At 42.8% G+C, this 119,157-nt stretch overlaps 3 protein-coding genes across 15 annotated transcripts; all 3 read right to left on the bottom strand.

Moving 5' to 3' along the window:
* Window positions 1-3,883: 3,883 nt before the first annotated feature.
* On the bottom strand, window positions 3,884-7,172 carry LOC137590428 (RNA-binding protein 4.1-like). 2 transcript variants are annotated; one of them, XM_068308041.1, is made up of 4 exons: window positions 7,061-7,172; window positions 5,983-6,412; window positions 4,900-5,666; window positions 3,884-4,707 (listed from the first exon to the last, which is right to left on the bottom strand). In XM_068308041.1, the coding sequence occupies exons 2-3, from the start codon at window positions 6,392-6,394 to the stop codon at window positions 4,915-4,917; spliced, it is 1,164 nt and encodes a 387-aa protein (XP_068164142.1). In that variant the 5' UTR covers window positions 6,395-6,412; window positions 7,061-7,172; the 3' UTR covers window positions 3,884-4,707; window positions 4,900-4,914. The 2 variants fall into 2 exon arrangements, with proteins under 2 accessions (XP_068164142.1, XP_068164143.1); XM_068308042.1 differs by having other exon boundaries at window positions 5,983-6,459; window positions 7,061-7,161.
* A 721-nt stretch (window positions 7,173-7,893) lies between these two features.
* map4k2 (mitogen-activated protein kinase kinase kinase kinase 2) lies at window positions 7,894-72,884 on the bottom strand. 12 transcript variants are annotated; one of them, XR_011034526.1, is made up of 34 exons: window positions 72,665-72,802; window positions 63,758-63,872; window positions 48,447-48,504; window positions 47,347-47,437; window positions 47,081-47,145; window positions 46,396-46,451; window positions 41,949-41,996; window positions 41,793-41,835; window positions 41,587-41,659; window positions 41,228-41,359; window positions 41,014-41,076; window positions 40,803-40,884; window positions 39,415-39,531; window positions 39,195-39,276; window positions 27,540-27,598; window positions 27,395-27,447; window positions 23,859-23,897; window positions 23,483-23,516; window positions 22,642-22,792; window positions 21,822-21,997; window positions 21,591-21,632; window positions 21,105-21,189; window positions 20,884-20,963; window positions 19,507-19,567; window positions 19,298-19,421; window positions 18,402-18,460; window positions 18,219-18,322; window positions 15,297-15,474; window positions 15,152-15,220; window positions 14,970-15,056; window positions 14,824-14,894; window positions 14,671-14,726; window positions 10,999-11,205; window positions 7,895-10,313 (listed from the first exon to the last, which is right to left on the bottom strand). XR_011034526.1 is itself a non-coding variant. In XM_068308659.1 (32 exons), the coding sequence occupies exons 1-32, from the start codon at window positions 72,755-72,757 to the stop codon at window positions 10,226-10,228; spliced, it is 2,616 nt and encodes an 871-aa protein (XP_068164760.1). In that variant the 5' UTR covers window positions 72,758-72,884; the 3' UTR covers window positions 7,899-10,225. The 12 variants fall into 12 exon arrangements, 3 of the variants coding, with proteins under 3 accessions (XP_068164760.1, XP_068164759.1, XP_068164761.1); XR_011034527.1 differs by lacking the exon at window positions 47,347-47,437 and having other exon boundaries at window positions 7,894-10,313; XR_011034521.1 differs by lacking the exon at window positions 63,758-63,872 and having other exon boundaries at window positions 39,195-39,273; window positions 72,665-72,884.
* An 8,482-nt stretch (window positions 72,885-81,366) lies between these two features.
* men1 (multiple endocrine neoplasia I) lies at window positions 81,367-91,937 on the bottom strand. Its single transcript, XM_068308631.1, has 10 exons — window positions 91,856-91,937; window positions 90,020-90,500; window positions 89,728-89,936; window positions 89,094-89,222; window positions 88,583-88,623; window positions 88,391-88,478; window positions 87,226-87,362; window positions 83,490-83,622; window positions 82,670-82,843; window positions 81,367-82,553 (listed from the first exon to the last, which is right to left on the bottom strand). Exons 2-10 carry the CDS (start codon window positions 90,453-90,455, stop codon window positions 82,047-82,049), a joined length of 1,854 nt encoding a protein of 617 aa, XP_068164732.1. The 5' UTR covers window positions 90,456-90,500; window positions 91,856-91,937; the 3' UTR covers window positions 81,367-82,046.
* Window positions 91,938-119,157: the final 27,220 nt, after the last annotated feature.

Genomic DNA, 119,157 nt, shown 5'->3' on the forward strand with positions numbered 1-119,157 from the left:
AGCGTATTGACAGGTGCCAGTAGTCTGATGGGAAGATGGAAAGAATACTTTGAAGAGATGATGAACGGGGAAAATTACAGGTGCCGTGATTGGTTGGTTGCTTGATTGACAGGTTGTGGGTGAAGTTAAAAAGTGTGACAGCGTGAGGTTTTCAAGTAAGCTTATTCAAATATATTGGTGGGGAGATATCCACTGCTACAGATGTATTCACCAACTCAGAGCTGTAGCCACAAAGCTGATTGGATGGAGGTAGAGACCCACCTGTGTTTTTATCAGTATTCATGACATAGCCACATATCCAGCTGGAACTGAGGCCATCCTATAGCTTCTCCTGCAATCACTACTGCAGCCATGATTGCAACTGAACGGACAGTCTTTACACCTGTAACTTTCCTGCAGACATAGCAGCCAGTATGACCTCTCAACTGGTGGAGCTCAAGGCCCACCGCTAAATTAATGTCCAAAAACATCAGTTACCGAATTTTTTTCAGCCACAAAAGTTGACAAACCTGTAAATTTATAACTACAAACAATTACTGTATTTTCCGCACTATAAGGCGCACCTAAAAGCCTAAAATTTTCTCATAAACCTGTAGTGCGCCTTATAATCCGGTGCGTCTTATATATGGATTAATATTCATATTAATATTGGTTGAAAACATGATCGCTGAAAAAAAGCCGACAGTCTGGCCGCAGCACTCCGCCACCAGAGGAGCCCCCTCACAAGGCACTCGGGCCTACGCCCCCTAACAACGGTAGTCAAGGGGCGTCACCGAAGTCCCGGCTCTGACTGAGCTGCTCTCAGACAGTAGAGCAGACTGTAGGAGCACCGGTGATTACGTAGCTAAACATAAGGAACTTTCAACAATTCTATTAATAAAGTTTGACTGACTGACTGATCTCAGTATTTCCTAACCATTTGGCGTCGGAAATAACCCACTTTAAACTTAATTGATCTTAAAAATGCCATTGTGCTGTCATCTGGAATCTAGTGACGGTCCATTCTATTAGTCTGTGGAAACACACGGAGAAACTGGCATAAAGGTGAATGAAAGACCCTCAAAGCTGAACTTCCAGCTTTTTCTGAAATTTCAAGAGCAGAGTCACTGCTAGACAAAGGTGCCAACAGGTGTGCTGCAATTGATTTACAAATGTAGTTGATAGCTCTGGGCGGGTGGCGGAGGGGCGTATTCAGGCTTGTGTATTCTGTCTGCAGTGACGTGCCGTGAAATTCACGGCGGTGAGACACCGACGTTAAAGTCAGTTCTAGGAGTAAAACAGCGTCACATTTGACAGTAAATTAGCAGCCTGACATTAAAAACTAGTTTAAAAATTGTTTAGGACACAGCAGCAAATAGCTGCACCTCACCTCTGACTGGACTACCGATCGATCGAAACAATATCTAATTAATAAACGAAGACAAACATCGGAGCCTAAATATCTGCTTCGAACTTCAGATCAGGAAATAATCCGCTCTGTTCACACTGACTGCACTCGTAATGAATTTAACCAGTTTTTAATGTTAGGTTTTTTAATATGCGTGTTGACTTCTTTCTAAGATGGCAAAGTGATCAAGTGATCAGGTTTCCTTGATGAGGCTCAGAATGGCTTAGCGACATAACAATAGGGGCCATTCAAACGTAGTCAGGAAGTTATGAATGCAATCATGACTGCCTGAGCAGCGCGGCTCCATCTAGTGGACGGATTGCGCAACTACATTCACTGCAGTTTATCAAATAAATTTTATTTTTTATTGTGTGTGCCTTATAATCCGGTGCGCCTTATATATCAAATAAATTATGAAACCGACAAATTATTGAGGGTGTGCCTTATAGTCCAGTGCGCCTTATAGTGCGGAAAATACTGTATTTTCAAATTGACCAACTGATTAATACTGTTATCAAGGAATAACAACTGAACAAAGATAATGTCTAGAGTTACCGATGAACACAATACCTGTTATTGCTTGAATTCGATGCATCTCAATTTACATACAAGAATCAGTTCTGCAAGTTAAAATGTCAGCAGAAAAATAAAGAGAATCCTAAAAAACTCGGGATTTCCCACCAAGAATGCAATTCAATGAAGACAGAAAAGAAACTTGTCCATGAAAAAAGTTGTCCATGTTAATAATCATGATAAAAAGTTAGACTTTCAAATAAAAAATAGAAAACTTGTTAAGAGTGAACAAAAAGAAAAACAAACCCACAAAGTGAGCAAACACACCAGATAATCTATTTTTTTCTTAAAAACTAAATATTTGATTTGAAGAAACCAGACACACCTGTCCCAAAGTGAAATGTCTTTTAACTCTGTCCAATGGCTTTTGTGGATCTACAATTTGTCATCATTTATGGTTTTATGAAAGAAGTACAAACTAGTGACCCTATGCCCCTTTAGGCAGAGCAAAGAATGGTTCAATTCCAGGGATGTCAAATACATAGACTTAGCCATCGTAAGTCTGACATCATAGTTGGAGGCAGGTTTCTGGACAAAATCTTTCCTAATGCCCTTTTAGTTGAGAAGCGAGCATCAATGATTATAAGTGATCTGATTCAAAGGGATGATTGTAGATTGGGTATACCTTATCATTGCTGGAAAAAAAAAAGATTTCAATGTTTTGAATCTGCGTACCACATGGGTTTCATTTCCTGTAATAAGTGACAGAAAATATTAAACTTTTTACTTCCCACTTCAAAGTTGGGATGCAAGTCCGTCCGTTTGTTAGTTTGTCCACCAAATATCTTCGCAACCATTGCAGACAGAAAGATGAAACAAAAAGCACATTACTTGGGCAGCAATGGGGATGAAAATGAGATGACCTTGAGAAAACTAGGTCAGGGTCAAATTTCAACTTTTGTACACTTAAAATAGAAAGACTAGGGAGGAGAAGTGTAAAACTGTCAGAGCACTAGTTTTAATGTTTGACCTCTGCAAGTAGGTCAGGGTAAAATTTTGAATTCAGGGATGTCACAGGATGTTGCAGTCTCTAGCTACCTTGGTTCTAGTTAATTTTATGTATATTATATACACAAACACACACACAATTTTCCGCACTATAAGGCGCACCTAAAAGCCTTTCTCTCAATTTCTTATAATCCAATGTGCCTTATATATGAAAAAAGTATTAAAATAGACCATTCATTGAAGATGAGTTCTCAGGATGCATTTTATAATCCAGTGCACCTTATGTACGAAATTTTTTTAGGCTATTCATTGAAGGTGCGCATTATAATCCAGTGCGCCTTATAGTGCGGAAAATACTGCACACACATTTATTTATACATGTTCATTTCTGTGCGTGGAACTTTGTATTTTCTCCCCATGTCTGTGTGGGTCTCTGGTTTCCTCCCACCTCCAAAAATACGCTCTTCATGTAAACTTAGGTTGGTTCACACTTGTCCGTAGGTGTGTGTGCATGAGTGGTTGACTTGTGTGGCCCAGTGATACACTGGCAGCATGTCCAGGGAGTCTGCGAAAACAGAAGTGGCTCAGAAAATGTAAATGTGTGTGCGTGTATATATAGACAAATATATACACACACACACGCTGTGTAAGAGTCTATTATTCAAGACACTGTTTATGCTGTGTGATGAATCATGTATTTTGAACTGACTGACAAAGGAATCCTTACAGAATGTGAAGCCAGAGTTCTGCCTGATATTTTCCATTTGTCAAACTATAAGCAAACTAATTTTCCTCCAAAAAAACAAAACCAAAAACCAAAACCACCAGATACAAATGACGGGTTTTCTGTCACCTATGTTGTCTTTTGGAAAAGATTATAAAAATCTTTTTTCTTTTCATTCAACACTCCTGTTTTGGCTTCAGGCAATAACTGAATTCACAACATTTTTTGATTTCAAATGAACAGACACCTCATTCATGTTACAAAACACACAATTTTATATTTTGAAGACACATCAGAATAAAAAAAAAGAGGGGAAAAACATTTGATCATTTGTTTTAACATAAAATAGTAATTCAGTACGATTCTATATTCAAAATAAAAGAGCCAGATTATTTGCATGAATTCAGATTAATTTGAAGCTGATCTTACTCTACAGAAGGGGAAACGGTACAGTTCATATCCATCCTAAAATAAACTGATATTTTAGGAAACTTTTTGTTTCCAGCTTTGAAACAAAAAGTTTGGTTTTCATGGTTGGGGCCCCTCACATAGATGGAGATCTTTTTCAAAAAATCATTCTTCATTCATAAACTGACTCAGGTTATGTAAAATGTTGTCTCGGAGTAAAAGTACAATTAATCTGTGAACAGACACACCATGATAAAACAAAAAAAAGATACAGGATGGTTTACCCTCAACATATTAGAACAACAAATATACGTAAATGGAACACAATCACTTTTTCTACACACTTCATTTCTGAATTTGACCAATTCTTTAATGTAGGGAAAAAATATTTTGGAAAAAAAGGCATACCTAAAAACTGAACTTAAACTGTGAGGAAAGGTGATCATATTACTTACTTGTGACAAACAACACTTTTTGCTAATCATCCTTACTAAAAATAGCTTATGAATTTGACTGCAAGGATGATTCATCTATAGGCATCTCTTGTACTTCAAAAGATGCCAATACAATTTCCAATTTTTTTTATTTTTCATGAGAAATGCTTTGCAGTACATCACGCAGTCTGATGAAATCACGTAGGCTGAAGATATGACACCGAAAGGAAGTCCTGCAAGTCACAAACAGACAGAGGAAAGCGTTCTCTTTTCAGAAACAGGGCTAAGTGAACCTTCAACCTTAGAGCACACTACCACAGATCGTCACTTTAAAAAGTTTTATATCCTAGCGCCCCTTGACCAGTAACCTTTTACAGCGAAACGCCCTGGATCAAATAACGGTCAAATTTAATTAAGTTGCTCACCTTGGCACAAGAGCTTCAGTACGGGGCATAGCGTGACGCGTAATGATCCTTGGGTCGTGGAGCAGCGTAGGGGCTCCTGGAGGCCGATGCCGGAGACAGCTGCGTTCGCTCGAAGGTGTAGTCGGCTGCGGTGGGGACTGGAGGAACTCGTCGGTTTGCGTTGGGGTCAGGTGCATAGTATGCAGCAGTTGAAGTGGGAGGCATCGGCTGACGGTTATACGGATCTACACTGGAGGAGACTTTTGAGAGGGTGGGAGGGGGAGGAGGAGGGGGAGGAGGAGGAGGGGGAGGATAGGACATGCGACGGTCCTCGAAATAGCTTGAACCGTACGGACGAGCTCTGTACTTCTGATAATAGTCGACACTGCTGTAGACACGGTCGTTATTGTATACTGCAGGGGTCTCAGGATAGCCGCCCACCCCTCTGCCGCCATAGCGATCCACCAGCTCGGAGCTGTAGCCGCCGAGCCGACGTGGGGGAGGTGGCATCCCAGGTATCTGACTAGCCTGATTATACGGAGCGCCACCCATGTAATCGGCAGGAGGCGAGGCCATCCCATAGCTCCCCCTGCCATAACCTGGGGGACCGTGTGGGTTGGCCCGACCACCATGACCCCTTGAGCCATCACCGTGGTTACCATTCCGACTGACTGGACAATCTTTTGACCAGTGACCGTGTTTTCCGCAGACGTAGCAGCCGGTATGATCTCCCATTCCTGGGGCGGTGCGGAGACGACTGGTGGACAGCTGTACGCTCATCAGCTTGCCTTGTGAGGAGAGAGAAGACACGCATGAGACCGTGGGGTTTGGAAAGGCGCCCCATAAAACACGTAAAAAAGCATTTCACCGACAATTTTTGAGCGAAGCGAAATGGCCCCTTGTGCCAAGTGTAGATGATTTTATGACCGTCTATTCGCCAGTTCCGCTAGCACTGGTTTTACATGAAAGCCAAAGTTAATTATTTAAAGCTCGACTACTGTTGAAAAAATATCAGTTATTGGATGTTACTCGTCACAACCGATGACAAATAAAATCCAAATTGATATCCAAAAACAACTAGCGCTATTCTGCCCAAGAGTTCACCTTTAAAGGCCGTGTTATCCATCTTATCAATGGCTTCCATGGCATCCTCCATTCGCTCCATATGAACGAAGGCATAGTCTTTTACTATGTCACATTCCACTACGGGTCCAAACTCTTCAAACTTGGCCCGTAGAACGTCACTGTCGACCCCTTCACCCAGATTGCTAACATGCAGCTTGGTGGTTGACTTGGGCCGTCCTTTGCTCATCTCCACGTTCATGCGCCAACCGTGAAGCTGGTGCTGGTGGAGGTTCTGGATGGCCTCCTCAGCTTCAGCCCGATTGTTCATGTGTACAAACCCATAGTTTTTGACAATGTCACATTCTGAGACTTTGCCATATTTTTCAAAAAGTTCCCGCAGCTCCTCTGGTGTGGCATTGCAAGCCAGGTTGCCAATGAAGATCTTGACCATGATGAAGTTCTGTTAATCCTGGAAGGTCAGAGAAATTAAAATACAGGAATGAAGTTCTGTGTATCCTGGAAGGTTGGACAAAGTAAAATAGAGAAGTTACTTGTGTAACTAATGTTTAAGTTTTTTTATAGAGTGCAAAAACGGCAGTTTTTTATGTTGACTTCAAGTACATAAAGTATTTAAAGATAAACAACATAAGATTAAAGGGGCTTTGAAGAAAACGGTAACAAATGATATTCTTCCGGTATTGATCAATTCTGAAACACTGCAAATATGATTTCCACTTTCTCTCGTCAATCGTATCGTAGGTAAACGTTAGCCAACAAGTCACAGGGACATGATCGATCGTTAACACGTTATTAGTTTGATCGGTGTTTACTGCACAACCTTCTTGCAACTTAATTGTACGCAGAAGTTTACGAGTCTCAGTGGTTATTTATTAAATGCGGCAAACAAGGTAAACAATAAAGTTAAAGGCGTTCTGCTTTGCTAATGAAGTCCTGTGAAGTTAATACATCTGATACAACTTACTAGCTAATGTTTGTGGCTAATCCCGCCCGCAGGCTTCGACAGCACAACCACCGCAACGCCGAACCGCAGCTGACGGTTCACCGACTTACTAACGCGCATCTGAGTCGACATGACAACCAACAGTGTGTGACCTACCGTCAAAAAGATGCCGGGCTCGCAACCGATGAATGAACGGTGAAATGGCGCTTCTTCTTCCTATTCCTCTTCTTCTTCTTCTATTTCTTCTTCTTCTACTTCTACCTCTTCTTCTCTGGTTTTGTTTTGACAAACAGATTTTACAAACATTTCCGCCACCTACTGGTCGGGAATTTTTCAGCAAATGGAACTCTCCGATTTAAATTCCTTAATTTCCTCTACTAAACCCACCACCTGTCTACTAGACAAAATTTCAAGTACGCTCCTCAAAAAGATTTTACCTTTAATAAATAAACCTGTATCATCGGACTGTGATGGACTTCAGAGATCCTTTCCCTGAGGTCCACATCAGTCCCGTTTGGAGAACTGGAGGGTCATCTCCTCGGAGGTGAACGATAAATCAGCCTGCACACGGCCAACAAAAAAACACTGTACAGACAATGTGTAAAAGTAATCAACAAGAAAAGCCTGTGTGACAGAGCACCCACTACCTGGGCCAACAGGATGACGGGAAATGGACCTGACCCAGAGTGGAGACTTCTATACAAACCTCCCCTCAAGGAAAAAACAGCCGACCTCCAGTGGTGAATTTTACGCGGTGCCATTGGTTTCCAATGCTTTTATCTCTGTTTCTAACCCTGCTGTGTCCAGCCAGTGTCCCTTCTGTTCCCCTTGTGAGACAGTCTTTCATGCTTTCAGTGAGTGTGGGAGACTTGTAGTGCTCTTCACTCTTCTAACGAATGTTTTTAATTTGTTCAGTGAAAATTTTAGTATCAGGAAATTCATCTACGGTGCTGGGTACAATAGATCGAATCAGAGAAAGTGGCAGCTTTTACATTTTATTCCTGGAGAGGCAAAACTCGCAATATACGTGACCAGGAAGAGGAGAATTGAAAACAATACTGTTCAAGAAGCAGCTACTGTTTTTTGCTGTAACATCAGATGTCGCTTAAAACTAGAATTTGGTTTCTATAAATTGACAAAAGACCTGAATAACTTTAGAAACATCTGGTGTCACGAAAATTTCCAATGCAATTTAGTTGATGACCACCTCACTTTTGCAAACTTCCTGTTATAATGTACTAATTTTTATATTGTATTTCCTTGTGTTTATTGGTGTTTAGTGTTTTTGATTGTTTAGTGTTTTTGATGTTTCATCTAATGAAAAATTGTAAAATGTTCCAAATGTTCTAAATGTAATTTGCAAAAAATCTTCTTCTGAAGCACTCTAGTGCTTCATCTAATGTAAAATTGTAAAATGTTTGAATGTGATTAAAGTGTTTTTGCAAAAATAAAAAAAAATCTCCACCAGATGCAACAACAAACCTCTGGAGCAGAGCCCCGAATGTTTGTTGGATGTGATCTTTACAGTATTTGGATTAAACTCTCCTTGAAGGATGAGCTCATCACCAGAATGTTCATTGACCACGATCTTGACGGTGTCTGCCATGGTGTTTAGACAGATAAATGATACTTTATTAATCCCGGAGGAAATTGCAGACACACACTTATCCAGTTATATTGTTTCAAAGGTTTGCCATAAGTTCTACTTGAGCCACCTGACCTAGTCTCTCGTGTATCAGTTATCTATGTGTTGTGCGTGCTATGTACTTTTATGTTTAGAAAACTGCGTGTAGACATGGAATAAAGTGTTGTGCTATCAATGTTTGTGTAAGCAGATGCGTTTTGTGGTTATTTCCGTCGTTAAATAGAAATTCCCAACATCTGTTTCTTATGTTTGCCAGATGAAATTTTGACTCTTAGCATTTAGCCACATACAGTCAAACCTTGGTTTTCGAACGCTTCTGTTCTTGACCAAATTGGTTGTCGACCAGAAAATCAGAGAATTTTACGTCTCTGAACTCGACCAAAATTCAGCTCTCGACCAAACCGAAAGAAGCCGAGCGTACCTGAACGCAACTCACTCGGGAGCCAAGCAAACTTGAATGCCCAGGATGCTTCCTCTGTATCGCATTAGTGTTCAAAGTTCGATAGGATGTCTTTTATTAAAATAAAACAGTGTCTATTTCTACCCTTTTTTATTTATGGTAAACAGTATACAGTGCAGTTTATGGTGTAAAATAGTTTTTAAAAAAACCTAGAAAAAGTTGTTTTTTAGACTTGGAACGAATTGAAATTATTTATATGAATTATAATGGGAAAAATAGTTTTGGATTTCGAACAACTCGCTTTTCGAACAGCCTTCTGGAACGGATTATGTTCAAAAACCAAGGGTTGACTGTATATACATATATATATCTGAAATATCTGCTGATGTGATTGAGTATTAAGTATATGTATATTATGAAGTGTATGTATTATAATCAGATGTTAGGTATATGCCTTTGAAATAAATGCATGTCCACAAAAAAATCACAGATTACACATAAAGTAACATGAAATTTGTCCAGTAAGTCAAGTGTAAATAAGTTGTGAATAAAGGTTCTGGTGATTTTGAATTTGCATGAAAATCATGTCTTTTACAGCTTTATTTGCACAAGCCTGTTACGTGTTCACTAGATTATTATATACAACAATGGTTCTATAAATGAGTTTGAACAGAAAGCGATAATTTCCTATCTTTTACACATTCTGACTGAAAATAGTACAGGCAATAATTTTATATTTCAATTCTATCAACTTCAAGTTTGTAAAAATATTCTCATTTAAAATGCAATTCAAACAAGTTTGATAAAATAAAAGATTGGAGAAGTCGGAAAAGTGAACAAAACATTCCATAGTTAATATTTTTGAATGAAAGAGAAACCCTTAAAATTTCCAGCATTTCACATGCAAGGACAGATCATGGTTTGGTTCATTTGCAAACGACTGCATTCTGTAATTATGTTTCACACAGTGTCCCAACATCTTTACTGGTGAGTCCTTTGACTGCAATCTGGAATGGCTGCAGAATCAAATACTGTCGTTTGTTATTTAGAGTACAGTTGGGGTTCCTCGGCACACTGGCATCGTGCCCGGAGTTTGCCCCGCCTCACGCCCTAAGACAGCTGGGATAGGCTCCAGCTTCTTGTGACTACCGCGGATAAAGCGGTTCGGAAGATGAATGAATGAATGAGTACAGTTGGTGGGATCAGGAGATGCTCATCATTTCCATAAGAAGTTACCAACCAAGTGTACAGTTCTACTGAATACTAGCCATTTTGTTCAGTAACTGCTTTCATGCCCAGTTAGGATATAAAGGTTGCTCATTGCTGAGGGTTCATCTGTTGGTGTGCTCTGAAGGACGATATCCCTGTAAACAGCAAGAGAAAAACTAGATCATGAATCAAATACAATTAAAGAACCACAGGGGTGACCTAAGGCCTGTTTAGTTTATCGTATATCTTATTCTAGGATCCTGAAAAATATTTTGGATTAGCAACAAACCAAGCTGTGTTAAAAACCTTAGCATAATTTTATTGGTCAAAGGGAGTGACTGAGTCACTGACCAACAAAGCATGGTCTCAAACCAATGTCCCAGTGTATTTTCATCACATTTCACTGCTATGCAGATGACTGACATCTGTATTTTCCCATCCAGTCCAATGACCTTACTGGGTTCAGTAACCTTGAAAAATGTGTAAACTATATTTTTGTCTATATTCCCCGCCTGGAGCCTGTAGACAGTAGAGATAGTCTCCAGGAGTCCTGTGACTCGCAAGGTGGAGAAGTGACTACAAGAAAATGGATAGATGGGTGGATGGAGGGCTAACAGCCTTTTTTCCCCCTTTCTTTCATCTTCTCCTGTGAGGAGCGCATGAGGTGAGTAGAGAAACTGCTGAGTGGCTTTCCATGTTTCTTTATATCTTCAAGTTCTGTCTTTGTGTTTGTGTTCTTTGTGTATTGTTAATTGTGTTTGTCTTGAGTGTTTAACGTCGTTTATTGTCAGTTTTAGTGTTTTTTGCTGACCAGGCGTGTGCCGGTTGGCGGCCACTCACCACGAACCCACGCCATGACGGCGTGGTGGTGGGTTCGATTTCACATCGCTGACAAGGAACCACGGGATTAGAGTGGTGTCTCATTTCAGCGTGGAGGAGGTAGCACTACCGGTGGGTAATATTATCGGGTATAGTGCACTGAAGTCTGCTGGCCGGATGAACAGGGCAATCGTCATGTTCGTGGAGAAGGTAGAACAGGTAAAGCTACTGGTGGAACAAGGGATAAACGTTGGCGGACTGTTTGTACCAGTTATGCCGTTGTTGCAGCAGGCGTCTAAGATCAGGCTGTCGAACGTCCCCTGTTTCGTCAGTGATGACTTCCTGGTTAGAGAACTCTCTCGACACGGAAAAGTTGTGTTGCCAGTTACCAGAATCACGACGGGGTGTTAATCCCCGCAACTGGGGCATCTCGTGTGTTACCGCTGACAGGTTTCCATGATCCTGAACAACAGGGCGGAAGAATTTAACTACTGTTTTGTTGTTAGAGTGGACAACTATGACTACCCTTGGTACGCCACCTCCTCTTGGATGAAATGTTTTGGCTGTGGAGAGGAGGGACACATTGTTAGCGCCTGTCCGAAGCGCATCAGGGGGACCCGCCCGGTGACACGGCGGCTCCCACCGCCGCTCCGAGGCGTCCCGTTCCGGCTCCGCGGCGCCGAAGCATTGGGGACGCGGAGCAGAGTGATGCTCCGAGGGGCGAGGCTGAGAGTCAGATGCAGGTAGGAGCAGTGATAACCAGTAATATCGTGAGGGGGCGAAGTGAAGGCGGCGCCCAGCGAGTTGGGTGACTTGACGGCTGTGGTGGGTGAGAATGGTGGGCTGACAGGTGAACAGGGGGAGATTGGGAATGAAATGAGTGAGATTATGGAGGTGGTAGGTGAACCGGGTGAGAAAAGTACACTGGGTGAGACTAAGGTGGTGACAAGTGCAGTAGGTGAAAATAGGAAGGGGACTGGTGATAAAACTGAGAACGTTGAGACAGGAAACCAGGCAGGTACTGAAGATATCACAGATGAGCGTGAGTCTGAATGGATTCCTGCTTCTACTAGGCGGCGCGGTAAGCAGAAGAATGTTTTAACTGTTTCTGCCAGACGTAAAGCTGGTCGACTTGAGAGCTCACCGAGAGTTCAATACAGTAGTGACAATGATGAATGTATGTCTGATTGCAGTGACCTATCTCATACTCCAGTCACTGCCAGTCAACAGCACGATTTGTACCCTAAAAAAATGTTTAAATTGTTTTTACAACAAACTAAAGGCATTCTAGAAAAAATACAAGCTAGACTGGATTGCTGTGGCTCGGAAGACTTTTTACTCTTGGGTGGGGATTTTAACTGTACTGAGGACAGGATTTTAGTCCGTAATCATGCAGAGCCTCACCCAGCATCCCAACACACTCTGAATTGGCTGGTCTCTTCTTATGGCCCAGTGGATGTGTGGAGGAGGTTGCATCCAGACTGCTGACAGTACACTTGGTCCCACCTGACAGAAGGTAGGGTGTCTAGCCTGGCTGGATCGTTTTTACTGTTTTAAACACCATTTCAAAATTTTTAAGACTGTAATATAATGCCAGCTGCTTTTACTGATCATTCGCTGGTTTTATGTCACGTTGTGATGAGAAATATTTTACCTAGGAGTGCATACTGGCATTTTAATCAACAAGTCCAAAAGAATGGCTTTAGCCGACCTGTTGGATACTAAAGTGCAGGGTGCATATTCAAACGTGTGAGTAACTTGGACCTGGACGCTGCACTGTTTATAATGGATTCTATGTTTCTAAAGTTAAACGGTTTGCCTCCGTTTTATCATGGTGTTTTTAAGTCATGGGCCCTATTTAAAAGCAGCCCAGGAAAAAGCTCTGACTCTCTGTTCTGGTTACTGAAGGAACCACTAGTGCACGGAGCCAGGCTGGATGTCTGCAGTGGAGCCACACCTGGGCTGTCTGCAGCGCTTTGCAGAACCAGGACCATGACCCTCCAGCAGCTGGTGGACAACGCCTGGCCAGCGTTGGTGGATGCCCAGGCTGTGAGCTCCCTACTGAACATCCAGTCCATGAGGGTGGCTCAGAGGGTGCTACAACTGTGGAGGCAAAGACTCTCCGGGAAGGTGAGAAACCTCCTACTGGACTATAGTACAGGGACTGTATCGGACAGCAAAGATCCTTTCCCTGAGGTCCACATCAGTCCCCTGTTTGGAGAACTGGAGGGTCCTCTCCTCGGAGATGAACGAGAAATCAACCTGAACATGGCCAACAAAAAAATATTGTACAGACAATGTGTAAAAGTAATCAACAAGAAAGGCCTGTGTGACAGAGCACCCACTACCATTGCCAACAGGATGACGGGAAATGGACGTGACCCACAGTGGAGACTTCTATACAAACCTCCCCTCAAGAAAAAAACAGCCGACCTCCAGTGGAGAATTTTACATGGTGCCATCGGTTCCAATGCTTTATGTCTGTTTTTAACCCTGCTGTGTCCAGCCAGTGCCCCTTCTGTCCCCTTCGTGAGACAGTCTTTCATGCTTTTAGTGATTGTGGGACACTTGCAGTGCTCTTCACTCTTCTAACGAATGTTTTTAATCTGTGCAGTGAAAATTTTAGTATCAGGAAATTCATCTACGGTGCTGGGTACAATAAATCGAATCAAAGAAAGTGGCAACTTTTAAATTTAGTTGATGATAACCTCACTTTTGCAAACTTCCTGATATAATGCACTAATTTTGAAATTGTATTTCCCTTTGTTTATTGGTGTTTTGTGTTTTTGAAGTTTCATCTATGAAAAATTGTTAAATGTTTTTTTTGCACAAAATCTTCTTCTTCTGAAGCACTTTAGTGCTGTCATCTGATGTAAAATTGTAAAATGTTTGAATGTGATTAAAGTGTTTTTGCAAAAAAACAAAAAAAAACAACTTTCTTTCTTTCCTTCTTTTCCCCTAGGATGCACTAGGGGAGACAAAACCAGAAGTAAATGGGGGAGAGAGAAAGATACTCTATGCAGCCATGCTACTTTACAGAGGTTCTATCCACATACAACACAGCTAGGCCGCTCTGATCCACTGATTGGGGACTGGTAGTGGTCCAACTTTTCCATCGTATACATTCCTGTGATACATCTTTCAGTGGCTGCACAAATGCCCTGGTAATATGAAAGCAGCTGAATCTATCATCTCCTTCAAAAAGTTCCTTGAGACCCACTTTTCAAATGATTCTTGAACATGTACTGTTTGTCTGTTTGTATGAATGAATAGTCTGCTAACAACACATTAGGAAGTCAGACTGGCTCTGACGCTATCTGAGTCTGCATATACATTTTCATACAGAATCGATAAGAAATTATGTTGAATAATTTAGAGAACCACAAACACCCTTACCAAAATCATTCAACTGATAAATTAACAATGTCTAAAAGTATAGCGCATTGGATTGCATGTAATCAGAAATTTGTGATCTACTGTTCCATGTGAACTATCAAGACCTCCTAGATGCTACTGGACATGATTACTGTACTGTCCCCAGAGGGAAGACAGTATTTTACCTGTTACGCAATGTAATACACTTCAATTATTCAATAGTTAATGAATTCTAGTTTATTTCTATTTTTTTTATATCATGCTCCTATCACTGTTGTGATAGGAGTTGCTGTTGTGATCTGAGTTGCTGTTTCATACCTGTTTGTTCCCAAAATTCTGAATATTCGACTCTTGTCTGTAATTTCTTGTGTAACCTGAAGAAAAAGTTTAACTTAATCCTTCATGTGTACAGTGCAAGTATGAATTAAAATGAATAACAAAAACATGAGCACAAACATTAGAGTTTATTACCTCATTTGAATAAAAACTCCTCCCCTTAAGCCCATGCTTCCAGAAAGCCAGCACACTATCCTGTAAGCAGACTATTAGAAAAAAAAATATTACTCAACTTATAACAGGAACATCAAGTCTCATTCACTAGGGTTTCATGTCTCTACCTAAAGTTTCAATGGGGAAGTCAAAGACCATTTCAGCAGCCAGCTCTTTTGACAGACATCCCTGTAGGTCCACAACCTTAATGGTTTCTGTCCAATGAGCAACAATTGAGATAAAGGTTATTAGAAAACATTAAAAGAAGTCTACCAGAGAGAATTGGAGGGAAGAGTTGGACATGACTTACTTTCTAATGCAATGAGGATAGTGCCTTTGTCCAACTGCGTTACCTGTGTGGTCGTGAGTGCTCCATTACCTGTTGAGGAAGAGACAAAATTTAGTTGAAACTCAAATCTCAACTCAAAATAGGTCCATAAATCCATCCATTCTACCTGGTGCAGATACAGGCTTGCTGCTCAGCTCTATTAGATCAAATCTTAGCTGTTGGCTGTTCGAGGCTACCCCGCCATTGCAGTCTCTCACTCCAACACACAGCTGAGGAAACTCGTCGGTCACCAACACCAGCAGCTCAAATATTGGCAGAGACTCTGGTAACTTGATGGTGATGTGCTGAAAGTCAGTAAACAAGACGGAGCAAATGTTTTACCACAAGGTTTGTTCAAATATATTACTACTAATTGCATTATTGCTGTGAGTTAGGACAACACAAATGTACTTTAAGTCCACCACAAATTCAACTTAAATACAAGTTGTCCAGTGTGATCACCTCTAAGTTAAAAATGTAAGCACATAGTCTGGCAGAGGAAGCTTAAATGTCTGCCCCTTGATCATTGTGTCATGTTAGTCTACAGGGGCAGCTCACTCAGGTATTACCATTACCTGTGCAACGACATTCCCTATAATGAAGATACCAGCAGTCATATTATGGAAACTGACAATGACTTTAAATACAGATGAAGCAGGATATTATATTCATATTTTTTGCTGTCGCAATTATATACAGAGGCTAATCAATGACATTGTTCTAGTGACAGGTATGTGAAGTTTACTCTTTCTCCCATGAATCCCTCTTCCCGAGCAGCTTCAGTCAAGCTACAACATTGATTTGCAGTTTTTCTCGATTGCTTACACACATTTTCTGAAAGCATGCTTCATACTCTCGGAACTCTACACACAAATCCAAAAACACACACATAATGGTCAAAACCTCTCACTTCTCCTGCAAAATGAAGCTTGACTTTCAAAACACTGAACACTGATGTGCTCAGTGTTCAAATGGTTCTTATAAATATCTACTCATTTGATGATTTGTGTTTGTCATTTGATAACAAAACACCATTTTGAGAAGAGATAACATTGTTTTGAAAGTAAAGCTTCATTTTGCAGGAGAAGTGAGAGGATTTGACCATTGTGCGTGTGTTTTTGGATTTGTGTGTAGAGTTCTGAGAGTATGAAGCATGCTTTCAGAAAATGTGTGTAAGAAATCAAGAATGACTGTAAATGGGCCTGGCATGAAAGCAATTAAACCTGTCCGATAATTTTCTGGTTGGTTTAACAGCTGAGGGCATCGTTAGTCACTTTCAGCTGTATTGGTGTTCATGGAATTAACAACAGGTCTACTACAGTGGTAACAATTAGAAAACCCTCAAAACAGGACTGGTTTCACATATGCAGTCATCTCAAGTTTCTCCCTCTTGAATTTTTTTGTCTGGTTTTCCACTCATGTTGGTTTTGGCTTGAGTAATTATCTCTATTGGCAGAATGAGGCGATTAACCCTACAGAAGTTGCACAGGTTGTCCAACTTCTCCAGGATGGCACATCCACACATGCTGCAGCAAGAAGGTTTAATGTGTCTCCCAGCACAATCTCCAGAGCATGGAGGAGATTTCAGGGGACTGGTAGTTATTCTCGGAGAGCTGGACAGGGCCGTAGAAGGTCTTCAACCCATCAGCAGGGCCTGCTCCTTTGTGCAAGGCGGAACAGATTGAGCACTGCTCGTGCCCCACAGAATGACCTCCAGAGGGCGACTGGTGTGAATGTCTCTACCCAAACAATCAGGAACATACTTCATGAAGTTGGCCTGAGGGCCCAACTTCCTGCAGTGGGCCCTGTGCTCACTTTCCAGCACCACGGAGCTGGACTGGCATTTGCTCAAGAACACCAGAATTGGCAAGTCTGCCACTGGCACCCTGTACTTTTCACAGACGAGAGCAGGTTCACCCTGAGCACCTGTGATAGACGTGAAAGAGTCTGGAGAAGACAAGGGGACTGTTATGCTGCCTGCAATGTTTTTCAACAGGACAGGTTTGGTGGTGGGTCAGTGATGGTCTGGGGAGGCATATCCATGGAGGGACACACAGACCTCTACGTCTAAGAAATGGTGCTCTGACTGCCATAAGGTATCGAGATGAAATCCTTGAACCCATTGTCAGACCCTTCGCCGGTGCAGAAGGTCCTGGTTTCCTCCTAATGCACGACAATGCCAGGCCTCATGTGGCAAGAGTATGTAGGCAGTACCTGGAGGATGAAGGAACTGAAACAATTGAATGGCATTCACAATCCCCTGACTTGAACCCAATAGAACATCTGTGGGACATTATGTTTAGGTCCATTAGGCGTTGCCAGGTTTCTCCTCAGACTGTACAACAGCTCAGGGATGCCCTCATACAGATCTGGGAGGAAATTCCACAAGACACCATCCGTCGTCTCATTAGGGGCATGCTGCGACATCGTCAAGCATGCATACAAGCTCGTGGGGGCCACACAAGATACTGAAAAGCATTTAGAGTTGCAGAAATTAAGTTTTTGGAAAAATAGACTAGCCGGCCACATCTTCATTTCACTCTGATTTTATGGTGTCTACACAAATAAGCCCTCTGTAGGCTGAAAACTTTTATTTCCATTAAAAGACTTGGCATCCTTTTGTTCCTAAGACATTGCCCTGTCGTTATTTGTAGAGATATCCAACTTCATATTGAGATCTGATGGATCTAATAATAATAATAATAATAATACAGTAATAATAATATTGATTTGCTGTGGCGAATCAATTGTTCATCGTAGCTGTGGTAAACAAACAGCTCCCACACCTTTAAACAAAACATTTTCATGACCAGTCTACTATGTGTTTGAGGGACATTTTCTGTAAAATAAATTTTACTCACCATTTTATTCACCATTGTAGTACAGTTTTTACACTAATTTAGACAACTACAATTCATCAGCCCCTCAAAAATTCCTGACCTGAATTAATAAATCAGAAATGTGGACATGGACAGAAAAATATAAAGAACAACATCTAACTAAAAAACATTTTAAGCTTAGTTAACGTCATGAATATGTTAGTACAAACCTTAAGACGCATGAACTTCTGCAGAGGCTCGTACCACAAGAGTAGAGCCAGGCCAGAGGGAACCGCTCCACATAGAAACGTACTGTCTGTATAAGGATTTGTGGCTGAGGAAAAGAAAGACATAGTTTGTTGTTCATAAATGAACAAACCAAACACGGAAAGAAAATTCCATTCATCTCTTACCAACACTACATCTTCTACAGCCTTTAGTGTCTACGATCTTCACAGATATGCCGAATTTTCTATGGATTGAGAGAGAAATGAAAGTTATGCTTCTGAGTGAAGATACTGTCTCTCCACACAGCTACATGTTCCATTTGTGTGGGGAATCATCCACAGCCGATAGTTGACATAGATAGTTCTGGAGGAACTCAGGTCAGATGCTCTGACTCATGCATTCATATTGGTGAGGATCTTCATTCTGTCTTGAGGTGGAGAGGTAATCGCTTCCATTTTCCCCCTGCTTGAGGGGACAAGCGAAAAAAATGTAAACAATTCTACCAACTCTATGTATTCTGTCTATTTTCGATTGTTATTAGTGTTCCAGTCTGTAAACTTTATAAGCTAGAGCCAAATCCTCCTCCTGAGCTTTTCTCACATTCAGTCTCCTCAGCTCAGCAAACTCCATGCTTCTCCATAGTAGTTACTATGATTACCCCATCCAATTATAATAGTAATTAATTATTATTTTCATTCTGTCTTTTTTTAAATCAATATGAACTGCAAAAATGTCTACCTTCATTCAGACTATGTCAGACATAGAATTCAGCACAAAGTTGTGTGTGAGAGAACCCATGAACCCATGACCCCTAACTTCAGACATGAGGCTTAAGAGGAGACAATTATGGCCATCTTGTCTTCAAAATTATGAATAAATGAATGTTGGAGTATTGCAGCTAAATATATGACAGTAATATAACATCTTGTAAAAAGTCACAGACTTAATGCTGGATTTCCCAAGTGGTGAACAGAAATTACATTTATTCATTTATTGAAGGTCATCAGGCTTGTTTTCCACAAAGCCTAGTTGCTGTAAAGCTGTAATGAGGTCCGACAGACGACATGATTTCCTGTCCTACCTGGGTTTGATCCTTTCCGTGAAGCGGTTGGTGCCGAGGGAAAGACTGCTGTGTTTTTTTTGCATATGTCCTCTCTGTTCAAACAGAGCTGTCAAATCATGGGAATAAAGCTGGGAGGACTTCCCTAGCAGAAAGGACAGTTTCTTACAGCGGGATAACAAACACAACACTGCTCCCTCCCAAAGTCCATATATGAAGAGATTTGTTACCTGATACTGACATCAGCACATTGTTCATGACATACAGCCACGTACATCGCTGAGGCAGCAGCTATGGAAAGCAGGAACCACATGATGAAAAGAGAAAAATGCCGGAACTCACTCAATGGATCATCTTAGAATACAATTTTAATGAAACCTGATGGGACGGCTGGGAATAAGAGTGAGAAGAACTCACTGATCAGAACATTTTCATTGACATTTCTTCTCACGTTTTTGGCCATTACAAGTTAAAGGCGTTATAGGGCATGCCCCAAAAAGGAAAAGCTGAATTTTGGACTAGATCCAGAATAAGAGGAGAACATGTGACTTTTTATACATCAATCTGAATATACTCAAGTCCTGTTGGAAATTAGATTCACTAAAAGAAATTCAAAGTGATTTCCATTAGCATGAGGATGCTTAGATAATGTCAGAATTTTCTGTTTTGGGAACTGTGTCATTAAAAATCTGAAACAGTGGCAAAGAACAACTTTAGCAGACCCTAGATATACATAATGCTCTATTCGTTTGTCAGTTTGTGAGCACAGCCAGTATTACAGCCAGTATTCCCCAACAAGAGGCTCTATAGGGAATTATTAGACTCTTCCAATTCTACAAAACAGTGCTGGACAGGATTCTCATTGGTCTGGACCAGAGTTGGTCCTCCTGCATCAGAGGCTTCTCTGTCAACTAGAGCTTCTTCTCTCATGAACTAAATTGGTGTTAAGTATATGAAGATTTTTTAGCTCCCACAAAGGGTCCAAAGATGAAGCACCACTTATAATAATAATCAATCAATAAGATCTATCATGGCTGTCCTCTCAATCATAGTCCTTTGGGTTTTGTCATTCTCCCAGTAGTGACTCTAGACCAGTGGTCTCCAACCTTTTCTGCTCCACAGACCGGCCTTTAAGGTGTGGTGGATAAATACAACAAAATAAAATGATATGACCAACATTAAAAAATAATGATAAACATGAATCTAATGTGTATCAACTTGTCCTCATAACATTGTGCTGTTTGTTCATTGTTTGTTGTGCTAGCTTGAGGCATTTCAGTTTAGCAGTAATGTGTTCTGTGTTAGCAACCGTGCGGCCCCTTTAAGAAGGTAGTCATGTGACTGAGGCAAGCATCCTGACAAGGGTCAAGAGTGACTTATAGGCAGATGTGGAGGAGAGAATCCACTTATTTAAAACAAAACATCATTCAGAATTAGATCATGAATAAAACAGAAATAATAGACGTTCTGGATTCTTTCAATGTGACCCGGTACCGATTGACCCACCGACTGGTACCGGTCGGTGTTCTACATCACTATTTTTATTAAAAAGTAAAATTTTCTATAATAGTGTTATGATAAAACGCTCCTAAATGACCTTTTGTTACCTTCTCTAGAACATCTTCATGGAGTTCGTTGAGGTTCAGTGTGTAGATACCCTCCTCTGCACCAAGAATAAGGTACTGGTCTAAGTAGGAAATGATTTAAAACAAAGTAATGAAAATGAGGAATTTGTCTGATTGTTGAGGTATCTCACAAGGCCGACTTCACTGTTTTAAAGCATAAATGGCAGCTGTCAGTGTTTAAGGACATGGAGTTACTGTCCTACCTCTTGTCTTAGGTAAAATCCAGGTAACGGCACAGTGGAGTTGAAGTGGACACCCGTTGAAGACTTTGGAGAAGCAGGCTCCCATCTATAGGATCAAGAAAGAAAATAAATCACCTGTGACTTGATGCTGGAGACTCATAATACCCACAAGGAAGCAGGAACAGTTTCATATGTAGAAATCAAACCCAGAGACAAAAATATATCCACTCAAGGAAACACATGGATCTTCACATCCAAAATGCAGTTCAAGTCACGCCGACCAAACGTAGATTATGTAATTAGTCATCAATCTTGTTAACAAATGTTATTAACATTCATTTTATGTGATCTGATCACATGTAAAGAGGCAAAAATGGACCTCGCCTCTTCTCCTACCTCTACACCTGACTGTCCAAATGTGACTTCACCACACAGAGAGTTGATACTACCGTTAAACAGGCTCATCAATGTTTTGGTACTGTTCTTCTTATACTGTAGGTCACTTACATGGACATGAGGCGTAGGTGGAAGTCCATGACGATCAGTCCTCTAAAAAGTTTCAAGGTTCACACATGATAAAAAAATTGGGAATAAATAAAAATGAATCATAAAATCATAAAATCAATCCACATCTTATTTGGTTACATGCCCTACGATCTTACAAAAAGACATTTGCTGTTTATTTAGTTAGTAAATCCCACAGGTTTAAAGAGAGCGCTCCATTTGGTGTGGACTCACAGAGTCCTCGGTTTTCTTCCTCATCTCGCTCCACTCTGGTGAAAGTGGAGACTCTCTTCTCGGGGGGGAAGCACTGGTCGTTTTGTCTTTCTCCATTAATTCACCATACCCAAGTGGCGGACATGGATCATTGCAGTGCTGTGTGATGTCTTGTGTCGCTGAGCATCTGGCCAACACTGATCACACAATGGGTTGACAGTGAGAGTGACGACAGGTTTGGACTCAACACCAAGACTTCAAACTTGACAGTGTGTGTTTATTAAATACATTTTTATAGTATTTTTATTGTAGATTCATTATAAGACAACATTTTTAGAACACTGTGTCTCCAAGTGGTTGGTCTTACAATACAAAGAACATCAGTTGTCACCTCCATCCATTTCAGTGTGATTCAACACTTAAGATTAAAACATCTTAACATCTGCTGCTGAACTGTAAACTTTGCTCTTGACCTTTTACTCATTCATTCGACTCATTCAATGCACGACTCACAACAAGCCTTTTGCTCTTACACATGAACTTCAAATACTAATGAAGCTGTAGCAAGTAACTCATCATTTTCATAATAATGTAAGGTGATGTCAGTTGTAATAAAAGCCTGAAGTTGATGGTTGTACAGAAGTGAGTTGTTACGATGAAAATAAGTGGATGAGACAGCAGTATAACAGTCTCATTTATATTGGTAAACCTGTTTATCTTTAAAGGGACAAATAGTCACCTATAGTAACACCTATAGATAGCATAGGGTAGTTGCTCTTTACACTACACAGTTTACTCCTTGGTCCAGCATAAGCCAGCTGAACGCTACCTGATGCTTTACCTGCTGTTAGACTGGAATCAGACGTAGCTGCTGTGTCGGGACCCATCGTGAAGCTTGGTCTCAGCATCAGGTCCTCTTTACCCACTATTGATGTCCTGACGGCTGGCAGCGAAGCTGTTGATGGAATGAACAACCCACTGCTTGTACTCCCCTAAAACAAACATATCACACCAACAGATTAGTATCAGAAGAGCAGGACTGTTGGTTCCGATGCTTCTCAACCTGGAATTTGTTATTGGCTGTCATGATTATTCAGTACAGTAGTCTGCTTTCTATCTTCTGTGTATAACCCTCATTATTTTTTGTCTTTCTGAAGGTGTTCTTAATGTGTGAGTCAGTGTTGGTAAATGTTAGCTTACATTTGGGACATAACATGTTTGTCATGGCCAACAACTCCTAGTGGACTAGATAAAGAAACAGATGACTGGTCATAGATCATAAAGGACATCTAGCATCAACCATGAGTTAACCCCGTCCCTACCTTCTGTTTATTTATGTATTGTACTATTTTGTAATGTTATGTCATCTAGACCTAGTTGACCGAGCTAGTCTTTATATATTCTATTGTTTTACCTATACAGTAATTCTAGTGAAGACATCTACCTGTTTTTTTCTGTGTTGTCCCAAATTTTAAAAAGACATGTTATAAATTTTGTCGTAGAAAATGTATTTTTATATTTTAATGCACAGGGTTTATCATAGCGTTTTTTGTCTTAATTGAAAAGAGTCATTGGGATATTAGATCGATTTCCGTCTCTCAAGTCCTCCTACAGACATTTTGAAGGCATACACACTCACAAACTGAAAAAATAATCAGCACAAGTCTGCAATTTTTACTCACATCAGCTGATGGTGTTCTCCTGAGACTTAACCTCCTGACAAAGACAAAGATGCAACAAAATTTTGATCAGAACCTAAAGTCAGTGCATTTGATAAGATCCATATGAAGAATCAACAGGACAATAAGCTGGACATGCTGGACGGCCACAGCAGCACAAAGGCACATCTAGAGGCAACACCACAAAAGAAGAGACACAAAGCACCACATTACTGAGACACATCCAGTTCACGAGGAAGTAGCAGGACATGGAGACTAGTTTAGGATTAACACAAACACAAACCCATCAATTATGCCAATTATGTTATTTTCAAAACAATCAGCACAGCCACTTTAAAATGGGCTACGATGAGAACTGAAGCTGGATGATGATGCCTACCTCAGCTGCAGAGCTTGCTCCACAGATTCCATCAGGCTTCTGCAACAAAAGACCTGGTATGTATTTGACCACAGGCATTAATGGCCCATAAGAAATAGGGGTAAGAAACCAGAACCCGACTCCTTACAGCGTCTGAAGTCTGACGTGAGGAAACTGAGACTGAAGCGCAGACTTCTAACATTCAAACAAAATTTTTACTCATCATTCTGATTTACAATATTTAATTCCTATGGAATTACAGTAGTATATCTTGAAGATGTCTTTAGAAAGAGTAACTAGTAAATGTGGACAAATTGGATTGAAGTTTAAGGAAGTGGCCTTATCTGTAACACCTGCAGCCACATGAGGGACCCAATCACAAGTCAGGCCTGGTACTTGTATATTCTAGACAAAAGGCAAACCTCGGTTTCCGACCACAATTCGTTCCGGAAGGCTGTTCGAATACCGATTTGTTCGAATTCCAAATATAGTATTTTCCGCTCTATAAGGCGCACTGGACTATAAGACGCACTCTTAATAATTTGTTTGTTTTATAATTTATTCCATATACAAGGCGCACACAATAAAAATAAATAAAATGTATTTTATAAACTGCATCGACTGTAGTTGCGCAATCCGTCCACTAGATAGAGCCGCGCTGCTCAGACAGTCATGATTGTATTCATGACTGCCTAGTACCTTTGAATAGCCCCAATTGTTATGTCAATAAGCCATTCTGAGCCTCATCAAGGAAATCTGATCACTTGGTCACTTTGCCATCTAAGGCCCCGTCCACACGATAACAGATATTTTAAAAACGCAACTTTTTGTTGCGTTTACGCCTTCCGTCCACACGACAACGCAGATATCCGGAACGAAAACGCAACTTTTTAAAAACACTGGCCGAGGTGGATTTTTAAAAAAACGCTGGGTCTGCGTTGTCGTGCGGACGGCGTATCCGCAACTTTTTAAAAACGGTGACATCTTGCCTGCGACGAAAACCGCGTTTACGTCATATTTATGGGCCCGTGTGTTGTCACAACAAAACACGGAGGATTCCTATTGGTTCAAATTTGACTCAATACTGCCACCACATGGTTTGGCATTCTTATAGCAGTCTTCGAAAACGCACTGCTGCGTTTACGTGTGGACCGAGATTTTTTTTAAAACGCTGTTGTGTGGACTAGGAATCATTTTCGATGTGTTTTTAAAAAGTTCCGTTTTTTAAAAAAATCCGTTATTGTGTGGACAGGGCCTTAGAAAGAAGTCAACACGCATATTAAAAAACCTGACATTAAAAACTGGTTAAATTCATTACGAGTGCAGTCAGTGCGAACAGAGCGGGTTATTTCCTGATCTGAAGTTCGAAGCAGATATTTAAGCTCCGTCGTTCGTCTTCTTTCATTAATTAAATATTGTTTCAGATCGGTAGTCCAGTCGGAGGTGAGGTGCAGCTATTTGCTGCTGTGTGTCCTAAACAATTTTTTAAACTAGTTTTTAATGTCAGGCTGCTAATTTACTGGCAAATGTGACGCTGTTTTACTCCTAGAACTGACTTTAAGGTCGGTGTCTGACCGCCGTGAATCTCACCGCACGTCGCTGCAGACAGAATACACAAGCCTGAATGCGCCCTTCCACCCCCCCAGAGCTATCAACTACATTTGTAAATCTATGCAGCACAACAGAAACGCTGTAACTCTGATCTTGAAATTTCAGAAAAGGCTGTAAGTTCAGCTTTGAGGGTCTTTCATTCATCTTTATGCCAGTTTCTCCGTGTGTTTCCACAAACTAATAGAATGGACCGTCACTAGATTCCAGATGACAGCACAATGGCATTTTTAAGACCAATTAAGTTTAAAGTGGGTTATTTCCGACGCCACATAGTTGGGAAGTACTGAGATCAGTCAGTCAGTCAAACTTCATTAAGAGAGTTGATAAAAGTTCCTTATGTTTTGCTACGTAATGACCGATGCACCCACAGGCTGGTCTGCCGTCTGAGAGCAGCTCAGTCAGAGCCGGGACTTCGGTGACGCCCCTTGACTACCGTTGTTAGGGGGCGTAGACCTTGTGAGGGAGCTCCTCTGGTGACGGAGTGCGGTATGACTGGCTGCCAGACTGCCGGCTTTTTTTCAGCGATTATGTTTTTAACCAATATTAATATTAATCCATATACAAGGCGCACTGGATTATAAGGCGCACTACGTGTTTATGAGAAAATGTTAGGCTTTTAGGTAAATACCGTGCAGTACATTTTTCCCATTACAAATAATATAAATGGTCTTAATCTGTTAAAGACGCTAGAAAACTACCTTTTTTCAACATAATATGTTATTTCATAATGTCATTCATACAGTATATCAAATTGTATAGTAATGAAACACATTAAAGAAGTGTAAAGAAAGAAGCAAACACGAGTAAGAAAGAAAAAAAAACATTGACGTAATCAAGTTAGCCTAAGGTACGAGTTACCGTCGTCTTTTGGACAGAAGTTTACGGGACTGTAACTTGTACCATAGGCAATGGAACGCAAATTAAGTAAAAAATTATTGAATACAGTAAACTAAAATAAAAAGCACATTATCGTCACATTTTCTCTCGCCTTCTCTTCCGCTTGGCGGCGAGAAATAATAATAATAATAATAATAATAATAATAATAATAATAATAAAAATGGATTAGATTTATATAGTGCTTTTCTGGACATTCAAAGACGCTTTACATTGGATCCATTATTCATTCATTCAGCTCCGACAATAATTGTATTTCTATGGTTTTCATGACTTGGCTCAATATCTTGGCCACAGACTGTCATTGTTCTTCGTTCTCGGAGGACCTCATGATTGGACAATATTTTTTTATTATCTTCCGTCAGCGATAATACTAAAACACAACAAATGTAAAAACGTAGCTGTTTATGTGACTTACATATAATTAATTATACACATTTAAAGTCTGCATGTCTATTGATTTGATAAAAATGTGTATTTTTCAAAATGAAGGGGTTTTGAGGCTTTTTTACAAGGCTGAAAAGGATTCAAAGGATTTTAGTTATTTTAAATGTGGAAATTTTGTTGTTGTTAATATTAGCATAGTTAATATTAGCTTTGATTTGGATTAAAAATGTTCAAACTCATAGAAGAATTCTCCCTGTAGCACTGAGCTAATCTCTCCACTCCTGTTCACTTTTAAACTTCCATTTTTCAGCATTATCAAATGCTGAACTTAAGTGACATCATTGGAAGACATTTATAAGGCTTCAAAGACTTCAATAAGAGCATAAAGCTTTTGGTGTCACCAGACACGTAATAGTACGCATGCAGTAGGACCACCAGACCCAGGAAACATAACAGATGTATTAAATTAGTTTGTCTTCTTTGTTTCGATGTAAAAACAATTTCACTACCCTGTTTGTATTTGCTGGCACTCGTGCATGCTCCAGAGATGGAAGAGCAGGAACTGGGATGTTTTTCCAATTATCATCGCAAAGAAAATTACTAATCGCTGTTGGGAGTTTCGAACATCAAAGGAGAGAAAATAGGAAAAACAAAGATGCCTTACGGTGTGCTGTCATCATCTCCAGACGGACTCCAGTCATCGTCATAAGGGTATTGCTAAGAGGGTCACCAAAACACAATCTTTGGTTATCATTAGTCATTCGTATAAAGTAATGTCACAGAAATATCTCTGATAGTCAGTGACTTACCAAATCAGGATATAACTCTGTGACATTTTGCAGTGGACGTCTAAATGTCACCTGGCCAACTGCAAAGAAATCATGACAGGAATTGAATGTTACATGTGCATTATATAATTAAATAAAATGAGAACTGGGGGGTATTAGTCTTCAAGAGGATGAATGTCAGTCAGTCAGTCATCTTCAGATTACCACTGCTATATCCGCCGCAGTGGGTCACGGGGAGCCGGAGCCTATCTCGGCGGCATAGGGCGTGAGGCGGGGGACACTCCGGGCACGACGCCAGTGCACCGCGGAGGAGGATGAATGTATGAATGGGTAATGAGAATGATTACTTAGTTTACAGAATAATAACTTTTATAATAGGTCATGACCCATTAATTAGGAAAAAGTGATTGGCATATTTCCTGCATGCACTTGTTCCGTGAACTACACACAACGAGCTGTAAAGTGTTCAAACATGTGAGTCCAAGTTTGAATCTTCCCACTGACCAGCATCACATTCTGTGCGTTATCTGATCCAAAACTGATGACACTTGTTTTATATTCTGACATGTTCGTATTTCTCAGCTTCCTGCTGATCGTCTTTTTTTAAATGAATGAATGAATGCTTTTTATTTCGAACATGTGCGTAGAATAACAATAATCAAGACAAAAATAATACGAAAAAAACACAAAACATGCCCGAAAAGGAGAAGGATGAAGCATAAGCTTATTTAATCCTACCCCTTCTTCACTTCTCCATTTACATGAATTCCCTACTTATAGTAATAGATTGCGTAGTACAAAAAATAAATAAACAAATGAAGTACTAAAAATATATACAAGAAAAGACAATAAACAGAAAAGTAAGTTGCAAATAGAATTAATAAAAAACACCCGATTGTTAGACCCCTTCTCCCTCCCTGTACCCAGTGAAAACCATGTACTTGTAACGTTTTTTAAACTGGATCATGCTTGAACACTGCTTGAGCTCCACACTCAACCTGTTCCACACCCTCACTCCACAAACAGAAACACAAAAACTTTTCAATGTTGTACGTGCCCTCTGACGTTTTAAATTGTGCTCCCCACTCAGATGATAATTCCCTTCTCTATTGAAAAACATTTTTTGAATATTACCAGGAAGTGTCTTATGTATTGCTTTGTACATGAGTTGTGCTGTTTGAAAATGAATAATGTCAGTGAGTTTTAATATTCTAGATTTTAATAATAGTGCGTTTGTGTGATCTCTATAACCGACATTATGAATTATTGTTATGGCTCTTTTCTGTAATATGGATAATTAATTTATTGTACATTTATATGTGTTGCCCCAGACCTTCGCACAGTAATGTAAATATGGTAAAATGAGAGAACAGTAGAGAATGTGGAGTGATCTGTGGTCCAGAATGTGTTTGGCTTTGCTCAGAACTGAAATGCTTCTTGATAATTTGCTTTAATTTTCATATACCCTTTCAATATCCACCGCATCTATCTGTACATGAGCATGAATGTTCTTATTGCAGTTGCTGAATAACATGAATTTGGTCTTACTTAGTCATGTCATCATCAGTCAGTCATCTTCCAACCCGCTTAATCCGCTAATGCAGGTCGCGGGGGAGCCTGTGCTTATCCTAGCAGTCTCAGGGCGTGAGGCGGGGGACACTCCGGGCACGACGCCAGTGTACCGCGGAGCCACATAGAAACGAACAATCATTCACACACACACTCACTCCTATGGTCAATTTGGGACCGGCCAATCAACCTGAAGCGCACGCTTTTGGAGGTGGGAGGAAGCCGGAGAACCCGGAGAGAACCCACACGGACACGGGGAGAGCATGCGAACTCCGCACAGAGCGGGACTCGGTCTGTCGTGTTGTGAGGCGGCAGCGCTAACAACTGCACATTTTTAATTTGCGTATTTCATCAGTGTGCAATTCCCCAGAACAAAAAATGCTAGTGTCATCTGCAAATAATACTAGTTTTAATACCTTTGAAACTTTGCATATACAGTATCATTTATATAAAGAATAAACAGTTTAAGACCCAACAACACTGACCCCTGAGGGACGCCACAAGCAATGTCCAAGCATGTCGATGAATATTCACCCACCTTCACAAATTGTTTCCTGTTGCTCAGATAACTTTTCACCCAGTGCAGCACTAACCCCCTGATCCCAAACCTCTCAACTCTATTGATTAAAATGTCATGATTGATTGCGTCAAATGCTTTTTTGAGGTCTATGAATATTCCGACAGAGTGCAGTTTATGATCTATGGCATTGGTGATCTCCTCAATTGATTCTATCAATGCTAGTGATGTTGAGCTGTTTGCTCTAAATCCATACGGACTATCAGAGAATAATTTATGTTTATTTATGAATTTATCTAGTCTGCTATTGAACAATTTTTCTATGATTTTGGAGAATTGTGGAAGCAAGGAAACAGGCCTGTAATTTGTGAAGTCATGTCTATCCCCAGTTTTATACAGTGGTACAACTTCAGCTATTTTCATGCTGTTAGAAATTTACCAGTCTGGAATGATAAGTTGCAGATGTATGTCAGTGGTTCTGAAATCCCCTCAATGACCTTTTTTACAACTTTCATATCAATTTCATTTAAATTCGTTGATGTTTTACCTTTACATTTATTTACAATATCTATTATTTCCTTTCCTTCCACTGCTGTGAGGAACATTGAACTGGGATTCCTTTCTATAAGGTTTTCACTCCACTTCTTATCTAAACATGGATCTGGGATTTCATCTGCCAGTTTTGTCCAACATTTACAAAAAAAACTGTTAAAACTGTTGACATCCATATTATCCATTTTCATGTTATTTTCAACAAAATATTGAGGATAGCTCTGTTGTTTAGTACCATTTTTAATAATACTGTGTAATATGTCCCACATTCCTTTAATGTTGTTTTTGTTATTACACAATAAGGTGGGGCAGTGGTTAGTGCTGCCGCCTCACAACACGGCGGACCCTGGTTCGAGTACCGATCTGTGCGGAGTTCATGTCATGGTTCTGTTCTGTTCTGTTGGTATGCCTGGCAGGCTGTTTTTGTGAAAACTCATTTTCTCCTGACAGGTCAGGCTGTGGCAGAGGGTGTGGCAGGATCGTAGCAGCTGATGAGCCACACCAGTTTCCACTCTAGTCATCAGCCTTATCTTTAAAGGGCCTGTCTTTTCCCTATGAGGGTGCCAGATTATTCCGTCTTGTTCTGTGATGCCAGTGTCGAGTGTTTCTCTCAGTTACCAGTTCTTTTCTATGTTTTTTGGAGTTTAATCTGCTTTTTGTTATTTAGCTAACTAGCGCTTTTGTTTAGCCTGAGCAATAAAGCGGTTGAATTTTACTTGTGTGTCAGTCTCTGCTCCTTGGGGTCCAGACTTGAACTACCCGTAACAGTTTGCATGCTCTCCCCGTGTCTGCGTGGGTTTTCTCCGGGTTCTCCGGCTTCCTCTCACCTCCAAAAGCATGCGCTTCAGGTTGATTGGCCGTTCCAAATTGCCCGTAGGAATGAGTGTGTGTGTGCGTGGTTGTATGTCTTTGTGTGTGGCTCCGCGGTGGTGCACTGGCGTCGTGCCCGGAGTGTCCCCCGTCTCACGCCCTATGCCGCCGAGATAGGCTCCGGCTCCCCGTGACCAGCTACGGCGGATATAGCTGTGGTAATCTGAAGATGACTGACTGACAATATTTTGCTGTAATATTCCTTTCTGCATACCTTTATAATATTGGATAACTCATTTTTATATTTTTTGTATTTATTTTCTGCCTCTTTTGTCTTTTGTTTTTTAATTAAATCTCTATATAGTGTATTTTTCTTTTTTCAGGTGTTTTGTAATCCCTTTGTGAACCATGGTCGGTCTTTGTACTTTTGATTTCTGTCACATTGTTTTACTGGACAATTTTTGTTGTATAATGTGAATATTTTTATAAAAGTTTCATATGCACTATCAATGTCTTTTTCATTATGTACATTCTCCCAATTTTGTGCCAATAAGTCATTCTTTAATGATTTCATAGTTTCCTCTGTCCTCAGTCGCCTGTATTTTAGTCTCTCCTCTGGGTTATTTCTCTGCTGGCTGTTATTATAAATTGTAAAAACTGGTAGGTAGTCACTGATATCATTTATTAGTAGATCGCTTATTGTATTATTTTGAATATCATTAGTGAATATGTTGTCAATTAGAGTAGCACAGTGGGTGGTGATTCTGCTAGGTCTGGTGATTGTTGGATATAAACTCTTGCTGTACATTGTATTGATGAAGTCATAAATTATTTGGTGCCTATTTGGATTTAACAAGTCCATGTTAAAGTCATCACAGATGAAAACATCCTTTTGGTTAGTTTTAGAAAAAAAATCTTCCATCTATTCCTTGAATGCTTCAACACTAGAGCCTGGTGCTCTGTACTGTATATGCAACTGATTATACATTATACATCTCAATTGTTATACATTCTAAAAAGTTATCAATCACAGTTGTCATATTTTCTACTACTTTATAATTCAAGTTTTTGTTCACATACACAGCGACCCCTCCTCTGCTCTTGTTCCTTTGGTTAGCACAGTGAAGTTCATATTGAAGTGAAGTTCAAAATCCTTTCCTTTAATTATGTTGATCCATGTTTCTGAGATTGCAATTATTTTGAATGGTTTTATAAACTGATTTAAATATTCCTTGATGTTATTAAAGTTTGCATATAAACTTCTACTATTGAAATGTATTATTGATAGTCTATTGTCCATTTTAATGGTGTCCTCGGTCTTCTCATCTTCTCATTCTCACGTTTCTCATCTGCATTCAGATTTTTCTAATTTGATTACTCCTGTCATCTATTTGCTACAACAATTTTACCATATTTTCACAAGTTCAAAACCTGTTTGCTAGTCTGAAGTTGAAACAGTTGAATGAAAACTTTTTGAGTCCAATTGAAAGACGTTTGTGGTCATTATATGATGCAGATAGAAGCACTGAATAGTGGGTTTACTCTAAAGTAAACAACACAGGCATAGTTCCACAAGTACAACCAGCACAAAGTACACTGACATACACCAATCTTTGTGCAACTTGAACAGAAAAGGTAGTATTTGTTATACTTGTTGGTGACTGCATAACTTGCCTTAGATGACAGATGCTCATGGACTCATCGTTAGCCTCAGGAGCGGCACTTTATTCACTATCATTCACATACGTTACATTCTCAGCCATGCCGGTGTCAAGTCTCATCAAGCTCTGTTTCATATCACTCTGCCCACTTGTCACTCACATCAGCACCACAGTATAAGTGCGCAGCACTATATATTACATCCTCTTTTCTCAAAATAAAAGTTAAACCTCACTCTTATAGCAACATTAACATTGACATGCCTTTACTCTATAGGCTAGTAAAAAGATAACATTTCTTATGTTAACATTTCTTAAACAATTCACTTTTTTTTTCTTCATTTTAATACATTTCACATTCAACTCTCTTTTCTTTCTTTCTTTCTTTTTTAATCAACACGAGAGAATGTCAATTTGGACCCAACCCTTACTTTTGGTCCATTACATAGTCTCTATATCTCCCAGGTGGTCTTATCACTCGTCCATACCTGGTTCGAGATGGATGTGACATTGATGAGAGCTCTGTGTCTCCACTCTCACCTGCGTCTGATGTGCTGACCTGCTCATCATCTAATGAACCTGTTTCAGAGATCACCCAGGCGTTGTGCGCTGTCCCTCTCAGGTGGCGTCTGTTGTGTCTGTAGTGCTGACCTGATGATGTCACTATGTCGTAGGATCGTGGCTCATCTCGCTGCGCTGTGACGACTAGTGGACGCCAACCTTGTGGTGTCTCCATGTGAACAGTTTTTCCTGGACTCAGCTCAGGAAGCGGCTTTGATCCTCTGTTGTAGTATTGTTGCTGCCTTGTCTGCAGATTCTATAGAGTTGAGTGTACATCTGGAGCTCGGCTGCCTATGAGCATCTGAGCTGGTGAGTACTCCATGCCTGTCACCGGTGTGTTCCTCAGGGTGAGAAGTGCAAGATGGATGTCAGAGTTTGTTTGCTGAGCTCTTTTCAGCACATGTTTCACCGTTTTCACTGTTTGTTCAGCTAGTCCATTGGACTGTGCATAGCCTGGACTTGAATGAGTGAGTTTTATATCCCATGACTCTGCAAAACATCTAATTTCCTGACTTGCAAATGGAACATGGTCACACACAATCTCTTTTGGAATTCCAAATCGTGCGAAGACTGATTTCATCTTGTTGATGACAGTGTGTGAAGTTTTATCTCTAATGTTCAATATCTCTTGGTATTTTGAGAGATAGTCTACTATAAGCAGGTACGACTGACCTTGTATTTCAAAGATATCTGTTCCAACTTTAAGCCATGGAAGCTCAGGGATGTCGTGGGAGATCAGTGGCTCCTTCTGGTTCCTGGGCTGGAACTGCAGACATGTTCCACATCTCTCTACCATCTGTTCAATGTCTCTTGACATCCCTGGCCAGTACCAGTGTTTCCTGGCCAGTGCTTTAGTACGTTGAATCCCTTGATGAGCTACACGCAAACTCAGGTCACATTATTGTTGGCAGAATTATCCTGTCTCCTGCAAACATTACTCTGTCTCTGACAGCTACTGTGTCTCTGATTGGCCAGTACTGTATCAGCCTTGAGTCAGCTTGTTTTCTGTGTTTGGGCCAACCCTGTCTGTGTGTGTCTTGCAACAGCTGCAGTATGTTGTCTTTCTCTGTGTTGCTCTTGAGCTGCTCTAAAGTCTCTGTACTCAAGGCATCTGTTGGCTCCAAAGCATAGACGACTCTCTCATCTGTATAGTCATTAGTAACTATGCGTTGTTCACGAAGTACAGCTCGTGACAGTGTGTCTATCTTTAGTTCTTTACCTGGTGTGTAGTTAACATCGAGGTCATATTTCTGTAGCTGTAGCAGCATTCTCTGTAGCCTAGATGGAGCTGATCCAAGTGGCTTTCTTAAGATGTCTTCCAGTGGTTTGGGGTCAGACTGAACTTTGACCTTCACCCCATACACATACTGGTGGAACTTCTTGACAGAGAAGACTATGGCTAGGAGCTCCTTCTCTATTTGCGCATAATTCTTTTCCGTCTCTGTCAGAGCTCTCGACGCGTATGCTATTGGGTGGTCATCCTGTAAGAGACATGCTCCCAGACCGTCTTTAGATGCTTGTCTGACAAGTTGTTTCTGTGGATCAAAGAATCTGAGCACTGGAGCATTTATGAGTGCATCTTTTGGTTTTCTGACTGCTTCATCATGTTCATGTTGCCACTGCCATATATTGTCCTTTCTTAACAGCTGTCTCAGTGGTGCTGTTATGGTGGCCTCACCTGGGATGTACTGCACCAGGTATTTTGTCATGCCTAGCATCTGCTGCAGTCTTGCTTTGTCAGTGGGTAGAGGCATCTCAGCTATGGCTTTAACTTTTGCCTCATCTGCTTTCACACCTTCTGAGGTTACAACGTGACCAATATAGTTAACACTGCTCACCTTGTACTTTGTTGAATTTCACATTTACCTCTTTTGCTCTGTTCATCACTTTTTGTATTATCTCATCATGTTCCTCTTCTGTAGCTGCAGCAATGATCATGTCATCTGCTATGATGTGGATTCCTTGTATATCACCAAATGTTTCACAGTTACGCTGTTGGAAAACTTCGCTTGCTGACTTGATTCCAAACGTAAGACGTTTGAACCTATATCTTCCCCATGGGGTGTTGAATGTGCACAGCAGCGATGATTCTTTGTCAAGCTTTACTTGTCAGTAGCCATCTTTCTCATCCAGCACTGTGAATATATTCTTGCCAGCTAGTTTGTGAGAATGGAGTTGTGCTGTCTTAGTATAGCTTTGTTTAAATCAGTGGGGTCCAAGCAAACCCTTAATTTTCTCTTATCTTTCTTTTCTGTAACAAGGCTATTTACCCACGGTGTTGGCTCTGTCACCTGTGCAATGACATCAGCGTGTAACAGGTCATTTAGAGTGTCCCTGAGTCTGTCCATCACAGCTAGTGGTATTTTCCTGCAGCCGTGTATGACTGGTGTAGCCTTGGGGTCTGTGTGGATGTGACATTCTCCAGCGAATTCACCCAGACCTTCAAAAACTGTGGAGTGTTGAGCTATCAGCTCCTCCTTCGTAGTTGGATGTTTCACGTCCAGTTTATTAATGTCCAGCCTTTTTATTAGGCGCAAGTCTTCACAGGCCTCTCCCCCTAAGATAGGTGTGGATGAGTATCGTGATACGTAAAACTTGCCTGCGCCTTGGGTGTGGAGCACCTGAGTGTGAGAATCCCTTCTGGTCTCAGCCTCATCCCTCCATAAGCCACCAGCACTGTTTTAATGGGCTGTAGCTGTATGTGTGCTCTTCTTTCACGCCTGGCCTTTTGCTTCATGGACTTGAATAGCTCTAGCGGCAGCACATTGGCTTCTGCTCCTGTGTCTAGTTTAAACTTGACATATTATTAATCTGTACCTCAGAGTACCAGGACCTATCACGGCTGGAGTGAAGCTTGCCTGTGTTCACTGTTCCAATAAACAGAGTGCCTATTTCTGGACCAATATGATGTACTGTTCTTTTATGATGAATTTTACTTGATTCACACACCTTTGCATAGTGATTTTGCTTTCCGCATTTCCGCATTTGTGACAGGAAACTCTGTAAACTGGGCATTGCTTAGGCTGGTGTGAATTTCCACATTTTCTGCATGTGTTCGCTTTTCCAACACCATGCTCTTGTTGATAAAGTTTCTTTGGTCCTTTACTTCGTGGTTGATAGTCCTGTTTTCTCTTATAAACTGTATGGACAGTTATCTCCTGAGTGGCTGTGTTCATCGCCTGCATTTGAGCTCTGGCTGTCTCAGCAGCTCGGCATGTATCCATGGCTTTCTCCAATGTGAGACATGACTCTCTTAAAAGTCTCTCTTTAAGATGCTGGTCGTTCATGCTGAACTCAATCTTGTCTTTGATCATGTCATTTTCTGAGGCTCCAAACTCACAGTCCTTACTTTGTTGTCTGAGCTCTGTTACATATTTATCAATGGAGATGAAGGGTGCCATAGGATGTGCCCAAAATTGATATCTTTCAAATCTGTATTTCTGATATCAAATCTGATATCAGTATTTTTCTTGGGCACACAATATGCTTCAAAAGCAGCGAGGACATCTTTCACAGTCTTTTCCTCTGATAGGTTGAGTGTGTTATACACTTCCAGAGCATCCTCTCCTAGTGCGTGCAGTAAAATGGCAACTTTAATTCTTTCATCCTTACCATCTGCACCACTAATGGTCATATAGATTCGAAAGCACTGTTCCCATCGTCTCCTATTTTCTCCCAGATTGCCCATTAACACTAGTGGTGACGGTAGCTTGAACTGCTCCATCGCGCCTTTTCCACCTGTTGCTGCAGGTCTGTGTCTCTCCCGCTCTCTCGGGGACGCTAACGCTAGCACAAATTCTAGCAAGTAAAACTCCGGTGCTTTTCTTCGGCGACAAACCGGCGAACTGGACTCACTTCTGACACCATGTTATAGTTGTTGGTGACCGCATAACTTGCCTTAGATGACAGATGCTCATGGACTCATCGTTAGCCTCAGGAGCGGCACTTTATCCATTGTCATTCACATACGTTACATTCTCAGCCATGCCGGTGTCCGGTCTCATCACGCTCTGTTTCATATCACTCCACCCACTCGCCCACCATATACTACAGTATTATTCAGAGAAGGTTGAATTAAAACTCAATATGAAAGGGAACAGCAGAGGGCAGCACTGGAACATCACAGACACCTTCACCCACCCCAGCAGCCACATTTCCTCCACCAACGCTGGCCTGACACGATAGGATTTCTTATGGGACCCACTCCTATCACTATATGGTGGATTTCTGTCAGACATCAGTGCCCATGAAGCAGGAAGTTGTTCATTTTATAGTGTCCATTGACTATCATCCTTTATTAGGCCACAAATAACAAATATATATTTTTTAAATTCTACAATGAAGTTCAGGATTGGATTTTGTACCTTAAATAAATGAGCTGGTGGAATATTAAAATATAAAATCTGATTTCATGCACAATCATCTCCCCACCTACTGTATATCATTTGGAATAAGCTCACTTGAAAACCTTACGGTGTCACGTTTTATCTCCACCCGCTCTGCCCAACCCAATCACGGCGCATCTGCCAGAAGGAATTACATGAACAATATGGTGTAAGGCATCGGCCAGTGAGACTTTTTGTTTCGGTTATGCTTTTTGCCGACACGACAACGAAGATATCCAGGACGAAAGTGCTGGCGAAAGTGAAGTTTTTTTGAAAACTCCGGTTCTGCGTTGTCGCATGGACACTGTAACCGAAACTTTTTCTATTCGAGGGGCGTCTCTCTGCGACGAAAACCGCTGTGACGTTAGTGTGTGTGACCCGTGTCTACAAGTACACACAGAATGGATGGAGCTAAAACTGGCTATTTTCTGGCGTATAACTGCTCCACGTCGAAGACGCGTTGATAAACATGCTTGACAGTTGGATATTTGTTCATTGTTTCTTTCTTTATGTGTCGTAAAGTTTATATATTTATTTATTCCTTCATCTATTCACGTTCCTTTTCAAAGACGCCATCGTCAGTTCTGTCAGACCGGGATGTGCTGCCTGCTGATAGGAGAACTCTGTGATGGGTGTGCTTGGTTTATAAAATCCAAATACATTTGTTTTCATACGTTTGGCATGAAGTCTGATGTGATTGTTTTATCGTGGAATTTCCACAGGTTCCGGCTAGTTACAGTTAGAATTCAATATAGAACAAATATATCTACAGCATTTAATAAAAGTGTCACCTTACTGGAATGAACACTAAAAATTTTATTGAACTGATTTCAACAAGGTAAAATATTGCTGGCTGCTGGCTCTTGTTCATTGTGTTTTTGCTCACCATGTATGGCAAAAGTATTCATACAACTTTGTGCAACCTCAACTGCACAAATAACATTTGGCACATAAATAAAGTAACACCTTTGAACAACACTTGCTGCAGCAAACTGAGTCAGAAACTGAATGAAGCCACAACAATAATGAAACTCATCTTGAGCACCAGCGATGTGTATTCAAAAATAACTGAGCAGAATTAAAAAACAGATTCTGATAGAATCAGAATTTTGGTTCCAATTTGGAACACAATATTTTTTTATCTCTTTCATCATGATCTTATAAGTGTGAGAAATGTGCTTGTTCTTAGATACTGATTTCATATGCAGATGACGTGAGATGGGCTCATCAGAGGTTATTAATCACTTTAACGGACCACTTTCTACTCTCTGTTGGTTTACATGTTTATAAATCTAGGGATTAAAGAAGTCAAAGAGATCAGAGATTAAACCATTTATTACACTCAAAAGGGGTTGAGGACCTTTGTCCAGCTGCTTTCTCTCTGAGGTTTCTGATTGTTGCAACACTAACAACTGATTAACAATTAATTAAGTGGTGAATTAAGTGGTGATTTTTTGAAATAGTAAAAGTGGTGACATAGTATTAATAAGAGCACTTTCGTGAGTTACAGTGAGCACGCCTGTGGTCATAATCAGATTTTTTCAAATTTCAATTGTTGGACTGATGGAAGCAGAAATTTAATAAAACAGAACTATACTAAAAGTAACAGTGTAGTGTGTCCTACATTGTTCTTCAGACAGGCTCCTCTCTACAGGGAGGTGTTTTCTCGCTGACTGGATCTTGTCAGGACCCACTTCCTCAACCTGCTGACAGCATGAACAGAATTTAAAACCACCAAATTCACGAACATTCCTCACTGGGATCCATCTTTGTATGTTCTGAACGAATGATTCATTATTCCTACTTGTTGATCAAAGGTTCTTTTACCATCTTCCAGCACTAACCTCCAGTTCATTGTCAGCCATGCTGTGAGCGTGGCTCGAGTAGAGCTGTGGCCTGTTGGCTCCATCCAGCAGTTCAATGATCAGGTTCCTGGTGAGGAGCTGTGTCACAAATGGATGCTGAGGGAAGAAAGGACGGATCAGGAACTCTACCTCTGCAAGGCACGACGTGCTCCAGGACTCTGATTATAATTATTGTCTCAATTGTATATTTTTTTACTAAAGTTAGAGCATAACTGCAGAATGTACTGATCCAGGGTCAGGAACCTTGCATCTAACACAGTGACGTGCGGTGATGTTCATGGCTGGTGAGGCTCTGATTTTATCATAATTACATTTACAAACATATGAACCTACAGTTTAGTTTATTCACCATTTAATTATCAACAGTGAGTGGGTTATTTTTTGAGTCTCAGAGCAGAATTATTTACACATACAAACTGTATTACACAAATAATCAAATTTGATTTTAAAAAAAAGTTGTTATATTGTTACCTACATGTTTGTTTATATGTTACAATTACTTATAAATGAAGTCTGTGCGCTGCTCCTTCAAAAGCAGCGAAAAAAATTTGAGGTTGACATGTAATCCTCCATTTTTATAGTATGGCAAGGCGAGCGGAAAACAAATGAATGGCTGCTCTTGACTCGCTATAGATTGTAGTTTGCTCTCACTTCTTCTGCGGCTGAGGAAGGAGAATCCTCAGCCGAATCTCTGAGATCACCAGCGCCTCCTACCATGAGGCGCGAGGAACTGAGGTTCTCACGTAGTGCCTTTTCTCAGCCGTTTGAGGACTGCTCAACTCAAGAAAGATGTTACACACAGTTGTTGACAAAAAAACACTGTACATTATATACATTATCTAAATGATGGAAATTTACTTCATAGAGCAAACGTGTTTGAACATTTTAATAGCGACATATAGAGAGACAGCATTACGGTCTCACTGTATAGCATGCCAGCTCAGCTAGTCAAACCATTGCGCAATCCATGGTGAGGCAAGGCTGGCTGTTGCCCCCCCCTCTCCCCCGCCCCCCGGCAGTCTCTGCTCAGTATTTCAGCGGTAAATGTGATAATTCAGCGATTTTCAGTAAAAATAACCTAAAATTGGTGATGTTAAATAGAAAATAACTTATATGCATCACTGGATAAATATAACCATTTAATTTATTTCTTCCATTTTTCTTTTTTTTTTCTCATGGTGGCAGGTGTCACTGTTGTTGAGACATGAAAACTCCACCAAAAATCAAATGAAGACAAATGAAGGGAAACAAAACTAGTATGAAACAAAGAAAGTGTTCCAATCCATCACAAATAGGACTTACTGAATATATGATTAGTGTTTAGAGACAGATATCAAGTTATTAATTAAAGTCAGCAAGAAACCAACCTGCAGCAGTGTCTCAGCTGAAGGTCTTTTACGTGGGTTTTTAATCAGAGCCATCTTCACAAAGTTTTTGAAGCCTGCAGTCCTGAAGAGAAAAGAAGGAACAGGAAGTGTGGATTAACCATAAATTGAAAAGATATTAACACTAAAGCAAGAGGAGTTGAACAAACAACAAGGGACATGATCACACAGGAAGAGGGCGAGTTGAACTCACCACTTGGATTTATCCTTTAGCCGTGGGGGCTGGAAGTTACTCTTGGACATCAACATCAGGGCTCTGAAGTATCATTTTAATGATTATCACTAATAATGTCATCCATATGTAAATTAATACGTTGATTAATATGCTGACTTCCAATCATATTAGTCAGAATATTAATTTGTCTGTTGCTGCCTGGGCAACAGTCTCTGTTTGTGTGCTGACTGACCTCATTGGGTGGAGGTCAAACATGGGGGGCTGCAGCTCGGCCAGCTCGATGGCGGTGATCCCCACAGCCCAGATGTCACACAGATGGTTGTAACCTCCCTTCTTTTCCACTGCAGCCACCTCTGGAGCCATCCTGGTCAGATGAGGTGATGGAAAGCAGGTAGAAGAGAAGGGGAGTTTCAGTTCAACACTGTTTCTGAAAGGACAGCTTTATCTACTACTGTTAACCAGGTTTTTAAATGCCTGGTTATCTTAAAATGGCTATTTTTTAAACAGCAACATGAATTATGACTTATCCAAATCTACCAGCTATTGTAAAGTTGGAGACAGAGTGAGTTCAGATACTTTCAATAGTCTTACCAGTAAGGCGTTCCTATAAAAGATTTCCTTTTAGCTGCAGAGGCGCTGATCTCTGCTGCCACTCCAAAGTCAGCTTGAGACAGAGGAAAGAGACACAGGTGACTCTGAGGCTGAAATCCAGTCTGGATGGCCAGTTTCATCAGAACTGAAGTGCTGTGACCAGCTAACGGGTACTCCGGTGTGTTTATGTGTGTTTTAGCACTGACCAAGTTTCACATCTCCTCGATCTGTCAAAAGGATGTTGGCTCCCTGCAAAGAATGCAAATGTTGATCTTTTGTTTACATGATAATTCACAGTATAAAAATGTAGATCGTTATTGTAAAGTCCCAAACTTTACAAATCTTTTAAAAGAAGCTCTTACCTTGATGTCTCTGTGTATTTTGCCGGTTTCGTGCAGGTGATACAAACCCTGGAAGAGACACAGAATTCCATTAAAATTCATGGGTCTGCCCAGAATGTATTCAGTAGCACTGATTTGTCTGAATGTGTTTCACCATCACAAGGTACTGCTGATTGTCCTCAGTCATTTGTCCGCAACCTTAAACAGCGCTCCCGCAGACTGGAGAGAATCTGGCGATCGACAAAAACTGACCTAGCCTATTCAACCTGGAAAGACAGCTTTACGTCATATAAGAAGGTTCTCTGTAGAACTAGAAATACTTACTACTCTACTTTAACAGAGGAAAATAAAATCAACCCTCGGTTTCTTTTCAGCACTGTAGCCAGGATGACTAAGAAACACAACAGTATGGAGCCTACCATTCCTTTAAATCTTGAATGTGATGACTTTCTTAGATTTTTCCAAAGCAAAATTACAAATCTAGAGATGAGATCCATTATATACTGCCTAACACAAATAAGATAGCAGAAGAATCAACTAATTCTGGCAATACCCTGGAGTGTTTTCAGCAATTGAAACTCTCCGATTTAAACTCCCTAATTTCCTCTGCTAAACCCACCACCTGTCTTCTAGACAAAATTCCAAATACGCTCCTCAAAGAGAAGCGTACCTGTACTATCCATAATTAATCAATCCTTAAAAATAGGTTATGTACTGCAGTCCTTCAAAGTGGCTATGATCAAGCCCCTCCTTAAGAAACCAAACCTAGATGCTGGCATCCTCTCAATTTACAGGCCGATCTCTAACCTACCATTCTTATCTAAGATCCTAGACAGCGTAGTGGCCAAACAGCTAAATGACTACCTGTTGGAGAACAATCTGTTAGAGGATTTCCAGTCAGGTTTTAAAACAAAGTAAAGTATGGAGACTGCACTGCAAAAGTCACAAATTACCTTTTAACAGCGTCAGATAAAGGTCTTCTATTTGTTCTATTCTTATTAGACCTGAGTGCAGCATTCGATACTGTTGATCATAATATTCTTTTAAGGAGATTGGAAGAGGACGTTGGGATTAAAAACTGCACGAGATTGGTTTAGGTCATATCTATCCGACCGATTTCAGTTTGTCTATGTCAATAATAAATCTTCAGATCGAGAGACTCTCACCTGTGGAGTACATCAAGAATCTGTTCTGGGACCAATTCTGTTTAATCTGTATGTTACCATTGGGAAATATTATAAGGAAACATAACATTAATTTTCATTGTTATGCTGACGATACTCAATTATATTTATAAATTAAGACAAATGAATCTGATCAGCTAATTAAATTGGAATCCTGCCTCAGGGATATTAAATCCTTGATGCTTCACAATTTCTTAACGTTGAACAGTAACAAAACTGAAGTCATTATTATTGGGCCGAAGCATCTTATAGATCATTTCTCTAACATTGCAATTCACTTACTTATCCTCCACCAATGAAGTCAGGAGCTTAGGAGTGATTTTTGATCAAGATCTGTCCTTTGATTCTCATATCAAGTCTGTATCCCGGACAGCCTCCTTTCACTTGTGAAATATTGCTAAAGTTAGAAATTTCTTATCCTTTAAAGACGCTGAAAAAATCATTCATGCCTTTGTTACTTCTAGATTGGATTACTGCAATTCCTTGTTATCGGGCTGTTCTAGCTCCTCTATTAGGACTGTACAGTTAGTTCAGAATGCAGCTGGCCATTTACTGACTCGAACTGGGAGGAGAGAACACATCTCTCCTGTCCTAGCGTCACTTCATTGGCTCCTGATTAATTATAGAATACAATTCATACTCCTTATGATTACATATAAAGCTCTCCACTGTAAGGTTCCATCTTACTGTACATTGAAGATCTTATTGAAGTATATCACCCACCCAGGGCCCTTCAATCCGAGGATGCAGGATTTCTGGTGACCCGTCAGGCTTTTAAGAGTAGATCAGGAGACAGAAGCTTTAGTTATCGGCCCCTTTCCTCTGGAACGATCTCCCAAACTTGGTCTGAGTGGCAGACACTCTCAGCTTATTTAAGAGTAGACTAAAAACCCTCCTTTTTGATAGAGCCTACAATTAGAAATAACACTCACCCCACTAGATATGCTGCTATAGGCTTAGGTTGCTGAGGGTATTTTCTCCATCTCTCCCATTAAAGGGAGATACTCTGAAGCTTCTGTCACTTCTCCTTCGCTTTCTTTATCTTTCTATGCTCTTCGAATTTATTACTACTCATAGAATTTATTACTACTACTGTCCAATCACACTCTGTCAGCACAATACTGCCACTGTCTTTGTGCCTCTGTTCCACAGTTGGAGAACGCAGATGGAAGACAGGATACCCAAAGGCCTGGAAATCCTGCCCCCAATTCAACGACAGCGCACTATGGACATGAAACTGGCCTATGCCACTCTCTCTCTCACTCTCTCTCTCTCTCTCTCCGTCTCTTTTACTTGACCTATCTCTTTCCCCAATGTATTTCTATTTCCCAACCAACAGGTCAAGGCAGATGACCGCCCTTCAGAGCCTGGGTACTGCCTGGAGTTTTTTCCTCGATGAGGGAGTTTTTCCCCGCCACCGTCACTTATGCTTGCTCTGGAGGGCATTGTTGGTTTTCTATCTATAAAGCGCTTTGAAATGTCTTCAAATATGATTATCGCTGTATAAATAAAAGTTGATTGATTGATACTATATATGGTAGGACGGGGTAGGATGGTAGGACTTGCAGATCCCAGACTGTAGTATAAAAGATTTGGGCAAGCTGCGGCCCGGGGGCCACAGCCGTCCCTTTGTACGTCCAGGTCTGGCCCGAGTGAGGCCAATCATGAATTACATAAATTAAACAGCACAATTTCAAATGGCCTAAATATTAAATATTTACAGTTTTATTGTTTTGATTACCAGTACCAGCTATTCAAAATATTGAAATTACTGCAATTTTTATGTTCAAGTTATACTTGATGTGGCTCTCTGGCACAATTCACTTTTCTCATGTGACTCCTTGTAAAAATGAATTGCCCTTCCCTGTACCAGGATGATTGTTTACATTAGCCTTGTGACAACCACCAATGGTTCCGGTTTCAGGTGTAAAACTAGGTTGAAATCATACAAAGCTTGTTCATGTGACAAGTTCCTGTTTTGTGATTGGCTTTTACCTCATTTCAATATACTTCACTGGCTTCGATTTCATTCTCAAATTTGAAATGCCTGATTTGCATTATTTTATTTTGTGTTACAAACCAGCCAATGGAATTAAGGACAATTATTTTGTGTGTGTATTTAGTCTTAGCATTGGGCAGCAATTAGGGCTGGACAAAACATGAATCACATTTCTATTGCTTAGAATTGACATCACCACTCATAACCACTATTTCTTTTACCCCATGTTGTAAATGGTCAGAGCCCTTCATGACCTATTTCTCTCTCAGGCGCTTGCCGTTGTGATCTCGTTTGAAATGGTTGTACTGCTGGAGTTTCTACTACACAGAGCCACGTGTTGTGTCACCTCTTGTCATCGGTTGAGGCAGGAAGTAATGCCAGTGCAATTGGGACATTTGAGTCACTACGACATGAGATTGACTGCACACGTTAGTCTAGATCACAGTTTTATTACAATTAACTGCACTGCCCTATTAATACGTTTTTCATGTTTGCAATTGATTAAGCAACAGAAAAGATGTAAGTAAAACCCTCTTATTACCTGAATCAAGAGCAAAAGATTTGGTGAATTGTTTTGAGTTTTAGAAGGTTATGTTGACAAAAGTTTGTTCTAAATATTTATATAAAGAGGAAAAATATGAAATCCATCCATCCACGGATGGATCGATCCACACATCCATCCATCCATCCATCCATCCATGCATCCATCCATCCATCCATTTTCTTGAAGACGACACAACCATAATTATCTCATCTTCAGCAGCTCTCCTGCCTCATTGGTCATGGGTTACGCTGGAGTCTATTCCAGCATGCTGCTGGCAAGAGACAGGGTACACCCCGAATGCGTCGCCAGTACATCGTGGGGCACAAAAGATGAAATGATGAATTAAATACGACTCAAAAGAAAAGATGTTTAGGGAAAGTAGAAGCCTGAGACACACTGGTGACACAATCCATTCTAATTTCTTTCTTTGTTTTATGTTCTTGTTCCACTGAACAGGGACTACAGATGCAAATTAGCTAGAGGCTAACGCTGTTGTAAAGCATCTTTTTACTTTGTTGAATGAATGAATTAATATCTTTTTAAATTATCCTCAACATAAATTCAGTATACAAAATAAAAACTGATGTAGATCGAAAAGGATTCACTGCCTCCACCTCTCTAGTGAAAATCTTGCTATTCTATTCTAAGACTCTAAGGGAACACTTTCAACTCCATTTTCCTGTGGGATTCTCAATTCCATAGCGTAGGCCAACAGGAAGCTTTTCAGTCAAACATCGTTACCTGAAGGGTTTCTCTGCACACATAGGCAATCTGCTTCTCCTGCAATGGGCCCATCACTGTAAGGAACAGCACCATAAATTTTAATTTTATTTTTTTTTATTTTATATACTGGTTTGATCCCCGAAGGGAAATTAAGAATGCACACTCTAGCTACTGATTCAAACGCATGCATACATATATATTTGTGAGTACAGGCCCCTGTATCACACACACACACAAGGGGGCCTGTAGGCATGCAGGGGAGGTAGAGTGGCAGGCAGCTCCTTCTAGGTGCACCTCAAATGAGCAATTTGTAAAGGGGACGGCACCTTGCTCAAGGGTGCCTCGGCAGTGCTCCGGAGGTGAGCTGACACCTCCCACTGTCAGCTCACCTCCGGGTATTTTTTGGGGGGGAGGCGGGAGCGGGAATCGAACCGCCGATCTTAAATCATAGGACGACCCGCTCCACCACCCGCTTTACCACTGAGCCACCGCCGCTCATAACTAAGAGAAGGAGAGGAAGAGAGAACCTAGCATGTTTCAAAATAAAGACTTAGAATTAGTCTGCCAGAGTTAATCTGGTCAACTTCCCTGAGTTAGATGAGAGGATAAATTTCATGTTTAGATATGAGTCTATGGGGTCATTTAATAATTGGAATTAGTGTAAGCAATGTTAGCATAGCACTTCAGTTCCTTGTATTTATACCAAGATACATGTCCTGAAGTGACCCTCCACCGCAGTACTCCATACAGATCCACAGCTTGGTGTTCCTGCAGGGACACACACAACTTTTATATCAGCATTTTTAAAAAACAGTAATAAAAGACAACAATGTAGGGATTGTAAAGATCATGTTCAAGCACTCTGTAAATGTAACTCAAAGCTAGTGAGTATCAGAGAGGAATCCAGAAACAGTGGGAGACAAGTCAGATTCCATTTCCCACTCCCATATCTGTGAAGCAGACAAGCACCTGTGGTAGCTGCCAAAGTAGGCCACAATGTTTTTGTGCTTGCATTCCTTCATCATCGTAATCTCCTGCTGTATGGATGTGATGTCATCACCTGAACAGACATTAAATAAAGAAAGCACAAACAAACCCATCTGTCACTGATTCAAATGGAGCAGGAAATGCAGTTGTTAATGGATGTGGTCAGGAGAGATAGTCAATTTGAAGTTAAAAAAAAATACTGTATGAGAGTAAAAGAATAATGCTCAAGTTTTTTAATTGTGAAAACACAGAAAACGAAATTAACTTATGTGAATGTTGTGATTTCCCTCCACTGAAGGATGGTGAAATAAAAATGTACTCAAACTCATATTCATTGGTAGTTGGAGAAGTGTATAGCATAACATAATAACATAACATTTTTGAGTTAACACTGCAGAGGTGATTTTATCTTTATAAGGGTGTAAACAACATCCTGTATTATTAATTTCGATTGGGGTATTTTGGAAGATTTAGACATTTTAATATTTCAGCAAATGTTTCCGTTGTTGAGAAGAATGCTGCAACAGTTTTTCTGTGAAACCATAAATTATTGCGAGACTTTGCATCAGCAGTAGAGCACATCTGTTGTACTGATCCTTTCATGTTTTAAATACAGTGACACATAGGTTAGAACAAAGACAATAAAAACTAACCTTGTCCTTTGCTAAAATGTCTTATCACAACAATCTTTTCCTGTTTTGGAATAATAAAGTCTTACTGCCCAGAAATTTAAAATGTTCAAAGATTCAATAAAAAGAAAAAAAAAATAAAAGGCGAAAGCTTTTTTGCCCTTTTATATAATTTTATGTTGAGTCCCTCTGTGGTGCACTGGCATCGCACCCAGAGTGTTCCCCGTCTCATGCCCATAAGTCAACTGGGATAGGCTTAAGTAACCCCTGTGACCCATGACAGTGGAAGAATATGAAGATGCATGAATGAATGAATGAATGAATGAATGGATGGATGGATGGATGCATGAATGACTGACTGACTGACTGACTGACTGACTGACTGACTGACTGACTGACTGAATGAATGAATGAATGAATGAATGAATGAATGAATTTAGTCTGGACCGTTACCATTGTCTAGCTTGACAATCTTGATAGCTGCCAGTTCAGATGTCTTGATGTTACGAGCCTGAAAGAGATAGAAAAAATATAGATACTGATTAAAGTAATTTGTCAGTGTTGAACCTTTTATACACATGTCTAGAACTTAGTAACACATGTGCATCCATCCATCCATTCACCCATCCATCCAAAAAATTAAGCCGCAAGACGACACAAGCTAGTGTCCTATTGTGCCGGTCCCAAGCCCGGATAAATACAGAGAGTTGCATCAGGAAGGGCATCCGGCATAAATCTTTTGCTGAATCAAACATGCGAATCAAACCTATGACTTCCATACCGGATCGGTCGAGGCCCAGGTTAACAACGAATGCCATCAGTGCTGTTGACCTACAGGGTGCTGGTGGAAATTGGATTACTGTTGGTCGAAGAAGGAGATGAGGAAAGTGTGTTCGTAGGAAGAGAGAGAAGAGGAATGCCAAGAGTATAGGACTGAGAGCAGGGACGTTGAATGTTGGAACTATGACAGGAAATGGTAGGGAATTGGTTGACATGATGCAGAGGAGGAAGGTAGATATACTGTGTACCCAGGAGAACAGGTGGAAAGGTAGCAAGGCTAGAAATTTAGGAGCACGGTTCAAGTTGTTCTATCATGGTGTAGATAGGAAGAGAAATGGGGTAGGAGTTATCTTGAAGGAGGAGTTTATTAGGAATGTCCTGGAGGTAAAAAGAGTGTCAGAGAGAGTGATGAGCCTGAAGGTAGAAATCGGAGGTGTGATGTTCAATGTTGTTTGTGGGTATGCTTCACAGATAGGATGTGAGAAGGAGAAATTCTGGTTGGAGTTTGATGAAGTAATGCAGAGCATACCGAAAAGTGAGAGAGTTGTCATTGGAGCAGACTTCAATGGACATGTTGGTGCAGGAAACAGAGGTGATGAGGAGGTGATGGGCAGGTTTGGTATCCAGGAGAGGAAGGAAGGAGGACAGATGGTAGTTGACTTTGCAAAAAGGATGGAAATAGTGAATACTTTCTTCCAGAAGAGGCAGGAACATAGGGTGACCTATAAGAGTGGTGGTAGACCACACAGGTAGACTACATCTTGTGTAGACGGTGTAATCTGAAGGAGATCAGTGACTGCAAAGTAGTGGTAGGCGATAGTGTAGCCAAACAGCATAGGATGGTGGTGTGTAGGATGACTCTGGTGGCGAGGAAGATGAAGAGGACAACGACAGAGCAGAGGACGAAATGGTGGAAGCTGAAAAAGGAAGAGTATTGCATGACTTTTAGGAAGGAGATAAGACAGGCTCTGGGTGGTCAGGAGGGGCTTCCAGATGACTGGACAACTACAGCTAATGTGATCAGGGAGAGAGTACTTGGTGTGTCATCTGGAAGGAAAGTAGATAAGGAGACTTGGTGCTGGAATGAGGAGGTACAGGAGTGTATATAGAGAAAGAGGTTAGCTAAGCGGAAGTGGGACACTGAGAGGACTGATGAGAGTAGACAGGAGTACAGGAAGATGCAGTGTAAGGTGAAGGTAAAGGTAGCAAAGGCCATACAAGGGGCTTATGATGACTTGTATGCTAGGTTGGACGGTAAGGAGGGAGAGACTGATCTATACAGGTTGGCGAGACAGAGAGACAGAGATGGGAAGAACGTGCAACAGGTTATGGTGATTAAGGATAGGGATGGAAGTCTATTGACAGGTGCCAGTAGTGTGATGGGAAGATGGAAAGAGTACTTTGAAGAGTTGATGAATGTGGAAAATGAGAGAGAACAAAGACTAGAAGAGGTGACTGTTGTGGACCAGGATGTAGCAAAGATTAGTCAGGATGAAGTGAGGAGGGCATTGAAGAGGATGAAGAGTGGAAAGGCAGTCGGTCCTGATGATATACCTGTAGAGGTTTGGAAGTGTCTAGGAGAGGTGGCAGTAGAGTTCCTGACTGGGTTGTTTAACAGGATCTTAGATAGTGAGAAGATGCCTGAGGAATAGAGAAGTGTGCTGGTGCCCATGTTTAAGAACAAGGGAGATGTGCAGAGTTGTGGCAACTACAGAGGAATAAAGGTGATGAGCCATACAATGAAGTTATGGGAAAGAGTAATGGAAGCTAGACTAAGGGCAGAAGTGAACATTTGTGAGCAGCAGTATGGTTTCATGCCAAGAAAGAGTACTACAGATGCAGTATTTGCTTTGAGGATGTTGATAGAGAAGACCAGAGAAGGCCAGAGGGAGCTGCACTGTGTTTTTGTAGATCTGGAGAAAGCTTATGACAGGGTGCCCAGAGAGGAACTGTGGTATTGTATGAGGAAGTTTGGAGTGTCAGAGAAGTATATGTTAGAGCAGCGCAGGACATCTATGAGACAGTAGTGAGGTGTGCTGTAGGTGGTGACAGAGGACTTCAAAGTGGAGGTGGGACTGCATCAGGGATCAGCTCTAAGCCCCTTCTTGTTCGCTATGGTGATGGACAGGCTGACAAAGTCAAACAGGAATCTCCATGGACTATGATGTTTGCAGATGACATTATGATCTGCAGTGAGAGCAGGGAAGAGGTGGAGGAGAAGCTAGAGATGTGGAGGTTTGTCCTAGAAAGGGGAGGAATGAAGGTTAGCCTTAAGACGGAGTACATGTGTGTGAATGAGAGGGACCCAAGGGGAAGAGTGAGGTTACAGGCAGAAGAGATGAAGAAGGTGGAGGATTTTAAGTACTTAGGGTCAACAGTACAGAGCAATGGCGAGTGTGGAAAAGAGATGAAGAAGCGTGTACAGGCAGGATGGAACGGGTGGAGGAAAGCGTCAGGTGTGATGTGTGATAGAAGAGTTTCAGCTAAAACTGAACTGCGCATGCGCGAGCTAGCCGCAGGTTTTTGTCTGCTCTCTTGTATATCTTCTGTTTTTATCGTTTTTCTTTGTCTTATCTACGTCCTCAATTTTATTTATTTAACCACGTTGGATAGTACTGTGTTCATGTACTCCAGAGAGGAGATGCTGTCCATGAAGGTCAGAGGAGAAACTTGGATTCGCGATTTCATCCCCACAGAGATACAGCGGCAGTACAGAGGGAGCTAGGGAGGTAAACAAAAGTGGGCTAGGCTAGCGGCTAGAGCTAACAGCTGCCGGCGGGTCAGACCCTCGTTTCCCTCTGTCATTATGGGGAATGTGAACTCGCTGCCCAACAAGGTGGACGAACTGACAGCGCTGTGCAGGACTGAGCAGCGCTATAGGGAAACCAGCTTGTTGGTGTTCTCAGAGACGTGGCTGACGGACTTCGTTCCCGATGCTAACGTCGGACTGACCGGCTTTTTCTCCATACGAGCGGACCGGGACACAAACACTTCCGGCAAGAAGAAGGGAGGTGGTCTGATCATTTACACCAACAACAGATGGTGTCATCCTGGACATGTGACTGTGAAAACTACGCTGTGCAAACGGAATCTGGAGCTAACAGCTGTTAGCATCAGACCCTACTACCTGGCGCGCGAATTTCACACATCATTGTCCTCGCCGTCTACATCCCTCCACGTGCGGACCCAGAGACTGCACGAGAAACCACCTGTACAATCACCTCTGATCTTCGGACCCGGCACCCAGAGGCGCTTGTTATCATCACGGGCAACTTTAACCACGTCACCCTGGACTCATCCCTCCCCACTATGTCCCAGTGTGTAGACCGCCCCACACGGAAGAACAGAACCATCGATCTGTTCTACACAAATGTCAAGGAGGCATACACCGCCACCCCCCTCCCCCCACTAGGCAGATCAGATCAAAACCTAGTGTACCTTCAGCCCACCTACATCCCGCTGGTGAAACGGCAGCAACAACAAGGCAGGTCAGGAGGTGGTCCCCGGAAGCAGAGGAGACGCTGAGGGACTGCTTCCAGACCACCGATTGGGATGTCATTGTGTGCTCACATGGGGAGGACGTCGACGGGGCGGCTCAGTGTTGAACAGATTATATGAACTTCTGTGTGGACACAGTGGTCCCTGTCAGAACAGCCAAGTGTTACCCAAACAACAAACCCTGGGTAACCAAGGACGTGACGCCTGTTCTGAATAGAAAGAAGCAGGTGTTCAGGAGTGAGAATGAGGATGAGATGGGGGGGGGCCAGCAGGCAGTGAGACTCTTCCTGAGGGAGGCCAAGGACGACTACAAAAGGAAGCTGGAGAACCAGCTTGGGCGCAACCAGGTGTGGGAGGTCTGGAGTGGCATGAGGGCCATCACCGGCTATGGAGAGGGCCGCGGTACAGTGGAGGGGAACGTGGAGCGAGATGATGAACTCAACAGCTTTTTTAATCGGTTCAGCTCCCCCACCACTCCATGCCCCTGTCCCCAGAGTTCTCCCGGCCCAGCTAACTTGACTCCGCATGCCTCCTTCTCCCCCTCTCCGTCTACCGCACCCATCTACCTCGGGCCAAACCCAGACCCTTCCCCCATCTCAACTGTGAGACCCCCCGGCCAAAGGGATCAACGTGCCAAGCCCCCACACACGGCCATCACTGTAGAACAGGTGACGTCTGCGTTGAGAAGGCTTCGCCCAAGGAAGGCAGCCGGACCAGACCAGGTCCCCCCAAGACTCCTCAAGGCCTGTGCTGCCGAACTGGGTGAGCCCCTACAACAGGTCTTCGACCTCACTCTCCGGTTGGGGAGGGTCCCGACACTATGGAAGACATCCTGCATCGTCCCTCTACCCAAGCGGAGATGCCCCACTGAGCTCAGTGACTCAGTCGCTTTCACCTCGCACGTGATGAAGACCCTAGAGCAACTGGTCTTGGAGCTCATGCTTCCCCAGGTGCAGGGTGCGATGGACCCTCTCCAGTTCGCCTACCGGACACAGGTTGGGGCTGATGACGCCGTCCTGTACCTCCTCCACCGGTCCGTCTCCTACTTGGATGTCGGGAGTTGTGCAGTGAGGGTGCTCTTTTTTGACTTCTCGAGCGCCTTCAACATCATCCTGCATGGGAAAATGTCATCCATGGCTGTGGACCCCTATCTCGTGAGCTGGATCACGGGCTATCTAACACACAGACCCCAGTACATCCGTATGGGGGACTGTCTGTCATCAGTGGTGACCACCAGCACAGGGGCCCCGCAGGGAACGGTACTCTCCCCCGTTCTCTTCACCCTCTACACAACGGACTTCCAACACAACTCGGATACGTGCTATATGCAGAAGTTCTCAGATGACACTGCAATCATGGCATGTATCAGGGAGGGTGATGAGAGGGAGTACGGGAGAGTGGTGACGGACTTTGTGGGGTGGTGTCAGCGAAATGAGCTTCAGCTAAACATCTCCAAGACAAAGGAGATGGTGCTGGATTTCCTGCGGGCAACCCCCTCCCCACAGCCTCCCCCGCAGCTGGACAGCAGACTGGACTGGTCACACAACCTGGACTGTGTATACAAGAAAGGTCAGAGCAGGATGTACTTCCTCAGGAGGCTGGCCTCCTTCAACATCAGCTCTGACCTGCTCAGACTGTTTTACCAGTCCATTGTGTCCAGTGTGCTGTTTTACGCCATTGTGTGTTGGGGTGGTGGTGCCAGGAAACGGGACACCGTGCGCCTTTACAGGCTCCTCTGCAGGGCTTGTTCTGTGACCGGTCAGGACCTGGACTCTGTACAGACTGTTCTAGAGAGGAGGACTATGTCCAAGTTTAGAGCGATCCTGGGTAACACCACCCACCCATTGCACACTACCTTCTCCCAGCAGTGGAGCTCCTTCAGTGGTAGACTGCTGTCACCAAGCTCCTCCACTGAGAGACTCAGGACCTCCTTTGTGCCCCCTGCCATCAGGGGGCACAACCACTCTCTCAGAAGGAGGGTGTCTGAAGCCGCAGGGTCATCAAGGCCGGCCGAGAAGGAGTAGACTAGGGGACACACTGGGGATGCACTGTGGGATACTTTGTGGGGGTCCTTAGTGTCGGTTTACAGCTCAGTTTACAGCTCAGTTCATCCATCCTTTTGATCCTACATCGTCTTCATCTCACACTTCTTTCATGTTCCTACACTTCCTTTTGTGTTAGGTTCCCCTGTTTTTTCTGCTGTACAATTATGTCATTATGCTAATTATGAAAGTTATGCGACGTCGGTGTCGGTGCTGGTGCCAATTTCGTCACTGTTATGTGTATTTATTTGCATACCTGTGAGCAGAGATTTTCCCCTGGGATTATTAAAGAGAATTTCCCCTGGGATTTCCCCTGGGATTATTAACGTATCTATCTATCTATCTATCTATCTATCTATCTATCTATCTATCTATCTCTCTCTCTCTCTCTCTCTCTCTCTCTCTCTCTCTCTCTCTCTCTCTCTCTCCTCCCTCCCTCCCTCCCTCCCTCCCTCCCTCCCTCCCTCCCTCCCTCCCTCCCTCCCTCTCTCTATCTATCTATCTAAAATAAAAGGAAAAGTGTACAAAACTGTGGTGAGACAAGCAATATTGTTTTGTCTAGAGACAGTGTCACTGAAGAAAAGACAGGAGACAGAGCTGGAGGTAGCAGAGATGACGATGCTGAGGTTCTCTTTGGGAGTGACCAGTAAAGATAAGATCAGGAATGAGTACATCAGAGGGACAGCACATGTTCGAGGTTTTGGAGATAAAGTCAGAGAAGCCAGACTAAGATGGTTTGGAAATGTCCAGAGGAGAGATAGTTAATATATTGGTAGAAGGATGCTGAGTTTTGAACTGCCAGGCAAGAGGCCTAGAGGAAGACCAAAGAGGAGGTTTATGGATGCAGTGAAAGAGGACATGAAGGTAGTTGGTGTGAGAGAAGAGGATGCAGAAGACAGGGTTAGATGGAGGCAACTGATTCGCTGTGGCGACCCCTGAAGGGAAAAGCCGAAAGGAAAAGAAGAAGATCCGGAATCGGGTGGCGGGGGCAGCAGCATTCAACAAGGAGCCCCAAACTTCCCTTTCCCCGGCTACATCCACCAGCTGTGACTGGGGGATCCCAAGGCATTCCCAGGCCAGTGTTGAGATATAATCCCTCCACCTGGGTCTGCCCCAAGGTCTCCTCCCAGCTGGACGTGCCAGAAACACCTACTTAGGGAGGCGCCCCGGAGGCATCCGCACCAGATGCCCAAACCACCTCAGCTGAATCCTTTCCACTCGAAGGAGCAGTGGCTCTACTCTGAGCCCCTCGCGAACAGCAGTGTTTCTCACCCTATCGTGTTTCCCATGCCTATCCAGGTTTCCCATGCCTATCCAGGTTTATTTATTCATGCCCCCCTATTCCTAAGCCCATTTATGTCTCTGTATTTGTATATTGTTTTTATTTGTACATTACATGTATGCACGATGGCGCCGCAGATGGACGCCTCGGCACGGAGCTCTCTCTTGTTCTACTTTTTTTTGTGTTTTTTGTCGACCTTCGCGTCTTTTTCTGAGTGCTATCCCATCACCTACTCCTCTGAGGAACTGCTGGCCATCAGACAGTTCTTACCCGGTAATTTTATTCCGCAGTTTGCGTCAGATCCGAGCAGTTTTGCGGAGATCTTGATCGGCGGAGCTGCGGCCCTTTATGGGCTGCGGCCACGCAGACGTCGGGGTAAGAGAGCTGGCGCGCTGGTGAGACTCCGCCAGCAGGGATTCAGGACCCCGCTGCCATCAATACATCTGGCTAACCTCCGCTCACTACCCAATAAACTGGACGAGCTGCACCTCCTCTGCGGGAAAAATATGGACTTTGCACGTTCCGCTGCCCTGTGTTTCACTGAAACTTGGCTCAGTGAATCGATCCCTGACGGCGCTCTGCATCTGCCGGACTTCCAACTTCACAGAGCGGACCGCGTCAAGGAGCGGTCGGGGAAAACCAAGGGTGGTGGAATATGTTTCTACATCAACGAAGGTTGGTGTAAGGATGTCACAGTGCTCAGCAGGTTCTGTGGACCGAACATTGAGACATTCTGCATCAACTGCAAGCCCTTTTATTCTCCGCGGGAGTTCTCCTCTTTCGTGTTCGTCGGTGTTTACATTCCACCGCAAGCTAATGTGGATGCTGCACTCTATACATTAGCGGAACAAATCACGGACATTGAAAGGAAACATCCGGACTCATTTTTAATCATCCTGGGGGACTTCAACAGAGCGAAACTAAGCAACGAGCTCCCTAAATACAGGCAGCATGTGACCTGTCCGACGAGGGACAACAACACGCTGGATCACTGCTACACGGTAACTAGGGACGCTTATCGCTCGGTCCCCCGCGCAGCTTTGGGAAACTCCGATCACTGCCTCGTCCACCTCATCCCAGCCTACAGGCAGAGACTGAGAACATCTCGGCCTGTGGTGAAAACGGTGAAGAAATGGACCAACGAGGCAAAGCAGGAACTGCAGGAATGTTTTGACTGCACCGACTGGAGTGTTTTTCAAGCTGCTACGGACAACCTGGATGATTACACGGACACTGTGACAGCCTACATTAGCTTCTGTGAGGACCTGTGTGTGCCAACCAAGACCTTCCGCACATACAGCAACAACAAGCCATGGTTCACAGCCAAGCTGAGACAACTGCGCTTGGCTAAGGAGGAGGCCTACAGATCTGGGGATAGGGCTCTGTACCGGCAGACCAGGAACACACTGACTAAGGAGATCAGAGTAGCTAAGAGGAGTTACTCTGATAAGCTGAGAGGAAACCTTTCAGCCACCAACCCCTCGTCGGTGTGGAGAGGTCTGCAGGACATCACCGGCTACAGACGCCCGTCCCCCCCTGCTGAGGCCAACAAGAACCTGGCTGACGACCTCAACAGATTCTATTGTAGGTTCGAAAAGGCCTTCACACCCACCACCCCCATTCCACTACCTGCAGCCCATATCACACCGCCATTCACACCTCCACTCCCCTCAACAAACACTGTCTGCACCCCACCCCCTTCAAACCCCCTGCCTGCCCCACCTCCAACCCCCCTCCCCTCCACAATCCCATCCCCTTCACACCCCCAGCCCACACCACCCCCAACCCCCCTCAGTGTGACCATCCAGGAGGTGAGTCAGCAGTTCCACAGACAAAAGATCAGGAAGGCGCCAGGCCCTGATGGTGTCTCCCCCTCCTGCCTCAAGGTCTGTGCGGACCAGCTGGCTCCAGTCTTCACACAGATCTTCAACAGATCCCTCCAACTGTGTGAGGTACCCTCCTGCTTCAAGCGCTCCACCATCATCCCAGTCCCCAAGAAACCCTCCACCACAGGACTAAATGACTTCCGGCCTGTCGCTCTGACATCTGTGGTCATGAAGTCCTTTGAACGCCTCGTGTTGAGCCACCTGAAGGACATCACAGGACCCCTGCTGGACCCCCTGCAGTTTGCCTATCGGGCAAACAGGTCAGTGGATGATGCAGTCAACATGGGACTGCATTTCATCCTGGATCATCTCGACCACCCAGGGACATATGCACGGATCCTGTTCGTTGACTTCAGCTCGGCGTTCAACACCATCATCCCTGAGCTGCTATCCTCCAAACTTCACCAGCTCACAGTCCCCTCTGTCATGTGTCAGTGGATCACCAGCTTCCTGACAGACAGGACACAGCAGGTGAGGCTGGGGGCAATCACCTCAGACACTCAGACAGTCAGCACCGGTGCCCCCCAGGGTTGCGTCCTCTCTCCGCTGCTCTTCTCCATCTACACCAACAACTGCACATCCACGCACCCAGCCGTCAAACTCCTGAAGTTTGCAGATGACACAACTGTCATTGGACTCATCCAGGACGGGGATGAGTCTGCATACCGACAGGAGGTGAGACAGCTGGTGGACTGGTGTAGTCGCAACAGCCTGGAGCTGAACACGCTCAAGACTGTGGAGATGACAGTGGACTTTAGGAAGTCACCCTCCCCTCTGCTCCCCCTCACCATTGCAAACAGCCCTGTGGACTCTGTGGAGAGCTTCAAGTTCCTGGGGACTACTGTTTCCAGGGACCTGAAGTGGTCTCTCCACATCAGCTGCATCCTCAAGAAGGCCCAGCAGAGGATGTACTTTCTCAGGCAGCTAAGGAAGCACGGTCTGCCACAGGAGCTGTTGGTCCTGTTCTACACGGCAGTCATTGAATCGGTTCTGTGTTCCTCCATCACAGTCTGGTTCGGTGCTGCCACCCAAAGGGACAGGACACGACTACAAAGGACAATCAGGTCTGCCGAGAAGATCACTGGGACCTCCCTGCCCTCCCTCCAAAAGCTGTACTCCTCAAGAATTAGGAGTCGGGCAGGGAAGATCATCTCAGACCCAACACACCCTGGACACCGTCTAATTAAAAGGCTACCCTCTGGGAGGCGCTACAGAGCCCTCCTCTCAAAAACAACCAGACTTAAAAACAGTTTCTTCCCCAAAGCCATAAGACACTTCAACAATAAATGTTAACTATTTGTCTCCAAATCCCTGCAACATGCACTCAGCACCTGTATATCGTGCCCCCCCCCCACCTACTGCATTTTGCATCCTACATTTTGTATTTAGTATAGTTATTTATAATATTTAAGTATTTAGAATAGTTAAGTTATGAATGAACAGTTTGAGACACCACCTGCCGGAAACAAATTCCTCGTCTGCTTTTTACAAACGATGGCCAATAAAGCTGATTCTGATTCTGATTCTGATTTGGAGGGTTATTTATTATTCTCAGTGTACTCACTGTGCTGTGTGCAGTGTGACAGAGAAAATAATTTCCCTGATGGAACCTCCTGATGGCGGCGCACAGGGTTGCAGCAGCTTCTGGAACTCCCACTGTAATGCCCATTTTTAGCGCTTTTAGGAAAAATCTGAACAGCAGCTTGGAAACAAATGTGAAGCACAGCCCAGCCAAACTGTACTCCATTAGAAACAACTAAACGGCATCAATTCTACCTATGGTGAAATCTACTCTCGGCAGACTGGGGATACTCAGAACATAGGAGCGGCATGGGAGGGCCCGAGGTTAGACCGGCAAGAGGTAGAGATGTGCCCGGAGGCAGAAGAGAGGAAAGAGACCAAAAGACCACTGATCCCCTCACTCTTCTTGGCCAATGTCCGTTCTTTGGACAATAAAATGGACATGCTACGCCTCTGGCTGAGGGTTGGGGAGGAGATGAGGAGCTGCTGTGTGGTCGGCCTGACGGAAACCTGGCTCAACAACAGCATGTCAGACTCTGCTTTCCAGATCGATGAATTACAATGTTCCGAGCAGACCGGGACCATCGATCCGGAAAAACATGTGGGGAAGGACTGTGTGCATACGTGAACAGAGGTTGGTGCACAAATAGTGAGCTGGTTAAAAGCTACTGCTCAGAGGCGATAGAATGCGTGACTGTTAAATGCCGGCCGCACTATCTGCCTAGTGAGTTTACGGTGGTGTTCGTCACCATTGTTTACATCCCACCGGGTGCTAATGCTAACACTAATGGAAACGAAGTGTTACGTGAGCTGCACGACTCCATTAGCCTACTGCAGACCAGGCACCCGGAGGCGTTTTACGAGGTAGCAGGGGAATTTAATCACGCAAAACTAACAGACACACTGCCCAGCTTCTACCAGCACGTCACCATACCCACACATGGGGACAACACTCTGGACTGTGTGTACACCAACCTACATGGTGCATACAGAGCCCTCCCCCGACCACACATTGGCTTCTCAGAAACGGTTAGATCCACGAGGAAGACTGTCACTGTGTAGCCCCAGGACGCAGCTCTGGTGCTCCAGGACTGCTTCCAGCACACAGACTGGCAGATATTCAGGGAGGCAGCCACACAGGGGGGAGAGGTGAACCTGGAGGAATACACCTCCTCAGTCCTCGGGTTCTTCTCCAAGTGTGCGGACGATGTTACTAACACCAGAACAATCACCGTCTACCCAAACCAGAAGCCTTGGCTGAATGTAGAGGTGAGAGCTCTGCTGAAGGCCAGGGATGCTGCGTACAGGGGAGGCAGGGGCTCTAAGGGCAGCGAGGAGGGCTGTGGATAAGGGCATAAAAGAGGCCAAACCCACCTATGCTAAAAAGATCCAGGATCACCTGACCTCAGGGGACCCATGGAGACAACAGCTCTCAGCTGCAACTTCAGCAATGGAAGCTTTGAACATCAACCATTCAGGTTTGATGGCCCCAGCCTCCACAGGGATGCACAAAAAGCTCTTTTGAAGGTGTGAATTGAAGGCCTCGCAGACAGAGTCCTCCTCCAGACGTTCCCAGTTCACCCACACTACTCATTTGGGCTTACCAGGTCTATCCAAAGGTTTTGTCTGCCAACAGCCCCAACTCACCACCAGGTGATGATCAGTTGACAGCAATGCCCCTTTCTTCACCCGAGTGTCCAAAACACACAGTCAAAGGTATGATATGATACGATCACAAGATCAGTCATTGACCCCCGACCCAGGCGGCTCTAGTACCAGGTACACTTATGAGTCCACGTTGCCTTTTAGGACTGAGCCGTGGCAGACCCGGCCACCAGGCACTCGCTGATGGGCCCTCTGTCCAGGCCTAGCTCCAGACGTGGGCGCCGGGCTTCCTCCGGGCAGGGTCACTTGTTTCCCTTTCTAATCTTGCATGAGGTCTTCTGAAGCACTCTTTGTCTGGCCCTTCACCTGAGACCTGTTTGCCTTGGGTGACCCTACCAAGAGTAGAGACTCCCGACAACATAGCTCCCAGGATTCTTAGGGCACACAAACCTCTCCACCACGATAAGGTGATGGTTCCTAGGAGAGGCACATGTGTAGAACTTAGTAAATTAGTAACATGTTAATGTCATCACATGAACCCACGCACACAAAGGGAGAACATGCAAACTCACATAGAAAGAAATTGAACCCAGAACCTTCTTGCTAAGGCAACATGCTCTCAACTGCATCTACCGTGCCACCCTTCATAGTCATAGTCAAAGTCATAGTCATAGTCAACTTTATTGACTATGTCTATAGTCAATAAAGACAGCACAAATGAAATTACAGTCCTCCCAGACAGGACGGAGAGAGAGGAGCTGCTGCATGTGCACACACCGCCATCCTATCCTATCCCAATAGGCAAAAGAACCCAACGGAACCCTCCAGAGTTAGTATAAGTGACAGTGGCGGGGAAAAACTCCCTCATTGAGGAAGAAACTCCGGGCAGGATCCAGACTCTGGAGGGTGGTTATCCGCCTTGACCGGTTGGGTGGGAAAGGAAATATACTGGGGACAGAGACAGGGCAAGGAAAAGAGAGATACAGAGAGAGAGTGGCAGTCAGACCACTGTTATGATATTGATCAACACGGGCTATCCTCACTTGTCAATCTGTTTCTACTATGTTTTTGCTCAGCTTTGGTAACTACCAGGAACTTTAGAGTTCCCGAACCTCACAACATGCAGGACCAACAGACTTAAGAACTCCTTCATCCCCCGAGCCATTAAACTGCTCAACTCCTCTCTGGGGGACATAAAGAAGAAGAGAGTCCACACGAGAGCTGAGGGATGACACACATAATACACCAAAAACACTGCAAACACTATAGACACTTCAACCTACCCATACCTAACTAGGCCTGTTTATTTATGTCTTTTTCAGGGCTTTGAACCGGTTCATGGAACGAAAATGAAAACCGGAAACTTTTGGTATTTTGGCAGGAACAAAAACGAAAACTTTATATTTTTTAATGTTCTGGAACAGAATCGGAACAGAAAATAATTTGAAACCGGTTAATACCGGTTTTTTTCATTCTTGAAAAAATATTTGACCTCATGTTTCACTTCCTGTCATTCACTGGATGAGAGCAGAGAGAAGTAGCCTCTATCAGCAGCAGTTAAGAAAAGGGACAGTCACCCAGTCACAATTTAATCATAACAGGTAAACACTGCAGTATGTCAATCTTAAAAATGTATGATTTAGACATTAACTCATTGGCTGCAGTCATTTTCAGAGATGTGTGTCCCCGTACTGCCAGCGCTTTGTAGTAATATTGAGCTATGGGAGAAGCACAATGAAGATCTGTTGTTCAGCAATAAATGACATGGTGAAAGTTATTCTTGTCTTATTTCATGTAGTGTCTAAGTAGGAGGCATAAGCCTTAACTACAGTGATACAACTGTCATAAAGCAGAGGTGTAGTGCTGTGGTACTGTTTACTGTAGGGTAGGAGCATATCTATAATTATAGTATATAAACTAATTGCTTTAGTTGCCAATTTAAAAGTCCTTAAGTTACCGTATGTTGATCACCATTCGGCTCATTGTATAAAGAGGTGCAGTCTAAATAACGGAGTTTATTTGTGTATTTTCACCGGACATACGGCACACATTATTGCTCAGTGCATTGTTGGTAACGGAAGCAAAAAGGTGACTGTCGTTGAACTGTACACCGACATTATTTTTTAAATATATTTCTATTTCTTTATTTTTGATAAATCTGTGTTAAATGCTAAGTCCTCATCTTCGGTCTGCATTGAATATCTCGGTAGTTTCTCTATCGCTGACCGTCAGGTTTTCCGGGTGGCTGTCCGGTAATGTTTAGCAAAACATCATGTTTAGCAACATGATGTTTAGCAAAACATCAGACAAAAGTCGAAGCACACGTTACTCCAGGATCCACAATCCACCACATATTGTGGGGGTGTAACTCGCTCGGCACTGCCTCCAGTCCTGGTAAACGTGTGTTCACGTCTCTCATCCATCACTCCACGATGTATGCAGCTTAATTTTAAAGGCTCTGTTTACACTGATGTCCAGCGGTTGGAGTTCTTTCGTTAATCCTCCAGGATGATGACAAGCTCCAAATTCAGCCGCTTGACGTGGTTTTTGACAGAAGCGGTGGTGTGGGTGTGCATCGAAACACAGATCAAGAGAGATGGCGAAGCGTGAAAAAAGCCCCCTGGTCTCTTTACGTGAACCGGAACAACCGGAACTGAGTTTACATGTTGCATCGTAAGCGTGTCTCTTCGCTGATGTCATTGTCGGGGGTCTTTAGCCAAACAAATGTGGTTAACAGCATACCTGCGGTACAGTACCGGCATTCACTGTACTGTATACTGGTATGTACCGGAGGTTTGCCAGACGGAGCCTCGCACCATGTTCTCTAATTGGTCTATCGCTGCTGGCGTACGTAGTGACGTAATACGTCCTATGTCGGTGGACAATGGCCGATCTGGCGGATCGCTGACTAAAATCACACAAAAACATTTTTACAGATTGTGGAACTCAGTGTACACATAAGACGCTTAATGTTAAAAGGCGCAGCGTTGATTTTTGAGAAATTTTAAGGCTTTTAAGCGAGTCTTAAGCTGCGCAAAATACAGCACCTACATATTTATATTTACAAGGAACGTTATTAACCGGTTCAGGAACTTCAGGAACCTCCATTTATGGCCTCTAGGGCCACACACAATGCCAAAACCTCAGCACCTTGGGCAGAGGGGTTGTCCGTAATTTGAGCGGTGGAGGTCAGGTCAAAGTCACCAGTCAAGGAGTTGTATTGGACAACAGCTGCTGCCGCCTTCAACGAGCCTTCATCCAAAGCCTGAAACGGTAAAAGACATGCTATCATTTTTGGGTTTGTGTGGTTACAGTAGACACTTCATCCCTTGTTTTGTAGAACACACAACACCACTTCGTGCAATGATAAAACAGCACGGTGACAAAAACACTACTGCCAAATTTGAGTGGGATGCAAATACGTCAGATTGTTTTGTTAGACTTGTTAATGCATTGGCTACGGCGGCTGCTTCAGCCAACCCCAATTCAGGCTCCGCGTTCCATCTGGATGTCTCTATCTCAGATGATATCGCTAACGGCGTCCTGTATCAGAAGGTTGAAGGTGAAAGACGCATTTTGATGTATTGTAGTGCTCGTCTTGACCCAATTGAGAGTAGACAGCCACCTTGTGCCAGATACGCGGCAGGCCTTGCTACATTGATAACCAAAACAGCACACATAGTCCAAGGCCACCCACTTATCAGTCTCACAGAACATTCAGTCACATCGTTTGTTGTGTCTCAGGCCTTCACCACGTCTGCTTTGCGACAAACTAAATTATCTAAGATTCTTCAAGCTCCTAACATCCAGTACATCCATTCTGGTGTTAACATGGCGGACCATATCAGTGTACTTCAGGGACACCACATGAATGTGCTTTTCTGATTCAGGGTGACCTCAAACCTCGCCCAGATTTGCAAACTACACCACTGTCTACAGAACTAATTCTTTTTTAAGATGGTTGTTGTTCCAGACAGCAGGAGCAGCAGCTGTCATCCAATACAACCCCTTGACTGGTGACTTTGACCTGACCTCCACAGCTCAAATTACGGACAACCCCTCAGCCCAAGGTGCTGAGGATTCGGCTTTGTGTTTGGCCTCAGAGGCAGGCGACGGACAAGACTTGACGGTATATTCAGACTCAGCCTACGCGGTTGGTGCGGCAGTCTTGAATCTACAGGAATGAAAGAGGAAAGGTTTTCTTACAGCTAAGGGGGCTCCCATAGGTCATAGACGGCTGATTGAGAGACTGTCAGCTAGCATTATGTTGCCCTCCTCATTGGCTATTGTCAAAACAGCAGGACATAGTAAAGCAAACACTTTTCAGGCTAAAGGTAATGAGGCAGCAGATCAGGCAGCAAAGCAAGCAGCAGGGTACCACCCCACAGGTAGCGTTATGGTGAGTATACCACAGCCATTCACACCTATGTCACCTGTGCATACGCTATCATTAAAGGAGGTTCTTACTCATCAGCAGTCCGCCTGTCCGGAAGAATTGAATTTTTGATGCCTTATATTATGGCCTCTTTCAAGGCCAAGAGGGGGAATGAAGAGATTTAAACATTGTAGACATGCTGTTTGCTGTTTTTCAATTTTATTCAATTTAGTATTCAATTTTAATTTAACTTTTCCACTTTTCAGTACTTTCACACACACTTGAACTCATCTAATCTGACACACACACACACACACACACACACACACACACACACACACACACACACACACACAAACAGTTACAATAACAATTCCATCTATGGAAGTCTGGTGGTCAGGACATAGGCGGTCTTAGTTCTTTGTTCACAGGATGAACCGGAACCGGAAATCACATCCACCGCCTATGGAGAAGGGGGGGGCGGTCAAACACTTGTCACAATCTAAGTCATCATATTATCTCATGAAAATTCCTTATCTGAATCACCGAGAAGGGAAAGAAAATGCAGCTGTGCTGTTGCAAGGCCCGTTTACTGCAGGCATTTAGGGACAGTGAGAAAAGCCTGGATATCTGTATTAGACTTGAGATGGTTTGGACATGTCCAGAGGAGAGATAGTGAATATATTGGTAGAAGGATGCTGAGTTTTGAACTGCCAGGCAGGAGGCCTAGAGGAAGACCAAAGAGGAGGTTTATGGATGTAATGAGGGAAGACATGAAGGTAGTTGGTGTGAGGGAAGAGGATTCAAAGGACAGGGCCAGATGGAGGAAATTGATTCGCTGTGGTGACCCCTGAAGGGAAAAGCCGAAAAGAAAAGAAGAAGGATCTGTATTAGACTTGTTGTCAGGAATAAGCTTTTTAAACTTATGACCATCAGGTAAGTCTCCTACTTTACCTCAATAACAAGAAACGACCGAGTAACGAATTTTTAAGACTACTCTGCTTCAGAACTCACTGATATCTGTGAGGTGGACACCTATACAGAATCCAAAACAGAATCCAGAATCCAAACCTAGCTTCATATCAGCATTTTAACGTACAAGCAAAAGATATATATCAAAGGCATGTAAAAGAGGTCATAGCTTCATTGGAAAGATTTTGGTGTTTTTATTTGACAGCCAGTCATGTTGCCACCAGAAACTATGCTGCTTAATCTTCTGGTTAAGGCAAATGACTGGCGTCCTTCCTGGGTCCTTCGACATTATGCAGCTAACCTAGACTGGCAAATACAATGAATACCATAGATCAGGGGTCACCCACACGGTGCTCGCGGGCACCAGGTTGCCCACAAGAACCACATAAGTCACCCACAGGCTGTTCTAAAAATAGAATCTACGCCACTACTCACTATGACTAAAAATTTATTTTATTCTGTTGCTATTATTTTTGAATCACACTTACATTTATATAGATTTGAAAATGTCAATATCTTGAAAATATGTTATTTATCCATGAACTTTGGATAAGCTTAGGTCATCTCTGACCTACTGTAGTTCAAAGGTCAGTATTGTGCACATGGATAGTAAGCTAGCCGGCGCAGTGCAGATGGACGCTGAATACAGTTTCTGACCCCAAAACATGAAAGAAAAAAGAAAGAAATCTTATCACTTTCACAATGAATGGGAGGAGGAGTTATTTTTTACAACTGTGAAAGAAACCTGTGCGTATCTTATTTGTGGGGCGAGTGTGGCATTTGTTGAGAGACACTTCACTAAGTGTCAGAAAAGCTACCATGCTAACTACCCACCGGGAAGCGCACTACGGGCAGAAAAAGTCTGTGAGCTAAATGCAGCTTTGGGTAAGCAACAGTCTTTATTCACAAAGCCGGTGAAAAAATCACAGAACGCAACTGAAGTTTGTTTAGACCAGGGGTATTCAATTAAAAGTCACGGAGGTCCACTTATAAAAATTTCTTCTTCGTAAAAGGCCCAAACCCAAGTCCAATTTGTGTCTTATAGCCGGCCCCTATGTCCACATTATCATTTATTATCAATTTCCAATGCAGGATATGTTTAACTGAGTGCACAGCTAGCTCTTTTACCTCACCATAAATAAAAGTAGACCCAGGAAAATAAATTTAAAGCCTTTATGTTAGATTGAAGAACACAGAAACCTCAGAATCAAAAATAAAGTGCAAAAAAGAGCTGAATAATCTTTTTTCTTGTAAATTAAAGACATCCCAGCCTAAAGAACTGAAGGCCTACACTTCAAGTAAAAAAACAGTAACATGTTCAGAAGGCATGAATAAAAACTGGCTCTTTCAGGGGAAAAATGCAAACAGAACTTTCTTCATGAGAGAAAGGGGCATGTGGCCTGCCAGTAATTTTCTTGTACACAAGTAACTTTGTACACAAGGTGTGCCTGTACACACCTTGTGGTGGTGGTCACCTCGTGGTGGTCTCTGTCATGTGTGGTGAAAGAGACCACTGGACTTTGGCAGCATCTCTTTTATTGCTGCATGTATGTCCTCTCCTCTTGTGTGTGTTTCATAGTGGTGTTACACTAAGCAAAGAGCTCCTTATCTTTGTGAAGGAACCTGACACACACAAGCTACAACTCATCAATGGCCACAGATATGCATGATGCTCTCTGAATAGCTGCATCAAGCTGTTAATATTTCTGATTTTCTGGATGCTGTTGAAGCTGACATTGGGAGTTTTTCCACACATCTCATCTTTCTGTTTTCCCTCAAACAATGTGTCAACAACAGCTTTTAAGCACTTATTCACAATTGTCCCATCACTGAAAGATGTTTTATGTTGCCCCAAAATCCATAATGCCTCTAGTGAACATTCATTTGCATTTTTCTCGGTCATTTTGCCCTCAGCTCGGACTTCAGGAGATAATTCTGCGCAAAAGCTCTGTGCTTTGTTTCATAGTGGCGCTTCATGTTATTAATTAATTAGTGCTATTATATGAGGTGAAATTGTTTTGAACTGCCTGACGGAGGTATAAAAAAAAATTTCATCCACTCATTGTTAACCAGCGGTTTTCCTCATTAACCTCCCTTCATTTGGAGCTGGTAACACTTCTGCCATTGAAGACAACAACGCGGGGAGTTGAAAAATACACATTGGAGGAAAAGGTGCCAGTACAGAAGCTGACATCAGTAACAATAGATGGGGCACCGGCCACGACGGGCCAGCATGCAGGCTTTATTGCACAATGCAAACATGATCCAGACTTTACAAAATGTCTGCACTACCATTATATCGTTCATCAGCAAGCGATTTGTGTCAAAGTGACCGGCTTTGATCACGTGATGACTCCGGTCGTGAAGATCATAAACAGCATCTGCTCCAAAGCTATAAGCAACAGAGAATGTTTAAGATGCTACTGGACGAGCTGTCCGCTAAATATGGTGACATGGTGACATTTTCAGGATTCACTGAGAATTGCAGTGTCAAATTACTCACCAGATTATAATGCACTGGTGAGCAGCATGCAGTACCACGCATCCCCCCTTCATAGTAAATGAGCTGACCAATCACAGAGACAATTTTTGTCATTGTTTAAACTGCAGCAATATTCATCAAAAGCATTGCACAAAATGTTAAATGTTCTGAAAGAATTTATTCTTGTTCAGACAAAAAAGTGCTTTCCGTCTTTAAATGCTAAAAGTGATCATTTGCATTAAAAATACAGCAGGTGTCCCCCTGACTGTCAAATGTTGAGCAAATAAGTGTTTCACGTTTAAACATGTTTTTTTGATTGTTATTGGTATGTAAATCACTAATAATTCTGGAAAATAATTATTGATATGTGAACAATAATTTTACACCGTCTTAGAACAACTACTGCTCTTTTAATATCAGTATTATAACATTAGTTGTCCATGCAGTTTTGTTATATAGGAGGTTTGTAGCAAACAGGTCCTGTGAAGTGGCCCTCAGCCTCTAAAAGGTTGGTGGCCCCTGCTATAGACGTAAACCACATGGATGAACAATACTAAATTTAAAAATAGAGAAGCTGAGGCTGAAAACTGAGTCTTTCGTCATGGCAGGACAGAAAAGTGAAAATGTCATTCAATAAACTCTAGAAGACCCAATTAAGTATTTTGCATGGAGATAGATGCGTTTGTCAAACGTTGAATACTATGTTAAAGTCAAGCACAGATTTTTCATTAAATCTCTAAAAGTCACACAACAACGGAAAATAGTGAGATCCAAACAGAGAATAGTAAGATCGAAGCCCATCCAAACTTCTTTTAGCTTTGGTTTAAAATCGGTGAGGTGGCTTCTCTGATGTCGCTGAGTTGTGTGTTCCCAAGTTCTGGACCCTAGACAAATGATACATCTCCAATTCATCCGATGCATCAGACTCCAATCATCAATCATATAAACTCAATGACTACAATGACATCAACAAACCTTTTCAGAACATAAACATCCACTAGGTAGACGGACACACAAGTGAGATCACCTGCTAACAAAAGCAAAATCTGTAGCTTCCTGTTATCTTTCCTGTTCTACCCCAGGATTTCCTGTGACTACATTGATGACTACATTGAACGCAATTTCTCTCAGATTTTTACATAGTCAAGCCAGAAATAAACAGCTATCGATTTTATCTGGGGAGAGCAGAAGGACATAAATATAAGCCTTCCTTTGTGTCTGAATGTAATGCAATATATCAGGTTGTAATGTATATCCTATACAGGACTAGCTATTATATAGAAACTTTCCAAAACTGCACTGACTGATTTTAAATGGAACACAAAACACTAGCAGTTCTTAACAAGGCTCAGAAACAAATTCAATAGTCACAGTCAAAGTTCAACATGCTCAAGGGCATGCTACCACAGTCAGACAATCGCCCTGACTGACTGGCTTGCAAAGCTTTTAAAGTGTCCATGCCAGGTGACGAGGCGGGGCTTGGGCCTGGCAGGAAGATGGCACACCAATCAGGAGATGGGCATGGCAGAGGGGCGTGGTCCCAGAGACACCACACCTGGCACTGACCAGGGAAGGCGGAGCATCCTGGAGAATTGCAGTGCCAGCAGCTCAGAGGCAGGGTCGCAGAGGGATACACAATACAAACAATAGTCATGAGCTGCGTCTGTAACACACGCAGATTACATGTGACTGCATTTTCTCATTTGAACCAAAATAAAGTTGTTAATAGTGTGGAGATTTGGGTAACAGTGGAGGGAGAGGATCCATGAGTGAAGAAGACGTTCTGTTAGATAGAAGTGTCTCTATATAAAAAGAAATTCCCAACTTAAAACAACAACAACAATAAAACTTTTCCAGGAACGTTTTAAAATTACTGAAAAACATCCCCATGCTGGTTGGACAGTTTCATGAAATACCATAATGGTGAGATGGAGGGCTGGTCGAGGACTATGTTTCTCTCCCGTGGACATCTACAACATGGAGGAGCCAGGACATGTTTCCTGAACAGATGTAAACACAATCATTGTTTGTGAATGGTTTTAAAATGTCACAGGGAGAGAAGGCTAAAGATAGTCCGACCACCATGTTGTCACATTGTGTGTACAGGAAAAATCATCCCAAGTCAGGCCGTTTTAGGGTTTTTTAAAAGCATTAAAAACTCCAAAATCACAGTTTAAAAGCTCCAAATCACCGTCGCTCCAAATCATATTCTCACACACACACAAACACACGCACGCACGCGCGCGCGCACGCACGCACGCACGCACGCACACACACACACACACACATATATACATATACTGTACATAATTTTTTTTTTTTGTAGTCTGAGTGAACATCCAGCATTCACCCAAACACACATTCATACGGTGGCAGTAACAGGCACCACCTGCTCTTAAGGAGCAGTAACCATTCACAATCACTATCTGGAGTGGGAGCAGTTTGGGGTTCAGTATCTTTCCCCGGTATGTGGACTGCAGGGCAGGGGATTGAACCACCAACCATCAGATAATCAGACGACCACTTAGCCAGAGCCGCCCCAAATCAGGTGACCTCAGTTTCGTGCACGTCTTTGACTGAATTCCAAGCCAGATTTCATCTGAGCTTTGTTCACTTTCTCCTACAGTTTCAACTGGTGACGAACCCTGGCAACAGCTGTTGTATGTACAATCCCTCCCGTCCGAACCACTTCAGCTTTTATGTCCTTCAGAATGGTGGTTGGTGTTGTGGCTTCCCTCACCCGTCATCTTGTCGCCCGGTTCCTCACTCTGTGAGGACGGGCAGCTCTGCTGATGTAAACAAGTGCCGTACGCCTACCATTTATTAATGATGGATTGAACTGAACTCTGTGGAATGTCCAGTGAGTTGGGAATCTATCTGGAGCCACGTCCTGACTCACATTTTAAAGTGATCGCATTTATGAGCTGATGGAGCCTTCCTTTGTCTTTAGGTTGCCATGGTAGCAGCAACACTGCTAAATCGGAGACTGGACCTCCCTGGCACCGGCGGGTTTTAGCATAAATGACACATTTCAGGAACAAGAAACACTAGTGCCTTACGCTGCAGGTCTTACTAACACATTTGTTGGTTTGAGCCTTGAATGCATCACAGTATGGAAGTCTCTTTGCTAGTTTTGACTGAATGCTCAGCACAGAATATAAGATGCACAGTTAAACCAACTGTCATCCATAAACCACAGAAAACACATCACTTCCTGCACCACATGAAAGGAGACAAACAAGTTAGTCTGGTTTGCAAAGAATCCAACTCTATAGCAAATACGACAAGGGGGAGAGAAGGGCTCCATGTTTCTGTTGGGGAAGGTAAAAACAGCAACAATACAAATTCCTCTTTTTTCCACAGGATGCATGGGCGTGTGAGCAGTGAGGACGTTTGCATCCTGACCCTCAAATAATCAAGTCAACAGAAACCGCAACATGAAACCGTTTTCTACCAATTTCACATGGCAAAATCACAGATTTTCTAATAATATTCTCATCATGAGCATTTTTGAGCATCTTGATTTTCACATACAGGATGCAACACTAATACTGTACACCAGTCATAGCATCTCCTATGGTTATTACCACTGCCTTCACCTATCATTATATCTGGGCCAGGTGCAGATACAGTTATTTCTGTTCACTTCTTGATTCATTTTAAAGCAACCGTTGGGCCCTGGTGAAGTTTGGAACTCTACTAGGTACATTTCTAGATACTTTAGCCAATGGGACATTGTTTTCACCGACACTTGTTGTTTTGTTTGTCTGTTATTTGACTGTTAGCCAGATTACACAAAAACTACCAGATGGATTTTAATGAAACTGGAAAGAAGACATAAAACTGGAGAATGAGTCTGAATACATTCTTATTATTCACTTTCTTTTGTAGTCATCTCTATGAATGTGATTCTGGTATAATTCTGTCATGTATAAATTCATTTGTCTGGTTCCTAAACTTCTATAAATGAATGTTGAGATACATACTAAAAGGAGAAAATGATAATTTGATCCATCATGAAAGGAACCTGAAGCACAACTAAGTCAACAGGATGGCGCAGGAACAAGAAACACTGGGGGGGTGTTTACGTTTATAACTGGGTTGAAGTTCTGTATTAATGCAACCGACCAGCTACAGGTAAAACAGAGAAAACACAGACTTCCAGAAAGTTCATGAAGAAAAGCGTATTTTCTGCGTGTAGCGGTGAAAGTTGAAAGTTCCCACTCACCTTGAACACATCTCCGTAGGTACCGCACCCGATGCGGTAAATTAACTCGTAGTCGTTGAGCGGGTTCAGGAACGACACCCCTATCGTGTCCATGTTGGGGGACCCCCCCGGGGGCTCAGTTCTGCAGCCTAGTGGGGGTTATATCCACAGATCACAGCTGCTGGAGAGGGAGCATCAGAGGAGCTCACTCACACGCCTGTGCCTGCTTGGTGGTGGTGGTGTGTGTGTGTGTGTGTGTGTGTGAGTGTATGTGTGTGTGTGTGGGGGGGGGGGTAACAGAGGAGCGCGATCCGTGTTCACAACAGGGACTGACACCGAGAGGGTCTGTGTGCGAATATCCCCGAGTGGAGAGGAGTCAAATCACGAATAAGCAAAGATCCCACACTTAGTTATGAGAATAACAGTCACTAAATATCCAAATATTCTAAATATGGATGGATGGATCTTCTGATGATATATACGTTATTTGGTAATGACATATGTTTGCACAAATTCCTCAAGAATGCCCTGAAGAAGCTGATAGTGTAATAAATCTGCCCGTTTTTGAAGTGTAATAGGCCAATAATGTAATAAAGGTCCTGATCGAATAATGTAATACATTTTTGCAAGTAACGTAATAATTAGAGGTTAGGGTTAAGGGTTGGATTAGGGTTAGGGGTTGGGTTAGTAAATTATTGAGTTATTGACCAAAATTTATTATGTTATCCTTTCAGGACTTCTAATATGTTACATTGTAAATAAACGTACAAATTTATCAAGTTCCATCCACCAATCTTCCACCACTTATCCGTAGTCGGGTCGCGGGGGCAGCAGCTTCAACAGGGAGCCCCAAACTTCCCTTTTCCCTGCCACATCCACCAGCTGTGACTGGGGGATCCCAAGGCGTTCTTAGGCCAGTGCTGAGATATAATCCCTCCACCTGGTCCTGGGTCTGCCCCGTGGTCTCCTCCCAGCTGGATGTGCCAGAAACACCTCCCTAGGGAGGCGTCCCGGAGGCATTCGCACCAGATGCCCAAACCACCTCAACTGACTCCTTTCCACACCAAGGAGCAGTGGCTCTACTCTGAGCCCCTCGCGAACAGCAGTGTTTCTGCTGCCCCAATTCTCCATCCAATCTCACGCTCCATTGTTCCCTCACTCGTGAACAGGACCCTAAGATACCTAAACTCCTTCACTTTGGAAGGACCTCATTCCCCACTCGGAGAAGGCAGTCCACCGGTTTCCTGCTGAGGACCATGGCCTCAGATTTGGAGGTGCTAATCCTCATCCCCGCCGCTTCACACTTGGCTGCAAACCGGACCAGTGAGCGCTGCAGGTCACAGGCTGATGACGCAAACAGGACCACATCATCTGCAAAAAGCAGATTTATCAAGTTATCGGCTGTTATAAAGTTATTGGCTTTAACTTTCTCTCCTTGGTGCATCTATGCTAAGTAACATGTGATGAAGAGTCCGAGAATGGCCCAAGATCCAAGACAGCTTAATATCACAGGTACAGATTCACACGGGCATTTGTCATAAATACACACACACACACACACACACACAAACACACACACACACTTGCTCTCATTCCCACTAGACAACGAGTGATCAGATCTTCCTTCACCACGCTTGAGAATGTCCCCATGAAGGCAAGGTGAAAATAAACAAGCACATAAAGTAATAACAAAGCACAAAACACTGGTGATTAACCCCAACTGGGTGCCAACAAATAAATGTGGAAAACAACAACAATGCACCAAACATAGAAAAAGACACATAGGCAACAGGATCATCATGTAAGAAGAGGCTCAGAAACTGCGAAAGTGAGAGGAATTTTCCTAAAAACAATTTTATGGTATAAAACAAGAGGGTCGCCTCCACAGGACAGCCCAACTGTTTCTAAAAGAGAGGGGGCAAATCTTAGAAGACAACAATACTCACATTCTGGACAGGGATTTAAAAAAATACAGTACAGTAATTAGAAATTAGAAAATTTATGAGATTTAAGACTCCCCACTGACCAGTGACTTTCCAGGTCCTAATGAACTCAGCACAATTGAAGCTTCTTGGACAGCGAAATGTGAAAATCTACCAAAATAAAAAAAATCAGTTGCTTCCTTTAAGCTTTTAGGACTGCACTGACACTTACTTGAACGTGAATATTGGGACTGTAAATATGTCTTTACTTTCTGAAGGGTTTTCTTTATGTCCATCAGATATCCAAAGCTGTCAGGACTTTCCACTGGACTTTAAGAAAGTTCTTGAAGACGTTTTGTCTCTCATTCAAAAGACTTGGATGAGAGACGAAACGTCTTCAAGAACTTTCTTGAAGTCCAGTGGATTGATTTAAACAGTTTTGGATAACCCTGACCTGGGTAACTGAGAAGCTACACAGACATGTCCATCAGATGAATCCTGCTAGGTAGTCTGAGTTGTTACAGGCAGCGAACACCAGCACTATGGTCCCTTTAGAATACTGTAGATGCAAGCAATGTCAGAAGTGCTGGCTTCAAACAGAAAAAATATCACCGTTACCAAAATCTGCATCAACTTCTGCACATGAAACAAATGTAAAGTTCGTGAATTCTTCCTCTTCACCAGACAATAAAATAACAGAAAAGAAATCAGACATAGAGGAAGGAAATGGACATTTGTAGGACATGACCTTGGAAATCATTTCTATGTAAATAACCTCCTAACAGGTTGTTAATAGTCTTACTGAGTAAATGTTGATGGTGTTGATTGAACTAGCCTCTAAGCCAACTGGGTTTAGATTAAGCCAGGAGTAGTCCTCAATGCAGAGCAGTTAAACATTTCAGTGGCTTAAATTTGTTTTTTTGGTCAGTGACTTACTTACAGTAAAGTAAGTAACACAAGATGACAGGATTAAGCCTCATTATTTAAGTAGCACATGCTATACACTTCTAAAATTAGATAAAAGTAAAAACTATTCTGCTGTTACTGAGCAAAAGAAGTGCAATTTGCAGTGAATTCAATACAAATGATAATGTAACCACAAAGACAGCACAACAACAACAGGTGAGATATTTTCATAAATAAAGCATTCCATATTTCTTAAGGTCATGATTTTCTTGAAGTTGATAATAATGAAATCAAAAATCTAAAGCTAGAAGGCCCAGAGATCAGCTGGCGTCTAATCCGGGGTGTATCCCGCCTCTCACCTGTAGCCAGTCTCTAGCAGACCTGTGACCAGCAAAGTGGACAAGTGGCTGAAGATAAGATGATTGTCTTCATTGATCTGAAATTGTCCGTAGATGTGTGTGGTTGCTTGTCTTTCGTGTGGCCCTTAGATAAGCTCGATTCTCATCTGGGGTGTACCCCACATCTTCTTCTTCTTTTCCTTTCGGCTTTTCCCTTCAGGGGGCGCCACAGCGAATCAATGTCCTCCATCTAACCCTGTCTTCTGTATCCTCTTCTCTCACACCAACACCCTTCATGTCCTCTTTCACTACATCCATAAACCTCCTCTTTGGTCTTCTTCTAGGCCTTCTGTCTGGCAGTTCAAAACTCAGCATCCCTCTACCAATATATTCACTATCTCTCCTCTGGACATGTCCAAACCATCTCAGTCTGGCCTCTCTGACTTTATCTCCAAAACCTCTAACATGTGCTGTCCCTCTGATGTACTCATGCCTGATCCTATCCATCCTGGTCACTCCCAAACAGAACCTCAGCATCTTCATCTCTGCTACCTCCAGCTCTGTCTCCTGTCTTTTCCTCAGTGACACTGTCTCTAGACCAGGCATCACCAAATGGCGGACCTTGGGATGTTTCTGTCCGGATCCGTAACCACTCTAAGCACGAAAGCAGAGTTTCTTGGAGAATTTTTTCTGATGGTCGCGGCTACAGATGGCGGGCGCTGCTACTCCACTTAATACAGTAATAGCGCCACTCAATTCAGCCAATCAGATAATTTCTTTACCCTGCTCTGTCAGCGCACCTGGAAGTGACACAGCTCGCTGCTGCTACCACTGAGTTTACCGCTACAGCACAGGACAGAGGAAGGGAGACAGTGAAGACAGAATAGCTCCGAATGAAGGAAGGTTAATGATGAAAACTGCTGGTTAACAATGAGTAGACAAAATTTATGTTTATTCTTCCGTCAGGCAGTTCAAAACCATCGTACCTCATATGGTCTGAACACGTAGCATTAATTAAAAATGATAACGTGAAGAGCCACTTTGAAACATAGCACAGAGCTTTTGAGCAACGTTGAAGTCCGAGGGCAAAGTAACGGAGCAAAATGAAAATTAATGTTCAATAAAGGCATGGTGGATTTTGGGGCAACATAAAAAATCTTTTAGTGATGGGACTGTCGTGAAGGAATGCTTAAATGCTGTTGTTGAGACTGTTACGGTTTTGCTCTGGACTAAACCCTCTTTGGTTCTTTAGCTTGGCTGTGAGGTGTATCTTCAATACTGAGACAAACTGTATTCTAAAAAGAGTTTACTGAAGAAGTTCAGCAGTTTACAAGTTGGTGAGGATACTGCGCTGTGCTCTCCAACAGACGCAGCAACAAACCTCTACAGAAGATCCCCGAATGTTCAGTGGCTGTGATCTTTATAGCGTTTGGGTTAGACTGTCCTTGAGTCACCAGGCACCTGACTCAGTCTCACATCTATCAGTTATCTATGTGCTGTGCTTGTACTGTACTTTTGTGTTCAGAAAATTATGTGATAGACAAGAACTAGATAGACAAGTGTTGTGCTATTTGTGTTTGTGTAAGCAGATGCATTTTGTGGTCGTTTCCATTGTTGGAAATGTAATTGAAAATGGAAATTCCCAACAAGACATTAACTGAAAGTTGAGATGTGTGAAAAAATCAAACAAATCCTGATGTCAACTTTAACAGCAACCAGAAAATCAGAAATATTAACAGCTTGATGCAGCTATTCAGAGAGCACCATGCATATCTGTGGCCATTGGTGAGTCTACAGATGTTCCTTGTAATGTCCAGCTTTTCTGTGTCAGGTTCCTTCACAAAGATAAGGAGCTCTTTGCTCGGTGTAACACCACTAACACACACAAGAGGAGGGGACAAGTATGCAGCAATAAAAGAGATGCTGACAAAGAGGGGATCTGAAGCCGGTGGTCTCTGTCACCACAGATGACAGAGACCACCACCCTCTTTATCCACCACCTTGTTATGGTGGAAAAAGAGAGGCTGGCTGTACCAAACAGTGGGAGCTTTCCAAAACAGTCAAGGTGTGCTCTGTGCACACCTTGTGCACAAGTAACCTTGTGCACAAGTAACCTTGTGCACAAGTAAATTCAATACAAATGAGAACGGGGCATGTGGCCTGCCAGTAGCAGGCCACATGCCCCGTTCTCTCATGAAGAAAGTTCTGTTTGCATTTTTTACCTGAAAGAGACAGTTTTTATTTATGCTTTCTGAAGATGTTAGTGTATTTTTACTTGAAGTGTAGGCCTTCAGTTCTTTGAGCCAGGACGTCTTTAATTTATGAGGAACAGGATTATTCTGCTCTTTTTTTCTTTCCTTATTTAAATTTTTTTAAAATATACTGATTATAATCCCCGCAGGGAAATTAGTAGCACACACTAGTTAGTTCAAATCAAATCATGCATATATATGTGTGTACAGGCCCTGAACACAAACACACACATGGGGCTTGTACGCATGCAGAGGACGTAGAGTGGCAGGGAGCTCCTTTATTGGTGCGCCCCAAATGAGCAACTTGTAAGGGCGCCTTGCTCAAGGGCACCTCGGCAGTGCTGCGGAGGTGAGCTGACACCTACCACTGTCAGCTCACCTCCGGGTGTTCTTTTTGGGCGGGAGCGGGAATCGAACCGCAGATCTTTTGAAACATTGGACGACCCACTCTACTGCACGCTCTACCATTGAGCTACTGCTGCCCTTTTTGCACTTTATTTTTAATTCTGAGGTTTATGTGTTCTTCAATCTAACATAAAGGTTTGAAATCGATTTGCCTGGGTCTATTTTTATTTCTAGTGAGGTAAAAGAGCTAGCTGTGCACTCACTTAAACATATACCACATTGAAAATTGATAATAAATGATAATGTGGATATAGGGGTGGGCTATAAGACACAAACTGGACTTGGGTTCGACCTTTTACTGAGAGGAAAATTTTATAACCGGACCTCCGTGACTTTTAATTGAATACCGCTGCTCTAGACCAAACAACATCACTGGTCTCATCACAGTTTTATACACCTTTCCTTTCATTTTAGATGAAACTCTTCTATCACACATCACACCTGACACTTTCCTCCACCCGTTCCATCCTGCCTGTACACGCTTCTTCACCTCTTTTCCACACTCGCCATTGCTCTGTACTGTTGATCCTAAGTACTTAAAATCCTCCACCTTCTTGATCTCTTCTCCCTGTAACCTCACTCTTCCCCTTGGGTCCCTTTCATTCACACACATGTACTCTGTCTCACTGCAGCTAACCTTCATTCCTCTCCTGCCCAGGAAAAACCTCCACCTCTATAGCATCTCCTCTACCTGCTCCCTGCTGTCACTACAGATCAAATCGTCATCTGTAAACATCATAGTCCATGGCTTTCTTGTCTTACCTCGTTTGTCAGCCTGTCCATCACCATAGTGAAGAACAAGGGGCTTAGAGCTGATCCCTGATGCAGTCCCACCTCCACCTTGAACTCCACTGTCACACCTACAGCACACCTCACCACTGTCTTACAGTCCTCATACATGTCCTGCACCGTTCTAACATATTTCTCTGCCACTCCAGACTTCCTCATACAATACCACAGTTCCTCTCTGGGCACCCTGTCATAAGCTTTCTCCAGATCTACAAAAACACAATGCAGCTCCATCTGGCCTTCTCTGCACTTCTCTATCAACATCCTCAAAGCAAATACTGCATCTGTAGTACTCTTTTTTGTCATGAAACCATACTGCTAGTCACAAATGCTCACTTTTGCCCTTAGTGTAGCTTCCACTACTCTTTCCCATAACTTAATTGTATGGCTCATCACCTTTATTCCTGTGTAGTTGCCACAACACTGCACATCTCCCTTGTTCTTAAAAATGGGCACCAGCACACTTGTCCTCCATTCCTCAGACATCTTCTCACCATCTAGGATCCTGTTGAACGACCCAGTCAGAAAATCTATTGCCACCTCTCCTAGACACTTCCAAACCGCCACAGATATATCATCAGGACCGAGTGCCTTACCTCTCTTCATCCTCTTCAATGCCCTCCTCACTTCATCCTGACTAATCTTTGCTACTTCCACAACAGCCACCTCTTCTAGTCTTTGTTCTCTGTCATTTTCCTCGTTCATCAACTCATCGAAGTAGTCTTTCCATCTTCCCATCAATCTACTGGCACCTGTCACATCCCTATCCTTAATCACCATAACCTGCTGCATGTCCTTTCCATCTCTATCTCTCTGTCTTGGCAACCTGTATAGATCAGTCTCCCCCTCCTTACTGTCTAACGTAGCATACAAGTAATCACAAGCCCATTCGATTTCTAGCTTCAGACTTATCACTCTATCTGATACTCCTTTTTACCTCCAGGACATTCCTAACAAAGTCCTCCTTTGAGATAACTCCTACTCCATTTCTCTTCCTATCTACACCATGATATAACAACTTGAACCCTGTTCCTAAATTTCTAACGTTGCTACCTTTCCACCTGGTCTCCTGGACACACAGTATGTCTACCTTCCTCCTCTGCATCATGTCAACCAACTCTCTACCTTTTCCTGTCATAGTTCCAACATTCAACGTCTTTACTCTCAGTCCTATACTCTTGTATAATGTTCCTCCTCTCTCTCTTCCTACGAACACACTTTCCTCCTCTCCTTCTTTGACCAACAGTAGTCCAATTTCCACCGGCACCCTGTGGGTAAACAGCACCGATGGCGGTTGTTGTTAACCAGGGCCTCAACCAATCTGGTATGGAAGTCATAGATTTGATTCGCATGTTTGATTTGGCAAAAGTTTTACGTCGGATGCCCTTCCTGACACAACCCTCTGTATTTATCCATGCTTGGGACCGGCACAAGATACCGGCTTGTGCCCTCTTGCGGCTACATTATCATCAATGGAATATTGCCATAATAATATCAATATCAAAGTTTAAATGAGTCTTTCCTGCTGTCACTTCTTCCGTTGGACAAATGAAATGGATTAAAAGGTATAAATCAGAAATTAATAAAATTGGACATTGCTTGACACGAATGTGAGAGCCTGACAATAACTTACCTCCAATAATTTTCACTTCTATTCTCAGAAAGCAGCTCTTTGCGTTGGTTCAGAATCCTTCTGGACACGTATGTAAATAGATCTACATCAGCAGATACTGGTGGTCTATAGATGAAACGTACCGTCACTGATCTGCAAGTGTTTTTTGTGATGCTGCCTCCCTCTGGCTACACACCAGACTGTTGAAAGTCACCCATACCTGAACCACCCACGGCTGTGAATCTGCTTTTCAAAATCAGATAGAACCAGGTCTAAAAGTAGCATTAGATCCAATCTGGACAGTTGTACATATTTAGGATAGTTTAGTCTTGGTGAATGAATTAGCCAGTGTCCTTCCAGTGATTCATTATAACATCCCTCCTCCTCTCACCGAACACCGCTAATAATGACATAGCTCATATGTACAGCACAACATACAGCTCAGGGGTGTCAAACTCGTTTTCAATGAGCTAATAAAAATCAGCTGACTTCATCATAGTTCTTTTTCATCAGGTCTTTATTACTTGCAGGTAGGAAAACAAGATAAAGAAATCACACAAACAGGATGTAACAAGGCTAACTAGTGACTCGATCTCAACAGTGCATGGTCTTCCTGTTTTAGAAATAGGCCAAGCTCTTCTATTCAGAAAACCAACGGCCGACTATTTTATAAAACCAAACCAAACCAAAGTAAGGCAACATGGAGCTAGCGAGAAAGAAGCTGGTGATAGAGCAGGAGTGGACAATGTTACACAGTAACTATCCTAAATTCATTACGTCCAAAGCTTCATTCATGAATAGTTTCATAATGTTCTAACGTTAATATTTACACCTCTAAATTCTGGTCATCCTGGTTTAACTTGGATCTGGACATCAATCACATCCAAACGGAAGTCAGTAGTTGGTGAGCAATTGGCTGCCAATTAATTCGTAAACTAAGGAGGAGTGCTTACAATTTATCCAATCAGGCAGTTCTGACTGATAACTAAAGAGAATTAAAAGTCCCTTTCAGATTAAACATGACTCTTGATATATAACTTAAAAGTGTAACTCAAACGTATCGCAAACAACTGACCGGGACCTTCAGATGAAAACACACATTCACAAACAAAAGCGAGGTTGGTGCTGTTCACAGTATGTCCTACTGACTCTCTACGACTCCTACGACTACAAACGCGTCTAAAGCGACTTGCGCTGGCGCTTCATAAAAGACATGGAGTAATCCCCGGCCGGCGTGCTCTTCTGTCTCTTCATCTGTACCTGCGACTGGGCTGTGAGCTGCAGCTTGATGGCACTGGAGTTCACCTTGGCTGCACACAGCAGCTCTTTCATCCCCTTCATCTTCTCGCTCTGGAACACCACCACCGGACCCTCTGGGAAAGTGTGTTGCTGGGGTGAGGGTGAGGAATCCGGGCTCGGGGACTTGGGCTTTCCTTCAGCATCTCCACCCCGAAGGGCCTGGGAGGAGCGTCGCCGGGACCCCGTCCCTCCTACTTTCTTAGGCTGGGTTGCTGGTGGCTGGTTGGACGGGGAGGTGGGAGCAGCGATGGGAGGGGAGTTTTGCTCGTCCAGCTTGGACTCTCTCCGGGGGCCTCGTCTCCGGCCCTCACGGGGATCGTCACTGGACTGGTCGTCATCGTCCTGGGATTCGGGCTCCCTGGTGATAATTGACACCTTTTGACGCACCTTTGAAACGAAAGCACAAATCAGTTCGCTCGGATCTACAGTTGCTGGCCACACTGTAGCGATCACAGACCCGGCCTGTGTTGAAATGAACGTTAAAGTCATTCTGGATTTCTGACCTGAGCATCAAAACGGCTCAGAGACTGAACCAAGTAGGTGGCCCACCCCACATGGAGGACCGGTGTGGGACTGCCCTCCTCCCATTTACAGATGCCATCGTAGAAGCGTAGCAGGTAGGCAAAGCAATCAGAATCCTGAAGGGCTGACAGGGCTGCTGCCTGCTTGGGATGCTCCTGAAACACAATTTGGTTAAAAAAAAACACTGACTCCCATCATGTTCCGTTATACAGTACATGTAAATTCACATTGCACATAGTCATCCGACCACTTTCTTTTTTTGCTCAACATAGTTACTATGAATTAAAATATTAAGAAAGCAATCACACAACGTGCCATCATGACCAGCATAAATCGACTACTGAGTGTACAAAATCCCCTGTAGCACAGGTAGGCTAATCGATGTAGCGTGATCACCTGCAGCCATGTGTCAAACGTACACAGTGATTCGTGTATGTTCGGCAAAAACACCCGACATGATGTGTCAGGTGTTTGCCTTGACCTCCGTCTCCGCTAAACCCCTGACACCTACTCACCGAACCCCTCGGGTTCATCGACCCCAGATTAAAAACCACTGGTCTAGAGCAATAAATCTTATCTGCATACACGGATGTTAAAATACGTAGGGGCTACGCCAAATGAAGTGGACGGCGACTCTGCCAACAGTTGGTGTCAACATTTCCCACAGCTAATCTGTGTGTGAGAACTAGTACATTTGTTTTTCCACGTACAAAAACAGTGAAGCCTGTAAAGGATCTGAACTGATGTGATGTGGATGTTTTGTCTGCAGTAAGGAGCTCCTCTCCACCTTGGGATACTTACTTTATCTGTCCCGTCTGCATCTCCTGGACTCTCTGCAGCAGCAGAGGTCTCCTTCAGCAGGGTGGGGATAACGTCATTTGCAATGTCAAAAAACTCCTTGTAGATCTCCTCATCCTCTCGAAAATAATTGTAGCTAAAACAGAAGGTCAGAGGAGAGCAAATTAGAAATGATGTGAAAAAGACTTTTGATTACCTCCATTATACATTTTTTTTCATTTGTATTCATGTATGTCCCAAACTGTATGACAGTCTAAACTCAAGAGAGGACAGCTGCCATTTGAAAATCTTCAGAATGAAAAGTTGACCTGTGACACGGCAATTCCTGGAGGCCGTGACGGCCCATACATCAACACAATCAACAGGGGGTTCTTTGTACATGAAGGAACACACAGTCCCTGTTGTTGTGTGTGAACTAATGGAATGAGACGAAACTAAGAAACAATGAGCGCAGGAAAAGGAAGCTGACACATGGAGAAAGAATGTGTGGCCTGGTGGATCTCTGCTATTTTTAGTTTCAGTTGATCATTAGTGGAGTGAATGGGAATAAGAACGGAACACTTCCTGGTTCAAGTGCTCATTTCTGTGACTGACGCATCAAGAGGATCAAATTTAACATAAGATCAATGTCAGTCTGCTGATCAAGGCACAGAAACATTCCAGGCTTCTACTTTACAATATAGATTTTTATGTGTTGAGAATGAAAAAGAAGTCTTTTACAAAGTATTTAAAGCCCGATAAGAATTTTCCAATTATATAATAAAATGTCTTAAATTATGTAATCATCTCTGTTCCAGTAAGATTATATATTATTGCATAGATGACATTTAATTATATTGATGGTTGAATCCATAAACTCAGCACTGATGTCAATGTAAAGGTTTTATGGAAGTATGTTAGTATTAAAAATGTTTTTAAAAAGTACATATGGTATACTTTTTTCAGAATCACAATCCTATAATAATATTGATGTCTCCCCACCTATACATTTGAATAAGCTCAGTGGAAAAAGTCTCACGCTGTCACCAACTCAACCCACTACCTGTCAAACAAGCGCCCAACCAATCACGGCGTCCAACCAAGGAAGCAAGTGAACAATATGGCGTAAGGCATCTGTTATGTTAGGAGAAAAATTAACTATATACATGGACTTCCTAGTTAACAAAATTTTAGAGTGTCATAACTGTTCCAACAAATTCTGAGTGAAACCAGCTGGCTCGCACAAACAGTCTGTCCAGCTATGGTTTCCGTTTGGAATGGGACAATCGATGTAGTATCCAAACACGGCCTTTAAGTAACTACATACTGTACAGTTCTGTTCATGTAGTCAGCCAACGGAACTTTCACTTCTCTAAAATTTCTTTTCCACTTGCTCTTTTGACAGGTGCCTTTTCCTTTAATGTTAGCTCCTTTCCCAATCTCACGACTAGTTAGCTTTCTTACTCCAGTTAGCCTGATAATATTTATGTACGGCTTTGCAATGCCTGCCCAAAGCAATCCATGATTTGCCAACACAAAGTCGTTACGTCACCACATTGATTTTTGACCATGTTGGGTTTGCTTAGCTTATAATACCAATACATTTGTTTCCATATGTTTGGTATGAAGTATCATATTATTGTTTTATTGTGGAATTTCCATTGGTTCTTGCTAGTTTAATATTTAATATGATTTGTGTGTCAGGTGTCAGAGGGATGCTATTAAATGTTTTAGACTGGGTTAAAGACTTTGTTTTCATACATAAAATGTCATGACTGAAGAAAGGAAAAACGATCTGCTTGTTTTACTGATTTGAAAATTTCAATAAAATCTTGGCTAAAATCCAGAATTCATTCTTTTAACCACCATGACAGTGTCGAATCAGGATTAACACATCGTCCTGCACTGCCCTGATGATGTTGTTGATCTGACCCTGACCAGTCGCCAACAAATGAGGACAGTTTGATAATACCTGGACAGTTTCCTGTAGGTCATTCCCTACATAGATGGATACATGTCTACCCCACTGTCACTACCATTCAAAGTCATTCATCAAGACTGCTGTGATGTGAGTACAGAGAAAACTCATCACAATATCAATAATTTCATGATTTCAGGTCTGCCCTTTCCACTCAACTGTTCAGTACCAGATATTCATTTATGACACGTGATACTCTGGACACCGTTGTGTTTTCTTGCTCATGGAAACCGTCACACACAACAGAGAGCTCTGTTGAAGAGTCATACCACCTAAAATGTTCAGTGTTAGCTGAGTTGCTTCTACTTTTGATGTCACATTTGAGCCCAATAACCTACCTCAAACTGGGTGCAGGCAAATACTAAGAGGCGACCCTGACCATTTCAGATGAACGTGTAAAGTTAAAAAAAAAATCTTAACTGGATATTGTGCAGAAACATACTTGAGTCAAGAGGCAGACAGAGTGAAGTATTATTACTTTCAGAAATACAAAAAGCGCTGCAGAGTTCAGGTGAGCAGTGATCATGTCCAACACTGTCCTCTCCTGACAACGCTCCGGGTGTCCCTTCTTGTCTGTCCTTTGAGGAGGGTTTTCTGGCTTTATTTACATAATGGTTTTTTTTTTTATAGATATGACAGTTAATCAAAGAAATAAATCTGAAAGTTAATTATGTAGTGGTTCATTTCATAACAGCTCATTCTGTTTAAAAGGTGAGAACATTTAAATAAGACTAACAGGGTCAATCTTTTAGAATCTAATACAAATACAATGATCATGTAACAGCAGTATTCATATACTTTACAAAGTTACTGCGGTGAATGTCCTATTTGAACCGTAATATACGAATGGATCCTTCCAGCTGGAAGGATCCATTCCTCTTAACGTTTGGATGGTGGTCTGTATTAAACATTAATGTCCATTTACATTCATGCTAAGACACTGTGCCTTGGGTTACAAAACACACACCCCAGTCACACCACAGGTTGTACTAATACATGGGGTTTGGTGAATCTACTGCCATCTAGTTTTAATCTGTAGAAAAATGACAAACTGAGATGCTGCTACTGTAACCTCATGAATCAACAATTGAATTTCTTTCTGCTGACGATGTTTAACTAACCTAGCATTTTTCTTTTCCTGAATATACAAGTTCTGTTGATATTGAGTAAGTGTGGTTAAAAAAAAAAAAGACTTTTTTTTTATTCCCCAAAATAATTTTTTTTAAAAATTGGACAACCCTTAAAAAACTGAAAAAGTGTATCAAACACGACACAACCCAGCTTTTCTTCCTCCTGTTGTACTGGTGAGGACCAGCTAGCATCTGAGTGCTTCCATGTCTGTCACTGTTCTGTTATGCTAGCTTTAATTATTCTTCTTTTCCCTTCAGTAGGGCTGCCACGATTATTCGACTTGTCACGATTATGTTGACTATTAAAATTGTTGACAACTAATTGTTTTTTTTAAATCTTTGTTTTTCTCTCAAAACTGCTGCAGCACCTCCACGGCCGCGCCTTCCTGTCTGTCCTTGACACACCTGCGCAGTAGAGGTAATCGGGCCACTAATTTCCACTAAAAAGACGACAGACAACCAAACAGCTGAGACAAACCGTGAAATGGCTACTACAATTTGCAAAAGTTGCAGTTTATTAAAGAAAGAAGCTATTTAAACCTGGCAAAAAAACAAAAAACACCAGCTCAAGATCTGAACGGTAATATTATCAGAATAAATAGAGGTTTTCTTAACTCTTGTGGTATAAAGAGTAGAATTAGCGTTCACTCACTCCTGCATGACCTGAGCTGCCTCGGCCCAGGACCGGAGGGCTTCGTGCACATTCCTGTGTCGGTAGTGGAACCCAGCCAGATACATGTACGGGTAGATGTGTTCGTTGTTGTAGTACTTCTGAGCAGAACTCACCGCCTGACGAAGAGGAGGAGTGAAAGAGATGGAGGGAAAATTACTACATGTTAAACATACTGTATACATATACTGTATTGTCGCTCTCTCTCTCTAACACCCACACCCACACACACACATATATAAACTGATAAAAGAGAACATATTTGAAAGTATTTAGAGGTTTGGATTTTTATTGGGGTAAATGTGGATTCAGAATTCAAATACTTAATTCAGTTTTACATCAATACAGATCCAACTACAATTAAGTTTCAAAGTAAATTATACAAATCCCAATCATAAATATTTAAACTCAGTATGTTACTGCTACTATTCAAGTTTAGCAAAATAATGCAGGATTAAAGCACATCCATAAAAATTTGTTTTTGTGTCATCGATTTATAAAATGCAGAGTAAACAGTAGAAAAATTAAAATCCAATTATTATTTGGTGGTACGACCTTAGTCCTGAAATTTACCAATTATTTGAGAGGAAATTCTGTGAACATTATTAAGTGATGCTGTGACCCCACAGAGCATTTCTATCAGCATCACTGGGTCTGTGGTGGCTCGTCCAAGACATCTGGAAAAATCCACTGACCGAATTCCTTCAAAAACCGTGCCAAGGTACCAAAAAAAAATTAAACCCATTGTTTTGAAAAAAATTCAAAACAATGGATGACAAATTTAATATTGATTTGATTCAGACTGTCCTTCTATTCATTAACTGTGCATTATGTACTGTAGATCAATTAAAGCACAAAAAAATTGCTTTCAGCCTTTCTGCCTACAAATTTGCACAGTAGAGTTTATGCATATTCACACAACAGGTTATTTCAAACAAAACTACGATTCAAAATTACAACCTGCACTTATGCATTTTCTCAAACTCATACAAAACGGATATTTGAAGCAAAATTATGATTTGAAATTTTTTCAGCACTATTCAAATATTGTTAGTTATTAATAACACCCTCAGTTCTGGTAATTGTTCCATCATACAGCTCACGTCCCCGTGTTGCTGTGTGACTTGGTGGAGGTCTTAAGACTTGCCTTGAGGTGAATCTTCAGGGGGCTTTCTTTAGTTGCAATCGGATCCTGGTCCTCCAGATCTGCCAGAGTGCCCATGGCCATTGGATACCTATTGCACAGAACAGAACAAGAGGTGCAACAATCTACACTTTGTTCTTGTGAGGCAGATCGTCTGAGAACAATTCCTTATTCATTTGCCCAACAAGATCTCACCTGTCCAGATCACCTCTCTCATACAGCAGCCAGAGGAGTTTCTGTCCAAACAGGGACAAAAGACATGCGTTGAGATGCTCAGACTGGGATGTCTTTATCATAAACACACAGCTTTGTTTTTATCAACCCCATCTGGCATCCAAAAATAAATTCTGAATATATGCAACATTTACCTGAGAAATTTTATCTGAATATCTTACTTATTCTACATCCCAAATATTATATTTCAAATTATCTTGTGATTTTGGAAATGCCCCAGGCATTAGAAATCAAAGTAACGCCCCCCCCGCCTTTGCTTGCTCCACCCGTCACTTTTCACCCCAAGAGAGTGATAACGCAAAATACGAAATGAACACACAAAGCTGAAGAGTTACTTCATATGGCTCTATGCTGGGTATGTATTGTGAATGATGCAAAACAAACCCTCACAAAACAAGTATCCAAACAGCTCATGACCCTTCAGAGCATTTTTTGGCAGAGAAGAAAAAAAGACTGTTTGAAACTGACAAACCTGCTGTAGTTGCAAGAGCTCAGAACTGTCAGTATGAAGGTCCAAGGAGGGGTTGATGGCACAAACCATGAAGGCTACTTCCATATTTCTATTACATTTCATGTAGGAACCCTTCAAATACAGCCAACTCTGAGGGGAACATGACACATGCAGAACACAAATAGAAAACATTTAGAAATTACACACAAAAAGAACATTTATGGTTTGTACATTCTTTGTTGCAAAGACGTTTCCTCTTCTTCTGTTTATTATCTCTCTATGCAATAAATCCCTCGTTACTCGCGTGACCACCCGTGAAAAACAAAATTCCGCGATATGGCGACAAACAATTTTATTATTTACGGTAATTTAAACGTTTATGAACTCCCCCTATACTGATGTTTAGCCACTTCTACCTGTATTACCTTTTCGCCCACTCTTATAGACTGTCTAAAACACTTTTGTTTTTCATCGAAGCGCACTGCGTTCTGAGTCTCGAAACACAGCGCATACACGGATGGTGTCAGCCAATAGCATGCATGTACGATATCACATGACTACCTACTAAAAATCTACAATGTAGTGCCGCCGCGCATCTTGAAGCGCAAACAAGCAAGGGACTACTGTATTTCAGCTAACTGAATGGTGGCCACACCTTCTCACTGACTCCCACTGTGACCGTCTGTCCTCTTCGGTCCTCATTGCCCTTTCCATGCCAAGTGACTTCGGCGGTCTCTTCGCTGTTTTTTCCAAAAATGACCCAGGCATGGTCCTCGGATAACGCCAGGTGGACATCCTTGAGACCTAGAACCTGACAAGCTGCCACCACAGCAAATGCCACTCCAGAGCTGTCCAGTTTGGTGCCTGTCTCAAATTGAATAAACAAATATTTGCATCAACATGGCCTCAGTGATTGTATATTGGAACATCATGGAGAATCCTCGCACCAGTGATGAGACTGAAGAGGGACTGGATGTGGGCCCGGTCCTTGAAGTATGAGCGGCTGAGACTGTTCCAGATGACATCGGACACTTTCTTCACCAGCTCCCTACTGGACCCTGCAGCAGTCCTGCGGTATTGGGACAGATCCACAGCGCCACGGATCTGGGCGGTGAAACGTTCATATAGTGCTGAAATCATGCCCAGTTCTACTGTGGGGAAGCAGGAGTTGGGACACTCTGGCTCCAGGGGCTCAAACCTGACTCCAGGAACATTTATGGGGATGACCCGGTTCACAGCTAAGAAGTGCTCAACAAACCCCAGGATGAGGGACAGAAGTGCTAAGTCAGGCTCAGGTTTGTGAAGCTCAGCCTCGAACAGTTGAACCACAGCGTCAATCCCCCTCAAGGGAAAGTGCTTCTTTTGAGCAGAGTGCAAACCCATGACATCCGCTGTCAGGCAACCCAAACACTCTCCTCACCTGAAATACTGAATGGGAGAGATCAGTCAGCTCAATGCAATGACATTTAAGTGGCTCCTCTCTCTCCCACTAGAGCAGTTCTTTCATGTTTTTTTACTGTCTGTCGGTCTGAGAGGACTGTAAGTTCATCTGTACTGTATGTCGTGCACATTTGACAATAAAGTTGACTATGACATCAAAACTATGAAGCAAGATATGTCAAAATATGTAGCAAAGAAAATAAAGGTTAAATAACTCTAAATGTTCAATATTTTAGATTCTTCAGAGTACCCACAAACACACACTAATTATATTTACATATATTATATACAATGGATATAAAATAAAAAAGGGATAATATAAAAAAGTAGTTGGTGTGAGAGAAAAGGATGCAGAAGACAAGATTAGATGGAGGCAACTGATTCGCTGTGGCGACCCCCTGAAGGGGAAAGCCGAAAGGAAAAGATACACATATCTTCATACATGTATATATACATATATATGCACACACACACACACGCACACTTATACAAATTCATGCAAACATTTATATACATGCATGTTCGTGATAAAAAAGACTGAACTCTTTTTAAAAAAAAAAAATATTTCGACATATTCTTTGAAGTAGTGCATCTTTGCATATAAATTGACCTTCGACATCATCCTAACCCTCCCTTCTTGTGTAGATTACAGGTTATGCAAAACGTTCAGTGACATCTGTGAATGCGTGTCACAACTAACGGAACATTCGCTCAAACATTAACCCACAGACGCCGGTCTGAAGTGATTGTATAACACCGATAGCATCAGTACCGCTAACAAACCGGCTAACTGAACAGCCTGTGGTGGGCGGGGCAGTCCCAACGCTACAAACGCATGCAGTACACAAGCCTCATAAAATCAATATAAGGCTCTTGATTTTCATTCGTATGTTAAAACAATCATATGTCTCAAATATCCTTTCCACACGGACCGGAACGCTCCAATCGATGTATTGATCACAATGAATGATGCGGTGGTGACGTAGGCTAACTAGCTGCCGTTACTAAATTATGTAAACGCTAGCTACCCTTTTATGATTCCTGCCTTGGACTCTGTGAGCTCGTTAATGAAATAAGTTAGTCAGTTATTACAGTATTTTACCACTTGAAATAAAACACACAAATACTCTGAACCAGACCGTGAAAAGAGAAGCTAGCTGTCTGTGTGCTCTTACTGGAAGTAGCTAATAGCTAACGCTCTGCTAGTTAGCTAAACTCCTAACTTTTGAATAAAGCGGACATTCTATCATTCTGTAGAGAAATGGAAACATGATATGCCGTAGACCGCTGCAGTGTAATCTCCTCACTGCACATAGTTTGAGAATCTGTGAGAGAATACACACCCGTTAACTGAGCATCAGCCACATGTTTTTGTTTGCGTTCTCCTTTTGCCGCGCAGTTCAGTCTGCCCGTAAAGTACATGGCGTATTACGGTCAGTATCTACGTAATACGCACGTACGTACCTACGTCATACGTAATACGTTCTTATTTTCTGCTTCTTCAGCTTCTTCGTCACCAATACAGTACTTTTTTTAGAATTTAAAACTTTATTGTGCCAATCAAAAATTACAATTATTTCTGATTAATTTCATACATGCACGAAACCAGTGAGATGTCAAAGTTGTAAGTCTATCTATTTACTTCTCATACGGTGCAATAATATGGTTACTTCTCCACTGGCTGCATCATAATGTCCCCAATCTGGACATGTGGAGGAGCGCTTAAGGCATATACAACTGAATTGGCAACATCTATTGCTTTCATCATCTTAAATTTACTGTATTCATCAATCCTGCTGCCCTCTAAATTCCGGGCTAACTCTGTCTTCACTAAACCAGGAGATATACTTGAGGCTCTGATGTGACTGTTCATCTCTCGCAACTCCTGCCTCAGGCCCTCAGTCAGGGCCTTCACAGCGAACTTGGTGGAGCAGTAGAAATGAGCGCTGGCATTGTGGGCGACACGATGTCCACTCATGCTGAACACACAATGGAACACAGGCAGATTACGCCTGTCGCACTAAACAGAACAAGAGCTTGAACTAGGTAGTCAGAGACTGAAACATCCCATGACACCATTCATCCATCCATTCCTCCATCTTCAACCGCTTATCCGGGACTGGGTCCGAGGGGTGCCCATACTTCCCTCTCCCCAGACACCTCTTCCAGCTCTTTCATGGGGTTCCCGAGGTGTTTCCAGGCCAGTTGAGAGACATAGTCACTCCAGCATGGCCGTTAGGACATGCCCGGAATACCTCCCAGGCATCCGAAACAGATAACCGAGCCACCTCAGCTGGCTCTGCTCGAGGCGGGCGAGCAGCGGCTCTAATCGGAGCTCCTCCCTGGTGACTAAGCTCCAAGGGTGCGCCAGCCACTCTACAGAGGAAACTCACTTCAGCCGCTTGTATCCGGGATCTCGTCCTTTCGGTCATGACCCAAAGCTCATGACCATAGGTGAGAGTAGGAACGTACAGTAGATTCACCTGTAAATTGAGAGCTTCGTCTTGCAACTCAGTGCCTTCTTCACCACAACAGACCTATACAGCGGCCGCGTCACTGCCGAAGCAGCACCGATCTGTCTGTCGATCTCATGTTCCATCCTTCCATCCCTTGTGAACAAGGCCCCAAGATACTTAGACTCCTCCACTTGGGACAAAGACTCTTCACAGACCTGGAGAGGACCCACCACCCTTTTCCGGTCGAGAACCATGGCCTCAGATTTAGACGTGCTGATTGTCATCCCACTTGCGTCACACTCAGCTGCAAACGGTCCCAGTTCACGTTGAAGGTCCAGGTTTCATGAGGCCAACATGACAACATCGTTTGCAAAATGCAGAGATGAAATCCTTTGGTCCCCAAACCGGACTCCCTCCGGATTCTGGCTGCATCTAGAAATTCTGTCCATAAAGATTATGAACAGAACGGTGATAGAGAGCATCCCTGCCGAAGTCCAACATGCACCTGGAACAGGTCTGACTTACTGCCGGCAATGCGAACCAAGCTCTGGCTTCAGTCATACAGGGACCGGACAGCCCTAAATTTGACCTGTTACTTTATACTTTGAGATAATATTTCCAAGGTTTCTTCTTCTTCTTCTTCTTCTTCTTCTTCTTCTTCATGGAGACAAGAGCCTCTGTTTTTAGTTTGATAAATATTAGTTTTCTTCACTCAGGAATGTTTTTGATTGGAATTCCTTTTTGTGTGAATCTCTTTTGGGTTTTGTGTCAACGTGATTATCTTGTAATTTGGCTTTTATGAATAAATGTACTTTTAAAAATCAAATCAAATCTTCTTCTGGAAAAAGCTCTGACTCTCGGTTCTGGTTACTGAAGGAACCACTAGTGCATGGAGCCAGGCTGGATGTCTGCAGTGGAGCCACACCTGGGCTGTTTACAGCGCTTTGCAGAACCAGGACCCTGACCCTCCAGCAGCTGGTGGACAACGCCTGGCCAGCGTTGGCGGATGCCCAGGCTGTGAGCTCCCTGCTGAACATCCAGTCCACCAGGGTGGCTCAGAGGGTGCTACAACTGTGGAAGCAAAGACTCTCCGGGAAGGAGAGAAGCGTCCTCCTGGACTATAGTACAGGGACTGTGCCTGACAATAAAGATCCTTTCCATGAGGTCCACATCAGTCCCCTTTTTGGAGAGCTGGAGGGTCCTCTCCTTGGAGATGAACGAGAAATCAGCCTGCACACAGCCAACAAAAAATACTGTACAAATACTGTGTAAAAGTAATCAACAAGAAAGGCCTGTGTGACAGAGCACCCACTACCTGGGCCAACAGGATGACGGGAAATGGACCTGACCCACAGTGGAGACTTCTGTACAAACCTCCCCTCAAGAAAAAAACGACCGACCTCCAGTGAAGAATTTTACACGGTGCCATTGGTTCCAATGCTTTTATCTCTGTTTTTAACCCTGCTGTGTCAAGCCAGTGTCCCTTCTGTCCCCTTCGTGAGACAGTCTTTCATGCTTTTAGTGAGTGTGGGAGACTTGCAGTGCTCTTCACTCTTTTAACGAATGTTTTTTATCTGTTCAGTGAAAATTTTAATATCAGCAAATTTATTTATGGTGCTGGGTACGAGAAATCGAATCACAGAAAGTGGCAGCTTTTACATTTTATCTCTGGAGAGGCAAAACTCGCAATTTACGTGACCAGAAAGAGGAGAATTGAGAACAATACTGCTCAAGAAGCAGCTACTGTTTTTTGCTGTAACATCAGATATCGCTTAAAACTAGAATTTGGTTTTTACAAAATGACTAAAGACCTAAATAACTTTAGGAACATCTGGTCTCACAAAAATGTCCTATGCACTTTAGGTGATGATCAACTCACTCTTGCAAATTTCCTGATATAATGTACTGACTTTTAAATTGTATTTCTTTTTATTGGTTTTTAGTATTTTTGAAGCACTTTAGTACTTTCATCTAATATAAAATTGTAAAATGTTTGAGTGCGATTAAAGTGTTTTTGCAAAAATCTTCTTCTTCTTATGGAGCATTATTCAACATGGAGACAAGAGCCTCGGTTTTTTGTTTGATAAATGTTAGTTTTCTTCATTCAGGAATGTTTTTGATGTGAATTCCTTTTTGTGTGAATCTCTTTTGGATTTGTGTCAACATGATTATCTTGTAATTTGGCTTTTATGAATAAATGTACATTTAAAAATCAAAAATCTTCGTGTAGGAGGAGTGAATGAGGCGAGTGGAAACTGCTGAGTGTGTTCAGCGCTTTTTTCTATCTTTACTGCTGTCTTTATGTTTATACTCTTCTATATTGTTAGTTGGGTTTGTCCTGAGTGTTTAGTGTTGCCTGTTATCATTTTTTTGTGTTTTCAATGTAGTTTCTGCCGGCCAGGCGTGGGCTGGTTGGCGGCCACTCAGACTTATGGCTTCTGGTGGATTCACGTTGCTGTCAAGGAGACACAAGATCAGGGTGAGTTCTTGCAGCGTGAAAGAGGTGGCACTTGCGGTGGGGTAGATTATTGGGCACAATGCGGTGAATTCTGCTGCAAGGATGAAAAGGTCTGTGGTCCTATTCATGGAAATAGTCGAGCAGGTGAAGTGACTGATTGAAAGGGGGATAACTGTGAACAAGTTGTTTAAACTGGTCCTGCCGTTACAGCGAGCATGTAAGATTACACCGTCAAAATCCCCCCTTTCAGCAGTGACGAATTCCTGATTAAAGAGCTATCTTGAGACGGAAAGGTTGTCTCACCAATTAAGAAAGTCCTGTCGGGGTGCAAATCCCCGCTGCTGACACACGTCTCACAGCTGCCAGGTCTTTATGATACTTAAAAATAAAGCGGAAGAATTTACCTACCGCTTTATTGTTAAAGTTTACGATTTTGATTACACGTTGTTCGCGACCTCCTCTCAGCTGAAATGTTTCGGCTGTGGAGAGGAGAGGCACATTGTCAGTGCCCGTCCGAAACGAAACAGCGTGGCTCTGCGGGACCCGTTGGTGAGACGGCGGTTCCTCCCACCGCTCTGAGGCATCCTGTTCCGGCTGCACGGCGCCGAAGCCCTGGAAATGCGGAGCAGGGAGATGCTGGGAGGAGCTGGTCTGAGAGTCAGGTGGAGGAAGGAATAACAACCAGTGATCACACTGAGGTGAGGGGGGGATTGAAAGTGGGACAGGTGAGGATGGTGGCAGGATAGCTGGGGGAACAGGTGAGGTTAGGGATGAAATTGGTGATGCAGGTGGAGTGATGGGTGAGAGTGTGGAAGTGTCCAGTGAGATGGGTGAGGTGACATTTGTATTGGGTGTGAATGGTAAGGTGACAGGTGAAAAAGGTGAAATTGGAGAGGTAGCGAGTGAACGGGGTGAAATTATGGAGGTGGTAGGTGAACTGGGTAGGACAAGTGCACTGGGTGAGACTGGGAAGGTGACAGGTGAAAGGGATGAGAATGTTGAGACAACCGTGAGTCTGTATGGTTTCCTGCTCCTGCTAGGCGGCGCAGTAAACACAAGAATTTCTTGACTGTTCTCGCCGGATGCAAAGCTGGTTGGCTTGAGATTGGACCGAGTGTTGATGAAGGCAGCCATAGTGATGACTGTATCTCTGATTGCAGTGAGCTATCTCACACTCCAGTCACTGCCAATCAACTGCAAAATTTGTACCCAGAAAATTAAAAAAAAACATTTTTTATAGCAAACTAAAGGCATGAAAGGTATGAATCTAGAACAGTTTTTTCCTGACAAATTAATTTTTTATAATTTGGCAAAACGACTTAAGAAAAACAGCCACGTCTGAACTCAGTGACCAAGAAATATATCAACTCAAAAAGCAAATGATTAAAAAGTATGAAAACAACTGAGTTTTTAATTTTGATGAGGCCAACAGTTTTGTTTTTATTTCTATTTATTAATTTTAAGGTTCTTTTAACTTCTCCCTCATCATGAATTCTTTTAGAGTGGGGATGTTAAACGTAAATGGAACCAGAGAAAAAAGGAAAAGGGCACTGATGTTTGACACAGCAAGGAGGAAAACCATTGATTTTCTGTTTTTACAAGAAATGCTCAGCGATGAGAGCCATGAGGTGGACTGGATGAAGTAGTGGGAAGGACAGGTGGTTCTGAGCCATAACACCATGGTGAGTGGTAGAGTTCTACAGAACTTTTAATCCAACATCTCTGGAGGTTGAGCATATCGGAAAGGGGAGGTGTCTTTTAGCAAAGGCACAATTTGAGCACTGGATCCTGGTTTTTAGGAATATTTATGCTACAACAAACGGTGCTGAGATTGTGGAGTTAGAGACAAGCACTTCCACAGGAAATCATAGGTATATTGAAATCCTCAAGTCCAAAGAAATGGCTTTAGCCAATCTGTTAGATACTAAAATACAGGGTCCACCGCTCCGATCCAGGGTTCAGAACATCACAGAGATGGATGCTCTCTCTAGCTTCTTCTTCGGCCTGGAGAAGAAACATTGACAGACCAATGTGATCCACTTCCTGCTGTCTGACACAGCCTGGACAGATTAGAAGGCGAGCTGTGTTTTTATTCATCCTTGTACAGCAGTGAGTACGTGGAGGACCAGACTGTTGGAGGAGTTCTGTGCAGAGCTACCTCAAATCTCTACGTAGATGAACTCACAGCTTGATCTGTAGAGCATGCAGGGACGGCGTGCTCCTGGCATTGATGTTCTGACAGTGGAGTTCTATAAAGCTTTCCTGGACACTCTAGCATGTGATGTGTTGGAGGTGTTTAATGGAAGTCTGGCCTTGGGCACTGTGGCGCTGTTCTGCCGGAGGGCTGTCGTCACTCTCCTGCCTAACAAAGGCAATCTGCAGGACATTAATAACTGGTGCCCTGTGTCACTGCTCTGCACGGATCACAAGGTTCTGTCCAAGGCTTTAGCTACCAGGCTGAGGGTAGCTATGGAGCAGGTCAATGACTGGGATCAGACCTACTGTGTGCCCAGTCTATGTCTACCTAATTCGAGAAGTTTTGGAGGTTTCCAGGTCATTGGGTATAAATACTGGTCTCGTTTCATTAGATCAGGAAAAGGCTTTTGACCGTGTTGAGCACAGCTTCCTCTGAAAAACAATGGAGAAGTTTGGGTTCAGCACCGGTTTTATTGCCAAGATATAGGTGTTGTACAGTTATGTTGAAAGTATACTGAAGTTTAATGGTAGTTTGTGTGCTCCTTTCAGGGTGCACCAGGAATGTGCTCTGTCTGGGATGCTCTGTGCACTGTCCCTAGAACCCCTCCTCTGCAAAATCCGCAAAAGCATCAATGGTTTGATTTGACCTGGTTTTAAGGAGAGCATTCTTTTATGTGCCTATACTGATGATGTTGTTATTAAAAACCAGAGGGATGTTGATGTTTTAGTGGTTTTAACTAATTTATTCAACGTTCTAACCCCTGCAAGGGTAAACTGGAGCAAAAGTGAAGCCCTTGCTGTTGGTGAATGGCATGACAGCCTCCCGGTTCTTCCTCAAAGCTTATGTTAGAAGGATGGATGGGGCGTATATTGCATGATACCACATAGAATAAACCTCGAACAGTAACATAAGAATCTACTCTATTAGCAACTAGAAATAACAAATAGAGTAGCATTAATCTGTAAAATAAGCAATAACTCTTAGGTAAGTATCAACCAATAGAAAACATTAATCTCACATTCCTTACCAAATTGCAGGTAATTATTTATCAAAGATAAGCAATATTGTAAGGAATTATACTATCAATCTCAATAAAGCAAATAGTAAAGTAAGCCTTGTAACCATTGTGAACTCATTACCAAATTGCAGGTAAGTATTTATCAAAGGTAAGTATTTATCAAAGATAAGCCATAGGCCTATTGTAAACATTGTGAACGTAAGCACACTGTATGAAGATCACAAGTCATAAATAAACAGTATAATATAAAGTCACATAATCCTGAAGCCATGTGGGAGCATGTCGTACTCTCTGTACAATGGAAGACTGATGTGGTGAGGGCGCAGTTTGAGGTTCAAGTAGCTCAGCACCTTGGTCACTTGGCAGTAGACAAGCATCTGCAGGCTGTGATGCTGGAGCAGCAGCACAGGTGGAAGAAGAGGGGGCAAGGTGGAAGGCATTCCACACTTTTCCATCGGAGAGCAAGTAGGTGGCAGGACCCTTTTGGGCTACCACTGTCAGTGGTTGGGTAAACTTTGAGTGTCCTTTGGCAATGAGTCCAGGTTTGTGGATGCGGACAGCAGAGCCGATCTGGAAGCTTGATGATTTTGCACCACGACGTTTGTCTGTGTATTGTTTTGACTTCTGTTGTCTGTTTTGGATGTTTTGTAGCATGTTGGCTTTCTCAGTGCAGGAGCGCATGGAGTGCAGACCTGTGATGTGAAGCTTGGTATTCAGTGGTCTACCATGCAACAGTTCAGCTGGGGACACTGAAGTCACGGCATGTGGTGTGGCTCTGTGTGTAAAAACTCAGTAAAGAAGGCTTTCAGTGATTTACCTTCGATGGTGGTGGTTTGCAGGCCGTGCTTGAAGACTCTGTTGAAGCACTCAATTTCACCGTTTGCCTGTGGGTAGTACACAGAGCTGCGACGTTGCTGGATGTTCCTGTCATTAAGGAATGCTTCAAACTCAGTTGACACGAGCTGAGGGCCATTGTCAATGACAATTTCCTGTGGGTTACCCTCTCTGCTGAACACAGTGGCAAGGAAATTCATAACAGAGGCAGAAGTCACATTTGAGCAGAAGGCAATCTCGGGCCATCGACTGTAATAGTCAATGAGAGTGATGGAAAAGCGGCAGTCAGCAGGCGCGGTGTGAATGGGACCAACAACGTCCACAGCAACCTTTTCCCAGGCTGCAGTTGGGGTAGGCTGTAATGGGGCAGTACGGGTGGTTGCAGTTTTATCGTGCTGCAGGCAGGTGGCGCATGATTTGATGGCGGACTCAACCTCGGCATCCATTCCAGGCCACCAGTACAAGTCTCTCAGTCGATGTTTGATGCGAACGATCCCCTGGTGTGTAGCATGAGCAAGCTGAATCATCTTTTCCTGTAGCTATTGCGGTATGACAACACGGTGAGTGCCACGCACAATGACACTGCACAGCCAGCTCATTCTGCACACGGAAGTATGGCACGATTAGGGGGTCAAGGCCTTTTGCAGTACGAGGCCATCCCTTTTGCATGTAGTGTCGCACTTGCTGTAGCACAGGGCATGCATCACAGGCACTGGAGAGCTCGTCAGCTGTGACTGCAGCGAATTCAGGGGACACAGCAGCCACCTTTTCCAGCTCCAGCTCCTCGTGGTCATCTGTGATGGGAAGAGGCAAGCGCGACAAGCAATCTGAAGTAACATTCTCATGGCCCGGTTTGTATTCGATGGTGTAGTTAAAACACAGCAGGCGAGCAGACCAGCAAGCTATTTTCATGCCAAGGCCTTTGGTTGTGAGTAGAGTGGTCAAAGGGCTATGATCAGTCCGTAAAGTGAAGTGACGGCCCCAGAGGTAAGTACGCCACTTTTCAGTCGCCCAGACGCATGCCAAAGCCTCTTTTTCAACTGTTGAGTAGTTGCATTCACATGCAGTAAGTGTTCTTGAAGCGAATGCAATGGTCTGTTCAGTGTCGCCTTTCATTTGTGTCAGCAACGCACCGATGCCATAGTCTAACGCATCTGTTGTCACGACAGTTGGCAGGGAAGGGTCGAACAAGGCAAGTGCAGAGCTGGTAGTGATGATTTCTTTTACTTTGCAGAAGTTCGCTTGCGCCTCCTCAGACCAGTGGAAAGTAGCAGACTGTCTGACTAGAGCACAGAGAGGTTCCACAAGCATTGCATAGTTGGGGATGAACTTTGAATACCACGCAGTCAGGCCTAGGAAAGACCGCAGAGATTGAGCGTCATGTGGAGGGGGAGCTTCAACCACAGCCAGTACGTGGCCAGGGTCTGGATGAAGGCCAGAAGCAGAGATGAGATGCCCAAGGAAGGACAGCTCAGTCTTTCTGAAGTGGCATTTTTCAGCATTGAGCTTCAGTCCACTCTCCTGTAAGCAGTGAAGAACGGCATTCAATCTGGTGTCATGTATTTCAGGCGTCTCCCCACTAACGATGATGTCGTCCAGATAGCACTGCAACCTTTTTGACCAGCCAGGATTTGAGGCATCATGCGTTGGAAGGCACTGGGTATTGAGGCCAGGCCGTAAGGCACCCGCGGGAAACGAAAAAGTCCATCTTGCGTTATAACAGCTGTAAGATCTCTGCTGCTTGGATGTAACAGCAATTGGTGGTATGCATTTTGTAGGTCAATCGTGGAGAACATTGTAGCGCCACGGAGCTCAGTGAAAACTTCCTCAATGTGTGGCAGCAGGTGACTGTCGATCACCACAGCCCTGTTAGGTTCACGTAAGTCCACACAAACACAAAGGTCACCTGTCTTCTTGCTCACGACCACCAGAGGCAACACCCAGGCAGATGAGTCCACTCTCTCAATGATGCCATCGGTTTCCAGACACTGCAGCTCCTCCGACACCTTGTCACGCACGGCATATGGGAGTCTGCGTAGCTTCTGCTGGACTGGAGGCACATCTGCACGCACCTTAACTCTGTGTATAAAACCATGGCAACGCCTAAATCACTGGTGGCGTTGACAGTGTGACTCACCACGGATGCAGCAGGTGTTGCAATCTGCCCATCTTGGATGTGAAGGTGCAGGGCAGTGAACAGGTCCATTCCGAGCAGTGGTTTGCCATTGGGAACGATGTAGAAGTCGGTTTGTGCGCTCTGGTTGCAGAATGTGGCAGTAAGTTGAAGACAGTACTGGAATTGGCTTCTTCATGTAGGTCACCATGCGTACAGTAGGGTTTGAGAGAGGCACGTGCATGAAAGACTGTCTGTAGGTGCTCTCTGGAAGAATGGAGACAGCTGAACCAGTGTCCACAAGCAGCTCAGTATTAAGAGACTGTTCATCCTTAACATGAAGAGCAACTGTACAGGTAAGGTGCTTTGAGACTGTAGCTGTAGGGGCTACATGCAACACGGTAAGGTCTGGAACAACAACTTCACGCACTGATTGCATAGGGACTACACTGCGGCACACTTTACTGTCCCATTTTTCCACATTGATTACATTTAGCCTTTTTAGCAGGGCATTCGGGGTAGTTTGCTAGGTGAGAGTTGGATCCACAACAGTAGCAGGTTTTGTGTTGAACTGTGGATTGAGACTTGCCTTTGCCCCGATGTTTTTTGTGTGCACCGTCACCTCTCGGCTGCATGAGTTTCACAGTAGCATCGTGAACGTGCACAGGGGTGATAACCTTAGCTTCTGCTATGGCTGATTCGATTTGTGTAGCAATAGCGATCGCGTTTCTCTCCAAGGAACCATCACCTTATCATGGTGGAGAGGTTTGTGTGCCCTAAGGATCCTGGGAGCTATGTTGTCGGGAGTCTTGTACTCCTGCTAGGGTCACCCAAGGCAAACAGGTCTCAGGTGAAGGGCCAGACAAAGAATGGTTCAGAAGATCCCATGACAAATCGGAAAGGGAAAAATGTGACCCTGCCCGAAGGAAGCCCGGGGCCCAAGTCTGGAGCCAGACCTGGACGGAGGGCCCGTCAGCGAGCTCCTGGTGGCCGGGTCTGCCACGGGGCCCGGCCAGGCTCAGCCCGAAAAGGCAACATGGATTCTTCCCACCCCTGTGGACCCACCGCCCGCAGGGCAGACTGATGGGGTTGGGTGCGCTGCCATATGGGTGGCAGTGATGACAAGGGGTCAGGACGGACCAGACCCGGGCGGCAAAAGTTGGCTTTGGGGACGTGGAATGTCACCTCACTGGCGGGGAAGGAGCCGGAGCTTGTGTTGGAGGTGGAGCGTTACCAGTTGGATCTGGTGGGGCTTACCTCCACGCATAGCCTCGGTTCTGGATCCAAACTCCTGGATAGGGGTTGGACCTTGTTTTACTCCGGAGTTGCGTCAGGCGTGAGGCGCAGGGCGGGTGTGGGGATAGTCACAAGCCCCCGGCTGAGCGCTGCTGTGTTGTAGTTTATCCCGGTGGATGAGAGGGTCGCTTCCCTACGACTTAAGGCTGTGGGGGGGAAAGTCTGACTGTTATTTGTGCATATGCACCAAATATCAGTTCAGAGTATTTGGCCTTCTTGGGGTCCCTAAATGGGGTCCTTGAAGGGATCCCTGCAGGGGACTCCATTGTTCTCCTGGGGGACTTCAATGCACATGTCAGCAATGATGGAGACACTTGGAGGGGCGTGATTTGGAGGAATGGCCTCCCTGATCTGAACCCGAGCGGTGTTATGTTGTTGGACTTCTGTGCTAGTCACGGATTGTTCATAACTAACACCATGGTGTCAGGCCAGACCCAGGACCAGGTGGAGGGATTATATCTCAGCACTGGCCTGGGAACGACCTGGGATCCCCCAGTCATAGCTGGTGGATGTGGCAGGGGAAAGGGAAGTGTGGGGCTCCCTGTTGAAGCTGCTGCCCCCGCGACCCGACTACGGATAAGTGGTGGAAAATGGATGGATGGATAGCGATCGCGTTCTCTAGCTTTAAGTCCGTTTCCAACAGCAAGCGTTCTCTGATCCTCATAGAGGACGTCTTCTCAATGAATTGATCCCTAATCATACCATCAGCAAACGTACCAAAGTCACAGTTAACTACTAAATCCCTCAATACTATACTGTCGTTTTGCCAGGTCTCTGTACACGCTGACGGAACTTGCTCCTTACAGCCATGACATTCACCTTCGGCACAAAGAAAGTTTCAAGTGCATCACAGGCGGATTTGTAAGAAGTGCCAGTGTCAGGGAGGGAAGGAAAAATTCGCTGGCCTTCTGTGCCTAAACAGTGAAGCAGTAGTGCGCGCTTTCGTTTGTCCGGCATGTCATTATTAGTCAATGCTAGCAGGTAATTTTAGAACATCTGTATCAACGTCATATACAACATTGTAGGCTCACCCGGGGTTTCAAGCAAAGCAGGAGGTTGTGAGATTCCAATACAAGCCATTCCCGTCGCCAATATGTTGTGAATGTAGATGGAGGGAAGTAGATTGCAGGACAGACACAATCCATAAGATTCACAACGTGTTTACTTCACATATTCATGCATTGATCTCTCTCGCAAGTTCAAGGCTACTCATTACAATACAGTAGTGCAGTGCTACTGCTAGATGGGGAGTGTATTGCACGATACCACACTTGTCTTACTATAACAAAAAATGGAGGATTACGTATCTCAACTCAAAATTTTTTCGATGCTTTTTTTCAGAAGGAGATTTATATGGACTTCATTTATAAGTGAACATAACATATAAGCAAACATGTAGGAAACAGCATAACATTTTTTTTCATCAAATGTGCATTCATCAAATTTCATCAAATGTGTTTTTTTCATCAAATGTGTCATACGGCATTGTGTGTTGTGGGGGCGGGGCCAGGAAAATAAATATGGATCGTCTTAACAGACTCATCTGCAGAGCGGGCTCAGTGGTTGGTCTGAGCCTGGACTCTGTGCATACGCTTCTGGAGAGCAGGACCATGTCTAAAGTTAAGGCTATCATGAACAATACCAGGCACCCCTTGCACACCACCTTCTCCCAGCAGAGAAGCACCTTCAGCAGCAGACTGCTGTCACACAGCACCTCCACAGAGAGGTTGAGGTCCTCTTTCGTGCCCCGTGCCATCAGAGGTTACAATGACTCTATCAGGAGGAGTGGGGGGGAGGGGCGAGGTCAGCACATGGTTGAACAGATTTAATTTAATTTTATACTGTTTATATTTTAATTTAATTTTACACTGTTTATATTTTAATTTAATTTTATACTGTTTACATTTTAATTTCATACTGTTTATATTTTAGTAATAGTTTAGTATATAAGTCCTGTTAATGCTGCATGTGTTTGTTAGTGTAGTGTATGTCTTGTGGTATGTCCTGTGATGTCAGTGTTTCTTTTTCTCCTGGTGTTTTTCCAGTATTTATTCGTTATGTAATGCCTGATCAGTGGATATGTACAATTTCCTCCGGGATTATTAAAGTATCTATCTATCTATCTATCTATCTATCTATCTATCTATCTATCTATCTATCTATCTATCTATCTATCTATCTATCTATCTATCTATCTATCTATCTATCTATCTATCTATCTATCTATCTATCTATCTATCTATCTATCTATCTATCTATCTATCTATCTATCTATCTATCTATCTATCTATCTATCTATCTATCTATCTATCTATCTATCTATCTATCTATCTATCTTATTTGTGTGTTACAGTTTGCCAGGCTGGATGTCTGCAGTGGAGCCACACCTGGGCTGCTGACAGCACTTTACAGAACCAAGACCCTGACCCTCCAACAGCTGTGTCAATTCAGTGGCCATTCTGTCCCCTTCGTGAGACAGTCCTTCGTGTTTTTAGTGAGTGTAAGAGACTTGCAGTGTTCTTCACTCTTTTAAAAAATGTTTTTGTTCAGTGAAAGTTTTAATATCAGAAATTGTATTTATGGTGCTGGGTACAGCAAAGCAAATTGAAAAAACAGCTTTTAAATTTCATTTCTGGTGAAGCTAAACTAGCAATTTATGTGACCAGAAAGAAGAAAATTGAAAACAATATAGTTCAAAAAGCAGTTGCAGTTTTTTTGTTGCAACATCAGATGTCATTTACAACTAGAGTTTGGTTTTTATAAAATGACTAAAGACCTGAACAGCTTTAGGAAAATCTGGTGCCACAAAAATATCCTATGCACTTTAGTTGATAATCAACTTACATTTGCAAATTTCTCAATGTAATACACTGATTTTTAAATAGTTCTTATTTTTATTTATGTTTTTTTGTACTTTGAAGCACTTTAGCACTTTTTATATTATGTAAGATTGTAAAATAATTGAGTGTAATTAAAGTGTTTTTGTAAAAAAAAAAGTTTCTTCTTTATTATCATCATCAACCATGAACGATGATGTCTGCAGATGACATTGTGATCTGCAGTGTAAGCAGGCAACAGGTGGAGGAGAAGCTAGAGAGGTGGAGGTTTGTCCTGGAAAGGAGAGAAATGAAGGTTAGCTGCAGTAGGACAGAGTACATGTGTGTGAATGAGAGGGACCCAAGTGGAAGAGTGAGGTTATAGGGAGAAGAGATCAAGGGTGGAGGATTTTAAGTACTTAGGGTCAACAGTCCAGAGCAATGGAGACTGTGGAAAAGAGGTGAAGATGTTTGTACAGGCAGGATGGGACGGGTGGAGGAAAGTGTCAGGTGTGCTAGAAGAGTTTCAGCCAAAATGAAAGGAAAGGTTACAAAACTGGTGACACCAGCAATGTTGTTTGGTCTAGAGACAGTGTCACTGAGGAAAAGACAGGAGACAGAGCTGGAGGTAGCAGAGATGAAGATGCTGAGGTTCTCTGTGGGAGGGACCAGGATGGATAGGATCAGGAATGAGTACATCAGAAGGACAGCAGAGATAAACTGGTGGATGGTCTGAAATGACTATACAGTGTTAACTATGTCAGAACTTATAGAGCAATCTACTAATGATTGAGAAATTAGAAAATAATCAATTCTTGTATCAACATAATGAGGGGGAGAAAAGAATGAATAACCTCTCCTGTCTGGATGCATCAGTCTGCAGATATCTATTAAACCTAAATTGGAGACCAGTTACCGTATGACAGTGGCTGATCTACTCTGTCCTGGTCCTAGGTAAGGATTTATTTAAATGTTGGTCCAAAATTTGATTGAAGTCACCTCCCAGAATTATTTGATCACTACCTATTTTCAAAAAAAAAAATTGACAGATTATGAAAGAAGTCTGGCTTATCCAAATTGGGTGCATATATGTTGCAAAGCATGACTGATGTATCCAACAGTTTCCATGCACATAGCGACCATCAGAATTACTTTCTTCTCAGTAAATTGAACCGCTTTATTAATTAGAATTGAAACCCCTCTGCTATTACCAGTTCCTGGGCTGGAGAACACCTGTCCCACCCACGAACATTTGAGTTTTAGCGATTCATTTGTATTTAAATGTGTCTCTTGGACAAGGGCTATATCAACTTTAGAGGTCTTCAGATATTGTAAAAATTTTCTTCTTTTTAATGACATGATTAAGCCCCTTCAGGTTCCAACGGGATAATTTTATTTCGACTGCAGTGGTCATTTTATCTCCAAGGAATTATATATCCTGTCTGTACTGTGTGTATAAAATATTGCTGTGAGGATGAGCCAACGTAGTAATAATAGAACTCATAAAAGAAGCCATTTAATGGCACACAACACAAATTGTCCCAGCAAAAACTAACAAGCTGGAACAGAGCAACACAAAAAAAACCCATAGATCTAGTAAAGCTGGAAACCCGGGAGAGAGTCACTCGAACTCGACTTACTGCCCAACCATCACTCAATATTTATATAAACTCCTCAATTGATAAAATTTTTTTGGTGTGACTCTATGTTTGAGACAGCAGTTAGTATAATGGGGCTTACATGGTTTAATATTCAGCTCATATCACAACGTCAATGTATAAAAAAAAAGAAAATACTACATCAGTGTCCATGCATTAATATGAACAAACAATTTTTTAAACGAATAGGGAGCCCTTTCTTTTAGTTATACACTGGCATCAGTCCTTATACATTTGAGTCAAACTTCTTCGGCAATCTTTTTGTTGATAAACTCTGACGCTTCGTCAAGTGAGTTGAATCCATAGCGGGCACCGTTATGTTTAATTGCCAGGATAGCAGGGAACCGGAGCATATACAGTGCACCCTCGTTCTTGGTAGTTAATGCGTTCCAGGAACCATTAACAAATTCTGTGATCAAGTGACAAACTATTTATCTTGTTTACCGTAATTTAAACAATAATGACTCTCCCCGTACTGATATTAAACCACCCTCTATCTGTATTACCTTTTCCCACACTCCTATCGACTGTTTCACTTTTGTGCCTCATGTAGGTCCGAGACTCACGGAACGTAGTGCACTTCTGGATGCCGTCAGCCAATAGAATATGCGTACGGTATCACGTGACTGCCAACCAAAAATCCACAATGAGGTGAAGTTGCGAGCATTGATGCGTGAGGGCGCACTGTACTCCACTCCTCTGGCTCTTAAATCCCTTTTCACTAGATTGTAGGAGATCCTCCTGTTCATAATTTTTTGGAGTACAGTGATCCCTTGCTATAACGCGGTTTACTTTTCACGGTTTCGCTACTTCACGGATTTGCATCGTGCATTGTGTTCTACATTCTGATTGGCTAAAAAGTCACTCCGCTTCTTCTCCACCTGTGCGTCAATAACGTTGCAGTTTAATATGTACATGTACGTAAAACAGCTTGCCAAATGTACATTACGTACGTGCAAATTCTCTTGCAATTTCAAGTTTCTCTAAAACCCATAATGTTGACAAAACGCTCTGGACCGACAAAAGCACCTGCGGCAGGACCCAAAAGGCAGCGGAAGATGCTATCTATCACAGATGAAGTTAAACTTCTGGACATGCTAAGGGAAGGTACAAGCTATGCGGCTGTAGGTCGGCATTACGGAATTAATGAATCTTCCGTTCGTTCCATAAAGAGGGAAGAAAAAAACATAAGGACGACAGCAGCAACAAGTTTTAATAAGGAGGCAAAAAGGGTTGCAACTGTCTGCAATAAGACCATGGTAAGGATGGAGTCTGCATTAGCTCTGTGGATTAATGAGTGCAGGAAAAAAAAACATTACAGGTGTACGTTACAGTTTTCCAACATAATCGGTGGTGGCATGTCGGTGTATAAGGATCTTTTTGCAAAGAAGAAAAAAGAGCCACAACAACTGCCTATCACTATGTTCTTCTCCCGAACAAACACACCTGCACCCTGCACGCTTCAAAAGAAGAAAATACTGCAGAGCGGAGTCAGGATGCAGAGACTCAGTCTGAAGAGAAATGAAATACACCTGAGTCACTATTTGTCCGACTGTACTTTGTATTTTTTTCATAATCATTTAAATTTTCTCCCGTATAATCCAATTACTCGGGTCGCGGTGGGCGATGCTAATCTCCGTAATTTGAAGCCTTCTGTTCACATTGATGATTAAAATTATTATTTGACAGTACAGCATAGAAGTTATTTGTTGAAAAAATGTTTCTAAAGTACTTTTATTTGTGAAACAAATGTTTGAGCCTTTAAAATGGTTTGTTCTTTCTGTTCAATGTCCATAGAGTATGTAATTGTATAATAATTATTATAAAAAAATTAAGGTTTCTACTTCACGGATTTTGCCTATCACGGGCTCTTTTTGGAACAAAATCCCCGTGAAAAACAAGGGATTACTGTAATCCGAAAAAAACATTGTTTTAGCTCCTTGCCAAGAGATGTGCTCCTTCTCCCTGGCCACTCCCAGTATCTCCTCTTTCATCTGGCAGCGGAGCATGTTGATCATAATGGGCCCTGTAAGGTCTCCGTACCTCTGGGCTCCCCTAGGAGGGCCGGTCGGTATCATGTGAGTCCGTTGGATCTCAAGCGGTACCGGAAACCGATGGTCCAACATAACGGGAATCTCACACTGCAGAAACTTGATCATATCTTCTCCCTCCTTCCGCTCCGGTATACCCAGTGTTTTGATATTGCAGCAATGTCCTCCATTGTCTAAATCATCCATCTGGTCTTGTAATTTTTCCATTTCCATTGGAGAGCCTCAATTTGTTTCTTTGATGTATCAGCGGTGCTCTCCAGCGCCATGACCCAACCCTCGGCTTCCTCCATGAAGTCACTCAGTGTACCTATTTCCCCTTTGATGCCAACCACTGTAGCCTTAATTTCCTTGGTGTTGTTTTTCAATATTTTCAATATTTTGTGTGGACAATCGAATAGCTCTCATTTTGTACATTGTTGGAATCTCGACACATGATTTCTCTTGGTGTTCACACACGTAGGCTGTGGGCAAAAAGTTTAGGTCAAACTCAGACTCCTCTTCAACATTTGGGTGGGTCTTAGTATCACTTAGGTCATCATTCAGTTTTGGAGCTTCAAACGAAGAATCCACAAAAGCATCAGAGATGCAAGAAAAGGCAACAAAAGCATCAGGTAATTCCACAACAGTCTCCTCCTCCTTTGTAATAACGTCTGATGTCAGTGTGCCTTTAACTAATCTTAAATCATCAAAGTCTGGCACTGGAGGAAATTGAGCCTTCATCCACTCTTCGGTTTCTTCAAATTCATTGAAATCTCTTTGCTGACTATGCACTTCAAAAGGAAATTCTGGGGGCTCTTTATCAGCAGAACCTTTTCTCTTCTGGACAGTGGCAGTAGTAATCTCCATGACAGATTTTGGCTTCTCAGATGGAGATTTCTCATGATTGCGGTCTCTAAAGTGTGAGAAACCTCCATCAGTTCTAATATCAGAGTTGCTCTTTCTGGCAGCAAGAGCTTCCAGTGTCTTTATTCGCTCTGAAACAGGTGAAATCTTTATCTGTGAATCTGGTTGCCCATCTGAGGGCCCTGGTTCACCTTCATTATTACCAGGGATGAATGAACCAGGTTGAGAAGGAAAATAAAAGGATATTGCTGCACCTCCACAGGGCTTGTTGGAGCCCTGGTTTGGTCTCTTGTCTGCATCGTCACGCATGAAAAAACAGTGAAGAACAAAAAGGAGGGGAGGTCATGTAAATCTCAGACATTAAACTCCCATGCACTTATAGCATTACAAAGCAAGGCCTTAATACTACAGCCCAAGCGTTCATGCACTGCATCATGGAAAAATAACGCTGATGAATAGAATGGATGGACTTACTGATTTTTAGCAGCCTGGTCTTTACTCTAAGAGGAGCCATCAGGCTGTATTCAGAAAACAACTTTGATTATCGGAGCTATCAAATGAGGCAGCAATGAATTCAAATTTCTATGAATGACACTTCTAATCTCATTTGTAGCTGTTGACTGTGCATTGGTGCATGTTTATATGAAGTGTGTGTGCTTCTGTAGCTCTAGTCAGCAAGTTTCCGTCAGTGAAAAATTTAGTTGGTTATGGGATCATCCATGTCTGCTTCAGCATATTTGTCATCTTCTGCAAGACGCCTTAAAAGTACAGTGATACCTCTGTACTCGACCGCCTCTATACTCGACCAAATCGGTGCTCGACCAAAAAATTCGAGTAGAAAATGTATCGGACCCCGAACCGATTTTCGGTACTCGACGAGCCGAGTCCACCCGAACGCGCTCCTCGGCCAGCGGGTAAGCGTCAGTTCGACTCAGACCGCCAGCGGAGTAACACGTACGCAAATTACATACGCAAAGACGTACGGAAATTATAGCAAAATATGAAAGTGGTATACGAGTGTCCGACCTCGCGTCGCAGTACGAAATGAAAGTCAACCATTTCCACTATCTTGACGCAGAAGCACCAGACAATGGACAGGTTCCTTCTTAAAGAAAAGAGGAAGGCTACTGCCCAGCTAGATTCACCTCCACAGAAGAGAGAGAGAAGGGAGAAAACCCCTGGAGGCGCGTTACCTAGCGTCATCATGGAAGGGATTCCCCTTCCATGATGACGCTAGTGCCATCAACCGCTCTCTAAAACGTAAAGTAAATTATACAAAATGGTTTATAATGCTTTATCTTTATCATGTACTGCTTGTGCACATTTACGTATTCATTGTTGTTTAGATACACGTGCTTATAATATTTTAGGTATTTTTCTAAATGGTAAGAACGGATTAAAATACTTTCCATTATTTCTTATGGAAAATTGGTTTCGGTGGTCGAACAAATCGGTGCTCAACCACCACCTCAGAACGGATTATGGTCGAGTACAGAGGTATCACTGTAGTCAATGGACTGAAGTGACTCGTGCCAAGAAAGTAATAATTGATTTAATTACTGACAAAGACAGATGACCTAATCTATCTATAGATACACAGCATTGTTCCAATGTAGCACTGGGACTTGTTGCTGCCATACTGATGTGTACACGCACAGTGAGGGTGCGATAGGGGGTCAGTGTTGTTCTTCCTATGTGACGACAACAGCAACTGGACATACTTACATGAGTGACCAAGAACCAAGTAAAATTGCAGTCAGCAATTAACGCAACTCAAAAGATTTTCACCTAGGGAAGAGAAATTGAGGTTGGGGAGCACAACACCCTCCAAAAAGAGGACAGCCATGTAACGAGATGGCAAGTGAAAGCACAACAGTATTTTTCGCACTTTAAGGCGCACCTAAAAGCCTAATTTTCTCATAATCCCATAGTGCGCCTTATAATCCGATGCACATTATATATGGATTAATATTAATATTGGTTAAAAACAAGATCACTGAAAAAAGCCGGCAGTCTGGCCGGCAGTCATGCTGCACTACGCCACCAGGGGCACCTTCACAAGGCACTACGCGCCCTAACAATGGTAGCCAAGGGGCAATGCCGAAGTGCTGGCTCTCACTGACCTGCTGTCTGACGGCAGAGCAGCCTGTGGAGAGTACCGTGTCCGGCTACGATAACGTAGCAAAACATAGGGAATTTTCAACAATACTATTTGTAAAGTTTGACTGACAGATCTCAGTATTTCCCAACCACTGCGGTGCCGGAAATAACCCACTTTAAACTTAGTTGGTCTAAAAAATGCCATTATGCTGTAATCTGGTATCTAGTGACGGTCCATTCTATTAATTTGCGGGAACACACGGAGAAACTGGCATAAAGGCGGATGAAAGACCCTCATAGCCAAACTTCCAGCCTTTTCTGAAATTTCAAGAGCAGAGTCACTGCTAGACAAAGGTTCCTGGTGTGCTGCAATTGATTTGCAAATGTAGCTGATACCTGAAAAAACACTTTACGGGTGGGGGGGCGAACATTTAGGCTTGTGTATTCCATCTGGCGACGTGCAGCGAGATTCACGGCGGTGAGACACTGACGTTAAAGTCAGTTCTAAGAGTAAAACAGCGCCGCATTTGCCAGTAAATTAGCAGCCTGGTTAAAAAGCTACAGGTGCCAGTGGAAATTGAACTACTGTTCGTCAAACAGAGGAGGAAAGTGTGATCGTAAGAAGAGAGAAGAGGAACGCCAAGAGTATAGGACTGAGAGTAGGGACGATGAATGTTGGAACCATGACAGGAAAATGTAGAGTTGGTTGACATGATGCAGAGAAGGAAGGTAGACATACTGTGTGTACAGGAGACCAGGTGGAAAGGTAGCAAGGCTAGAAGTTTAGGAGCAGGGTTCAAGTTGTTCTATCATGGTATAGATGGGAAGAGAAATGGAGTAGGAGTTATCTTGAAGGAGGAGTTTGTTAGGAATGTCCTGGAGGTAAAAAGAGTGTTGGATAGAGTGATGAGTCTGAAGCTAGAAATAGAAGGTGTGACGTTCAATGTTGTTAGCGGGTATGCTCCACAGGTAGGATGTGAGCTTGAGGAGAAGGAGAAATTCTGGTCGGACTTTGATGAAGTGATGCAGAGCATACCTAGAAAGTGAGAGAGTTGTCATTGGAGCAGACTTCAATGGACATGTTGATGCAGGAAACAGAGGTGATGAGGATGTGATGGGCAGGTTTGGTATCCAGGAGAGGAACGCAGAAGGAAAGATGGTAGTTGACTTTGCAAAAAGGTTGGAAATGGCTGTAGTGAATACTTTCTTCCAGAAGAGGCAGGAACATAGGATGACCTATACTAGTGATGGTAGGAGCACACTGGTAGACTACATCTTGTGTAGACGGTGTAATCTGAAGGAGACCAGTGACTGCAGAGTAGTGGCAGGCTAGAGTATAGCCAAACAGTATAGGAGGGTCGTGTGTAGGATGACTCTGGTGGTGAGGAAGATGAAGAGGGCAAAGGCAGAGCAGAAGACGAATTGGTGGAAGCTGAAAAGCGAAGAGTGTTGTATGACTTTTAGGAGGGAGTTAAGACAGGCTCTGGGTGGTCAGGAGGGGCTTCCAGATGACTGGACAACTACAGCTAATGTGATCAGGGAGACAGGTAGAGAGTACTTGGTGTGTCATCTGGAAGGAAAGTAGGTAAGGAGACTTGGTGGAATGAGGAGGTACAGGAGTGTATACAGAGAAAAAGGTCATCTAAGGAGAAGTGGGACACTGAGAGGACTGAGGAGAGTAGACAGGAGTACAGGGAGATGCAGCGTAAGGTGAAGGTAGAGGTAGCAAACAAGGGGCTTATGATGACTTGTATTTTAGGTTAGACAGTAAGGAGTGAGAGACTGATCTATACAGGCTGGCAAGACAGACAGACAGAGAATGGAAGGACGTGCAGCAGGTTAGGGTGATTAAGGATAGGGATGGAAGTCTATTAACAGGTGCCAGTAGTGTGATGGGAAGATGGAATAAGTACTTTGAAGAGTTGATGAACGTGGAAAATCAGAGGGAACAAAGACTAGAAGAGGCGACTGCTGTAGACCAGGAAGTAGCAAAGATTAGTCAGGATTAAATGAGGACGGCATTGAAGAGGATGAAAAGTGGAAAGGTAGTCGATGTACCTGTAGAGGTTTGGAAGTGTCTAGGAGAGGTGGCAGTAGCGTTTCTGACTGGGTTGTTCAACAGAATCTCAGATAGTGAGAAGATGCCTGAGGAATGGAGCAGAAGTGTGCTGGTGTCCATTTTTAAGAACAAGGGAAATGTGCAGAACTGTGGCAACTACAGAGGAATAAAGCTGATGAGCCATACAATGAAGTTATGGAAAAGAGTAGTGGAAGCTAGACAAAGGCCAGAAGTGAGCATTTGAGAGCAGCAGTATGGTTTCATGCCAAAAAAGAGTACTACAGATGCAGTATTTGCTTTGAAGATGTTGCTTTGAAGATGTTGATGTTCTCCATCAGTATAGAGAAGGCCAAACGGAGCTTCATTGTGTTTTTGTAGATCTGGAGAAAGCTTATGACAGGGTACCCAGAGAGGAACTGTGGTATTGTATGAGGAAGTCTGGAGTGGCAGAGAAGTATGTTAGAGCAGTGCAGGACTGTAGTACTGTAGATAGTCTTCAGGGTGAGGATAAGGGTTAGCCCATTTAGTGGCCGTAGCCTCTCTGTTCTCCTTGGAGTAATCCTCTTTAAAGGTGATATGTATCTCCATACAGACCCTGGCGCCTCTGGACCACTTCCATATGTCACCTCAGAGTGTTCATCACTAAGTCTAAAACACATGAAGTCAGTTGTCTTGATTTGTAAATTTGTAGTGTCAGCGTTTCCTTTCTTATGCAGGCGATGCCGACTGTCCCAATGAGCCAATGAAGCCAACGTTTTGGATATCTTCCGCCTCTTTTTCGATCAGACCACTAAGCCTCTGGTTCTATCTCCTCCTTTACAGAGCACACACTGAAATACTTTGAAATTAAAAAATTCAACCTTAGGGTGTTATTAAAGAACATATTAATTACTTTTGTAACATTTTTCAAATATTTCAATGTCATGTAGAAAATGAAATTACCAACATGGCCACTTTCCTGATAAAGGGTTACTAACCTCAGTGTTGCCCTCAATTCTTGTCTCAAACCTTGTCAGAGGTTCTTTCTGTTTTTTCTGTTTTCATTGTCAGCTTTAACAGTGCATGCAGGTCGGCCTCATTACTCTTTCATCTGAGGAGTCACCTTTCCTTTTTTAGTCAGGGAACTTTCATGGTATGATCCATCAGTTTTAATGTCAGCTACAGCTTCGTCATTGCACACTTCATGAAGAGCAGCCAGATTATACTCTAGTTGTGGTCAGTCGGTAGCTGTCTCCCTTGTGCTTGATTTAAAATTTTGGGGTGAAGAAAAACTTTATATTTTAACTTACTTGGCACCGAGAACTTTGTAAAGGTAATTTTCCTGGTTTTATATTCTGTTGGAAATGTCACAAAAACTCACTTTAAAGGAGTAAAATATAAGTTTCGCCAAAAACATGCAATGTGCTTCTCTTCACTCCCCCGATCTTCGTACACAAGTCACAGGAATGACCAAAACTGTTACACATAAGCCGGTTCGAGAAATTGAGCTTCACAAGGAAAGGACTCAGACTGGAGTCAGACACCACCACATACAGAGATGTGTCAAAGAAATGAATTATAAGGCTGATTTCTTGTCCCTGGCATCTGCTCAGAACTGTTTTGCTGACCATTGTGTTACTTGTTTGTTTGTTTGTTTGTTTGTTTGGCTGTCAAATTCACCTGCCTGAACCCTGTATAGACTCATGTCTTGTGTGACATATCCATATCTTATCCAACATATGGGTCATGAGCGGCACGATGGCGCAGCGGGTAGCGCTGTCGCCTCACAACATGGTGGTTCTGGGTTCAAGTCCTGCTCTGTGTGGAGTTTGCATGCTCCTCTTGTGTCTGCGTGGGTTCTCTCTGGGTCCTCCGGCTTCCTCCCACCTCCAAAAGCATGCTTTTCAGGTTGATTGGCCAGTCCCAAATTGCCCGTAGGTGTGAGTGTATGTATGCATGGTTGACTGTCTTTGTGTGTGGCTCCGCGACGCACTGGCGTTGTTTCTGGAATGTCCCCTGCCTCACGTCCTATGCCAGCTGGGATAGGCTCCAGCTCCCTGTGACCCGCTACGGCAGATACAGCGGCAGAAAATGGATGCATGGATGGATGAGTCATGAGTTATACTGGAGCCTATTCCAGCTGACATCGGGCGAGAAGTGGTCACACCCTGGACAGCTCATCGCAGACTTCACTGTATTATAAATCCTACTTTTTGTGTAACTTTTGAAGTATTCTAATATTTTGAAAAACAAGGTGATTGATTTTCATGAGCTGTAATTCATAATTATCAAAATCAAAATGAAAAATAAACTTGTAATGTAACATGTAATAAAATGTAAAAATGTAATAAATGTAAAACATATGAAAGTTTCACTGTTTGAAAATATGGTTACTAGTGGGAACCCGTGGAAATTCCACGATAGAACAATAATATCAGACTTCATACCAAACATATGAAAACAAATGTATTGGTACTATAAACCAAGCACACCCAACGCAGTCCAAAATCAAAGTGGTGATGTAATGACTTTGTGTTGGCAAATCATGGATTGCTCTGGGCAGGCATTGCGAAGCCGTAGATGAATGTTAGCAGGCTAACTGTAGAAAGAAAACTAACTACTCGTGAGATTGGGAAAGGAGCTAACTTTACAGGAAAAGGCACCTGTCAAAAGAGCAAGTGGAAAAGAAATTTTAGAGAAGTGATAGTTCTGTAGCTGACTACATGAACAGAAAACAATAATATTAGTGTTTTTTAGAATGGCGATAGATGGGGATAATACATAATTATAATTTCCTTTTTTATTTTGTGCCAGACATCTTCTTTGTGCTTCACATTCCTAACAGAGTAAACTACATGCTCTCTTTCTGCCTACAGTCACATTCCCTGTCACGTTTTCTCATCTTGAACATTGGATTATCTAATCCGGATAAGATGGGTAGGTTGAGTGCACCAAAGCAGGAAAGTCCTGGGTCCAAATTCTCCGGAGACATTTCTGTGTGGAGTGTGCATGTTCTCCCCTTGTCTGGGTTCTCCAGCTTCTCCAGATGCAAACATTGCTTATAGACATGAATGAGTGAGATTGGTTGTATGCCTTATCCCATGACTCCAAAAAGGATAAGAGGTTAAGAAAATTAAGAAACAAATGCTTATTATTTATTCATAACCTTACCTAACCTGTGTTCCTAAGTCTTCCAGATGATCTCAGTTCTATGACCTCCTCTGAACTATAAAACCAGTTAATTTCCACTCTTCCTCAAATTGATGATGTCACTTTCAGTATCTGTTGAATTATGCTCTTTACCACAGACCTGCAGCAGTCAACTTCTAGATAAACCCGTTTCTGATTTGTAGTTTCTATCTGTGTCTGAATTTATCATGTAATTGCTATTGATACCAAAATGTGCAGGTAAAACTACTCTAAGAACAATCATTTCAATTATACATACAGGTACTTGTTACGTTTCTAGTAATGTGTCTTAAATAAATAATCAACAAAAAACAGAACAAACAACACAATTTCTTTAAGATTCATCCCCCAACATCTCCAAAAAAGTGAGTTCGTTTTTCTTAATTTTCATAAGAATATCAGTGAAACAATAATTAATCTCCATCTGCTTCCTTTATGTGTTAAATAACATCCAATTTCTATTTGTGTGTGGGAACAGCAACAGCCTCTGTAAAGTGTGTTTACTACTTACTTGGTGTCTGGCCTCCTTTTACAAAAATTAATGCATCTTTCCGAGATTGTAGTAGTGTGTGGTGAAACTGAGATATTCATGGCATTAATACTGTACAGCTTAAATAATGATTTGTTATAATTTTCAATATTTTAATTGTCTTATCTGCAATAACATTGATGGATACTTTAAGCTATAACCCTATCAAAATAAAAACAAAAAAAATCTTGAAATGTCTCCAAGCCCATCCTCACAGCCTGAACCAGGGGTGTCTGTAAGGGGGGCGAGATATGATCATGTGAACGTGTCCAAGGGCCAACAGTCTGTAATGACTCCATTTAAAAAAAATCAAAGACACACATAAATTTAAATTAATTTATTATTTTTATTTATATGCAATGAACAATGAAGTTACAGAGGTATAGATTATAAATTAATTATAAAATTTAAAAAAAATCTATTAAAAAGGGGGCGGCAGTGGTTCAGTGGCAGAACGCGCAGTAGAGCGGGTCGTCCAATGTTTCAAGATCAGCGGTTAGATTCCCGCTTCCGCCCAAAACAATACCCGGAGGTGAGCTGCCAGTGAGAGGTGTCAGCTCACCTCCGGATCACTGCCAAGGCGCACCCGCAAGGTGCCGTCCCCCTTTCAAGTTGCTCATTTGGGGCGCACCACAAAGGAGCTGCCCGCCACTCTACCTCCTCTATATGCATATATATATATATATATATATATATATATATATGTATGTATGTATGTATATAAATACAACCCTGTGTGATGACAGACCTGCTGCTCTGGTAACACAACAGACAAACGACTGACACTGATATGAAGAGTGAAGCTGAGCTCTGGACCTCGGTACTGACGGCAGGTCTGGCTGGAGAGCAGTGGTAGATATGTCTGAAATGTCACGTAGTTACACCTACGTGTCTTGATCTCCAGCAGTGCTTGTTCAAGTTCATGGGCTTCCTTGAAAGTTTACGGCAGTTGACAGACATACAGTATATTTCACGACACTGCCTCCATGAGTTGAGAAAAATAATTGCGTGTTCAATTTGGGGCGCTGTATGGGTCAAACACACTTTTA

Source organism: Antennarius striatus, chromosome 23, assembly GCF_040054535.1.
Source record: "Antennarius striatus isolate MH-2024 chromosome 23, ASM4005453v1, whole genome shotgun sequence".
Taxonomy (NCBI): Eukaryota; Metazoa; Chordata; class Actinopteri; order Lophiiformes; family Antennariidae; genus Antennarius; species Antennarius striatus.

What these genes read in the sequence shown, in the direction of transcription:
- men1 (XM_068308631.1), bottom strand. Translation starts at nt 90,455, where the DNA reads ATGGGTTTGCACTCTGCTCAAAAGAAGCACTTTCCCTTGAGGGGGATT. An exon ending in CCTCTTCAGTCTCATCACTG is followed by an intron (nt 89,937 to 90,019) that starts GTGCGAGGATTC and finishes AATTTGAGACAG; the next exon opens with GCACCAAACTGGACAGCTCT. An exon ending in AGCTCTTGCAACTACAGCAG is followed by an intron (nt 88,624 to 89,093) that starts GTTTGTCAGTTT and finishes CTGTTTGGACAG; the next exon opens with AAACTCCTCTGGCTGCTGTA.
- LOC137590428 (XM_068308041.1), bottom strand. Translation starts at nt 6,394, where the DNA reads ATGGTCAAGATCTTCATTGGCAACCTGGCTTGCAATGCCACACCAGAG. An exon ending in GGATAACACGGCCTTTAAAG is followed by an intron (nt 5,667 to 5,982) that starts GTGAACTCTTGG and finishes TCTCCTCACAAG; the next exon opens with GCAAGCTGATGAGCGTACAG.
- map4k2 (XM_068308658.1), bottom strand. Translation starts at nt 72,757, where the DNA reads ATGGACACGATAGGGGTGTCGTTCCTGAACCCGCTCAACGACTACGAG. An exon ending in TACTTTGGCAGCTACCACAG is followed by an intron (nt 47,146 to 47,346) that starts GTGCTTGTCTGC and finishes GTGTCCCTGCAG; the next exon opens with GAACACCAAGCTGTGGATCT. An exon ending in TGATTCCAGTCTAACAGCAG is followed by an intron (nt 21,998 to 22,641) that starts GTAAAGCATCAG and finishes TTGTGTGATCAG; the next exon opens with TGTTGGCCAGATGCTCAGCG.